We start from the raw sequence: 143,293 nt of genomic DNA, 5'->3' as shown, positions 1-143,293 counted from the left end.
TTTTCAGACAGATGTGGAATTTAGCCTTGGAGAAGGGCCACCTACCACTGCACCATCCATGGGTAGCTTCTCCAAGCTAGTCACTGAGGACACTTCCTGGCCCCGAAGATACAGACAAGGCAGGGAACCCAGCACTGTGCCACAGTGCTCCTGGGACCTCAGCCATCTCTGTGCACTCTCGGAGCATGTGGATATGTCTCCTGGTTCCATCACCCTCCCTTTGGTGCTGTCTTCTGGGTTCCCTGCAAGCATTTCTTTTCTCTGGGACCCTGCGTCCATTTGTGGAGACATGAGCAGAGGAGGGTATAGATGACAGTGAGTCCAGCTAAGACCCCATCTGTGCAGATCAAAAATATCCTGTGATTCTATCAAAACCCAGTCCCACTGGTGAGTGCCTGCTTCTTGAGCAGGGCTCAAAGGCTCCCAGGGCTCACCTGGCAGGCCTGCCTCTGTCCGTGGTGCTAATGGCTGCGGCTGCCAGACTTCCTTTGGCAGGAAGGAATCAGGTTTCAGAAATCCAAGAATTAACTCATGTTCCCAGGCTTCAGTGTGAGACCACAGCTCTTTGTGGAAACATCGGATACTCCACATGTGCCCTCCCTCCCCCATCCTTACCCCTGCACAAGAGGCTTCCCCCGCTGGCTGGGGCAGAGGTTGGGTAGCTGAGAACTGTTCTTCCCTCTCTGCCTCCTGCCTTTCCTTCCTCTTGGCCCCTTGCTCTGTGTTGTACCCACCCTGCCCCCCACACACAAACACATACACACACACACACACACAGACACACACCATGAAACTCAGCTGTAATGAGGCAACCACGAACCCTCTCCAACAACTACTTTTCCTCCCTGTCAGGAGAGAGAGAAATCAAGCACAAGGCTAAAAGTGCAGCTGTAACACCACCAAATGGGCTTCCTTGAAACTCTAATGCTTTTTCTTTCCCTGCATTGTAGTGTGTGGAAGGAGCACACGGCCTTGGGAGATTCATTTAGGGAGGGTGCAGCTCTGTAAGCAGATGGCACCCAGCAGGCCTAATTGGAGATCATCAGGAACCAGAAAAGTCCTCCAGCCCCCAAACAAAGGGCCCAGCCTCCATTGGAGTCACTGTCAGGGACAAGACTGCAATTCCCAAAGGATTTTTCCACACACTCATTCTTGAAAGAAAAGCAAAAGCAATGCTAAGTAAAATTGGTTTGGAAAACTTTTGGCCAAAAAATGTGCCTGTGTGTGTTTGTTTTGCTGATGCATGTTCCAGAACCTTTAGTAGGCCAATAGTCATTGTGCTATTTTTCTCTGACGTGTTTGGCCAGATTTGATGTACTAACTGGAGCGTGCATTCTGGAACATTCTTGCTTGAGTTGCAATCTTGGCTCTGCCATTGACTAGCTGTCTTACCTTGAGCAATTTCCTGAATCTGTCTGTGCTACTGTCTCCTCTGTGAAATGGGGACAACAGCAGGGTCTACCTCTGAATGCTGCTTTGAATGGGAAATGAGCTAATACATTGAGAGCTCTTAGAATAGTGTCCAGAACGGAGCAAGCCCCACTCATGCCTGACATTACGCTTCACAGGGGCTCTAATATTTGTGTAACCCAATCTGGGAAATGCTGGGTTAAGGCATGGTCTCCAGAAGCTGCCACAGAAATGCCACACAGCCTTTGTACATGCTGTCTCATTTTTTTTCCTCGTGAAATGTTCTGACTACTTCAAACTCCTGATGAATTCCTTTTAGCCTTCAAAACCCAATTCAAAAGCCTCCTCCCAGGAGTAGCCTTCTGTGAATCTCTGAAGCAGAAGTTAGTCGCTCTAAAATCTTGGAGCAACATCTTGGCTTGTCATCGCCTTTGATTAGAGAATTTGCCACAGTCAATTGCAATAATTACTTTATATGCCTCCCTCCCCCAATATACTATGAACTCTTCGAGAGCAAGAGCCACAGTCTGTTTATGCCTAGGGCCCCAGTGCACAACAAAACACCTGCGACACCCACGGTGCTCCTCATGGACATAATTCATTAACTAACTCGCTGTGCGTGCCTGCACATGCCGGGGAAGGTGACGCATGAAGTCCTCCCCCATTCACTAGCATGATGAGGTGAAAAGCATGAATGGCTCATGCCTCCTCCCTCCACTTGCCAGCTGTGTGACCTTGAGCAAGTCACTTCTCTTCCCGCAACCTGTTCCTCATCTTCAGAAGTTAGCAACGCTCCTTACTTCTTGGGGTTTGAGGAAGGTTTGAAGGTAAATGTCAGCCCTGCCCATCCCCCTCCCCTCCGCACGTGCGCATGCGCGCACACACACACACACACACACACACACACACATCTTGGGGTTTTCTGGGTGAAGAATAGAGAGGAAAAGGAAAGCAAGATCCAGGGATATGCAGGAGGAGGTGTGGCGAGGGGCAGGTATGGTAACGGTCCAATTTCAAATGCCCTGATAGCTTCCCCCTAAGCACACCTAACCTGACTGGTCTACTGACTCCATGCAAGATTCTGGAGCATGCACTGAGAAGAAGGAAGCTTGTGACTCACAAAAATGAAGGCAAGAATTCACAACAACTTGGCTGGACCTTCACTTATGCTAAGTGAAATCATTCAGACAAATGCCACATGAGCTCACTTATATGTGGAATCTAAAACACAAACATGAACCAACAAAAACAGAAACAGACTCAAATACAGAGAACAAACTGGTGGTGGCCAGAGGGGAGGTGGCAGGCGGGGATCGGCAAAACAGGTGAAGGGGATGAAGAGGCACAAACTTCCAGTTATGAAACAAGTAAGTCACAGGGATGAAAAATACAGCCTAGGGAATATAGTCAATAATATTGTAATAATGTTGTATGGTGACAGATGGCGACTACATTATCATGGCGAGCACTGCATAATGTATAGAACTGTCCAATCGCTATGCTGTGCACCTAATTTAATATAGCATTGTATGGCAATTGTACTTCCATTAAAAAAGAAGCGAGGGCAAGGAATTAACATCACCAAAGGAAGCCCTCCTCCCTCCCACTGTCCTCCCTCCTGCAAGTCTAGGCCCAATCGAGAGTCCACAGTCCCTTCTCTCTCCAGGCCTTGGATTTCCCCTCTGTCCAATGGGTGTGATCACTCAAGCCCTGTTGAATCTCCCTGGACAGATCCTGGGAGGCAGACCGGGAGCAGGGACATTCTCTCAGGGCCGTAACTCCTATCCCCTGGTCACTCAGCCAGTCCCCAAGTCACAGAATAGAGACGCCTCCCCTGATCTTCCTTCCTCCTTTGCATTTTGAAAGCAAAAATGGAATCAGAACTCGAGGCTGGGGTTCCCTGGCTCCCCCCAGAAGGACCTACGGCTAGAAGACGGGCCGGTGAGGACAGCTTAGTCAAAACAGTGTTTCAAGTGGAGTTGGGCACGGTGGTCTCCTGAACCCCAGCTGCCAACGATGGTCTCCAAGCTCTCAGCTCCCACTCAGCCCAACCCAGACCTTGCACCTTTCCTGTCCTCTAACACCCCCAAATAATCCCTCTCAGTCCCTGTACCACACAACAGAGTCTGACAGTGAGCATAGCTACCTCCCTGAAGCCCTCGTCAAATGCAAATACTCTAGGGGGGGGGGTAACCTGTTGTGTCACTAACACTTTAGTCTGAATTAGTATGACAGAGACTTTCTGATTGCTAAGACACCTGTGCAGCCTGAGAGCTGGGTACCAGGGAGGGGTAAAGGCTGGCCAGGGGAAAGCAGCACGTGAGGTGGAAAGAGAATGGACCCTGGTGCCAGTGCCAGGTTTAGATTCTGCCCGCTTACTGCTGGGCGACACCTTCTCTGATCAGAACTTCCTCGCCTGTCGAATCTGTGCCATAGAAGCACTTCACAGGCGTGAAGAGGAGCAAAAGAGATCATGTATTCAAAGTGCCTGGCACATAATGAGCACTCGGGGCATTTAGTCCCCTCTCCCCCGCCTTCCTCCCAGAAAGAGAAATGACATGAAGTGGGGGATGGGCAGAGGTGGGAGCCAGGCTAAGGCCATAATCACGCAGTCATGCTCGGAGATTTCTTTTTCACCAGGGCTGGCCTGGTGGTTTCAGCGGGAGGGAGGTAGATGTGGGGTGCAAAGGGCCTCTCTGGCTGCTGTTCATGAGGTTCCCTCTCCAGCAGTGGGAGGGAAGGTGGGGTTGGCCCTTAGTCCTTTCCTTGCTCTCCACCTGGAAACCCTCTGCCTGGCCCTTCTCAGCTACCAGTCGGCAAAGCTACTCTACATGCAAGAGGCTACGCCAGCCGGCTGAGTGTGGCCCATGTTGACACAAACACGGGAAGGGTCTGCGGGAAACAGGGGTGGCCACGGCCTCTGTCTCCAAGAGAAACAGCGAGGAGGCTTCAGGGCCAGGCATCCCCATGACACCGTGGACGTGCGGGGAATGCAAGCGGGCCCAGGACTGGGACCACCAGTGCCAGAGCAAGGGTGAGCTGACCCCCAGGGGTTGCAGGGACTGAACTTGGCCCGGGAGTCATTCCAGCTGAATGTTTCCTCCTCTGGAGCCCTCCCTCCTCATGCCTCTCCGAGTCTCAGAGTGGAGAAAAGGGAAGGCGTCTCTGCCGTGTGCCTTCTGTGCGCCCGGGCTTTGCTTGTGCCCATGAACTTGATCCATTAAAATCCCTGCCAAACAGGCACCCACCAGGTGGCAAAGTCTGCCCTCCAGTCTGGGATTATTAAGGGGATCTGTGAATTTTGATGGGGGGAAAAAAACACATCTTTATCATCACTCTAATTGAAATTTAGCATTTTCTTCCATTAGGAAGGTAAGCAAGGAACCACAAGTAGAGGTAGTAACGCTTGTGACTTTGTCACCAGGAAGAATCACAGATATTTCCATGGCATAGAACAGAAATCACAGATCCTAGGACATAGAGTCGCATAATAGGTAGACCCCACCAGTTTAGTTAAAGGAATGCACTTACAGGGGTGCCTGGGGGGGGCTCAGTCGGGTAAGCGTCCAACTTTGGCTCAGGTCACGATCTCACGGTGCGTGGGTTCGAGCCCCGCATCAGGCTCTGTGCTGCCGGCTCAGAGCCTGGAGCCTGCTTCCGATACTGTGTCTCCCTCTCTCTCTGCCCCTCCCCCACTCACGCTCTGTCTCTCTCTGTCTCAAAAGTAAATAAGCATTAAAAATAATTTTCAAAAATGCATTTATAGAAAAGCACACCTATCAGCCCATCGTAAGTTTGTGCTTTAAAACATTTTGATAATTTTAAAAAACTATGTCCTTTCTAACTTGTGCATTGTATTTCATGCATATGAGAGAATCTTTCAGAGGAGGGCTCCATGGTCTCACCAGGTAGCAAAAAGGGTCGTTAGTACAAAGGAGATTAGGAACTTGTCCTCTGAAGCCAATTTTTTGGTTTGTTTTTGAAGCTTATTTATTTATTTTGAGAGAGAGAGAGAGAGAGCATGTGGGAGGCACAGAGAGAGCGGGAGACAGAGAATCCCAGGCAGGCTCCACACTGTCAGCACAGAGCCTTGACTCGGGGCTTGAACTCAGGAAGCTTCAGATCATGACCTGAGCCAAAATCAAGAGTTGGATGCTTAACCAACTAAGTCATCCAGGTGCCCCTGAAGCCAGGAGTTTCTGGCCCTGGTCTGCAGCATGCTGTGTGACCTTGAGCACATAACTCCTCTGTGCCCCAGTTACCCGTCTATAAAATGGGGATAATACTGGTATTTGTGATATATGATGCTTAGAGGGCTCAGTGTGATAAAAGTCTTAACACACTGCCTGCCATACAGTGAGTACCCTGATATCCAAACAGCCTATCACCCCGATTCATCCTCCCTTCCCGGGCACAGAGCACCTGCCCGGCCTATCTGTAACACAGAGAATTCCACCAGCAAAACAAAACCAACAGACCATCTATATTAAGGGATTTGTTGCAGGGAATTGGCTTTAAGTGACTGTGGAGGCCAGGTAGGCAAGTCCGAAATGTATAGAGTAGGCCACCAGGGAGGGCAGGCTGGAACTTTCTGGCACAGGGGCTGAAGCTGCTGTCTGTCCACAGTGGAATTTCTTCTCAGGGAAACCTTAGCACTGCTCTGGAAGTGTTCATTGAATCAGGCCCACCCAGATTATTGCGGCAATCTCTATTTAAAGTTCACTGATCAGAGACATCAATCTCATCCGCAAAATATTTCACAGCAACCCTACATTAGTGTCGGATTAACTGGGAACTGTAGCCTCATCTAGTTGACTTGTAAGACTGACCATCACACCAGCCAAGGAGAAGACAGGGAGGTCCCGGAGAGTTTCATGGAGAGGGAGGGGACTCGGTGGGAGGGCTAAGGGTGGACCCACCCTATTAACCCACCAGTGCTCCATCCGGCTTTTCATTTAGACCCTTGCTCAGAGCGTGGCCCCCTCACCTTTTTTTGGGTGGGACATCTGCGGCCATCCAGTGTGCCCACAGAAGATGTGGGGAACTCTGAGAGGTCCCCTGATGCATTTACAGGATGCGAACTTGGGCCGGGCCTCACCCCGGACACCAGCATGAGTAAGATGTGGTTTTGAGGGTCTCCGCCTAGAGGGCATAACAGGTAGGGGAGAAGAGCCGCTCAGAAGTACACGTTAGGTGCAGCCTCCACCCAGGAGATGGGAACCTAGCAGGATGGACTCTGGGGAGGGGTCTCCTGGGCTGGTTCGACCCGCTCTGGACCGGCATCTTGACTCTAACTGCCAGGTAGACTTTACTCTCGGCCCCACAGCCACAGACTTCCGGAAGAAGCAAAATGTGTTTTAAGCATCACCGATCCCACCTCTCCGCTGAGAATCCTAGATAAGCTCCTGACGGGGCACATTCTCCTTCAGGGAAGGGGAGTGGGAGGCCCTGAGTCTTTATCAGTTATTCTTTGAACTCCAGCTGCACGTGGGGCCACACCCCCTGTCTCTCCGAGGACAGTGCCTAAAGACACCCTTGTCCCTTTGGTCCTGTGTCCTATGCACACTGAAGCAAGGGTCGCTTCCTGCTTGGGGTCCAAACTGGAAGGAGACCCAGAGGCATGCAGCCCTTTATGCTTTCTCTGTGGACGCCCCCTGGTGGCAGCAGGCAGTTATTACGGGCCAGTCCCTTGCTCAGGTTCACGCAGGTTGGGCCTCAGCCGCCAGGCGGGTTGGTTCTGTCTGGGGAGGCCAGGGCAGGGTTTTCAGAGAAAAGGGGACAGCTGATCTAGGTTTTATAAACCAGAGGATAAAGAAAGAAAGGGCTTTGGGGGCCACATGCAAAGGCAGAGCGCATTAAGGAGAGGGGATCTTGAACCCCACAGCCTGGTAAACCATGGGAAGGCCGCGAGAGGAGGGGGTTACTTCCAGTGGGTAGAAAGAAAGTAGGAAAGAGGAGGGGCATGAGAGAGCCCGTTGGCAATGCTGAAAGTGGGAACAAACCTTTGCCAGATCCTGGGTCAATCTGGGCCCTCATTAATTTGGAAACTGGAGAGTCAGATCCTCTAAAGACAGTGGAAATTTTTGTTCTAAAGAACCCCTGTCAAGTCCCCATTTCTGTGACTCATAAAGTGGCCTTCCGGCAGAACAAAACAGCTCACCGGTAACAGGAGGGCTCCAGGGACCAGAAGGGAACTGGGCAGGGAGCTACCACCCACATCAGGCACAGGTTCATTCCCAGGGGTGAGGAAGCCCCTGCCCCCACTAGCACTACCACCCAGAGAGGAACTGGGGAGTTTACACTCCACACCTTGCTATAAAATTATGACAAAGGTTGAAGGGTGCAAGGCATGCATTCAGCCCTTGGTCACCTGTTTTCTTATATAATCCTCCTGACACCTCCTCCAGGAATATGTCATTAGCCCCGTTTTACAGATGAGGAGCCTGAAGCTCAGAGAAGTCGAGCAACTTCCCCAAGGTCACACTGCAATTAGGTGGCACAAGTGGTCTTTGAACCCCGTTCCACACGTAGCCTTCACATCCTTTTTGCTGCCTTCCGCAAAGCTTTGGACATTAGAAATAGGTGTGCAAAAGCCATCACAGTCCGCCCTCACAAAACCCCCTGGGCAGGTGGAGGGCATGGCCCTCATGGCTATGACCCTAGGTATCATGAGCTCCGTTTGACACACGGTAAGACCAGGACCTCGAAGAGTCAGACCTCGGCAGAGCTGTCGCCAGCCGGGGGACCCTGGACAAAGGACCTCTGTGAGCCTCAGTTTCATCATCTGGACAGTGGGACTAACAGTACGCAGCAGACACCTTGGGCCCGTGACCACCCTTCCAACAGCCAGCCCTGCATCTCTGTGGCCGAGGTGCAGAAAGTGCTGAGTGGCCGCCAGAGCCCCCTCTACACTCCTTTGCCCAGGAGGCAAGAAGGAACCTGGAATCAGAGCAGCCCGTTACCAACAGGCAGCGGGAGCTGCTATCGAAACGCTCCTTTTAGAGGGACAGCTCCAACACGCATGCGCACGGGGCACACCTCTCCCAGCCCAGCCCCGCCTCGCTTCTCCGCTCCCCGCAGGTGTCCCCTGGCCTCACCTCCCAAATGGACCCTGGCGCTTGTGCTGCTGTCTCAGGTTCTGCTCCCTGGCAGTGTATTCGAACTGCATGAGACCGCGCAGGTACCCTCACGGCTTGCTACTCTGTGCCTGGTTGAAGGGAGCATTAAATTGATCGTACTTTCAGGTCAGGCGTTTGTATCTCCTCTGTCTTCTGATCCTCAAGGATATAGTAGGTCCCTGGCTTCTTCCTGCCTCTCGTTAAGCCTGGCTCTGGAGCAGCTCCAGGGAGCTTCCATTCTTCTGATGACCAGGAGCACAACTCCAGCCCTCACCCAGCATCCCGTTGGTGATTTGGCACCTGTGAGGTCGGGGTCAGAAGACCTATGTGGCCCTGGCTCCTGATTAGGATTCTATTGGCATCTCGGCTGGCCTGGCCCTGCCCTCTGACATCTGGAAAGACCCAGAGATGGGTCCTGCCGTGGCCCTTTATCCCGCTTCCAGCAATCTAGAAACCAGATAGGCTGGCTGACAATGCCGGGCACAGCCTGTCTTCCCTTCCTGAGAGCCTTCTCTGTAGCTACCCCGCTCCCTACTTTCAGCCCAGACCCCCACTCACCCCACCCCACCCCCAAGTGACATCCACACAGCCTGGGGTTCCCGCCCCGAACAGATGAGCTTTCAAAAATATTGAGAATTTGCACTTTCTTAAAGAGGCTAGACACAGTAAAGCTTAAACCAAGGCGGGGGGGGGGGGGGGGGCACAAAAGGTGGGCTTTCCAGCATTAGCCACAAGATACTACAGAGTGTCATTCAAATGTAGAAGGGACAGTATTCTGCCCAAAGGCAGGCCTCTTGGGGTGGGCAGGTCAGACTTGCAGTGGAAAGTCCACACACATGCTTTCAAATTCCAGACAGCCCCTCTCCTCCAGACTATTCCCCCCTGGATTCAAACTCAGGCTAGTCTGAGTCCAAAATCCATGGGCTTTTCCTCAGAATAGGAGTAGGGATGACGGTGGGAGAAAATAAAGCAGGCCCCTCTCCCTGCCTCCCGCCTCCTCTCCACACTTTTGCTTTGGAGTCTGGAGAAGACACAGAGGCAAGGTCCCCCCCTCTCTCTACCAGCTCTAGTCTGTCCCCTGGGCTGGATCGCGTGTGCTGGGCCCACTGGGGCTCCCGTGTGTCCTCCCCTGGCGAGCAGGCCCCGGGCAGCAGTGGTCAGAGAGCCCAGCCAGCCCCAGCCAGCCCCCTGCCCACCCTGGGCCCTGCTCAGAGGACAAGGCTGAACTGATTCTGTCAGGAAGGGTTAGACTCGTCTCCCGGGCTGGCTGGATTCGGGGGGATGAGACAAATGCATTTGGACAGCCTGGATCCAGAGTACTATGTGTCAACCATGCTGGGCCACCTCTCCAGCAGGCAGTGTGCTCCCTGGAAGGACCGGGCAGACTCACATCCATCCTGTCTTGAGAAGGCTGATGTCAGGGCCCGAGGCTCCAGGAGGAGAGAGGAGGAAGCAGGTGACTGCAAGCCGAGGATCCTTGGGGGAAAGGTGTCAGGACTGCTGTGTCCAGGCCACTGTGGAGAGGCCACCAGCCAGCACTTTCGCCCTGTTCCAGGCGGACGCTGACGGGCGCCCGATTCCAGGATACGGTTATAGCAGCACGAGCCCTGCCCGGTTTTCGCCCGCTGGTTGGGGGGATGAAAGGAGGGCTGATGACTGGGTGAGCACAACAGGCCTCCCTCCCTGGGAGAGGGCTCTAGATCACTCCCTGAGGAGACTCCTCCTCTCCCTACCGCCTCTCAGACCCGGCATGCCTCCTGCACAGACCAGCTGGCGTGGCCGTGGGTAGCAGGGACGCTGGATAGAATAAGCGAGAATGGAGTCCTCAAGCCTCCGAGCCACCCCTCCACCCCCACCCCCCGGATGAGCTTGCAGAGGGAAATTCCACGAAGCTGAGCCCTCACCAGCCCTCTGCCTGTCAGCGCCCCCGTGGATAGCTACTCCCTCATCCCAGACTCTCCACGGCCTTCCCCGGATAAACTCAAGAACCGAACACTGCCCTGAAGTGATGGAATCCCACTAATAAGAATTTCCATGCATTTGGTCGTCTTGAGGACACAAAACAACTGAGCGTCACCACACAGCATCGGGCAAAGCAGATTTCTTGTCAGTTAGCTCAGCTGGTTGGAAGCTGCAGCCGTGAACGTCGTGGCCACCGAATCTGAGTAACATAGGCGGGTGTTATGAACTGAACATGTCCCCCCCCACCCCAAAACTCATGTGTTGGGACCCTGCCCCGCAACATGATGGTATTAGGAGGCGTGGCCTTCGGGAGGTGACTGGGATTGGGTGAGGTCACGAGGGTGGATCCCCAGGAATGGGATTAGCGGAGCTCTTACAAGAGTCACAGGAGAGCTTGCTTCCTCTCTGCTCTCTGCCACGTGAGGATACAACGAGAAATTGGCCATTTGCAACCCGGAAGAACTCTCGCCAGACACCAGATCTGCCAGAACCTTGATCTCGCCATCTCTAGACCGGTGAAAAACACATTTTGTTGTTGATAAGCCACCCAGTTTGTGCTGTTTTGTTAATAGAGCCTGAGGCAGGACAACAAGTGGGAGCATGAGAATTAGGCTAGCGCGAGAATCGTTCCTGGCCATGATCCCTGGCCTGGCCTCTAATTGGCTGTGTGATTTGGGGCAGACGCTGAAACCTCTCTGAGACTCGTCTGCCTCCTATTTGCCTGTTTTACCCAAAAAATGATTTGGGAGCAGCTAGAGCCAGCCTTCCTAACAGCGCCTCCTAGGTGCTCATTTGTCTTTTTTCTCTTTAAAGTTTATTTATCTATTTTTGAGAGAGACAGAGACAGCGCGAGTGGGGGAGGGGCAGAGGGAGAGGGAGAGAATCCCAGGCAGGCTCCGCACTGTCAGCACAGAGCCCGACGCCGGGCGCCAGCGCATGAGACCGTGACATCTCGACCTGAGCCGAAGGCAAGAATCGGACGCTTAAAGGCACTTGCAGATACCGGAACTCTTCCTCCACACGTCCCACTGAGAGCCACCTCTCGGTGTGAGAAGGTGCGTAAGCGCCCACGTGCTGCATGAAGCAGGCCTGCCCTGTGCTGACTTGCGAACGAGCCAGGCAGTACAAAAGGGACAGGAGGTGGACACAGGCCCGAGGCAGTCGTCCCCGGTAGACCCCTTAGCTCAGTGCCAGGGCCCGCACCTGCTGTGGGCCCGTCAGCACCACAGAGGCTTGGGCCCTTTCTTGAGCCCTCTTAACAAGTGCTTCCTCCAGATGTAGAGCCTCCGAGGTTGGCCCCGCGAGCGGCTCAGAGGTGAGAGGGTGCTGCCCCCACCCCAAGGCCTTCTGTCCTTTCCTCTGATGGCTACCTTGGTACCAACAACCCTCAACCCCACCCCATGAGGCTTTAAGTCCTGCTTCTCCTATGAAAACCGGCCAAAGGGTAGGCCCAGAACCTTTCCCCCAAATCCCCACCCCCATGACATGAGACAGCAAGACTTTGAGAAAGAAATGGAGGCCTGGAAAGGGGGTTAAGGAGCCCTGCGCCCTCATAATCCAGCTTTCTTCCTGCCACCTTCTTGGCCACTGCCAGGGCCCTGCCTCAGCCAGGACCACCTCTGGGTGCTCACTGAGCCCCCACACCAAGACTCTCAGACAGCACCAAGTCCAGTTGGGAGAGGGAACCCACGCAGCGCAGCCGCGGCCGAGGGAGCTGGGCTGCGGGGGTGCAGCAAGGGGCCGTCTCCCCTCCGTGGAGAAGGCGCGACGGGGAGGTGAGCAAGGTTAATCAGATGGTTCCACAAGGCTGAAGGGAAGCTCTGCCTAGAACTTCTCCACCTGGGCCACCCACCTGCACTGCCCAGAGAGTTCTGCTCCCCCAAGGCCCCCCAAGCTCCCCAGCTTTAGCAGCTGTTTCCCTACAAAGCCAAATGTGTGTGCAATGTTTCCTAATGAATGCAAAGGCTGTCTGAGGCACTCCAGCCCCCTCATTTAGCTCTGAGGTGTAATTAATACATAAATTAAGCTCCTGCAGACTCACAAATGCCCAGGAAAAAAAAAATGAAAAATATAATTAGTTTGCCCATATGACTCCATCTGTCAGCTCTGAGCTCAACGCCACATAGCAAATCCTGAGGGCTTTGGCCGCGTTGGCCATGCCAGGCGCTGCTCCTGTCCTGCTCTGGGGGAGCCGGTTCTCTGTGGCAGCCATAGGGGGCCGGAGGCTCGGGTCCTGAGCATCCCGGCCAGCAGAAGCCTCTGGAACATGTGCACCGCAGGCTGGGAGCATCCGGAGACCTGTCGACGGGGCCCTGGGGTGGCGAGGGGTGGTGAGGGCAGCCACGGGGAATCTGTGTTTGTGTCTTATCGCTGTGTCCTTCTCTGGGCAGAACCGGAAGTCGGGGGAGTGGGGAGCAGAGAACCAGAATGGGTCTAAGACTCGCTTTCCTCCAACCTGTCATCCCTGTCACAAACTATCTACAAGAAAGACAAGCCAGAAAGGGTAATGGGAACTGGAGGGGAAGGAGACAAGAAGGCAGGGGGTGTGCAGAGGGGGGTCGAATTGAAAACCACATATGCGGGAAAAACTCTAAAAAATGCAAATGGAAAAAAAGCAAAAATACTATCATATTTATAGATAATATAAATGGTATATAACAGGGGCACCTGGGTGGCTCAGTTGGTTAAGTGTCCGACTTCGGCTCAGGTCACGATCTCCTGGTTCATGAGTTCGAGCCCCACATCGAGCTCTGTGCTGACAGCTCAGAGCCTAGAGCCTGCCTCAGATTCTGTGTCTCCCTCTCTCGCTGCCCCTCCCCCACTCGTGCTGTTTCTCTCTCTCAAGAATAAATAAACATTAAAAAAAATTTATATTCTAAAAAAATAAATGGTATATAATATATATGTGTGTGTATATATATGTATGTGTGTGTATATATATATATATATATATGTATATGTAATATACCAAGAGCTTTCACATATAGCATATCACCAGATTTACAGCACTTTGGGAAAAGGACAAACAAGTTTTTTTTCTTCCAAAAATTTATATTACATGTTTATTTAAAAACATGTAAGTAAGGGACCTGGGTGGCTCAATCAGTTAAGCATCTGATTCTTGATTTCAGCTCGGGTCATGATCTCAAGGGTCATGGGATTGAGCCCCGCATAGGGCTCTTTGCTGAGCATGGAGACTGCTTGAGATTCTCTCTCTCCCTCTCTCTGCCCTTCCCCTGCTCGTGCACACTCTCTCTCTCTCTCTCTCTCTCTCAAAATAAATAAATTTTTTTAAAAAACATTTAAGTAAGAGTATGAAGTAAAAAAAAACACCCCCAAATATTTCTCCCCCTCCCGCTCAGTCCCCGGGGGATTATATCATTAATAGTTTATCTTTTAATTGCATATCCTTTTTCAGTGCATTAATATTCAAGGTGATGACTGTTAAAATGGTTTGGCAACTTACGTGCTCTCAGTCACATGTACCATCACCTGTGCATCTTTCCACATGTACAAAGCTCACCCTCACTGTTTTGAGCAAATACACAGTCTTCCATCATATGAAGTGGTTTATGTGTGTTTTATTTCTATTTACCACTTAATTTATGTAATCTTCTATTGATGGATTCTGGGCTTCTTTCTAAAATTTCATTCTTGGAAATAAAGCCGTGGAAATATTCAGGGCTGGTATTATTTTTCTCGCGTGTTTTTTTTTTTTATTTTTTTTTATAGTTATTTATTTTTGAGAGACAGAGTGAGACAAAGTGAGACTAGGGGAGGGGCAGAGAGAGAGGGAGACACAGGATTGGAAATAGGCTCCAGGCTCTGAGCTGCCAGCACAGAGCCCGACGCGGGGCTCAAACCCACGGACCGCGAGATCATTACCTGAGCTGAAGTCGGACGCTCAACCGACTGAGCCACCCAGGCGCCCCTCTCGCGTGTTTTTAAAGACTTCATTTCTGGACCAGTTTTCAGTTCACAGCAAATTTGAGAGGAAGGCACAGAGATTTCTCATATGCCCCCTGTCCCCACACACGCACACCCGCCCCTCCATTATCCACATCCCCCACCAGAGTGGCATCTCTGACAGCCAGTGACATCACTGTCACCCAAAGTCCACAGTTTACGTTAGGGTTTATTGTGGGTTGTTGTACATTCTATGGGTTTGGACAGATGTTTAATAACCAGTACCCATCGTTATAGTATCGTACAGAGCATTTTCACTGCCCTAAAAATCCTCTGGGCTCTGACTGCATTTTTCTTATTTTTAAAGATAGAAATAAAACAAAATCTAGGAAGATCAAGGGACCTGCCTGAGAGCTGCACAACTAGGAAGTGGTAAATCCCACCTGTAGGAGAGGGGAGAAGGGGAGGAAGGTTCAAGAACAGAGGCAAAGAAAATCAGGGAGGGGCAGAGGGTTGGATAATTAGAAGGCCAGCAGATAATTACGTTTAAAAATAAGGTTAAACTGTTTTTAAAGCTACCTTTGTTAAAGCAGTTCCTTGCAGTCTTGCACAGAATTGTGAAAGATTGGACCTTCCTAAGTGTCCAGCCATCTAGGGGAGGCTGAACACCTAAGGCCATGATTGAAGACCTGCCGGGGGTGGGGGGAAGCACAACAGCATGGTGGCCATCGCGACAGTGACAGAGCAACACAGAAGAGGCCAGGGTGTGGTCTGTGGTGGGTAGAAGAGCAGAATTCAGAATGGTGTGTGGCTTAACCGAGTCCCGGTGACGGCACGCGTGTGAACGAGAACAGGAAAGATGGGCAAGACGTGGCAAGTGGTTGTATTAGGGTGATGGCCCCATGGGTATGCAGAGTTTCCTTTCTGTGGTGATGAAGCATCCTTGCTTGCCCCCGGGGAGGTCTTGTCCAGGACCTGTAGCCACAGACCCCAGCCAGGTGCATCACCCACCGTGTTCCCAGAGCCTGAGGCAGGGATTGGGATGTGGAGCAGTGGAAGAAACTTCCCCTCTCTGAGCTCATCTCTGTCATGGAGGGGAAGGGGGACATTTAACATTTAACTTAGCTGGGCTGTCAGAAGCTAGGATTGGCCCTTCACCATGGACTACCTCCCTCCCAGGTCCCAGCTGATGCCCCCCCCCCACCACCACCACCACCTTTGCTGCTAGCACGAGCAAGGAAATCCAGCGACTAAGGAGTCCAAGGAATACAGCTTCCCTGCCTGGGGCAAAAGAGGAGTTCTGCAGTGACAGGGGTGGGCTAACCCCAGGCCAGGTGTCCTGGAAAGGAGAGGTGACAGGAGAGCAATGTAGGGAATTCTAGGAGGCTCCCAATTTTTGCAATATACTTACACCACTTGTACTAGTGCTCATTTGATGTTTAAACCCACTCCTTCTTCAGGTCCTAAAGGAGAAAGCAGGAAAAAAACCTCTCTGCCCTCAGCAACAGCAATTTCTTACTTGACACATCCCCGAAGGCAAAGGAATTAAAAGCAAAAATGAACTATTGGGATCTCATGAAGATAAAAAGCTTCTGCACTGCAAAGGAAACAATCAACAAAACTAAAAGGCAACCAACGGAATGGGAAAAGATATTTGCAAATGACATATCAGACAAAGGGCTAGTATCCAAAATCTATAAAGAGCTCACCAAACTCCATACCCAAAAAACAAATAATCCAGTGAAGAAATGGGCAGAAAACATGAAGAGACACTTCTCTAAAGAAGACATCCGGATGGCCAACAGGCCCATGAAAAGATGCCCAACGTCGCTCCTCATCAGGGAAATACAAATCAAAACCACACTCAGATACCATCTCACGCCAGTCAGAGTGGCTAAAATGAACAAATCAGGAGACTATAGATGCTGGAGAGGATGTGGAGAAACGGGAACCCTCTTGCACTGTTGGTGGGAATGCAAACTGGTGCAGCCGCTCTGGAAGACAGTGTGGAGGTTCCTCAAAAAATTAAAAATAGATCTACCTATGACCCAGCAACAACACTGCTAGGAATTTACCCAAAGGATATAGGAGCTGATGCATAGGGGCACTTGTACCCCAATGGTTACAGCAGCACTTTCAACAATCGCCAAATTATGGAAAGAGCCTAAATGTCCATCAACTGATGAATGGATAAAGAAATTGTGGCTTATATACACAATGGAATACTACGTGGCAATGAGAAAGAATGAAAGCTGGCCTTTTGTAGCAACGTGGATGGAACTGGAGAGTGTGATGCTAAGCGAAATAAATCATACAGAGAAAGACAGATACCATATGTTTTCACTCTTATGTGGATCCTGAGAAACTTACCAGAAGACCATGGGGGAGGGGAAGGGAAAAAAAAAAAGAAAGAAATGTTAGAGAGGGAGGGAGCCAGAGACTCTTAAAAACTCAGAACAAACTGAGGGTTGATGGGGGGTGGGAGGGTGGGGAGGGTGGGTGATGGGTGTTGAGGAGGGCATCTGTTGGTATGAGCACTGGGTGTTGTATGGAAACCGATTTGACAATAAATTTCATATTTAAAAAAAATAAAAATAAAAAAATAAACCAACTCCTTTTTAATTGCTTTTAGTTTTTCTTGTTTTCTAATTTTTAAATTTTTTTAATATTTATTTTTGAAGGAGAGAGAGACAGAGCATGAGCTGGGGAGGAGCAAAGAGCGAGGGAGACACAGAATCCAAAGCAGGCTCCAGGCTCTGGGTTGTCAGCACAGAGCCCAATGCGGGGCTGGAAGTCATGAACTGCAAGATCATGACCTGAGTCAAGGTCAGACGCTTAACCAACTGGGCCACCCAGGTGCCCCAATACCTTTAGTTTTTCAAAGATACCCATCATAAATGGAAAACCAGTGCGTAACGATGAAAAGAAAAAATGTTCTCCCATCGTCTTCTCACATACCTCCAGAGGCATGGGCACCATGCTGTGGGAATTACTCGTGAACTGGGAAGTGCAGAAAGGGACCTTGGAACTCAGCAGATTGGAGCCAACCGCCAAAGAGCTGTGTGCCCCTGGGCAGGTGTTGGCTTCTCGAGACTCAGCTTCCACACCTGTAAAGAACACCTTCTTCTAGAGAATTCGTGAAGACAATGGAAAGCTCCTGTCTCAAAATGATAGACCTATTGCAATGTCTCTCCAAGGAGAACTCAGGACAAGTTTGTTGTCCATTCCTGAACCGGAGGGACTTCATGCGTGGAAAAAGGAAGAAAGGGTGAGGAGTAGAGAGGAAAATGGGGGGAGGGGGTAGCTCTCTGGTTCCCAGTCCAGGTCTAAAGGACCATCAGGCATCTACAAGACAGGAAGCCTCAGGATCCCCACGTAGAACAACACTAGGGTGCTCCTGGCATGACGAGAAAGCCACCGTCATTCCCCACCTAAGGCCTTTGTAAGGCCCCACTTGAAGGCTTTTAGCGTCGTGATCCAACGCCCAGTTATCTCCTCTTTCTCTGATGCAATTTCCAGAATACGCCCAATTTCTCTTCCGATGTTTTACTCATGTTATATCAGGGACAAGGGCCCTTCGTGAGGCTCCTGGTGGGCTGCCCTTCCCCCACCCCTGGCCCAGCCTTTACCTGCTGCTTTCCTGGCTTGAGGTTCCCCTCAGACTCAAGGGGAGAGAGGGGCTGGTCTGTGGTCTTGTCTTCACCTCCTGCTCTGGCCTCAGCCCGCCCTGTGGCTCCTGCCCCTTGATACGTGGAAATGGCTCCCACCAAGGTCATTAGATTTGCAGGTAAAGCCAGCCCAGTGCACACATCCAGACCCTCGAGTTCTCTGGATGGCACACCCACTTGTCACATGTGATAGCACACCAGGATCTAGGCTGCTCTCGCCTAGAAGTGACCTGCCCCAGGGTCACCTCCTCCAAGGTCACAGGGGCTGACATCCCATCCATCAGGGGCACTGGATGGGAAGCTCTGCTCTGCAGCCCTCCAGGTGCTCACCTCCACCTCCTTGAAATGCTTCCCTTTGGGATGGCTGTGGCCTTGTTCTTCCGCCTTTTTCCAGGAAGGCAGAGTGATGTCATGAGCCCCCACCTTTCATGATTATGCGCATTTCTAGGCACCCCCAAGATATGCATACTTACTTATTTTCTAAGAAGTAGATTGGGGCACCTGGGTGGTGCAGTTGGCTAAGCGTCTGACTCTCGATCTCAGCTCACGATCTCACAGTCCGTGAGTTCAAGCCCCGCATCAGGCTCTGCGCTGATGGCATGGAGCTTGCTTGGGATTCTGTCTCTCCTTCTCTCTGCCCCTCCCCCACTTCTGCGCGCTCGCTCTCTCTCAAAATAAATAAACATTAAGAAAAAGAACTAGATCAATCATAAAATACATAGATACATTATAAAGCACATGCAAAATTATACTTTAAAGGGGAAGATACGTTGATAAAATATTTTCAAGAGAATGTTTTGATTGTACTCATTAATAGTACCCAGTAAAAGCCCTTTCATGTTCCCACTAAAAGATATCAGCAATAGCCCTGTTAGTGAGAGCAAGGTGATTGAAAATGTCAGATCTGATTAGTGAGTCACATTTTTTCCCCTTCCTGTGTCTGACAGAGTTCCTCCCAGGAGCAGAATGTCAGGTCTGACACGTTTCTTTTTGTCCACGTGTGCTCTCTTGATCGGTATCCTGGCCAGTCCTTGGTAACTTTGCAGACATCTTTCTAAGCTGGTGCTAACGTCAGGAGGTTTGTTTGGAGGTTTGTTTGCCCAGCATGTGAAACTGCACGTTCGGATAGGCTGGAAAGGGTTTTCTTATTTCTGTTAAAAAATATACACACTTGTTTCATTTAGCATAATACCCAAGTTAAAAAATATATACACTTGATTATTTACACTTGATTCATTTAGCATAATACCCTCTGGGCCCATCCCTGTGGTCACAAATGGCAACAGCTCATTCTTTTTAGGCTGCGTTACATTCCACTGGGTGTGTGCAGGGGTGGGGGTGGGGGTGCCATATCTTCCTCATCTACTCATTTATCTGTAACACTTGCTTCATATCTTGGCTACTGTAAACAATGCCCCTGTAAATATAAGGGTGCATGAATCTTTTTGAATTAGTGATTCTGTTTTATTTTGTTTAATGTTAATTAGTTTATTTATTTTGAGAAAGAGCACGAGTTGGGGAGAGGCGGAGAGAGGGAGGGAAATCCCAAGCAGGCTCCACGCTATCAGCATGGCACCCAACACGGGGCTCAATCTCACAAACCCTGAGATCATGACCTGAGTCAAAATCAATAGTCGGATGCTTAGCCGACTGAGCCACCCAGGTGCCCCGTGTTTTTGTTTTCTTTGGGTAAATACCCAGTAATGGAATTGTTGGATCATATGGTATTTCTATTTTTAATTTTTTGAGGAATCCCCATACTGTTTTCCACCGTGGCTGCACCAATTTACATTCCCACCAATAGTGCGTTGAGTGTTCCCTTTTCACCACATCCTCGCCAACGCTTGTTATTTCTTTTCCTTTTGATTTTAGCCTTCTGACAGGTCTCAGGTGATATCTCATTGTGGTCTTGAGTTGCATTACTCTGATAATTAGCGATGTTGTGCCTTTTGGCCATCTGTATGTCTTCACCAGGGGTGTGTGTGTGTGTGTGTGTGTGTATGTGTTGAGTTGTAGAAGTTATTTATGTACTTTGAATATTAACCCCTTATCAGATATATCATTTGCAAGTATCTTCTCCCATTCACTAGGTTCCCTTTTTGTTTTGTTGATCTTTTCTTTCTCTGTGCAAAAGCTTTTCATTTTGATGCAGCCCCAGTAGCTTATTTTTGCTTTTGTTTCCCTTGCCTCAGGAGACATATCTGGAAAAATGTTGCTATGGCCGATGTCAGAGAAATTACTGCCTGGGCTCTTTTCTGGGATTTTTTTATGGTTTCAGGCCTCACATTTAGGTCTTTAATCCATTTTGAGTTTATTTTTGTGTGTGGTTATGGAATGAATAAGTCATGGGAATAAAAGACACACATAGGGAATATAGTCGGTGGTATTGTAACAGCATTGTACGGTGACAGATGGTAACTACACTTGTGGGGAGCACAGCATAATGTATAGAGACGCTGAATCACCATGACGTACCTGAAATTAATCACCTGAAATTAATGTAACATTGTGTGCCAACTATACTCAAATATAAGTTTTTATACATATATATATATATATATATATATATATATATATATATATATATTCTAGTATTTTCTTCCTGGCTCCCAAGGGTTTTCTCACACACACACACACACACACACACACACACACACACACACCGCAGAACATGCCCCCCACCCCACTGGTGAAGCAATTAAGAGCTCAGACTCCAGAATCGAGCTACTTGGGTTCTGCCACTATATTAATATTCCAACTCTGTATAACACAATACCCCAAACAAAATATCTTAGAATAACCAGTACCACGGATTATCTCCCACAGTGGCTGCGGGTCTGGAACTGGGGAGTGGCTTGGATCAGGCCGTTCTGACTTGGGGTCTGTTAGGAGGTCACGGTCAGACGTGCGCTGGGGCTACATTCATCCAGGGCTTGACCAGGGCTGGGGTTTTCCTTCTACAGAACCTCACTCACAGACCTCGCTCACACTCACAGCTGGCAGGCTGGTGCCGGGTGGGGGCTGGGGGGCCTCGCTTCCGCACCACGGGCTGTTTGAGGGAACGTAGGGCATGGTGGTGGCTTCCCCCACAGCAAATGACGCGAGAGGCCAAGGGGGAAGCTGCAAGGCCTGTCCTGACCTAGTCTGGGGACAGGCTAGTTCTGATTCATTGTGGGAAGTGGCTCAGGCATGGGTGAGTATAGGAGCTGAGGGTCACTGGGGGCACTTCCTAGCTGTGCGAGCTCAGGGAGGTGTCTCTGTGCCTTGTCGCCTTATCCACAAAACAAGAGAAATGACGCCTGGAACTAGTTTATTGAACACAGTAAACTGCACCAAAGCATAAAATGGTTCTATTTTCTCCATCCCTGTCACTTTCCACCTGGGCGCTGTCCCCAGAGGACGTTCTAGGCAGGTGTCCAGTCCAGCCCTGTTTATAACTTTCTTCTCATCTCTAATCAATCACTTATTTCTTGTGCCCTTGGCCAGCCCAGGCCAGGCCTCTGGGCCCTGCAGCATGGTGGCGACCCTGGATTTGCCTGTGGCTCCCTGACCTTCCCTCTGCCAAGTTCCTTTGTCCCCCAGGTGGTTGGGCTGGAAGGAGGGGGGACCCAGAGGAGTGACCGCCCAACCAGGTACAGCTCTGCCCTCAGCAGTCCCCGTCAGGCTGATGAGACCATCTGTGTGGCCGATGCCCTAATGTCACTCACTGGGGCATGAGCGGATCCTTTGCTAGGTCTTCTAAGAACTGAATGACTGCAGAGTCCTCTGACAGGGGTGACCCCCCCCCCGTGCCCCTTTCTGCCATCCCTCCCACACTCCATCCCAGAGCGGATGCCAGCCTGCTCCTTTCTATCCACCTGTCTCCCACTAGGAATGAGGTGCCAGTTTGCCCTACTTGCGGGCACCCCAATGGCTGAGAGGCCTTCTCCTGGGCCCCTCCTGGCTTCAGAGAGGCCGGGACCCCCTTCCCTGCCCCAGGAGGAGAGCAAGGACACTGCCATGCTCTGTCCCAGGCCAGACCTCACCACCCGCCCCATCTCTAGCTCCGTCTCTGCTTGCAGAGTCTGGGAGAGGCTGTTTGACAATTTTATCACCTTGTTAATAAACTTGGACGGGTTCTGGTGCCCTCGTTGTTTTCTGCTCTGTGTAGAGTGGAGCCCTCTGTCCTCGGCTTCTATTCGCAGGAGTCTCGTTTCTGAGGTGAGATTCCAAGTCCCACTGCCTAGTGCTGCCTGCCCACCCGAGGGTCCAGGCGTGAGGGATCAGTGGGAGGAAGCTCTCACCCTGTGACGCCTTGATGTCACCGTCCCTGGGCCTCTGTGCTCTTTCCTGTGCATACACATTTGTCACCTCTCCCTGTCCACGCCTTCACTGACTCTCCTCTCCTGTCTGTCTTCCAGAATGACTGTACAGAAAGGGAACCTGACCCTGCCTCTCTTGTGCTTAAAATGGCGCCTCTCGGGGTAAGTGCAAACTGCCAAGGGCGTTTGCCAAGGACGCCAAGGGCGTCCATGTGAGGGCAGAGGACAGGGTTAACTCCCGATGACCCTAAAAGGCTCTCCAGTTTCCCCAGCAAGGAGGGGACTGCAGGGGTCCCTATCCCAGGCCCCCTGGGTCTGAATACAAATCACCCTACAAAGCGAGGAGCCACGGGGTTGAGGCTGCCCTCCTGGAGCGCAGTCCTGTTGTGAATACAGCTGCATGGGGTTCGTGGAGCAAGACTCTCCCCGGGACACTCAGACAGCACCCCAGTCCTGGCTGCGCCTGTGCCTGAGGGGGTGAGCCTGCAGCCACTGTGCTATGGTTTGCTAGGTCCTTGGCTCAGCGCCCAGCACCATCTCCCAGGGCATGTTGCCCCTCTCCTCCCCTCCACGTGCGACACTCAGGCGCCCACTGCCCTCCGGCCACACCTCTGCTCACACGGTTCCTTCTGAGCGGAGTGCACCTCCATTTCTTCCCCACACTGCCCCCCGAAAACCCTCACTCCCTAAGTGCACCTGCCCTGCTCCGCGGAGGATTTAAGCGCAGCGGCAGGAGGGCACTTGTCCCTGGGCAGCAGGTGCAGCCCCGCAGAGAACCTTTGGCTCCTGCCTCAAGGAGCTCCAGTGAGCAGGTGACGCACACGGATCAAGGACACAGCGGGATGCTGGGAACACAGTGTGCACGAGGCCGCCTGCGGTGCGAGGAAGAGGAACGGGTTGTGCCAATTGGTAGAGGGGAGGCTCCCCCACCCCTGGTGATTCTTGCCGAGTGACCAAGGAAGGGGGTGCTTTCCTCTGACACAATGACCCAAGGCGGGACACTACAATCTCCCCGCGCCCATGGCACAGGTAAGCGAGGCTGGAGCTTTCCAATAAGTCTCTGCTGGAGGCTGCCGGAGGCACAGAATAACATCGACACACCTAACATCGATTAAGCGCCTACTGTTTCCATATACTTCTACACGCTTTCTACACATTAACCTACTTAATTTTCCCTAATAACACTATGAGATGGACACTGGTATTGTCCCCATTTTATAGACGAGGAAACTGAGGTTCAGAAAGGTTGAGAAGTTTACCCAAAGTCACGTGATTGGTGCAGCAGAACCAATATAGGAGCCGGGGTATGAGTCTGGTCCGAAGCTCTCCCTTTTCAAAATTTTTTAAACTTTTCTAAAGGAAAAAAAAAAATCAAATATACGCAAAAATAGAATGATATAATAAAAGATCCTGTACCCTTCAGCCAGCTTCAACAATGATCAACTCACGGCCAATTTTGTTTCACATATATTGGCAACCACTTTACTCCTCCTCTATTATTCTGAAGTAAATCGCAGGCATGATATTATTTCATTCGTGAATATTTTAGGACAATTTCCTAAAAGATAAGAACTCTTTTAAAAAAAAAAAAATATAGCCACAATACAATTATTGTGCCTTAAAAAATTAATAATTATTGCTTAATGTCATCAAATATTTAGTTATCGCTCAAATTTCCAATTGCCTCACCAATACCATATTATTATCACAGTTTGTTTGAATCAAAATAGAAATTAGATCCATGCACAGTTGTTGGACCTATATTTTTTAGGCTTCTTTTCGTTTGTGGGTTCCCTAGAGTCTCAATGTCTCGGGACGCCTGGGTGGCTCCAGTCGGTTAAGCATCTGACTTTGGCTCAGGTCATGATCTCCTGGTTCATGAGTTCGAGCCCCACATCGGGCTCTGTACTGACAGCTCAGAGCCTCAGCCTACTTTGGATTCTGTGTCTCCCTCGGCCTGCCCCTCCCCTGCTCATGCTGTCTCTGTCTCTCTCTCTCAAAGAATAAGTAAACATTAAAAAAAAATTCTGCCTCACTCTCTCTCTTTCTCTCTTTCTCAGTGCCGTGATTTAATTGCTAAAAAAACTGGATTGATTTCCCTCTTAAATTTCCCACAGACTGGATTTTCTTGATTGCAACCCCCTGGTGAAGATTACTCATTCCTCTGTCTTCTGTATTTCTGTAAATTAGTCGTTGGATCTCAATCAGGTTAGGGTTGGAATTCTTGGCAAGGCTACTTCAAAGACGGCGTGATGTTCTCCCAGAAGAGAGAACCTAACTGTGGCTGATGCTCAGTGCTTGGATACCTAATTCACCAGAGGTTGTGATCTGGTGATATTCCAATGCTACCATTTCCTCCTCATGTGCTTTATCAAGAGACACTTCCTCTCATGTGCTAGTTGGCTGCCCAGCGGTATGATTTCTATGGGAGAGGCAGAATGGTTCCTTCTCTCCTTTTATCTACTAGCTTTCAAAAACAATGTATTCATTTCCTAGCATCCTCTGTAGTGATCAAATAGATCTGGGTTTCTTGGGAGTTTGTTTTTGTTTCTGAAGTATCATTTTGAACATGTGGATTATCTGGCAGTTTTCAATTCATGGTAGTTACCAGGATTAATGATACTCGGGTTAATCCTGTCTTTGGCCAGGGGGACCTCCTAGCCAGACCTGACTCCTGAGCCCTTGTGACACCGTCCAGTAGTGTTTGGAAATGTCCTTGTGTTGTGATATGACAGGATGTTCCAGGCCCCCAGCCATCTCCTGTAACCCCTACACGCAAAGTCAGTGATGGCCCCCACATATCTCTGTGGACGTCTAAGTATCTAGCACATCATGATTGTGCACCTCGTGGCAGAGCGTGAGGGAGAGTCCTGCACTGGGACATGGACCGCTCAGACTTTCTCGGAGGCAGAGACCAACCTTCCATGCCTCATAGCTCCCACCTGCCCACCCACAGTGTGCTCACGTCTGCCAAACCTAGAACAGAGATTCCCTAAGTCCACTGGATTATTGGGCCTCACAAGCCACGTGGCAGGACCTCCACTCTTCCCTTCTTCCAAATTCCTGCTCCCATTGTGGGGCTCCCACCTCACCGTCTCTTTGAGCCACCATTGGCCTTCATCCGCTCCTCACACAAATGCCAGCTCCACTGCTGATATACCTTCTGGCCCATCCGTTGAGAGGGCTGTTCACTTTTAACCCCCATGGTTGGCCCTGCTTTTGGGGCCTCTGCTCTCTCTGTGGCTGCCCCACCTGGGGTCCCACTGTCTGCTAGCCTCTAGGCTGTCCTCCTGATCACCCATTCATCTGTTGGGTCCAGCTCTTGTCTCTCTGGGAACTGTGCTCTCACTCAGTGGTATGATCTGAACTTGGCCTCTGACACCCCTTAAGGCTGGTCTCCGGCCACTGTCACCCAAATGTCTTCAAGCCCTGAACACACCTGACTTTCATCTTTCCTTCTCTTGTCCCGCTCCTCTGCAGAGGACCCACTGGCCTGCCCAGCTCTCTGCTGGGACAGGAATGCATCTAGAAGAGGCTGAGCCACGGTTCTGGGGAGGAAACTGAGCAAGGCCATTCTTCTTCTCGAGGCTGCCAGGGGAAGTGCTAGGGGACCAGAGGGCTGAGGCAGCAGGTAGCCTGCTCATGTCACTTGTGAGCATTCTCAAACCCTGAGAAAGGTTGGATTAGGTGGCTCTGCCCACCAGGGTGTGACCAACATCTGACTTTTCCACTTTGGCAAGGGGTGAGGAAGGGTCTATGGGCCAGCATACCACCAAACTTCCTGCCTCTGGCAGCAGGTTCGCGATCCACAAGTTTGAGCCCTGCATTGGGCTCTGTGTTGACAGCTCAGAGCCTGGAACCTGCTTTGGATTCTGTGTCTCCCTCTGTCTCTGCCCCTCCCCTGCTTGTGTTCTGTCTCTGTGTCAAAAATAAGTAAACATTAAAAAAAAAAAACTTAACAGCTAATGCACAGCAGAGGAAACAATCAACAAAATGAAAAGACAATCTACAGATTGGGGGGAATAATTGAAAACCATGTATCTGATAAGGTGTTAATAACCAAAATATGTAAAGAACACATACAACTAAATATCAAAAATATAAACAATCTAATTAAAACATTGGCAGAGAAACTGAATAGGCATTTTTCCAAAGGAGACAGCCAGGTGACCAACAGGTACATGAAAAGAGGCTCGACATCATTAATCGTCAGGGAAATGCAAATCAAAACCACAATGAGATATCACCTCACATCTGTTAGAATGGCTATTATCGAGAAGAGGAGAAATAACAAATGTTGTCAAGGATGTGGAGAAAAGGGAACCGTCTTGTACTGTTGGTAGGAATGCAAACTGGTGCAGCCACTGTGGGGACCAGTATGGAGGTTCCTCAAAAAATGAAAAATAGAGCTACCACGTGATCCAGCAATGCCTCGTCTGGGTCTATATTTAAAGGAAATGAAATCAGTACCTTGGAGAGAGATCTGCACTCCACGCCCACTGGAGCATTATTCACAATAGCCAAGATACAGAAACAACTTCAGTATCAGTCAGTGAATAAATGGAGAGAGAAAATGTGAGATTGATAGATAAATGATGATAGATAGATGATAGATAGACAGATGGACGGATAGATAGATAGATAGATAGATAGATGGAGTATTATTCTACCCTAAAAAAAAGATTGCTATTTGTGACAACATGGTTGAAAGTGGAAGACACAGTGCTAAGTGAAATAAGCCAGACACAAAAAGAGAAATACTGTATGATTCCACTTACCTGTGGCACTTGACTCGTCAAAGTCCTAGAAACAGAAAGTACAAGGGTGGTTGCCAGGGGCTGGGGGGAGGCAGAATGGAGAGTTATTATTTAACGGTACAGAGTCTCAGTGTTACAAGATAAAGAATTCTGGAGATGTGTTGCATAACAAGGTGAAGGTACTTAACACCACTGAATTGCATTCTTAAAAATAGTTAAGATGGTAAACTTCATGCTATGTGTGTGTCACCACCACAACGACAACAACCATAAAAGTTGAACACTCTCCAGCACTGTAACTGGCCTGTGAATTCTCTGGGGACGGCACCCTTTCCCTGGGATCCTGCCATCGGTGATAACTGTGCCCCCCAGGTTGCTACTGTGCCCGTTCCTCTTGTCCCCAGATCCAACCCAGAGTGCGGTCCCTGGATCTGGAGGGGGAGGGAGGGGGGTGGTTCTGCCACATCGCTGGCTGGGCCCTGGGCCTTCCCGGCCTAATGCTGCCTCAGTTCTAAGCAGGTCTATAGAGTTCCCACAGCCAGCCTCAGCAGCACGACTGTAGCCCCATATGGGTGGCCCGCCTGCCCAGAGCCCCAGAGAGGAGGCCAGGGCAGTCCCCTAACAGAGGGTAGAAATGATTGTGAGCAGAGAAAGTGGAGATGGAATGTTTTAAGAGACTTGGTAGGTAGGTTAGGGAAGGAGAGGAAGGAAGGGGAGTAAGCAAAGCAAAATGTGTTGCTTGATTTTATTTTATTTATTTAAAATTTAACATTGTATTTAAAATAAAATTAAAATTTTACTTAAGATGAATTTATTTTACCGAGGGTAGACAGACGCCCATGTGGCTCAGTCAGTTAATCGTCCAACTTGTGATCTGGGCTCAGGTCATGATCTCACAGTTTGTGAGTTCAAGCCCCATGTCAGGCTCTGCGTTGACAGCACAGAGCCTGCTTGGGGATTCTGTCTCTCCCTCTTTCTGCCCTTCCCACCCCATCTCTCTCTCTCTCTCTCTCTCTCTCTCTCTCTGTCTCTCTCTCCCCCTCCCTCTGCCCCTCTCCTGCTCACATGCCCATGCACGCACTCTCTCTCTTGAAAAATAAAATAGAAAAAATAAAATAAAATAAAATAAAATAAAATAAAATAAAATAAAATAAATGGGAGGGTAGAGGAGGGAGGGAGGAGGTTATGAGATTCACAGGAGGGGACACTGAGGCTCTGATGAGCGAAGCCGCTCCTGGCCCAGGGCTCTCCCCATGCCCAGCCGCCCCCCTGCAGACCCTCTGGGTGCCTCAGGCTAGGGGTGGAGGCACCCCCAGGAGGACTTGGCTGCAGGCTGCCAGCTTCCAACCACAGCGCTGCCCACATCCCCCTCTGCCAAGAAGCCTATCTCCCTAATTAGCCTCATTGGAGGGAAATCTCAGATACTTGTTTTCTTAATTCTATAATCATTTGACAAGAAAAAGAAAAAGAAGGGAGGAACCTATGATATACGATGATACATTTGGAAGTGAAGCGTGCTTGCGTGGGCACAGAATATTTCTAGAAGGATATGCAAGAACTGGTAATGTGTTGCCCCCGGAAAGAGCTGAGTGGAGACTGGTGGAGGCAGGGGGAGCCGGGCACGAGGAGGCCGACATTTCATTCTAAGTACTCTCGTGGTGTTTTTGTCTTCTACCTTGTGCGTTATCACTTCTTTCCTCCACAGGGAGCTTGTTTTTGTTTTGGTTTGCTTTGTCCAGGAAGCAAATTTTATCAGTTAAAACCTGACAATGACAGTCAGCCGTAGCGCCACCTCATGTCAACCAATTTACACGCAGATTAAATGCAAATGGGCGGGGAGGGGAGCGGCCCGGGGGCTGGTTATTGGGCAGCTCAACCATATAACCGGAGACCAGGTCCTTTCCACCCCTCCGCCCTGTAGCCTCAGTGTGTGGACTTGGTCCTCAGGCTTCCGAAGTTCATGGCGATGAAAGTCAGGCAAATGATGAAATACGACAATGCCCAGAGGTGGAAAAGAAGCCATGTCTTCCTTGGGTTTATTTTCAGGACTAAAGAAACCTTTCCCTGAAGCCCTTTGACAGATGTAGCCCACATATCTCCGCTGGCCAGAATTACGTGACATGTCCATGCCTGAACCAGGCACTGCTAAGGGAAGGGACGAGTTTGACCATCTTAGAGCAAGCCATGCACCTCAACCCGTCGGACGCAACTAGCGCTCTTGAAAACGATTGTTTCTCTAACAACTTCCTTTCAATCCAGAAACAAAATTCATAGATAACATAACTTACCTATAAATACAAAGTATGCTTTAACTGTAACGTAAAGGAGAAATTAAAAGTGCATTTATAATAAAGGAATATACCCTTGAATAAGCCGATGCCCAGACGGTATAGTATATAGAACGAGGTGGAGTCATGACATACTTAGAGCTACACACGGAAATGCCAAAACTGTGACGGCTACAAATGAAGACAGACGCAGGAGATGACTCAACCAGCACAAGGCCATTGCCACACAACAGCGCAATTTTCCACAATGGTGAGGAACTCTCGATAAAGTTTCAAGCAAAACAGCATGCAATCTTCCCTTGATTTATATGGCAATTGTGTTCTTAGAGCAGCTGGGCTATACCAAAGATGTGCAAAATGATAGTTTGAGTTTAATGTCAAATGCAGTGAAGTTCTAGGCTTAGAGACAGTTGTTGTTGTCGTTGTTGTTGTTGTTTTTAACCTCTATAAATGTCTCATGGGACATCAAAAAGTCACATGGGACATGGGACCATTTTCTCAAGACCGTCCCACACACTATTGGATATTCAGCATTGCCTAGACCCCACTCCTGCACCCCAATGCATGTAGCAGCATGCCTCCCCCCACACACAACGCCACCACCAATTTCCAGAACACACTTAGGGAATGGCACCAGCCCCTTTGAGAACTGCAGGCTTAGACCACCCAGTGCCCCTGACCACGTGACTTCCCAGAACTGGGTGCCTGAACAAAACTGGGTTTTTATAGGAAACTCACAAGGCAACTGGAGGTTAAATAGACAGTCAGCAGTCTACTAATCACAGGTAACATCTGGATATATTTGCTTCTAGGGTTTCCTATAGTATGCATATTTTAAAATATGAATAAGAATGTCTCACTGACTGAATGGGCCCACCTCATTGGGAACAAATAAGAAATGGCTCTATTTTCCCTCCCGTCGCTGTTTTTTGGCTTGGCTCCGTCAGTGCTCCTTTCCTAGTCCCGGATGACAGCTCAGGCAGTCCTAGAGCTTTTCGGTCACTTTGAACTCCCATGACCCTAGTGGTGTTTTCAAGCAATGAAAGTGCAGTCTTGTCTACACTGAGACTCAGCCTGGCAAAAGCTTCTTACTCCCTCCTGCTCGGACCTGACCGACAGCTAGCACAGGAGGAGGGGGTGGTCCTGTTCTCTTGCTCCCTGTCTACCTCCCTCCCCAAGAAGTTCCTCAATGTCAGTGATGCGCTGATCTTCTGTGACACCCCCCTCTCTAGTCCCCAGTGGTTCACCCTTTACAGCCTTTTCCCGGGGAACTTTCTCCCACACAGTAGGCTGTTCTCTTGAGTGGGCTTTTTTCAAAACAGCTTAAGCTCAACTTCTAGGGTCTCCCTTTGGTTCCTAGAAAACATGTGCTTCTTTGTCTTGCCCAAGTGCATTTTCCCGGCAACTGACTCTGCCTCCTCACCTGACATCCAGCTCCAGGTCTGTCTCCCACCTTGAGAATTCTCCAGAGAGGAAGCAAAAGCCCTTCTCTGCTCAACTTCAATCCTAAACTGCCATGGAGCCTTGCCACGCAGTAGCCAAAATTTCCTCACTGGCCAGCCACTCAGGTGTCGCGGGGCAAGCATGGAGCTAAGGGAGAAATGCCATTCTCTCCTTCCTGTAGGAACCCCACCCTCCACGAGCTTTTCTCTTGGAGCCTCTTTTCTTGGCTCGGGTGTGGACCCCCAATCTTGTCCAACGTGAAGAAAGGGAGCAAACTCTACAAATTAACTCCAGTGAATGTCTTTTTGAGTTTCTAACCTTTGGTTTTTAAAGCTTGGGGAAGAAAGAAAGGTTAGGAAATTACTGAAAAACCTAAAGTTCTCTTAGATGACCCCCCCCCCCCCGCCCTTTGCAATCCAGATCTCTTCCCTTGTGTGTGTATCTCTGGTGTGTATAAATCCAATACTTTTTTTTTAAATTTTTTAAATGTTTTTATTTATTTTTGAGATAGAGAGAGACAGAGCATGAGCAAGGGAGGGGCAGAGAGAGAGAGGGAGATACAGAATCCGAAGCAGGCTCCAGGCTCTGAGCTGTCAGCACTGAGCCCCACGCGGGGCTCGAACTCACGGACTGTGAGATCATGACCTGAGCTGAAGTCAGACGCTTAACCAACTGAGCCACCCAGGCTCCCCAAATCCAATACTTTTTAATAGATTCATTTGTGTGTATACTCAGAAATTATATACTACGCTGGGGCGCCTGGGTGGCTCAGTCGGTTAAGAGTCCAATCCTTGGTTTCAGCTCAGGTCATGATCTCCCAGTTTCTGGAGTTCGAGCCCCACGTTGGGCTCTGCGCTGGCAGCATGGAGCCTGCTTGGGATCCTCTCTCTCTCCCTCTCTCTGCCCCTCCCCCACTTGCTCCATCTGTGCCTCTCTCAAAATAAATAAATAAACTTAAAAAAAAAAGAAAATGTATACCATTCTCTGGGTGGCTTTGTTATTTACATAGATGGCATCTCGCTCTATGTATTATTCTGCAGCTTGGTCCCCCCCGCATCATGGGTTGAACATCCTTTAGACCCCATCTCACATTCTCTTGGCCTGCCTTTTGTGCACGGTTGCTGTGGCAACCAGCTGCTCCCAGGTGTAGCCTGACAGCTTCACCTCAGCTGCACCTCGAGTGTCTTCCTGCCTGCCCCGGGCATTCTGGTGCATTGGTAAACCCAAAGGTGCCCCTGAGTTCACCCTCCCTGGGCAGTCCTTGACCAATGGGAAATGGGAACCTGTGAGTCAATATATTCCACACTTCTGGGTCTCAGGCACACAATACGATGGCATATTCGACATGGTTTCTCAGGGGGCCCCGATTACACTGGATCCCAATTGCCCACAGCAGTCATCGGTTTAATGACTCACACGCTGACCTGCTTTCCCTGCCCTCCCCATTTCAGCCTTCCAACACCTGATCCCTGAAATCACTTCCCCAAGTAAATGACCTGCGTCAGGCTTTTGGTGGAACCCAAGCTCAAACACTGAATAAAAAATATTGTTAAAAACATGGGGCGCCTAGGTAGCTTAGTCAGTTCAGCGACCGATTCTTGATTTCAGCTCAGGTCATGATCTCACTGTATGTGAGTTCAAGACCCAGGGAGCCTACTTGGGACTCTCTCTCTCTCTCTCTCTCTGCCCCTCCCTCCCTCCCTCTCAAAAACAAGAAACAAATCTACATTGATCTATTTGAGCGCCTCTCAAAATGTGACCCAGGGACTCAGTGCCTGAGACCGTTTCTGGTAGCAAATCCTTTCCCTAATCACAGTGAAGTGATTTGTCTTTGTCACTCTTACTCCAGCATGAATCCACAATGGAGTTTTCAAGAAACTACGTTAAATGTTGAGGTGTAATAGTCTGAATGCAGAAGCAGATGTAAGAATCCAGCTGTCTTTCTAGTAAGCCGGAAGTGAAAGAAATTTGCAAAAAGTTGTAAAATATCATACTCTTCACTGAAATATTTTCATTTTGGAAAATGTAGCTATGTTTCGTTAAAATGTTATTTATATTAATATAAATATTATGTTAATATGTACACTTGACCCTTGAACAACATGGGGTTAGTCCTGTGGATTCACTTGTACACAGACTTTTTTCCAATAAATACATATAATACTGTAAATGTATTTTCTCTTCCTTAAACTTTTCTTAATAACCTTTTCCTTTCTCTAGCTTATTTTCTTGTAAGAATACAGTATATAATACATATGGCATACAAAATATGTGTTAAGCAGCTATTTTATCAGTAAAGCTTTCAGTCAACAGCAGGCTATTAGCAGTTAGGTTTCCAAGTATCAATTTTTTTTAATTTATTTTTTTAATGTTTATTTTGGGGCGCCTGGATGGCTCAGTCGGTTAAGTGTCCAACTTCCGCTCAAGCCATGATCTTACAGCTCGTGAGTTCAAGCCCTGCATCCGGCTCTGTGCTGACAGCTCAGAGCCTGGAGTCTGCTTCGGATTCTGGGTGTCCCTCTCTCTCTGCCCCTCCCCCACTCATGCTGTCTCTGTCTCTCAAAAATAAATAAATGTTAAAAATGGTTTTTTTTAATGTTTATTTTATTTTTGAGAGAGAGAGATCATGAGTGGGAGAGGGGCAGAGAGAGGGGGACAGAGGATCTGAATCAGGCTCTGAGTTGAGAGAGCCCAGTGCAGGGCTCAAACTCACCAACCGCGAGATTACCACCCGAGCTGAAGTCGAGAGTCAGATGCTCAAACCGACTGAGCCACCCAGGTGCCCCTCCGGGGGTCAAAATACATACAGGGATTTTCAACTGTGCAGGGAGTCTGTGACCCTAATGCCTGCACTGTTGAACGGCCAACTGTAATGGATTTTTTTTTTAATGAATTGATAAGTATTTTTAAAATTTCTCAGCCTTAGAATTTCTAATGCTATAAATATCAGTAAATATAACCCACATTAAAAAAAAAAAAGGTTTTGAGGTGCTCCATAATTTTTAGGATGGCAAAGAGGCCCCGAGACCAAAAAGCTTGAGAGCCACTGATCTGGTTCATGATTTCACTTCTAAGTCCAATGAATTCCTTCTTATCAGTTTATGTGCCCTATTGATTTTACCTATTCTCTTCTTTTTTAAAAAAAAAAATGCTTATTTATTTTTGAGACAGAGAGAGACAGAGCATGAGCAAGGAAGGGGCAGAGAGAGAGGGAGACACGGAATCCAAAGCAGGCTCTGAGCTGTCAGCACAGAGCCCGACGCGGGGCTTGAACTCGTCAACTGCGAGATCATGACCTGAGCCGAAGTCAGACGCTCAACCAGCTGAGCCACCCAGGTGCTGCTACCTATTCTTTTCTTGCACATTTAGGCCATTTCAATACAGGTTCCTACCCTGTGCCCACTTTTCTACTGGATTGTGCCTTTTTTCTTTTTGATTTGTGGGAGCCCTTCATGCACTCTGCGTGTCAAACCTCTGTTATAGCTATGACCCATATGCCCTTTCTTTCTATTACACATCTTTTGACTTCATGTTTTCTCTCGTCGTGTCCACGTTGCGGCTTTTGATGTCAGATCGATCAGTTTATTCCCATACATTTGTTCTTCACGTTTGTTTAAAAATCGTTCCTACTCCCAAGCCATAAAAATATTTTCCCCCATGTTATCTTCTAATACTTTTTAGTGTTATTATCCATAATGAAGTCTTTAATATACTTTGAATTTTTGTTGGTTTACAATATGAAATAAAGATCTAATTTCATTTTTTCCAGATCGCTAGCCAATTATCCTAATACCATCTATTACATAGTCTCTCTTTACCTCATTGATTTATGACACCAAGTTCTAAGATCTCACAAGTATCCATGTAGACATAGGCTCTCTATTCCATTCTCTATTTACCTAAACCTGTTCAGTACCTCACTGTTGGAATTTCCATAGTTTTAAATCGTGTCTTCTTATATGATAGCTATTTTCCCTTATAATTTTTCTTTTTCAGAATTATCTAATAGTGGGGCGCCTGGGTGGCGCAGTCGGTTAAGCGTCCGACTTCAGCCAGGTCACGATCTCGCGGTCCGGGAGTTCGAGCCCCGCGTCGGGCTCTGGGCTGACGGCTCGGAGCCTGGAGCCTGTTTCCGATTCTGTGTCTCCCTCTCTCTCTGCCCCTCCCCCGTTCATGCTCTGTCTCTCTCTGTCCCAAAAATAAATAAACGTTGAAAGAAAAAAAAAATTAAAAAAAAAAGAATTATCTAATAGTTCTTGCCCATTTAGCCTTCTGGGTTAATTTCAAAATGAATTTGCCAAGTTGCATTAAAAATTTTGCTGGTGGGGCGCCTGGGTGGCTCAGTCGGTTGGGCAGCTGACTACAGCTCAGGTCATGATCTCACGGTCTGTGAGTTCGAGCCCCGCATCGGGCTCTGTGCTGACAGCTCAGAGCCTGGAGCCTTCTTCGGATTCTGTGTCTCCCTCTCTCTCTGGCCCTTCCCTGCCTGCTCTCTGTCTCTGTCTCTCTCTCTCTCAAAAATAATAAACATTAAAAACTATTTTAAAAAATTTGCTGGCAGTCTCATTAAGATTACATTAAACTTATAGATTAATTTAGTAAAAATTTTATTTTTTACAGTAATGAGCTTTCAAATTCATTTATCTGAGTCTTCTTTCAATTTCTTCAAAGACTTTTATAATTTTTTGCATAGGGTTATTATACATTTTTGGCTAGGTTAATTCCAAGATACATGGTAGGTTTTCTGTTTGTTTGTTGCTGTTTGCTTTCATTATTATGTTTTACATTATAGTTTTGTTGTCTTTTTTCCTATTGTGTTCCTAATTGATTATGCTGATTTTTATAGAGATACAATTGGTTTTTATATGTTGGTTTTATATCTGGTCACTCTTTTTTTTTTTAAGTTTATTTTTGAGAGAGAAAGACAGAGCATGAGTAGGGGAGGGGCAGAGAGAGGGAGACACAGAATCTGAAGCAGGCTCCAGGCTCCGAGCTGTCAGCACAGAGCCCAACATGGGGCTCGAACTCACGGACAGCAAGATCATGACATGAGCTGAAGTTGGATGTTTAACCATCTGAGCCACCCAGGCGCCCCTATCTGATCACTCTTTTCATCTCAAACCTTGTACTTGTTTTAACAGTTTGCCAGTTCATTTGTTGTGAATTTTGCATAGATGATAATATCACCTATCATTATGATACTTTGTCTTTTTCTTTTTATTTCTTTATTCCTGTATTTCTTTTTCTTGTCTTATTGTACCATTTAGCACAGTTTTCAGTAGCAGTGGTGATAGAAGATATCCTCCTGACTTTAAATCTGTTGTGTGGTGAATATCTTTGGCAAATATTTTAATACTGGACCATTTTTGCATTGCTGGGATAAAACTTACTTGGCTATGATGTGTTAATATTTTAATACACTGCTTGTTTCAGTATAGAAATATTTTGGTTTTCAATTTTTACATCAATGATCATAACTTAATCTATAATCTTCTCTTCCTGTTCTATCATAATCGAGTCTGATATATTAATGGGTTGAAATGAGTAAGGTAGCTTACCGTAGATTCTGCCTACTCCAGGAAACTGTTTATTCTTTGAACACTTAATAGAATTTACCCACAAATGGTATTAACCAAATGCCTTTTGCAGGGTAGGGCTGAATCTAATCCCAATTCATCTCACTGTTATTGGTATGTTTTTAGTTTTTCTTTTCTTTTAGGACAGTCCTGATCATTTTTATTCTTCTTAAAATCATCTTGTTTTGGTTTCATTTCTATTGACATCAAGTTATTCATAGTATTCTAGTATATTTAAACCTCATCAGTATCTGTTATGCCCCCCTTTCCATTCCTTTCACTTGTCTGTGACTTCTTTCTTTTTTTATTGGTATTATTTTCTCCACGTTTTTCTAGTTGGGTGTCTTTTAAGGATCAAACCTTTGGATTTATCAAGCAATTGCATTTTTGTTTGTTTGTTTTATACGTTAAATTTTACTTTTGATCTCTGTTACTTTCCTCTTCTTTCCTTTATCATTTAAAAATTTATTTCTAGATCAGGGCGCCTGGGTGGCTCAGTCGGTTAAGTGTCCAACTTTAGCTCAGGTCATTCGAACCGCGGGTCGGGCTCTGTGCTGACAGCTCAGAGCCTGGAGCCTGCTTCGGATTCTCTGTCTCTGTCTGTCTCTGCTGTTCCCCGACTCACACTCTGTCTCTGTCTCTCTCTCTGTCTCTCAAAAATAAACATTAAAAAAATTTTTTTAATTAAAAAATTTTCTAGATCTGTACTCTCCAATGGAACTTTCTGCCATAATGGAAATGTTCTATATCTGCCACTAGGTACTGAGCCCTCAGAGTCTGGCTAGTGTGGCTGAAGAATTAAATTTTTAATTTTATCTAATTTTAACTCATTTTCATGTAAATGGCCACATGTGACTAGTAACCTCTTACACTGAACAGTGCAATTCTTTGTCTGAAAGTTGAAGTCAATGTTCAATTTGTCTTATTCCTAATACATGTTTTTATGTCTATAACTATTTATTTGGGAGAAACCCACAGATTTTAGAATGCAAGGTTTTTATTGCTATTCAACTCCAAAGTTGTATTATTTCTCTTTAGCTCTAAAATTCTGGGGTTTTTTCCAGTCGAGATTAGAAGTGTGCTTTTCCTTACACAGAGAGGTGTGAGGACAATGGAATTTTTGTTATTAATGTCTAGTTTCCGATTTTCATGTGGTCGGTAAACATGGTTTGCATCTTACTGGGACTGAGTTTATTTGCATGTTTGGGGTACCTAGAGATTTAGAACCTTGTGTAACATCAATGTTAGTAAATATTCCATATGTGTGTGAAAAAATGCATACCCTTTTCACACACAATCCCCCAAAGCAGCGCAAATTATAAATACTTTCCTGTTGCCGCTGAGGCCTCCCATGCACTTCTTCTGGTGGAGACACTGGGCATGATGTGAACCAGGAAGACTCTTTTTTGGGGGGCGCCTGGGTGGCTCAGTCGGTTAAGCATCCAACTCTTGATTTCAACTCAGGTCATGATCTCGCGGTTCGTGAGTTCGAGTCCCGTGTCGAGCCCCGCTTCAGGCTCTGCATACACAACACGGAACCTGCTTAGGATTCTCTCTGTCCCTCTCTCTCTGCCTGTTTTCCACTCTCACTCTCTCTCTCTCTCAAAAATAAATAAATAGGGGCGCCTGGGTGGCGCAGTCGGTTAAGCGTCCGACTTCAACCAGGTCACGATCTCGCGGTCCGTGGGTTCGAGCCCCGCGTCGGGCTCTGGGCTGACGGCTCGGAGCCTGGAGCCTGTTTCCGATTCTGTGTCTCCCTCTCTCTCTGCCCCTCCCCCGTTCATGCTCTGTGTCTCTCTGTCCCAAAAATAAATAAACGTTGAAAAAAAAATTAAAAAATAAATAAATAAATAAATAAATAAATATGAAAAAAGAAGAAGACTCTTCTTTTCAAGTCTCGTCACACGGTTGTCATCTTTTCTGTCATTTTTTTTTCTTCTTATGGCCCAAAAAGGGAAATGTCTGTCCATGCTCACTCTACCATCTTGAAACAATTGATTTTCAGGCTCTCTAGTTCAAGGTCAAAGCTCTTCTGCCATGCCCAGGAGTCACGGAGGAGTTTGCACCTGCCACTGTCCCAGACACTTTGCTTTAATAACCACTTGGGGGAGGCAGGTTCTGCCCGTGGAGGAAGGAGAGTGGAAGCTGGCTGCAGGGCTCACTTGGAGGGGCAGGGAAGGCATGAAAAGGTGATGGTAACTCAGGAGAGCACAAAGGATGGCACAACCTCTACTTTTGAAGTGGTGGCAGGAGGCAGGTAACGAAAAAATAAACATCAGTCATTCTACGTCTGCCATCAATGAGAAAGAAAAGGCGAGGGCACAACCCATTTGTTGAGCCTTGCAGGAGCGTAATGACATCCGGAGTACAGATTGTCTTGGCAGGGTGGTTGCACGTCCGGCGGCCAGAGACACCCTCTCTACCGCTCACCAGCTGTGTGACCTTAAACAAGCCACCCAACCCTTGTGGACCTCATCTCTTGAAACCTGGGGACATTAATACCCATATCGCAGTTTGTAATGAGGCTTTCCAGTCCACGTGTTTATTGTTCAGAACACAGCTTGAAACATCTAGACCTTCTTTTCTAATCTAATCCCCCTGTCCTTCACGAGGACAAAAGCTGAGTCTTACCCACCCGTGAATTCCCAATGCTTAACACAGGGTCCGGTGCTCGAAGGCATTCAATAAACGCGAGGCGAGAAAATAGCACATAAACACCAGACGAGCTAGTTCTCCGTCATTGGTAAGTATGCCAGGTGCACGGCATTGGCAATATTAACAATGATAGTGGCCCGGGCGGCGGAGAATGAGTGCCTTCAACTTGGCCACTGAAGTCCCCGGTGCCGACAGGGCTGTCCATCAGGAGGCGCCCTCAGAGGACCAAGAAGCAGATATCCACTCTGACCATTAGCAACACCGGGGCCACCGGCTCAGCAGCCTGCAGAGAGGAAGGAGGTAACCAGCACACGAGAGAGCTGTCACAGACACGGTTCACCCCCTGGAGACCCCAACCCTAGAGAAACCTGAGTGTGAAATCTGTTCTTACTTCAACAGACCGGTCTGTGGTCTCAGGAACAACAAATGCAGACATCTAATGAGTATACGTCAGTGAATGGTTACAGGACTTTGGAAAAGATGGCTAGCTGCTCATGAAGACTGGGAGACATTTCAGAATATCCAGAGGGGATGAGAGTTTGGGAGCAGTCCTTACCCCTTTCTGTATCACCTTAGATCTTTCTCCCTCCTTTGCCCTCCCCTGCAGTGGCTACTTCTCTGCTCAGCCTATTGTCCCTGCCCCTGCTGCAGGATTCACAGGCACCCACCGCCATGGCCCCTTGAAGTTTTGTGGCCCTGATTCAGTCTCCGACCAGTCCTTTCCAGGTTTATTTCCCTGATTCTCAGGAAGCTGGGTGTAAGGTCCTGTTTCCCCTCTCCTTGTTCTTCATCTTCCTCCTGCAGCTGTCTTGCCCCGTCTCCCCTCTGGCTTTTTACTGTCCTGTCTGCCCAGGGGTATCCACGGAGCAGGACAGAGCTGGCATGGGGGTTGAGCAGAATGTCCAGGGATTAAAAGCAGCCTGAGACTGAAAGAAAGCCAATGTGGTCTACAGATAGCAAGGATTTGGGGAACATAGGGAACTGGGGATAACGAGAACACTCTCATTACAGGAGTTAATCATGTGATGTGCTCAGAACAGTGCCTGGCCCGTCGGAAGTGATCAATAAATGTTAGCCATTGTTATTTCACTCTGCATGGGAGAAGACCAGAACACTTCTCCGAAAAAGGAGCTTGCCCACTCTGGACTAGTTTTCTAGGGCCGTCAGAACAACGTCCCACAGTCTGGGTGGCTTAAACCATCAGAAATCCTGAAGACTACAATTGCAAACTCAAAGCGTAGATACGGGCCTGCTCCTTCTGAACGTGGCAGGGGAGAATCCTGCCTTGTCTCTTCCTAGTTTTTGGCTGCAGCCTTCAATGTGACAGCCTCTCTCCAGTCTCTGCCTCTGTTGTCACATGACATTCTTCCTGTGAGTCTGCGTCCAAATTTCTCTCTTCTTATGAGGACATATTGGATTAGGACCCATCCTAATGACCTCATCTTAACTTGATTACATCTGCAAGGATGCTATTTCCAAATAAGGTCGCATTAATAGATACCAGGGTTTAGAGCTTTAACATATCATTTGGGGAGACACAACTCAACCCATAACACCCTCCAATTTTTTTAAATATGTATCTTCTTGGGGCGCCTGGGTGGCGCAGTCGGTTAAGCGTCTGACTTCAGCTCAGGTCACGATCTTGCAGTCTGTGAGTTCGAGCCCCGCGTCAGGCTCTGGGCTGATGGCTCAGAGCCTGGAGCCTGCTTCCGATTCTGTGTCTCCTTCTCTCTCTGCCCCTCCCCACTTCATGCTCTGTCTCTCTCTGTCTCAAAAATAAATAAACGTTAAAAAAAATTAAAAAAAATAAATAAATATGTATCTTCTTGGCACCCAGACTGTTCCAATCAGGTGAATTTGGGTGGGTGTCTGGCATGAGGAGGCTAACGACTCTTTCTTTCCTGACATTGGCATCCCTCACCGGTACCACCGCTTTCTGGAAGGCTTCGCAAACTCCCTTGAGAGTTCGCTCATTGTTAAGGTCTCCACCTGTAAGCAATGACTCCCTAACTTTTATTTCTAGGCCTGACCTTATCTTGCAAATCTAGCCACTTAGAATATAGAAGATAAAAATCTTTCCTGGGGGGCCGGGGTGGCTCAGTCAGTTGAGGGTCTGACTCTTGATTTCAGTTCAGGCCATGGTCTCATGGTTTATGGGATCGAGCCCCATGTTCTCACTTCAGGCTTTGTGCTGACAGCACGGAGCCTGCTGGGATTCTCTCTCTCTCTCTCTCTCTCTCTCCCTCTCTCTCCCCCTCTGTCTGTACCCCTCACTCACTAGTGCCTTTCTCTCTCTCATAAATAAATATGTAAATACATACATACATACATACATACATACATAAGTAAAATAATCTTAGCTTCGAACTTTAATTAGAAAAATTAGAACAGGGGTTCTAAGCCTGAGTGTCAGACTTTTTTTTATTTTTTAAGCTTATTTATTTAAAGAGAGAGACAGAGAGAGTCACAAGGGGAGGGGCAGAGAGAGAAGGAGAGAGAGAGAATCCCATGCAGGCTCCACACTGCCAGCACAGAGCTCGATATGGGGCTTGAACCCACAAACACGAGATTATGACCTGAGAGGAAACCAAGAGTTCGACACTCAACTGACTGAGCCACCCAGGTGCCCCTGAGTCTCTGACTCTTGATCTCACCTCAGGTCTTGATCTTGGGGTGGTGAATTCAAGCCCTGCATTGGGCTCCATGCTGATCGTGAAGCCTACTTAAAAAAGAAAAGAAAAGAAAAAAGAAAAGAAAAGAAAAGAAAAGAAAAGAAAAGAAAGAAAAGAAAGGAAAAATTAGAACAAATTAAACTGAAAGCAAGCAGAAAGAAGGAGATAATAAAGATAACATCAGAAAACAAATTCTTTCACTGAAACAATATATTAAAAACAATAGAATCGGGGTACCTGGGTGGCTTAGTTGGTTGAGCACCCAATTCTTGATTTAGGCTCAGGTCATGATCCCAAGGTCATGGGATCGAGGCTTGCATCTGCCTCTTGACCGTGGAGCCTGCTTAAGATTCTCTCTCTCCCCCTCTGCCCCTCTCCCCCACTCTCTCTCTCTTTCTCTTTCTCTAGGAAACAACAACAATAGAATCAACGAAACCAAAAGCTGTTTCTCTAAGATCAATAACATTGATAAATGTCTAGCCAACTTGACCAAGAAACAAAGAAAAGAAAACAGAAATTTCTAAAATTGGGAATGAAAAAATGAACATAGATGGAAAAATCTATGAACTGTTAGAAAATTGAATCCAACACGATGTAAAAGGGTAACACATGGCCACTTGGCATTCGTCACAGGAATGCAAGGTGTGCTCAACATCCAAAATTCAGTCAAAACAATTTACCAAATCAAAAGACTAAAGAAAACCCACGTGATAATCAAAATAGATGCAGGACACACATGTAACAAATTTCAATACTCGTTCACGATAAAAAGTAAACGGTCAGCCAACTAGGAACGGAAAAGGACATCTTTAACCTGATTAAGGGCACTTACAAAAGCAGACAACTAATGTCATGCCTTATGGTGAAAGACTGAAAGCTTGTCCTTGAGATCAAGAACGAGGAAACGACGTCCACTCACCATGCCTATTTCACATTGTTTAGGAGGTCTTAGCCTGTGCAATTGCTTGCGTATACAGACATAACAAAAGCAAATTTGTGTGTGTCTACCTACATACACATTCTCACGCATGTTTATGTGTACATACATACAAATACAAATATATGTGTGTATATATACATATTCTCACATACTGTGTATACATACATACAAATATAAGTACGTGTGCATATATATATATATATATGTATGTACGTGTGCATATATATACTCTCATACAAACTCTCACCCATTTCTTGTGTGTACATACGTACAAAGTGGTTCGGCCACCTGGCAGTTTCTGACAGTGTTAAACACAATTTACCACATGACCCAGCAATCCCAGTCCTTGGTACTTATCCAAGAGGAACAAAACATATGTTCCCACAAAAACGTTTATAGTGGCTGCATCCGTAATCACCCCAAAACTGGAAACAACCCTCCACGTCCTTCAAGTGGTGGATGGATAAACAAACTGTAGTACATGCAGACGACAAAACCCCGCTCAGCAATTAAAAAATAAAGTAGAAATAAAAATTAAAAAATGAACTGCTGATACACAGGCAACAACATGATGAATCTCAAATGCATTACACTGAGTGAAAGAAGCCAGACTCGAAGGGCTGCGTACTGTATGATTCCATGACATTCTGGAAAATGTCATGGACATCTTATGACATTCTGGAAAAGGCAAGAGTATAGGAACAAATCAGTAGTTGTCAGGGGCTAGAAGCTAGGGGAGGAAATGACGCTAAAGGGACAGCAAGAGGTCATGGTGGGGACTGGAGCTGTTCTGTAAATTGATTATGGGGTAAGTATATGATGATATGCATTTATCAAAATTCATGCACCAAGCAAGTGTGGATTTTCTTGGATGTAGATAAATTTTTAAATGTGAATAAAAGGAATATGGGACCTGGAAGCAAGGAGGCAGGAGCTGGGTCAGGGAGGCAGCTGGGTTTAGGAGGGTTAGAGTGACAGTTAAGACCAAGGAAATGGACAAGCCATAGCAAGACGGATTGGGGTGGGTGAGGACCAGGCAGAGGGACCCATCAGGGCTCCAACCAGAAAGGCAAAAGAAACATAAAAGCCTGAGACAGGGGCGTCTGGGTGGCTCAGTCGGTTGAGCACCTGACTCTTGACTTCGGCTCAGGTCATGATCTCCTGGTTCATGGGTTCAAGCCCCGCGTTGGGCTCTGTGCTGACAGTGAGGAACCTGCTTGGAATTCTGTCTCCTTCTCTCTCTCTCTCTGCCCCTCCCCTGCTTGCTCTCTTCCTCTCTCTCATAATAAATAAACATCAACTTAAAAAAAAAAAAAAAAGCCTGAGACAGATCACAGACATCTTGTCCACGGCTTCCCCAGCCTGATGTATCCAAGCAATGGGTGTTGCTCAGCTGCTCCCTTGGGCCAGAGCAGGTATCTCTTCTGTGAGCAGCTGGGAAGGTTCCAGCATGGGCCATGGCCCCTGAGAATAGGGACAGGGGCAGGTCCGAGAACAACTCTCACATCCGTGTGGAAGGGGCAGGACAAGAAGGGATGGTGAGGTTTTCCGTTAAGAGGCACGGGCTACTCTGTAGGAGCTGTGGGGAGCCAGATTCAGACCCGGACAAAGGCAGTGGGAAAGGCAGCGCTTATGCAGTCTCTCCAGGAGCGTGTACACAGAACTGCTGCGTCCCAACAGCAGGCAGGAGGGGTCTACCACATCCTGGTGACCCTCCCACAGTTTTCTCTCTCCTTCCATTTCCTTCAGGGTACAGAAAGCCACTAATGCGTGTGCACAAGCCAACTGCACTTTTTTTCTTTTTGCTACACGACCAGTGATTTGCTCGGACGGACATCCAATGGACGTGGGGTGAGGAAAACCTGATTTTGTAAAAACTCCCTCTTTCTCCATTACTGGCTGGCTCATCCCACTTTTATCTTTCAGTAAACTGTTCTGCTGTGTTTATGAACAACAGATCCGTGCATATCTTATTTGGGGAATTTCAATGTCTTTCTTTTTTTTTTGTAAAGCCGGGGACCATTTCACAACTCTTTCTGCACGTAGCTATCTCACGGGGGGCAATCTGTATCTAGGTGTCGACACAGTGCTTTTCCCTTGAGTCAAGCGTATAGTTACTGAACTACAGTTCTGGTGGGGAGTTCTGCTTCCGTGGCCCTGGGGTGAGGCCCAAGGATCTGCATTTTGAACAAGTGCACAAAGTGAGCCTCATGCTACGTACACTCACGAACCCGTGGGACACGCTGATCTAAGAAATGGAAAAACTGAGGGGCGGTCCTATGTGTCTGACTGAAGTTGGAAACCTCTGTCTGAGGTGACCCCTGACTTTATTTAAAGGGCGTAAGAGGGGCGCCTGGGTGGCTCCGTCAGTTAAGCGTCCGACTTCGGCTCAGGTCATGATCTCACAGTTCGCGAGTTCGAGCCCCGCGTCGGGCTCTGTGCTGACAGCTCAGAGCCTGGAGCCTGCTTCCGATTCTGTGTCTCCCTCTCTCTCTGCCCCTCCCCTGCTCATGCTCTGTCTCTCTCTGTCTCAAAAATAAATAAACATTAAAAAAAATTTTTTTTAATAAATAAATAAATAAAGGGAGGAAGAGAAAACCTTTTTTTATAATTTTTTTAAATGTTTATTTATTTTTGAGAGACACACACACTGAGCAGGGGAGGGGCAGAGAGAGGGGGAGACACGGAATCTGAAGCAGGCTCCAGGCTCCGAGCTGTCAGCACAGAGCCCGACGCAGGGCTCGAACCCAAGAACTGTGATCATGACCTGATCCAAGGTCAGGCATTTAACCGACTGAGCCACCCAGGAGCCCAGAGAAAACTTTTTAAACACTGGCAGGTAGGTGTCTAATTCAGTGCTTGTTGACATCAAGGCACAAGGGGCCTTTAAGAGTCAGAGGTGGGAGAGTGTGGAACGGGGTCCAGGCTATAAGCCCCCGCATGAGGTGTGCGGCTGGAGTGTCAGGCCAGGTCTGAGGCAACAGAGAGGTACACGGAGTGGCATTTGGGTACAACAGTCTGGGTTCTTCATATAGGATTTGGGATGCTAGAAATGGGGGGGGGGGGTTCCATCTATTCTCCCCCAGCCCACCTCTACAAAAAAACCAGTTCTTCCTCCCAGGGCTGTGTCGTGAATAATCATAACCCCAACTTTCCGCCCACGATGAGAAGGAATAGCTCTGGTCTGGCGCATGTGCTGTGGGTCGAGCGTGGGGGTGTAAATTGCAGGGGCCAAGAGACAGGTAAATGGACTTGCAGGTGAAATCCTGGGCCACCCCCTCCAGTCCCCACCCCTGCCCCCTCCAGCCTGAGAGACCCCCTCATCCCAGCCCCCTGGCCACTCCCCAGTGGCTGGGGGGGGGGGGTGGGGTGAGCACAGCCCCGCCCTGACTGGGAACGCACCGGGGTGTGGGTTTCATGTTCAAGCACTCCTTGCGACTGTCCTCCCTTCCTTCCCTTTCTTCCCACCCCAGGAAACACTCAGCGTGTTTTTTTATTTTTTTTTTCCCCCCTTCATTCTGCTCAGGAGACAAAGGCTCTTCGGCTGTCATGGGTAATTTCAGGCTTTTTTCAAGGCAGAATGTCTCATCACACCTAAGCCTGACGTCCTTACTTGCCTGGCTTTGCAGATTACTCAGAGGGCACGGACAACAATAGCACAGGGAACAATTCCACTCCTTCCGGGCAGGGATCCATTTTTCAATTATTTCTTTATCCCATTTACTTAATGACCGAATCCAGTGTCATCCCATATTTCATGACTGTGAGCAGACCCATGATGAGGGGAAATGGCTTCCATGTCACTTCCATGCCACTACCAACGAGGGGCCCTGCTTCCTCCATGCCTGAAGGGACCCAGGGATGCTTCCAGGCTCTCCCTTCTCTGCACCTGTGCATCTGCCACGCCTTCAGGATCAGCTGCCCCTTTCCGCCTTTGAATCTTAGGCTCTGGTGGCTCCTGGGCCCCTCCCCTGGGCAGTAAACTTGGGCCCCAGCCCCACAAAGTCCATCTCACCCTGGTCCCCTCTTAAGTATCCTCACCTCCCCACCCCTGCCCTCCATAGAAACTGCTCTACCTGGCGGTGATGCTGACTGCCGGGGACGGCCACACCCCACTGCAAGGCACCGTGTCAAGGGTTCCCCCAATTATTGTGTCCTTTAGTCCCTGTGACGACCCCATTTTATGTGGGTCCAGACAGAGAAGAGAGGTGAAGTGATTCACTCAAGGTCGCACAAGGAGCAAATGAAAGAGCTACAACCTGAACCCAGCTCTGATTCTAGAACCCGTGCTCTCAATTACTTCCCCAGCCAGCCTTCGAAAGGCCCCCAGGGACCTCCCCAAATCAAGCCCCTGGCTCCCCTTGGCTTACGCCCCCTGACATCCAAGCAACGTTTGACCCTTCTGACTTTGGAGACCCCCTTGGCTCTCCTCCTCTGTTTCCCTTCTCCCTCGACCCTCCCCTCTTGGCCAACATTGCCCTCCTCCTCCGTCCCTCCCCCCACCCCAGGATGGATCTTCAGCCTCCTCCTCTCACTCAGCCTTATCCAGCTGGCTTCCTCAGTTCCGGCTCTTCTCTCTACCTCCGTGCCAGTCCAATCTGTGTGTCCAGCTCTCCCCAAACTTCACCTCAGCTCCAGAGGTGCGTTTGCAAAGGCTTCACCCACGCTCCCACACACCCTCCACCAGAATCTGCATTGGAGATAACTGTGCCCCAATCTTCCTGCTCTTTCGGTGGGACACCCCCAGGGATAGCTTGATCTTCCACACGGCCAAACTCTGCACTGGTGGAATCATCTACCCAAGTGTGGGTATTCACCGCCTGTGAATTCTCATCCTTCACGCTGCAGCCGGCTGTCCCTTGGGGGGCATTGGGAGCTCGGAACTACCAGAACCTACAGACCCTGATTGATGGGTGTCATTCTTGGAGCCTCTCGCCTAAGCCGAATCCTCTGTACTTAGCTGGCCAGTCAAGTTGGTACTGAGGCTAACAGGAGACCCAGCTCGGAAGCTACCACCTCCAGGAAGGCAATCCTCTTATGCGGGCATGTTCTCCCCTGGGTTCTGACAGCACCTGGAATGACAGCACCTGGAATGTGCTGTGCTGCTCTGTGCTACGTGCCGTGGACAGTGGTGAGGAGGACATATAGTTCCTGCCCTCATGAAGTTCCCCAGTGTCATGGGAGGAAACAAATAGCCATGGAGAAAACGCATGAGGGGTGTCTTGGGTCGGGTCAGCCTGCGAGCGGCTGACACTTGCAAGGGAGTGCGGGAGCAAGACTGGGCCGAGGGCAGAGTTGCATGAGATGCAGTCACAACAGAGTCCTCAGTCAGCCCTTTGAGCTGGCTCTGTGCGACACGGCCCTTCAGAGTTTTCTCAAATTGAGGCAAGAGGGCTAGACTTCCCCGACTCCCGTCCCGTAGAATGTGAGCTGCTCCTAGCAAGGGCATGGGCTTGAGCAAGGCATCGGCCTCCAGCTGAAGGCGGTTCCCAGAGAAGGCTGCATTTGTTGCACCATTGCTGCCAATACTCACGGCGGCTGGCGGAGCAGGTGCCTCTGTCCAGAAGACACAGCCCAGCACACCATCCCCTCCAGGGTACCCACGGGATGCCTAAAGAGCGGATGGCCAGTTCTAAGCTGAAGGGAAAAGAAAGAAGACGACAATAGATCTTCCCACTTGGTCTTGAAATACACATTAGGGCTTTGTAAAGTAGCTGTCTTGAGTTCCTTCCACGCCTCCTCATGTAAGGATAACAATAATGGCGAGCGTTTCCTCTGCGTTTATCCTGTGTCAGATCCTATGCCGAGGTTTTCGCTTGCGTAGCTTACTTAATCTTTACAGTACCCTAGGAATTAAGTACTGTTATCGCCATCGTCTTACCTAAACACAAAGCAAGGCCTAGAGAGGTAAATGGCCTGCCCAAGGTCACACAGCAAGATAGCAAGCCCCACATAGGCAATGTGTAGGGAGGCTGACCTTAAATCCTGAGGCTCCTGACCTTGGCTCCTGACCTCCTGCTTCAGCCTGAAAGGAAGCAGAGGGACCACACCTGGTGGAATGGGACCAAGGAGACAGAGGGCCAGAGGGCTTTCTCCTGAACATCCACCCTGGGAGAGGCCCTCCCCAAACATGACAGATACGGATTTCTTATCTATGCTGACAAACGGGGGCCACAGCCAGTTTAATTTGATTTAAAGCAAATAAAAGAATGTGACATTCTCTCACCCCCAGCAAGAAGCAGTCCCTTTCTTCGGTGCTCCTACAGCATGGAGTACCTTTCCCTGACAACGGTTCTTCGCGTGACTCTCCTTCCTCCCTAGGAGACCCTGATCTCCCCTTAAGGGACAGATGGCCATTTTTTCACCACGTCTGCATCCCACGTACCTGACAAGGGCCCAGCACACTGTGGGCCTGCAGTAAATGGGATCCACTGGAACCAGCCTTCTGTGTCAGCACGAAAGACATCGCAGTGTTGCCACTCATTTGCATTTCTGCGTCCCCCTCCCCCGTCCCCTCACCTCATAGATCTCCAGGCACCTAGAACAGTGCCTAACCCAGAGCAGGTGTTGCCTGGAAGAAAGGATGGGTGGATGTGTGGATGCAAGGGTGGAGGTACGCATGCGTGGCTGGATGCACGTGTGGCCACGTGGCTTCACGGAGCCCGTGAGCGTGCCTATCTGGGCCACTGCCATTTCCTGTTGGCTGAGCACCGAGCTTGCCAAAGGGCCAATCAACTTTAAATGCAAGAAGTGTATGGCCAGAGGAAAGTTCTGCTGTCTCTCCTTCACCCTGACAGCCCTCACCTTAAGGGCTAACAGAGGCCCTCCAGACCAGCTCTACCATCAGGAAGGAAAAGCTTCTGACAAAACACTTTGCATTCAGAAAATTAACATTTCTCATGCAGCCAGAGAACTACGAGGTATTTGCCCGGCCAAGCACTGGACAGTGCCATCCTCGTGGGGTCTGAGGAGCCCAGGCTGGCAAACCCATTCGATCTCCCCTACCTCCCCACCCGTTCCAAATACCCTGGGTTGTGGGACATGTGCTCTCATTCTTGTATGTGAGTGCACATCGATACAGCCTCGACTCCAGAGCAATTTGGCCCTATCTAGCAACATGTTTTAAATTATTTTTAGGTGTATTTATTTATTCTGAGAGAGAGAGTGAGCAGGGGAGGGGCAGCGAGAGGGAGAGAGAGAGAAGCCCAAGCACTATCAGAGCAGAGCCTGACGCAGGGCCCAAACCCACCAACCGCGAGATCATGGCCTGAGCCAAAACCAAGAGTCAGATGCTCAACCCACTGAGCCACCCGGGTGCCCCTCTAGCAACATTCTTAATGTGCATTTGATCCATGCATTCTATTCCTAGGAATTTATACTGCAAATACAGTCACATACATGTACAAAAACAAACCATAAACAGTTTGTAAAAGCAAAGCATGGAAACCATTGGACTTTCCATCAAAAAGGACATAAATAAATAAGGCATATTCTGCAGTCATCACAAAGAGTAAGAATCCTACTGCTCTGATCCGGAACAATCTCCGGGACTCAATGCCAAGAGTGGAAAAGCAAGGTGCAGACCCATGCACGTCATTGGCTACTGTTTACAATCGTCTTTAGCACCGAGGGAAGACAAGGGACTGCACTATTTTGGGGGCCCTCCTGTGATCTTGGGGTCCTCAGTGGTTCACTGCAGAGTTTGTGGGTAGAGTGAGTGCCTGCCTACTTTGCAGCAGACCCTTCTTTCCTAATGAAGTGTTTTTTGGTCTCGGCCTCTTGGGGATGCTGCAGAGCACCAAGGTCAGAATGCCTACTGAGACGGGCACCGGGCCACCCTCTCCTCTCCAGCACCCCTAGAATGGAAGAGGCCAGCCCTGTAGCCAGGCTGGCATCCCCACATGGTCCCATGCTGCCTTGTCATGGGCTACGAGCTCTCTGTGGCCTAGACCCTGTCCTACACAGGTGGGTAAGGGGAAGCCAGGAATGCACAAACCAACAGCAGGACAGACCTTGTATCTGGACCACCTTTCCACGTGTCAGGAATGGGCCACTGGGTGAGTCCTGGGGAAGGGTAGCCCCACCTCCTCCAGAAGAGCTTAAAAGCCCTGGATTTTCTCTCCTCCACCTGGGCAGCCAGACGGCAGCAGGTGCCCTAAGTTCAGGGGGTGGATGTTCCCACCAGGGCTTTAGGTCTAGAACGAATGACGCCTGGAAGCAGGGCAGGGCAGAAGTCCTGCTGCCCGACGTGGCACCACGGCCCCCAGCAGCAGAGGCAACAGGGCCAGTGGCGGCATCTGGTGTCCACCCTGATGACCACGGTGTCCTGTCACATGACCTCAGCTGTCTTCCTGCCGGCCTGTGGTTCCTGCCTTTTTCTCCAGCCTCCCTAGATCCTGTGAGGGCCCATATCTGCTCCAGACGGTCGAGCCCAGGTCTGTTGTGGGCAGCGGAGAACCCCGATGGTCACAGAAGGGGAGGGAGGGAGGAAATGCGATGCGGGCAGATCCCTCTGTGGCATCTGGGGGAATCTAGGGCTATTTTCAACGGCGTTCCCACCGTCCCGAGCAGCCTGGATAGACTACATCATGCCCCTCTCCTGATGCTTGTGTCCCTGGCACATACCCCTGCCCTCACACTCCTCACCTTATATTGGTTAAACTTCTGCCTCCTTTACTTGCTTGTGGGTGTTTGGAGGGCATTTCATTCTTCCTCTCTCCGGGCCTTAGTTTTCCCATCTTTAATTTTTTTTTTTCAACGTTTTATTTTATTTATTTTTGGGACAGAGAGAGACAGAGCATGAACGGGGGAGGAGCAGAGAGAGAGGGAGACACAAAATCGGAAACAGGCTCCAGGCTCCGAGCCATCAGCCCAGAGCCTGACGCGGGGCTCGAACTCACAGACCGCGAGATCGTGACCTGGCTGAAGTCGGACGCTTAACCGACTGCGCCACCCAGGCGCCCCTAGTTTTCCCATCTTTAAACAAGACATTAGAGGGGCGCCTGGGTGGCTCAGTCTGCTGAACATCCGACTTCGGCTACGATTGTGATCTCTCCGTTCGTGAGTTGGAGTCCCACGCCAGGCTCTCTTCCGTCAGTGCAGAGCCCGCTTCAGATCCTCTGTCCCCCTCTCGCTCTGCCCCTCCCACGCTCATGCTCTCTCCCTCAAAAATAAATAAACATTAAAATAAATAAATAAAATAAACAAGAGATTGGATAACATTACCCTCAAGGCTGCTTCCACTGATCATTTTATGGGTTCATGCATTCAACCAATCAGCTGTCCTGGAAGGCTCTGGGTGGGTTAAAAACTTGAGGAAACTTGGGGTGCCTGGGTGGCTCAGTCAGTTAAGCGTCTGGCTCTTGGTTTCAGCTCAGGTCATGATCTCACGGCTCATGGGTTCGAGCCCTGCTTCGGGCTCCGTGCTGACAGTATGGAGCCTGCTTGGGATTTTCTCTCTCCTCTCTCTCTGCCCCTCCCCCGCTCATGCTCTCATGCTCTCGCTCTCTCTCTCTCTCTCTGAAAATAAATAAGTAAACTTAAAAAAAAAAAAAAAAAAAAGCTTGGGGAAATTTAAGCCCCAGAGAGGAAAGATGAGTTGCCCAAGGTTAAACAGAGTCAGAAGTGCAGAAGAGGAGTGTTCATGTTACTTTAGGACTCTGGATTCTCTAAGAATTGATGCCCCTTCTGTAAACAGAACCCTCCTCTCTTGCACTTAAGCGTTTGTTTGCAAATCAATACCCATTAACAATTGGGGGGAGATGGGCAAAGACTCCAGCAAGGGACCCAGATCTCCCTGGGCGTGTCCAAAACAGCAGGGAATCACTGTGGGGGGGGGGGGTATGGTAAGTCAGCAGAGGGGCTGGCACTCCCACCCCCGGCCCCATCCAGTCCTCTGGGACCCCTCATGGAGCCCCTCTAGGACCTCATGGTGGATCACTCAACCCCTAGGCTGCCTTCAGAGGCCACTTAACTTCTCTACAGCAAAGTGGGCACAGTTGTTGACCCAGTGAATGAATGCATCTGAATCTTTTCATCTCTAAGTGAGAAGGTGAGATCAGATTAAGACTCCCTGAAGTTCCTTCCAGCTCTGTCATCACCACTGCTAAGTGGCTGTGAAACTGGATCGTGCAGGGTCCTCTGGCCCTTATCAACTGTTTGGAACAATCCTGTCTTTTTCCCCAGCTACATAATGGTGCGCCGGAGGGCAGGGAGTGGGTGCAGGGGTGGGCCAGTGTCTGTGGATTGTGTGGTGGGGGTCTCAGCACTGGCCCACAGGGTCTGTCCCTCGCAGTACCTCTAGTAGCCAGCTCACACCCTCTCGGCCTCCCCTGCAGGCGTTCACCTCCTCTCCTGTCCCAGGGCCTCTGTGCCACAGTGACATGAGTCCCCTGGAGAGCCTGCCCTGAAAGCAGCTCAGAGGTGCAGGGCAGTTAGGGGCCGTCAGAGCAGCTCTGGGCCACGACACGGCGGTAGCAGGACACAAGGAGATACACTCCCCAGGAGCTTCTGGTAGACAGAGGCCAAGTCAACAACCGTACCCTTGATTTGGCTTTTCCTCCACCCCCTCACTCTGCTCCGTGAGCTCTCCTCCCACGTAAACACACGCACACACGGCCAGCCCCAGGCTGTGCCCTTCGTGGGACTCCAGGCTGAGACACATGCCCCGGGGATCTGAGCCAGAAGGCAGGAGGGCAGCGGGCTGCCACCGAGGAGGGCTTCCTGGGTGCTGAGTAGGATCTCAGGCAGGAAAGAGGGAACCTGACGCAGAGCAGGGAAGAGAAACACTAAGGTGGAAACGACCAAACCAGGATTTCTCTCAGACAGCTGTAGATACAGGCTTTGGTTCATCCGGGGTTTCTCATTCCACAGACGTCTGTAACCGGACAATTCTTTGTTGGGGATTGCTGTCCTGCTCACTGCAGCATCTCTGGCCTGAACCCACTAGATGCCAGTGGCACCCTCCCGGCCTCCCAGTCGTGACAATCAAAATGGTGTCCAGCCTTTGCCAAATATTCCCGGGGGCGGGGCAGGGGGGGAGGGTGAAATTGACCCAAATGAGAAACACTTGGCTCATCAGAGATGATTCAAGAAACACACCCCAGGGGGCAGTTTGAGGGCTGCTCACTAGGGAGAGTGGTTAACCTTGTGGAATCTGGAATGCCTCAGTCTCCTCATCTATAAAATGGGCGTGATAGTAATGGACTTAGCTCATGGGTTGGCTGTAAGAACTTGATGAGATAATTAATATATGTCAGGACGCACATGACAGAGCCTGGTACATGTAAGGGCTGTTAAGTGTGCCCTTCTATCATGTATCTCTCAAGGCGGAAGGACCCTAAGGCAAGACAGGAGAGTGGGCGCTTCCTTTAGGGGGATCTTGGTTTCTCCATACTGATTTCCCAGCCTAAAGAAAATACATAGGCAGAGTTAGCAAACACTCAGCAAAGAATAACGGCAGGCTAGTCTGTGGGCGACAGCAGGAGGCATGACTGTTCCTGCAAATCCCACTGGAGAGAAGCCACGAAGCTGGAGGCAAGCCGCCCAAACATTCTGCAACTAGAGCTTTGGGGGTGTTTAGGGGGTGTTTTCCCGGCCAGTCCGGCAGCCTGCCCCCAGCTCTCACTGGGGCTTATTCAGCTTAGTCTCCGTGTTCTCAGGCCCCCAGGACAATCAGAGCCTGCTCTCCTTTCTGAGCCCCCAGAAAGCCTGTCCCCAAAAAGTGGTTACAAGGCAGGCTTTCCAGACAGGCACTCGCTGAGGTCTGGGAACACTGGCACATAACTGACGAGTGGGTCTGGGAATAACTCTGGGAATAGCAGAATGGCCCACAGTGCAGTTTCTAGAAAGAAGCTCCTAGATCCCACCTTGTTTCGGGGACCCCTTTCTCTCCAGATCTTCCTCCTCTCCAGCTCGGAGCTCTGAATCGTCACCTTTCCCTACCAGGTTACCTGAAATTCAAAATCCCTGTGATTTCAAATGCAGGACAGTTTATCTCCCAGGAGTCTGGACCCTCTGCCCCTGGGGGGTAGGGTGAAGGATTAGAGGGGAGGTTGTTTTTTCGTCCTTAAAGGTGGTATCCCCAAAGAGCAGACCTCTCCGAGGGAAATTCTGCCTTCCTCCTAGCCCAGGTGGCTCACACAGTGGCCTGACTTAAAAAGTAATGCAATCCTTCTCAGTAGAGAAACGTCCCCATGTCCCAATAGGAAAGAAATGGCACCTGTAAGAGAAGGGCTCTCGGAAGAGCGGGGCGAGCTGATCTGAAGCACAGGCCCTGGCTTCTGGCTTACAGGCGCTGAATTGTGGCTTCCGCATCCCTGCCTTCCAGATGCCCACATGCAAAGGGCTGGAGAAGGCCTAGCAAAAGGGAGGGTCACGGGCGGCTGGGAGACCCATCGTCAGCAGCCAAAGCTTCCAGGAGGGCTCATAGCAACAAGAGAAGCCTCGAGCCCCTTCCCTCTCCTACCACCCTCCTCCCCAGCCCCGTCCTCCTCTGCCCAGCTCCCCCTGCAGTACCCCCACTGGGCCTCTGGTGGCTCATCCCTCCGTGGCTCTGGCCTCCTCAAAACGGGCAGGATTTTATAGACTAGGAAGTCAAGTTGAAGTGGGGGCCATCCCAGAATGTCCAAGCTGCAAAGGCTCATGACCGTTTTCAGCTATGACCTTCTCGGTGCTGGGAGAAGGAAATGGGAACAGGGAGATGAGAATGACTACGTCAAAGGCACCCAGGTCTGTTAGGGAGCCCTGGGTCCCTGCGGGGTGCAAAGTATACCTCTGACCCCAGCCGTGCCCTTGAGCGCCTGCTCCAGGGGGTGTGTGGCTGGGACAACCCTCCATCTGTTTGTCACTTACACGGGCCTTAGTTTACCGATCCCGAAAGACCACGCCCCACCACCCACAGCCACTGGGATGAGCTGACGGCACCACCTCCCGACCCTGCACGCGCGGCTGCCCGCCAGCGTTTGCAAATTTCCATTGACAGCTTTATTAGAGGGTTGAGTCGACAAGCCGTTTCCTTAATGAAACGGAATAGAATTCGATTGAAAATATCAGATGCTACCACATGTCCTAAGGGTAAGTTTTGTCTCTTAACACTTCTGTTTCAGTGGTGGATCTATAATCTATACTTAAGTGTACATGTGCTGGGTCAGGTTGGACCACCCTGGAAAAAGCTGGAGAGCCGTTGCCCTGTAACCGTTTGGCAAATCGGCCACCCAACACAAGCTTTCAAAAACGGGTATTTGCCAACTGAGAGGAGATACCTTGAGCCCCGGAAGGACTCGATTCAGGGGCCATCACCACAGCAAGAAAGTTGAGGCCAGATACCCACTCACACCACACTGAGCTCAACTGCCCTTAAAGCACCGTCCACCACATGATGCCATTTCATTTTCCCTGCTGGAGGATCAGTGTTCTCGGCTGAGAAATGGGCAGACGGAGGACCTTCCCGGAAGGGTGCCGAAGACGTCAGAGGCACTGAAAGTGGAGAGCCGCGCACAGCGAGTGTTTAACAATAGCAGGATGGCAGCTGGCGGGTGAGGAGGCCCAGTGCCTGCCAGAAAGAACTCCAGGATCTTCGGGCCCCTCACCCAGGAGATTCTCCTGCCCCCGCTCATGTAGAACCTCTGCCCAGCAGTGTTTAAGACCAGGCTTTTGCCTCAAGAGACAGCCTTCGGGGACTGACTGGGAAATGTGGGCCTGTCTTCAGAGGACACGCCACGGTGGGACGCCATCAAGGGGAGAGGGCGGAGCCTTGGAGTAGGGTCAACGGTGGCTTCCTAGACCCAAGACTCACGTGGGGACCGTGCAAGAGATGCCCCTCAGCGTCACTGCCTCAAACACACTCTTTTTTTCTTTTTTTAATGTTTTAAGTTTATTTATTTATTTTTAAGAGAGAGACAGTGGGGGAAGGGACAGAGAGAGAGAGAGAGAGAGAGGAGAGAGAGAATCACAAGCAGGCTCTACACCGTTAGCATGGAGCCCGATGTGGGGCTCAAACTCACAAACCTCGAGATCATGACCTGAGCTGCAACCAAGAGTCGGACACTTAACCCACTGAGCCACACAGGCACTTTTCAGACACACTCTTGAGGAAGGATGTGTGGGGCCGACTCCGTGCCTTTCTCTTCTCTCCTTTTCCAGAAGGCTCTGCCAGCCTCTGGCCCACCTCTCTGGTCCACATCATGCATTTGAGCACCTGAGGGGGTGCCTCTCTCCAAAATGCATTACTAAGGCCTGTGGTTAATTTTTCAGCAGCTGCTTGCCTCGCTAATGGTCTGGGAAACCAACCGGGCCTCCACCCCTGCGTAAGTACCCGGGCCTCCCCAACCCCTGCCCTTTTTGGGCAGGAAGCCCGGCGCTGCCCAGCGGCCAGCCTCACCACGCTGCCGTCAACCCCCATTTGTCCTCTGCCAAGGACTTGGTCCTCTGCCATGGGGCCTGGAATCGTATTTTACCCATAATTGTACCTGGTCCCTGTATGATAAGCCTGGAGAAGTGAAAAGTTGTGTCTTATTTCAGCTGGAGAGCCAGTCACATTCTGAGGTAAACGGTGCTTGGGAAGAAATGCCAGGGCTCCAAGGTTGATGGGAAAAGGAAACTGGCTTTCTGGCCCTGGAGACTTTCCACTGTCACAAGTGCCATCAGGATGCCCGGCTCCTGCCAGCTTTCGCTATTCCTTCTGCCAGCACCACAGCGGCCCCCATGGGGGTTCACCGCGCTGTGCCTGGCCAGGCCCCAGGCCAGAGACCAGGGTGGAGTATGTGGGTCTCTGAGCCCATTGGCCTGTGACCCCCATAAAGAGATCACCCTTGCTTTTTAGGCCGCCATCATTATGGGGTAAGTACCTGCCACCATCTACAGAAAGTTTACCTGGCCACACCCACCATCCTTTATTTCAGAGCGTTTCCCAGAAAACTGCCCACAAGGGCTCCCAAGGGAGGCCCCGCCTATGGCCACATGAGATGGCCATGCCCCAACGTGTGCAGGCTTGATTCCGTCCACGGAAACCACCGATGCCCCCACTTGAGGGGGAACAGGATCCCTGATGGCCCAAAGCTCAACCAGGCCGTCTCTGGGCAAAATGTCTTCCAAAGCTCGGAGTTAACCCAAGTCCCACACCCTGGGCTCACATAGTCCTCAATCTGACCCTGCCACTCCACTCATCATGCCCGTGCCAACGTGGGTTCCCTGGAAGGGAAGGGTGGACCAGGAAGAGGGGGGAGGGGGGTAGTTGTAGCTCAGTCAGCGGGAGGTTTCAGGCCAGTGCTCTCCAGGCCCAGAGGGAACTTCCTTGCCCAGTTCTGAGGCCCCTCATCGCCCACCCCAGGGGCATGACAGGCTAATAGAACATCCATTCTCCACAGCAAGAAAACCACTCGGGGTGTGGTCTAGGCCTGGACATGGCTGATTTAAGAAAAGAGGAACAAATACCCTGGAAGCCGACACAAACTTCAAGTACCGGCCTTCAAGGTGCGCTGGCGGTCTTGTGTGCAGACCCTTACAGAGCACCTGCCAAGCGCCGAGCAGGAAATGGAGGGGTGGCCCGGGACCAGCATGCTAAGTGGGCCTGGGGCCCACGAACACACACCGCAGGGCCTTTAACTACCAGGGGGCACAGCATTGGAGATGGCAGCGGTGAGGAGAGAGCATGGAGTCAGAATCGGGCAGCCCTGGACTGAATTCTGGTCCCGTCACCTCCAGCCGGGCCAGGGAGAAATCCACCACGTTGTCCAAACCTCGCTGTCCTTTCCTACAGAATGAGGACACTGGCCCAAACCAGACCATCTGTGCCTGGCATCTTCCAGTCTGGTGTCCCCTCAGCACCCCTGGTGCCTTTCCTGCACAGTGGGGCCTAGGCACGTGGGGAAGAGGGGGGGTGCAGTTCATAGTTGCTGGTCTCCTGTCTAAGCCTGTTGAAAAGAGGGACCGTGCAGAGCAGAGGGAAGGTGGTGGGCCTCTCCCTGTGAAGTCCTGGGAGGCCTTAGGCAAAGTCAAAAGTGACAGGAGCACCCCATCCCCCACCAGCCGCCATCCCAGGGGCACCCAGCCTAAGGCCAGCTTTATGTGCATACTATTTGCATAAATTTGCATAAAGACAGTATTCGGGTGTCTTCTAGCCAATTATTCACTCCTGGCATCTCTGCACTCCAGGAAAGGGTGCTAGCAGAGATGTGGCCCTGTGGGCTTTGTGTCAAAAGGGCACAGAGAGCCCCAGCCCCATTCCACCCCTACCTCCCCAGCCCCTGCGCAAAACATCTCCCTTGGGCCCGCACTTCCCCTCCCCCTCACCTGCCGCCCCTGAATCCTTTGGGGGCTACTGTCTACTGTCCAGTTTCCTGGGGAAGGTAGGCTTACACCTCCACACCTCCCCTCTCTTCAGCAGCCCTAATTTAACCAGACGAGTATCTTCGATGTGGAGGACATGTTTGAGATGTCTGAGGCAGGGGTGGTCAACCTGATCCCACCTGTAGATGGGTAGGCGGGACCCTGGGTTGTGGGGCCTGGAGTCCCTCCCTTGACCAAGGCCCACACTCCCCACCCCACCCCCCCCACACACAAAAACAGAGCCCTCAGGCTCCTCAGGGCATTTGCAACCCCCTTCATTTTACACCTGGGGGAACGGAGGCCCAAGGAGGGGAAAGGTCTTGGCCAAGGTCACAGTGGCTGCAGCAGAGCTGGCACCAGAACCCGGAGGACCTGACACCCTCAGCAGACTCAAGCAGAGGTCAAGAACCTGCCCAGGAGGCTGCAGGCCTCACAAAGCAACTTCCAGAATCAGAGCAGCCAGATGGGCCTGGCGCAGAAATGGGGAGACAGGGGTCCTACCCTCCCTTCCACCCTGGGGAATGAGGGTTTCTGGAACTTCAGGGAAGACCGTGACCCTGAATGGGAGCATGGAAGGGAGACTGGGCCTTGCAGCCACCCAGTCGGGCCCTCCAGCCAGGGCTGGGCCAAGGGACAGGGTGAAACCAGGGTCCTACCACTCTCTTTCCACGCCCTCCCCTCTGCTTCTAGATAAGGGGTATGTGGGGGCTGCAGTCTGCAGTGCCACCATTGGCCCAGGCCCAGGGGATGGATTGTGGAGGGGGACCAGGAGCCAAGGGAATCTAGGTGAAGGGAGGAATGGAATTAACATGAGTTCCAGGCTTCATTTTACCACCTGTACTTAGTTTACTGCTCTAGCTTCATCATCCCCATTCACAGACATGTTCAGCTGGCAGGAATAGGAGGCCCAGCAAGGGGAGATTCAGCGGTCAGCTCCAAGGTGGAGCGTGGCCAAGGCTCCCGACTCCCAGACTAGGGTGCCAGGGCACCCTCTGACCTCTGGGAAGGAGATGGGGGTGGGGGGTGCTGGGCATACACTGCCTGCGGGTTCCTCACCATGAGGTCAGGGTGCTGGGGGAAACAAAGGCAAGAAAAATGCCGTTTAAATTCAATCCCTTACAGGGGCGCCTGGGTGGCGCAGTCGGTTAAGCGTCCGGCTTCAGCCAGGTCACGATCTCGTGGTCCGTGAGTTCGAGCCCCGCGTCAGGCTCTGGGCTGATGGCTCAGAGCCTGGAGCCTGTTTCCGATTCTATGTCTCCCTCTCTCTGCCCCTCCCCTGTTCATGCTGTCTCTCTCTGTCCCAAAAATAAATAAACGTTGAAAAAAAAATAAATAAAAATAAATTCAATCCCTTACAGCTTATAGCCCACTGATAGATCCTGGACACCTGCCCCACGCAGGTGAGATCCCTCCAGGAGTTTGTGGCTGCCTTCATGCCTTGGTGTTTACGTGTCATTAAAAACTAAAAGCAACCTTATCTTGACAATACCTAAATCTTCAGGGTCCTTGAAGACTCTGCTTTCCAGCCCACGGAAATTCTTTAGAAACTAACTTTATCTCTCTCCTCCCTCCCTCCACAAACTTAAAATATACGGTCCAACCCCAGGGCAGCTCTTTCAGCCCACAGGTCCTGGGACTGTGCTTGAATACAGCCATCTTTTTGCACCAAAAAACGTCTTAAGAATTTTCTGAGCTGTTTGCTCACGAACCCCACTTCAAATTTCATTGTTTTGGTGCCCTTGCATGGGGTTTCAAGGCTTTTCATCAGGACTCTGAGCCTCTGTGCAAACCTGGTGAGTAATTACTCTTCCTTTACTTTCCAGGGGCTTTTCGGGGAGTGTGGTCTTACTGGAACACTTTCCTTTCTAGTGCTCAGGCTGCCCTTCTCTGGCCTGGAGCTCCTAGATCTATGGGGAGGAGAAAGCCTGTCTTTTGGCTGGAAGTTAGTACCCTGGTCGGAATGGTAATAAGACCCAGAAACTTGAGGCCCTCTCTTTATTCCTATTCTTATACAGAGTTGTTCTTTTTCTTTCTGGGGCACGGGACAGCCATGTAAGTCACCAGGATGGCTACCAATCTTGAAGACACCCGTGTGAGGTGGTCTAATGTGATCCCCTCCACATCTCTGGTCTAGCCACTTCTGGCCACAAGACCTCCAAGGGGAGCCGGGCTAAAACCAGTACCCACTTGAGTTAAACTCAACCAGGACTGTTTCCTAGGGAAGTTGGCTGTAAAAGACTACATGTGTTAGAATGTCGCTTAGACCATGACGGATTCTTTTTTTTTTTTTAATTTTTTTTAACTATTCTTTTCTATTTTTTTAAATTTACATCCAAATTAGCATATAGTGCAACAATGATTTCAGGAGTAGATTCCTTAGTGCCCCTTACCCATTTAGCCCATCCCCCCTCCCACAACCCCTCCTGTAACCCTCAGTTTGTTCTCCATAGTTCTGAGTCTCTTCTGTTTTGGCCCCCTCCCTGTTTTTATATTATTTTTGTTTCCCTTGCCTTATGTTCATCTGTTTTGTCTCTTAAAGTCCTCATGTGAGTGAAGTTATATGATTTTTGTCTTTCTCTGACTAATTTCATTCAGCATAATACCCTCCAGTTCCATCCACGTCGTTGCAAATGGCAAGATTTCATTCTTTTTGATTGCCGAGTAATACTCCATTGTATATATATACCATATCTTCTTTTCCATTCATCCATTGATGGACGTTTGGGCTCTTTCCATGCTTTGGCTATTGTTGATAGTGCTGCTATAAACATGGGGGTGCATGTGTCCTTTCAAAACAGCACACCTGTATCCCATGGATAAATGCCTAGTAGTGCAATTGCTGGGTCGTAGGTTAGTTCTGCTTTTAGTTTTTTGAGGAACCTCCATACTGTTTTCCAGAGTGGCTGCACAACCTTGCATTCCCATTTTTTAATTTTTTTTAATGTTTATTTATTTTTGAAGGAGAGAAAGCGTGAGTGGGGAAGGGACAGAGAGAGAGAGACAGAATCCGAAGCAGGCTCCAGGCTCCAAGCAATCAGCACAGAGCCCGATGCGGGGCTTGAACTCACAAGCTGTGAGATCATGACCTGAGCCGGCCAAAGTCAGACGCTTAACCGACTGAGCCACCCAGGCACCCGACCGTGATGGATGTCTATCGTTACTGTTTTTCATTAGTGTCCCCTATTGACTACTGCCATTACAAAATTGGATGATTTCCCCCCTTGTAAAACTTTTGTAGTGTTTTCCATGGGTTAATAAAGGCACTGCATAGCCTTCAAGGCAAGGCAAGGTGAAGTTTTTCAGTCCATATGCCAGCATCCATTTTACAGTCCATAATGCAATGGGAAGTGTGGGGGGGGGGGGAAACGCTAGCATCGCTCCTCCAAGGACCCTTTATAGCTGGCCGGTGATCATAGTGATTTTGCTTGAGGTGGGTGGCATAGTGATTTCCAGAGGTGGGTCACTTTGACACCAGGAACCTCTGATGTATCCTGTGTTGGAATGCCACCTGCGAGTTGGGGTGGGGGGGGGGATTTTTGGTAATGGACCTTCTCTACTTTTCTAGGAACACAGGATCTTCTTGGGATGCCTTTGAGTCCACTGGACTAAATTCAGATTGCAAGATCTAAGAAAGAAAAAACCGACCTTCTTTTGTAATACTTCCTGGCCTCAATATTCCTTAGGAGATGAGGAAAAATGGTGCACATCAGCTCCTTCTCCTCCCCCCCCTCGCTGTCAAGGAGCTAAGAGCACTCCCTTCAGATCTCCCCACCGGTGCCCCAGGTAAAAAATTGACAAAGATGAACAAATTGCTTGACTTGTAAGTGGACACCAGTAGAACATATTTGGTATTTAAGTTGGTAATTGGTCATTTAAGTTTAGGGCACCTGGGTGGCTCAGTTGGTTGAGAGTCTGGCTGTTCAGCTCAGGTTGTGATCTCAGGGTCATGGGATAGAGCCCCTCGTCAGGTTCTGAGCTGAGCATGGAACCTACTTAAGATTCTTTGTCTCCCTCTCTCTCTCTGTCCCTCTCCCCTGCTTGCACACTCTCTGTCTTAAAAAAAAAAATAATAAAGTAATTTAAGTTTGTTGGTTTAATTGAGATAGACATGTCTTTAGAGTTACCAGCATTAGCTATGAAACTTTTTCTACCTACGTTTACTGAAGATCAAATAAGCTTGTATTGTATTGTCCTTTGCAATTTGTTCACAAAAAAGATGGCAAAAAGATGATGGTTACTTTGATCTGTCTCAAAGTTTTCTTTCTTTTTTTTTAAGTTTATTTATTTTGAGAGAGCGTGAGGTAAGGGCACAGAGAGGAGAGAGAGAATCCCAAGCATGCTCCACACTGTCAGTGCAGAGCCTGATACGGGGCTTGAACTCACAAATCCTGATGTCATGACCTGAGCTAAAATCAAGAGTTGGATGCTTAACTGACTGAGCCAGCCAGGTGTCCCATGTCTGTCTCAAAGTTGTCATGGATAATTAAGATAGTCTTCAAAGTCTTTGGTAACCTGAAACTTTAAAGTTTTATTTGGATGATAAATTGGAATTAAATTCACTGGACATCTAGATCTTTTCCAAACAGGATAAAATGCTAAAGCATTGATTACTGAATGTAGGCTTGTGTTTTTGATTTATTGCAGAGGAACTAAAAATACTTCATTCTGTTGGAAAACATGCTTTGTGCTTAATTAATTCATAAATTTGCAATCTCAAAAACTCCGGTATAACAGTTTACGATTGGTTACTGCTTAGTTTTCGCTGGAGACTAAAGATTTCTAAGAGTTAAAATTCTGCAAAATGTAGTTAAGACTGCTGAAAATAAGGGAAGCCACTCTATAGGTAGAAAAGTAGATATGTAAAAATGATATAAGAAAAATACATTTTTGTTAAAGGTAAAAGAAAGTAAATTTGTCCTAAATGACACTGGTCGTTGAGAAAGAAATGGCTTGGGACAAAACCTGAATGCAAAGGAAAATTGTAGAAGATTTGTGAAGGGAAATCTTTGGGAAGAAATCGTATGTATGATCAGGACAGACTAAGGTTGAAATAAATGGATTTTAAAAGTATACTGGTCAAAGATTGAAATTCTCCTTTTCTCTCCGTTCAAAGCAAAGTTTTCTTCAAGTGTTGGTTTGCACTTGATAAGAAAATGTAAACAAAGTTTGTTTTCTCTTTTCTTTGTCTGCCTGGAAAGCCAAAGCTTGTGTTGTGTCTTTATCAAGGCTTTGATAACTTAGTTAAAACCTCTCAATTTTAAAGGAGCTAAGTTTTGCTAACAACTACCTAACCCTACCTATTTGCCTTTAAAATCTTATTGCCACCTTGGTTAAGTAAATAATTAAGTTTTAAGTTTTATAATGATCTGTAATCGTATCTAGGCATGTGCCTTCTGAGGTTTTTAACAAGCTTCCCAGGATTTAAGTTGTAAAGGAAGTCTTTTTGACCAATTAGGCTTTATTGGATACGTTAAGTTATCTAGAAAGCATTGTCAAACAAATAATGGTAAGCCTCAGGTTGTATTGCCTGGGTAAATGCTATACCTGTTCGAATATATTTATGTATATTTCCTGAAGTTTCAATATTCTTTGATAATAAAGTCACCACTTGATATTCTGTTTTAAATTTTTTTTTCTAATGTTTATTTATTTTTGGGAGAGAGAAAGAGAGAGAGAGAGAAGGGGAGGGGCGAGAGAGACACAGAATCTGAAGCAGGCTCCAGGCTCTGAGCAGTCAGCACCAAGCCCGATGCTCGAACTCACGAACTGTGAGATCACGACCTGAGCCAAAGTTGGGCATTTAACCAACTGAGCCACCTAGGTGCCCCAGTCACCACTTGATGTTCTGATTATTGAAGTGGTCTGTGTCACAGAAATAACTGAATTGCTTTGTCAATTGAGTAATAGTCTTTTGTTATTTACAAAATAAGTTTCACCTTCAAGGAGATTCATAAAAAGAATTTTTTTTTTTTAACAAACACAGGTTTTTGAAATCTTTAAAATCATAAAACTGAAACAGGCGGAAGTTTCCAGAACTAACAGAAAAGGCTACATTCAAACCAAACAAGAATCAGAAATGTGGGACTAAATAAACTGGAAAAGATGATTATAATTTTGTGACTCTTGTTTGAAACATTGCTGGTTTTGTAACATTTGCTCTTCCAGATTAAGGAAATTTCCCCTTAAAATACATATGACTTACAGAAATGTTATAAAATATTCCCTTGTGAACAATTTGAAGCATTTAACGATTTTCTCTGCCTACACCCTCTGAAATTCAAACCGTCTCAGCAAATATTTTTCCTTTCTTGGCAGTGATCATCATTTACCTAAGTTCAATGAGAACCTGTTCTCCTTGTAACAGGACACCATTGGAAACATTGGTTACTCTGCCAAGGCTTTGACTGGAATGTCATATTTGAGAGTCATGCATAGAGTCAGATATGACCAGACAGCTTTAAGGAACTAAGGTTGGCTTTCTGAAACGTGGAGCCATAAAGCCCCTTGGAACTATTGGCCGGATACCTTGCTTACAGAGTTTCCAGCAGCCTCCCCAGGTGATTAAAGAAGGTCACTTCCTGGCAGGTGCAGGAACCTCAGGATGCCTTGGAGACCTCGTGAAGAAGAATTCACCCAAATCTACAAGTATTGCAGGCATGCCTAATGGCGAGCACTTGGCTTGGCCTCTGGCCTAGAGAGCCTACTACAAATTCAATCGAATTTCCTTATAAAAAGTTCCAGCAAAGCAAATTGTAAAAGATTATATAACCAATCACTATTCTTGCTGAGCTGATGTAAATAATTAGGCCAAGTTCTCTAAAACTGGACCTGTTTTACAAACCAATTAGTCTTGGTTTGGCAATCTCTGAAAATAAGGGTAATCTTGGAAGGAAAACAAATTATGTTTCAATAACACATCTTTGCGGATGTTAAATTCTAGTCCTGATTGTCTTTAAATGTTTGTTCCTTGCCTAAACTAGACAACTTGGGGTAAACCTCAGAGAAATTGTCGCAAAACTCATATATAGACAACCTTTGTGACTGTCGCTCTCTGGACCATCCAGAAGGATCACCACAGACATTTGAATTACAAACCAGAAAAACCCATCTGATTCCTGCTACCTGTTCCCGCTCTATCTGAGGATGCTTCAAGCCTGACATCTAGAAATCTCACTGGCAGCACTTGAGACCCAGACACTCAGTTTATAATTTGCTCTAACCATTAATGTATATGCTTTTGTTTCCATAAAAGTGCCTCTTATTAATTACCTGAAAAAAAAAACAACACAATAGTGACTATATGATGGTTAACACCACCTACTACATAATCAAGGTCCTTCAATGACTCTCAAAATAACTTATTATTGAACACTAACTCAAAAGCATTAAACAGTTCTACAAAATGAAATGCCATTAGATGTTTTAACTGCTTCACAAGGTGGAACCTGTTCTCTCATAAAAACAAAATGTTGTATATACATTCCAGATGACCACGACAATATTTCTGAGTTTCTAACTGACCAATGCTCACATTGGCACTTTAAATTTTTTTTTTTAACATTTATTTATTTTTGAGACAGAGAGAGACAGAGCATGAACGGGGGAGGGTCAGAGAGAGGGAGACACAGAATCCGAAGCAGGCTCCAGGCTCTGAGCCGTCAGCACAGAGCCCGACGTGGGGCTCGAACTCACGGACCGCGAGATCATGACCTGAGCTGGTCAGACGCTTAACCGACCAAGCCACCCAGGCGCCCCGCACACTGGCCCTTTAAAAAGATCCCTCTCGGGGCACCTGGGTGGCGCAGTCGGTTAAGCGTCCGACTTCAGCCAGGTCACGATCTCGCAGTCCATGAGTTCGAGCCCCGCGTCGGGCTCTGGGCTGATGGCTCAGAGCCTGGAGCCTGTTTCCAGTTCTGTGTCTCCCTCTCTCTCTGCCCCTCCCCCGTTCATGCTCTGTCTCTCTCTGTCCCAAAAATAAATAAATGTTGAAAAAAAATTAAAAAAAAAAAAAAGATCCCTCTCTTTCTGTTAATAATTGGTTAAACTCCTGGACTAAAGAAAGATTTTTGTCAACTATCAAAGCACTCTTCCCAACAAACAAGAGTCCAGGGCCATATTCTACCAAACTTTTAAAGAAAAATTAATACCTATTCTTTTGAAGCTTTTCCAAAAATAGAAATAGAAGGAAAACTTCCAAACTCATTTTACGAGACCAGAAGTATCTTGATTCCAAAACCAGACAAAGATGCCAAAAGGAGAACCATAGACCAATTTCCCTGGTGAAGATGGGTGCAAAAATTCTCAAGATACTAGCCAACCAAATCCAACAATACATGAAAATAATTATTCACCGCGATCAAGTGGGACTTATTCCGGGGCGGCAGGGCTGGCTCAATATCCACACATCAATCGACATGATGCATCACATAAATAAAAGAAAGGATAAGAACCACATGATCCTCTCAGTAGATGCAGAAAAGACATTTGACAAAATACAGCATCCTTTCTCGATAAAAACCCTCAAGAAAGTAGGGATGGATGGAACATAAGCAAGATCACAAAGTCCAGATACAAAAGACCTACCGCTAATATCATCCTCAATGGGGAAGAACTGAGAGCTTTCCCCCTAAGGTCAGGCATACGACAGGGATGTCCACTCTCACCACTGTTGTTCAACACGGTGTTGGAAATCTTAGCCTCAGCAATCAGACAACACAAAGAAATAAAAGGCATCCAAATTGGCAAGGAAGAAGTCAAACTTTCACTCTTCACGGATGACATGATACTCTAAGTGGAAAACCCAAAAGACTCCACCCAAAAACTGGTAGAACTGATACATGAATTCAGCAAAGTCGCAGGACATAAAATTAATGTACAGAAATCAGTTGCATTTCTATACACCAAATATGAAGCAGCAGAAAGAGAAATCAAGGAATCGGTTCCATTTACAATTGCACCAAAACCATAAAATACCTAGGAATAAACCTAACCAAAGAGGTAAAAGATCTGTACTCTGAAAACTGTAGAAAGCTTATGAATGAAATTGAAGAAGACACAAAGAAATGAAAAAGACCTTCCACGCTCATGAATTGGAAGCACAAATATTGTTAAAATTTGATACTACCCAAAGCAATCTACATATTTGATGCAATCCTATCATGGAGCTAGAACAAACAATCCTAAAATTTGTATGGAACCAGAAAAGACCCAGGATAGCCAATGTAATGTTGAAAAAGAAAGGCAAAGCGGGAGGCATCACAATCCCAGATTTTAGCCTCTACTACAAAGCTATAATCATCAAGACAGTATGGTACTGGTGCAAAAGCAGACACGTAAACCAATGGAATAGAGTAGAGAACCCAGAATTGGGCCCACAAATGTATGGCCAACTAATCTTTGACAAAGCAGGAAAGAGTATCCAATGGAAAAAAGATAGTCTCTTTAGCAAATGGTGCTGGGAGAACTGGACAGCAACATGCAGAAGGATGAAACTGAACCACTTTCTTACACCATACACAAAAATAAACTCACAATGGATGAAAGACCTATATGTGAGACAGGAAACCATCAAAATTCTAAAGGAGAAAACAGGCAACAACTTCTTTGACCTCAGCCACAGCAACTTCTTACTAGACGTGTCTCCAGAAGCAAGGGAAATAAAAGCAAAAATGAACTATTGGGACTTCATGAAGATGAAAAGCTTCTGCACAGCAAAGGAAAAAAATCAACCAGGCTAAAAAGCAGCCAACGGGATGGGAGAAGATATTTGCAAATGACATATCAGATAAAGGGTTAGTATCCAAAGCCTATAAAGAACTTATCAAACTCAACACCTAAAAAACAAATAATCCAGTGAAGAAATGGGCAAAAGACATGAATAGACACTTTTCCAAAAAAGACATCCAGATAGCTAACAGACACATGAGAAGATACTCAACATCACTCATCATCAGGGAAATACAAGTCAAAACCACAGTGAGATACCACCTCACACCTGTCAGAATGGCTAAAATTAATAACTTAGGAAACAACAGATGTTGGCAAGGATGTGGAGAAAGGGGAAAACACTTTTGCACTGTTGGTGGGAATGCAAACTGGTACTCCCACTCTGGAAAACATTATGGAGGTTCACCAAAAAATTAAAAATATGGGCACCTGGGTATCTCAGTTGGTTGAGTGACTTTGGCTCAGGTCATGATCTTGTGGTTCATGAGTTCGAGCCCCGCATCGGGCTCCGTGTTGACAGCTCAGAGCTTGAAACCTGCTGTGGATTCTGTGTTTCCCTCTCTCTCTGCCCCTCCCCCACTCATGCACGCACTCTTTCTCTCTCTCTCAAAAATAAATAAACATTATAAAAATTTTTTTAAAAATTAAAAATAGAGTTGTTCTACAACTCAGCAATTGCACTACTAGGTAATTATCCAAAGGATACAAAAATGCTGATTCAAAGGGGCACATGCAGGGGCGCCTGGGTGGCTCAGTTGGTTGGGCGTCCAACTTCGGCTCAGGTCATGAACTCATGGTCTGTGGGTTTGAGCCCCACGTCGGGCTCTGTGCTGACAGCTCAGAGCCTGGAGCCTCCTTCAGATTCTGTGTCTCCCTCTCTCCCTCTGACCCTCCCCTGTTCATGCTCTGTCTCTCTCTGTCTCAAAAATAAACATTAAAAAAAAAAACAAAGGGGCACATGCATCCCAATGTTTATAGCTGCACCATTGACAATAGCCAAATTATGGAAAGAGCCCAAATGTCCATCAACAGATGAATGAATAAAGAAAATGTGGTAGATATATATATATATATATATATATATATACATACATAGTATGTATATATATATATATATATATATATATACACACACATATATATATGTGTGTGTGTGTGTATATATATATATATACACACACACATACTATGGAGTATTACTCAGTGATCACAAAGAATGAAATCTTGCCATTTGCAACAATGTGGAACTACAATGTATTATGCTAAGCTAAGTAAGTCAGAGAGATAAATATCATATCTCATTGATGTGAAATTTAAGAAGCAAAACAGATGAACAAGGGAAGGAAAAATAAGATAAAAACAGAGAGGGAGGCAAACCATAAGAGACTCTTAATCCAGAAAACACACGGAGAGTTGTTGGAGGGGTGTTGGGTGGGGGGATGGGCATTATGGAAGGCACTAGTTGTGATGGGCACTGGGGTTGATATGTAAGTGATGAATCACTCAATTCTATTACACTCTATGTTAACTAACTTGGATTTCAATAAAATTTTTTTTTCAACGTTTTTAATTTATTTTTGGGACAGAGAGAGACAGAGCATGAACGGGGGAGGGGCAGAGAGAGAGGGAGACACAGAATCGGAAGCAGGCTCCAGGCTCTGAGCCATCAGCCCAGAGCCTGACGCGGGGCTCGAACCCACGGACCGCGAGATCGTGACCTGGCTGAAGTCGGACGCTTAACCGATTGAGCCACCCAGGCGCCCCTTCAATAAAATTTTTTAAGAGAGGATTCTTATTTGGGCTTCTTTTTGTTATTTTAATCATGTTTTGCTGTTTTCTTCCATGTCTCTCCACCTGGTGCCAAGACTCCTTCACTGCAAGCCAAGAAGTTCTACTCAAGAAAACTCCCATATGCTAGCAACTCTAGATACAGCTGCCTTAGCCTTTCCTAACTCCTATTAAATTCTCAACTGACCAACTTCGACCGGTAGGTAGGGACATCTCTATGCCCCTGTTCAGCAGACAAAGCCACAGAAGGTGAGACGTTCCACCTTCAAAAACCTTTAAAGATTCAAGGGTCAAAGTTGTTGGGGGGGTGGGGGGTGTGAAGGGGGCGTGGCAGGGAATGATGAGGGAAACAAAGGCAAGAAAAATGTAGTTTAAATAAATCCCTTACGGCCTGCAGCCCACTGATAGATCCCAGACACCTGCAGCTCGTGACATCCCTCCAGGAGTCTGTGGCTGCTTTAACGCCTTAAAGTTTACATGTAGTTAAAAACTAAAAGCAACCTTATCTTGACAATAGCTTAATCTTCACGGTCCTCAAAGACCCTGCTTTCAGCATACAGAAAGTCTTCAGAAACTAATTTTATCTCTCTCCCCACCTCCACAAACTTAAAAGTACACAATCAGTCAGTCCTCACAACCCCAGGGCAGCTCTTTCTGCCCCTGGGTCCTGTCCTCCCCTGCTTTGAATGAAATCATCTTTTTGCCCCCCAAAACGTCTCAAGAACTCTTTCTTAGCCCTTTGCTCACCGACCCCATTTCAAATTTCCTCAAGAGGAGAAAGAGTTCCCTGAGCGCTTTTCACAGGACACAGGACAAGGAAGGAGACTTTACCAAGGCAGAAGTGGGGGGCCTGACAGGAAGCACGTTTCTCATGGAACTGGCTTTTTCAGTGTCTGTCTTCCTCTCCCCGAACACCCTTTCTTCTCCTCTCAGGTTGGGTGACTGTGTTTTAACGAGCCCTCCTAAGTGCCAGGCATTTCTCTGGTAATTTCTCAATTCTCACACCACGTGAGGGGGTATATTCTCCCAGATTACAGCTGACGGGATCAAGGTTCAGTGGGGAGACCACTCTTGAACCCAAGTCAGTGTGTTTTCTTACCCTACAGATGCTTCCAGAGACCAAGCCCGCGCCCCCCCCCCCCCTCCTCCCAGGAGACCCCGGGCCTGGCTGACTGTGGCTCCTGGCCCTTGGCACAAACAGCAGTTCTGGGGCCATTATCCCCCTTATCTTTTCCTGCAGGGCCCTTGCCTTTCGCATGCTGTCAAAGACCAGCAAACGTCTGAAGTCGTTCTGATGACACATTTGCACACGGGTGGGTCAGTGAAACCGGCACTGGCACCCCACCAGCCAGAAGCAGCCTTCACAGACCCGCTTGAGGCTATGCGCATCCCCAGTGGACAGACTCATGGAGCTGCCACCCCTGTGGAGCCTGGGGACAGCTTGATGGAATGTCACTTAGGGCAGGCAGGCACCGTGAGGGGTGTCTGGGAGAGAGCCCCCCTCCGTGGCTCACCTCCCCTCTGGTCACACTATATGGACTGCCCCTGCTCTGCCCTTGCACCACGCCGGGCCCAGTCCTTGGCACTAACGAGGGTCACCGAAGACGTGCTGGCCATGGCCCACAGGAGCCTTCCACTTAGCGGGGCAAAGGTAGTGGAAAGATACGGGAGTCAGGGAGACCTGGTTCGGATCCCAGCTCTGCCACTTCTTCTGGGCATGAGGTCACTTTCCTCATCTGAAAAATGGGGCTGATCCCATTCGGGGATGTGGAGGCCAGGGAGGCTTACATGGAGTGATTTCAACCTGCCACAGCGCTGGCCTCAAGGTGGGACCTCAGCACATGTCACTTCCCTTCCCTTCCCTTTCCTTGAGAGCCAAGACCCAGGCACCAGAACTGAGCAGGTTCAAACACATCCCCAGGTGGGGGAAGGGCTTATCTCCGCCACTGACCACAGTGTGTTTGTAGATGAGCCCAAGGTCAGTGACCCCGCCTCTGCCCTGCAGAGCTGCTGCCACACTCCAGTCCTTGAACAGCCTCACCTGACTCTCTCCTCCGCCCACACACCCCCTCCCTGCCCCACCCCCCCGCAGTGAGCGAGCTGAGTGCAGATACCCCACCTGGGGACCCAGCGGCAGAGGGAGCAACACATGGAGAGATGGCTACTGAGGCCTCTGCTGAACGGCGTCCCCCCGCCCCAGCCTGCAAGGAGGCCCCTAGCATGAAGGACAGTACCTTGCACTCCCAATCAGGTGAGACGTGTACATGGGCACAGAGGTAGCAGAAAGGGGCATGGTGTGAGCCCCCTGTCATGATTTCCCCGGCTGTGACCCCTAGCTGGGTGGGTTTTCTTTCCTCCGTAACACCCAGCTGATGTTCGAAGGCACGTCCTTCTCCCTACTCCTCTGTTCTCTCCTCAAAATTCTAGTAGAGGACGTGCCACGACCCTGCTCTTGCCATGAAAGGGTGATGGCCGTCAAGGGGGAGGGAGGACTGGCCACTAAGGCACACGGATGTTTCCTATTCCTTTCGCCTGCACAATTGGCTTTTTCCAAAAGCAGCTTAGGATAGCTTCGAGCGAAAAAGTTTAACGATGCGGCTGATCGTCAACTTGACACAAAAAAATCATGGTCTAGGGGAAAATACGTGAATATGCGTCTGAGTATCCTGGCCCCCACGGTAAAAGGAGAAGATCAGTTACTGGAAAGGAGTAAGCGTACTCATCTTCCATTTCTCCTCTTGGAGTTTTGTATAAGAGGCATTGTTGTGAAGGACAGAGTCAGTTACTCCATATTTATACAAATTCACAAGCAGATTGAGTCAGCCTATTTGATGACTCATAAGAGACTCTGAGAAAGCAAAGGATACGGTGTTAAAGTGCCGCTCAGTAAGGGTGAGTGTTGTCTGCTCAAGGTTTCTGATCCTCGACCTTGGCCCTGGTGTTCAAGGAGTTGCTGGTTTCATTTGTCCCAGTCCTTCTCAAACTTGAACATACACATAAGCTCCGGCAGATCGGGTTGAAATGTACTTCTGATTCAGGACTTCTGGGGTGGGCCTGAGACTCGGCAGTTCTAACCCCCCACCCCCACCCCTACCCCCAGGCCATCACATGCACCACATGCGGAGCAAGGACTAACTAAAACCCAGACTTCTCCAGTTGTGTGCCTTTGCAACCCCCCCCCCCCCCCCCCCCCCCGCCCACAACTGAAAGGCAGTGTAATGCTACCATAGATGGATGCTTCTGGGCCCACCGAATGCTCCTACATTCTCACTGGCCACCGGTGGTCTAGTCACAAGCCAAGACACTTCATCTTACACAGAGTTAAGTACCTACTAAGTGCTAGTGACTCCCTGAGAGGAATGGTTTCTCCTGCCCACCCCACCCCCAGTCGTTATCCCCCTCCCCTTTTATTAGCACTTGCCTTTAGAATCTTCTCTACACTCTCGTGCTGGCCAGTGTTAAATCTCCTGTGGATATACAGCTCATTTCACTGAGCTCAGAGGGCTTTTCCTCTTGGGGGGAGCCCATGTTTCAACATGGACTCTGGAAGAGACTGGAAGAAGGCCAGTCTCGGGGCACCTGGGTGGCTCAGTCCAACTCTTGATTTCGGCTCAGGTCACGGTCTCACGGTTCGTGAGATCAAGCCCCCGAATCCGGCTCTGTACTGACAAAGCGGAGCCTGCTTGGGATTCCCTCTTGCCCCCTGCCCCTCCCCCACTCTCCCTTTCTCTCTCTCAAAACAAATAAATAAACTGAAGAAGAAGAAGGAAGGCAGTCTTACACCAGAGTACCAAGTTCTGGGGTGCAGGGGTGGGGGTCCCAGTGCCCTGTAAGCCGCGCCTTACGATGTCACACGATATTGGTTCAATGTTTATTTATTTTTGGGACAGAGAGAGACAGAGCATGAACGGGGGAGGGGCAGAGAGAGAGGGAGACACAGAATCGGAAACAGGCTCCAGGCTCTGAGCCATCAGCCCAGAGCCTGACGCGGGGCTCGAACTCACGGACCGCGAGATCGTGACCTGGCTGAAGTCGGACGCTTAACCGACTGCGCCACCCAGGCGCCCCAACACGATATTGGTTCAAAATAAGGTGCCAAGTGGAAACAGTCTGTAAACTTAAATCCGAATTGCAGCCTCATTCCCTCCGTCACGTCGGGGAGAAGCTCTCTGTGCCCGGAGGCTGGGAGGACAGCACTGGTGAGGAGTGTCCTCCCTGGGTCTGTAGCCCCAGCCCAGCAGGACTAGGTCCAGGTGGCCTGGCCCGCAGGCGTCAGAGCACATTGGGCACATAGCTTCTCGTGGTCATCTCCTCATAGTCAATTAGGGTGTTTATTTTGTGAAATGGATGGGCTCTGTCCTAGCCTACAGATGCTGGATCGATCCAAGAAGCTGAGAGTGCACAACGTTCTTCTCTCTGGCCCAAGAAGGCAATGAACTTAGATTCTCTTCCTGGATACTGTTGTCTTCCTAGCCCAAGGGCTACCCTTGTCTTCAGAGGAAAAGGCTACCTCTGGAGGCTGACACCAGGGGCTCTGTAAAGAGAATATTTAGCAGCTCTAGGCCCAGACTTCCAACAGTGCATATACCAGGTCTGTCCCAGAACCATGCTAGCTCTGGGGAAGGCAAAGGAGGTGCTCGGGAGCCATGGGAGAAGCTTCCCAGGGATGCTGAAGGAGGTGAAGAAGGGTGAGAATGGGGGTACCTTCACTCAGCAACCCTGTGCCAGGCACTGTTCGAGGTACTGGAAATGCAGAAGTGAATGAGGCAGATGCAACTCTGGGGGGGGGGGGCTCGCATTTCTGTGGGAGGGGACAGTTAATGAACAACAAACAGGAAAAGTGTGTTTGATAGCATGTTAGGGAAGAAACACTTTGCATCCGACTTCGGATCAGGCCATGATCTCACAGTTTGTGGGTCTGGGCCCCACATCAGGCTTTCCACTGTCGCTGTCGGCACAGAGCTGGCTTCAGATCCTCTGTCCTCCTCTCTCTCTGCCCCTCCCCCACTCACATGTGCTCTGGGGCTCGCACGGGCTCTCTCTCTCTCTCTCTCTCTCTCTCAAAAATAAACATAGAGGTGCCTGGGTGGCTCAGTCGGTTAAGCGGCCGACTTCGGCTCAGGTCATGATCTCTCAGTCTGTGGGTTCGAGCCCTGCGTCGGGCTCTGTGCTGACAGCTCAGAGCCTGGAGCCTGTTTCAGATTCTGTGTCTCCCTCTCTCTGACCGTCCCCTGTTCATGCTCTGTCTCTCCCTGTCTCAAAAATAAATAAAACGTTAAAAAATTTTAAAAAAATAAACATAAAAAACAAGAAGGAAATAGGGCAAGGTACATGGATGAGGGGACGATGGGGTAGGTCTCACTGAGATAATATTTCAGCTAGGAACTGAGAGAGGGAGAGAGGGCCATAGGGACGACCAGGGTCCAGGCAGAGGGAACAGCAAGGATTGTGGCCTGAGGACCCTGCTGAATCTATCTGAGGAAAAGGGAGGAGGCCATCCTGGCAGGATGGGGGTGAGTGGGAGGGGGGGAGCGGAGAAGTAACAGGATCTGCCCAACATCTTGAAAGGATGGCTCTGACTGCTCTGCCCTTGGCCTGACCAGACACGAGGCCGACGCAGAGGAGGTGCTCAGCCAATGCCAACATACCGTCCTCTCCCCTAGATCAGGACAGAGCTCATCTGCTTCCAAAAGTTTGCCTCCCCACCCCCAAACATTCAGGAAACATTTCTTGAACCCTCATCCACACCGGAGCCCGTGCCAGATAAGCTTCCACTCAATGTGCTCCCAATCCAGGGGGAGACGGACAAGCAAAGTGCCAAAGGCCGACAGGGTGGGTGATGTCTGTCCACTTAAGGGCATTCAATTACCTACGCCCCGACCCTTTCAGGCCCCTGGATGTTCTCCCGAGGAAGCTCATGCTTAGGACATTCCTCCCTCTGTAGCCCTCTGCCAGGCCAGCCTTCACCTCTCCAGCTCATGGGGAGCCCCACAAACAGCCCCACCAGGTGTCCTTGGAAGGATGCTGGGCAGATCCAAGGGTCCTTCCAAGAATGGCAGAAGACCTCTGAGTGCCTCCATTTCTCAAGCTCGGTCTCCTCGTGCCGTCCACTGGCATTGCAGGAAGGATGCTCAGAGATGGCCATCAGCCAGATACTTAAAGAACACCTAGTGTGTGGGGGTCACCAAAGGGGGCTAGGAACTGGTTCCTATCTTCCCAAAGTTTATAACCCACTGCAGCAGCAACCCACCATCCAAGGGCGGGGACCAGGCATGGGGCACCTGGGTCCCTGGCACATGGAACACTGTGTGGTATGGCAGGATTCCCTGAGTGTTGAACGGAAAAGGGACCTTTGAGAACTGCTGCAGGAGCTCAGTGGGTGTTGCCTTGGGGTAGGGCGGGGCAAAAGGAGGTGCCAGAGGATCTGGGCCTTGGGGCCTCACAGCTGAGAGCTGGGACGCAGGGTATTCTAGGCAGGAGGAAACTATGGAGGCGGGGCAGGCTCTGGCTCTCTGGAGCGGATCTGGGGGGGGGGGGGTGGGGGTGGGGAGAAGAGGCCCTTCATAGCAGCCTTCCCACCAGGAGGAGGTCGCGATTCTGCCTCTTCACCCCTCTGTTGTGCTCTTTGGGGTCCATTTGCAGGGCTCAGCCCCTTGTGTCTGACCTCGGGGCTCAGATAACTCCTCCCCAGGGCTTATCTCCCCGCCCAGCTTGGCTCCCCGGAGTAATCAGAAGCTCCTTATCAGGAGCTGAAGGAATATGTCCCCCAGGCATATTCTAGACCGAGTCCCAGGGTCTGGAAACCCCCAAGTCAGCCTCCCAGATGACGGACCCTAATGCCAACAGTACCCCACCTAACCAGAGCACCCTCACCTGTAAAGGGAGGGGAATAAACCAGCAGCACCTGCTGTGAAGTCGCAGGTGAGAAAGGGCTTCAGATGGGAGCACCTCTAGAAAGATACCCCTAAGGTATTCTCGCCTTACAGCCACCCACATGGGGGAAGGGAAGCCAGCAGACAGTGTTGGGGGGCCACCTTTCTCAGGGGCAGGGGATTGTCTGGGGGCGCAGCAAGTCAAGACAGGAAGGCAATCTCCATTGTCCCCAGCAGCTCCTCCCAAGGGTCCTCCACAAGCTCCCAGGCCTTGAAACCTGAGGACTAGGGGCAAGGACCAAAAGTCTGCCCAATAAGTGGACAAGGGACAGAGAAATGCCAGGACCATTGTGCCTGGATGCTGCCTGCCTTGCTGAGAAGGGGCCTCTACTGCCTGCTTCCACTGCAAAAATGACGGAAGCAGGATCCAACCTGACACTTTGGTCTCTTACCATCTGTGCAAACCCGACCTACCACTCACCCCCGGTTATAAAATGGTAATGGATTTGAAGTGTCCCTCCGATTAAGGAAGCGGGACACAGAAGTCACCCGGGTCTCCGCGCCCTCATTGTCCTGGTTAAGTGGTGGCCCGGGAGTTTTGCACACTTGAGCCCCGTCAGGGAGGAGGGGAAGTAGATCAGGAAGGGGGCGGGCTGGCTCTGAACTTCGGGCCCGGGGGCGGAGGATCGTAGGGCGCCGCCGCCGGCTGCATGGCCAGAGCACCCTGCAGCTCCCCGATTGCGCTGCTGGGGGCGGCGGCGGAGGCCGATTAGCAGGGGCGGGCTGGCGGGCGGCCACCTCCCCCGCAGGTCCGGCCCCGGGGGCGGGCGGGGCGCCGGGAGGGGAGGAGCCTCCGGGCCGAGCCACCGCCTCCAACACGGACCTTCAGCCGCCGCCGCTGCTCCAAGCGGCGCGCCGGATTGGTGAGTGACCCCCTCCGCCGCGTTTCGCGGGGCTGTGGGCTGCGCCCTGCCTGGGACCCCCCACCCCGCCCCGGCGGCTGCCCCCGCTGCACCCCTGCGCCACCGCCGCTCCAAAGCCGGGCGCCGCCACGCGTCTGCGGGCGACCGGGGCCGCTGGGACCGAGCCACGTGCGCCCGGCGACAGAGAACCCGGATCCCCTGTCCGCCACTGCGCGCCTGCCTTCCCTGGGGACGCCAGCAGCGTGCGCGGTGCCGGGAGACAGGGCCCGGGGACGCCCTGCCCGGGGCGGGACTAGGGAGAACGCGCGTCCGGACCCGGGTTGCAGCCTTGCGGACCGGCCAAATGCTCGGGTCCTAGGTCCCCGAGGCTCCGGCCGGCGGGTCTCAGGGAAGGGCGGGGAGCGGTGGGCGGGACCTTCCCCGCCAGGCCTCCCAGCCGCTTGTCGGCCCCAGAGGAGCAGGCCGACCAGGGCGGGGCGCCCGACCTTGGACTGGAAGGGGCCAGGCTGACCTGTGCCTGCCTCTGGCCACGAGCTCTTGCCTGGGAAACTCGACTCTCCTGCCTATTTCCCCGAAATGTGGGGGCAGGCTGCCCACAGGGGTGTGGTTGGAACTTTGGGCATCTGGGTAGATGAAAGGTACACTCAGCTAATGTCTTTGGGGCCCAAGAGGCGGAAACCACGGAGAAAATGTAGGCAGGTCCTGCAGAAGCCGTGGCAGAGGGCACCGAAAGGCCTCCCAGGTGTCCAGGGCCGCCTCTGAAACAGACTCTGGGAAGTGGGGTTCTGGAAATAGCCCCAGGGAAGTATTTCTGTCTATCAGAGTGCAGTGATGATATAATTAATAGCGGACATTTGTTGTGCATTTATCTGTGCCAGGCAGCTTGCTATGCATGCACTGTCCCAGTTAATCCTCAGGCCAGGAAGGCACGACTGTCATCTTGTTACAGATGGAGAAACTGAGCCCCAGAAAGCATGGCTATTTGGCAAAGATACGCAGGTAGCAAGTTGCAGAAATAGGGATTTGTACACAGATTTATCGGACTTAGAAGCCCAGAGCCTGCCAGTGAGACCGACAGGCCATGTTCTCAGAGGTGGAAGCCCAAAAAATGCAGTGATGGGGTCCAGGATATCCACAAGGCCAAAAGGGTCTCACAGGGGTGTGCCCCCTCAGCCACCTGCATGGTTTGTTAAAAATACAGATGCCTAGATCCCATCCACCTGGACTGAATCAGAGGCTGCATGACCCTGCACCCAGCCAGAAGCACCTGGAGGACTGAGACCGTCTTACCCATCTCTGTGCCTGTCTCTATCCCCGGTGGCCTGGGGGAATGGGGAGAGGGGTGATGGGACAGCTGGGAGCATGTGCTTGATCATTGTCTGATGGAGAAATGGGACTTAGGGGGGCATCAGTGAGGTATAGAAACTTTCCTGAAGGAGGCTTTGAATGATGGGCAGGTGGCCTTAGCCAGGCAATCTAGGAGGAAGGCCTGGAGTGACCTCAGAGCCAGCCCAGAGCTCATTCCAGGCCACCTGTTTACTAGGAGGTTGGACAGCCAGTCCCAAGCCTGCTGAGCTCCTCAGGACCTGTGGTCACCCTGGGATCACAGATGTGCCCTCTTCAGTTCATTTCCCTTCCTTGCCCCCTGGCCCTTCCCTCCTTGTGCTTATCAGAGTATTGGGCAGGGCTCCAGGCAATTAAACAGTGAGAGTTAAGGACTATAGTCCAAAGCTGCGCACCTGAGCCCTGGGGGGGGGGGGTGGGGGGGGGGTGGGTCAGGCAGCTTCAGCTGCCTCACTGTAAGTGAGAGCCCTTGGCTTTGCAGTCAGATGGAACCGAGTCTGAATCTCAGCTCTTCACCATGTGACCTTGGCCAAGTCCTCAGCTCTCCACACTTGCTTCTTCATCTACCTTGCTAAGGGACGCTGCACTTGATATCTCTATAAGACAGTGACAAGAATACCTGCCTGAGGGATTAGTTGTGTGAAGTGATGAGTTTTAGGAGTGCAAAAAATATCAGATCCTTCCCTCTTCCCCCAGGATTTGAGTGTTAATCAGCTGGAGAGCTTCTAAGCTCCTTGCTCTTCTAGTCCGAGCCCCCTCAGTTCCCTAGAAAAGGTAGCTAAAGCCCAGAGAGTGGCCTCCACATCCTCTTCTATGTTTCAGAGATGGCCACAGGGCTCAGGCCTCGAGGCTCCCTGCTTAGTGTCCTGGCCAGTGTCTTCCAGACTGGGAGGAAAAGTCTGTGCCCCCTGCTTCGTTCTCTGACCGGCCTGCAAAAGAACATTTCAGTGGCTGGGGTGATTTTCAGGCAGGTTGGGATGGAGCCGGGGAGCCGGGTCTGCAGGGATGTCTGGGCTCTCTGCGGCTGGGTCTACCCCTCCCTGCCCTCCCCACTGGTGTGGTGGCCACGTCTCCCTTGCCTGGGCGGTCCAAGCTTCATAAGATGAGCACTCCGTGAAATTGCTTTCTAGCATCTGGACTGAGGATGAGCCTCTTGATTTAAAACCAGGAAGCTTGCCTTTCAAAGCAGTCATTAAAACCTAAAGCCAAGCTGGCTCCTTTCCTCCCTGCCGGGGGGGGGGGTGGTTGGAGGGGGGGTGTGCTTCTTTTCCCACTCATATCCTGTCCTTGCCAACCCCGTTCCGAATCCAGGAGGCTGTGGAGGTTCCAGAACTTGGAGAGGGGAACCAAGGCATGGGGAAATCGCTCTAGGTGGTTTCCAAACATTGGACTACAGAACATTCATTTCCTCCTGCTGCCCTCTGCAGCTGGGCCCGCCAGCTTTCCGACCTGCCCAGACATCTACAGACCAGCCCTTCACATCCTTGGCATGCCATGGGCACTGCTTGGATTACACCTGAAATGACAGTCATCATCACTGAACATTCAGTTCCCCACCTGTCAGGCCCCAAGCATGACGTATCCATAAGCACATTTGAACCTTCGGGTCTCTTAAGGAGATAGATGTAACTTTCCCAAGTTAAACACGAGACTCCAATCCGTTCTTTCCACCCCCAACTTGAGAGGCTCCTAACTACTAACTATATCTGCTTGTCCAAATTCTGCCTCATCATTTATTCACTCAACAAAGGGTACTGAGCACCGTCTTGGTGCCAGGTACTCAAGACTGAGTCCCACTTCTGGTGGGATGAGTGTCCATGGTCATTTCTAACCCAGCAAAACCCCACACTCTCCACTTCTTTGTGTTTTAAGTTTTTATTTATTTTGAGAGAGCGAGAGAGAGAGAGAGAGCATGAGCAGGGTAGGGGGAGAGAGAGAGAGGGGAGAGAGAATCCCAAGCAGGCTCTGCACTGTCAGCGTAGAGCCCAGTGTGGGGCTCAAACTCACAAACTGAGATCATGACCTGAGCCGAAATCAAGAGACATACGCTTAACCAACCGAGCCACCCAGGCACCCCTCTCCCCCACCTTATTTCCAATTAGAAGTGAGGGGGCTCAGCATCATTGAGTCCCAGGGCCCACAGCTAATGCGAGCCAGGATCCAAAACCAGAGACGGCAGAGGGTGGGCGGGAGCAGCCACTGCTCACTTATGCAGGATCAAAAAGGCCTGTATTGTCACTTCAACCCCCTGGGCAGAACCCCCCCAGGTTCCCCCTGGGGTGTGGAACCCTATCACCGGAGAATTACCTGCTGCTCAGCTCTTCCCAGTCAGTCTGTCCTTGTAAATCACCACAGTCACCTGGCAGAATGTGCAACAGGTGGGCACTAATTGTCCTGCAATCAGGCACCAACTTCTTCCTACCTCGCCCTTCCGCTTAATGAGAGCCAGGTGGGATGGAAGCACACGTTCCTAAGCTTTCTAGAGCTATCAGATTAGGATAGCTCAGATGTTTAAACTGAAAAACAGAGCCCCAAGAGTATAATAAAATCAATCACGGGTAAATGTGAAGGAATTTGGGGGCTGGCAAACGGGCCATCTCAGTTCCCAGGGAAGACAGTGGTGTCCCAAAGCCGGCGTGCTGGGGTCTGTGGTGGCTGACCCTTCCTGGTGTTGTCACCCCCGATGCTTGTGGTGTGGCCATCAGGCCCGTGGGGAAGGTAGGCTTGTGATTTTACTGGTGGGCTTGGGAGGTGACAGTATGCCCTGCGGTCCGGGTGAGGGTCTCTCTGAAGGTGAATCATGCAGGCACACAGCGGGAAGGTGTTGGCTGGGACACGGGCCCTACAGGTGGAGTCTGCGCAAAGATGGGGTGGCCTGCAGCGCCAGGAGGGTGGGCCGTTTGGAATCCGAGGGGCCTGTGCGGGGACTGGGTGACCAGCCAGGCCTGTACGTGGGATACAGTGGGCAGGGTGGGGGGGTCGATCACCACTGCCCTGTGAGTCAGCCACAAACAACCTGGGTGCAGGGCTGGGCGGCCACAAGAAGTTAAGACCAGGCGCTTTGTTAAGACCAGATGGCTGCAGGGTGGCCAGAAATAAGGTAGTGGCTGGCCCTGGAAGGGAAGGAAACAGGCCGGTGCTGGGCGGGGCCGCCAAGGATTGTGTGGGGGGTTGGGAATTTCTAGCCAGGAAAGCCCTGCCCTCGAGGTGTTCCTGGATTGGAAGGCTGACAACGCTCTGTTGTGTATTGCTTCTTGGGCCTGTCGTCCTCCTGTAACCTTTGCTACAGCTCTTCTTGGATGTTCTAATCTAGCATGGCTGTGTGTGGCGAAGGGGGAGGGGGAACTCAGGGCACAGCTGAGGGCTCACTGAAAACCCCAGGAGACCGGGAACCACAGCTGACCTGGACCCCTGTGGGAACAGGGGGCGTGCTCCTGTCCACTCACAGCTGGGGGGTTTGCTTTCCGAAGAAAGTGTCAGTTCCTGACAGTACAGCTTCCTCAAAGGGATCAGAGACCACCCAGAAGCTGTGATAGGGACAGAGAGTGCTGAGCCCGCCCGAAGTACTGAATCGGGGCAGGGGTGGGGGTGGGGGGGGGTGAGAGGGGCCCTCTGGGACTGCCTGGAAATCTGCAGCCTAAGCTCCCCTGCCATCCCGTGTTCACTACGACCCCAATCCGTGTTCACTACCGTTTGAGAACACTGCCTGAGCCCCCGTCAGCCCAGCAGGCATCTACGGGCCTCACGGCAGAATTACCACGAACAGGGCGGTGTGGATGCACAGGGGTGTGGGACACCAGGTCTCTGCCCTTTTGAGAGCTCACAGTCTAAGTGGGAAGCTGAGTGACAATACACAGCACCACCAGGCAGCAGAGGGAGAAGATTCCAGGACAGCATGCAGTGAACGGTCCACAGCAAAACACAGGAAATGTGTAAACCAAAGCCGTCCTGAGATGTGGGTTCAGGGGCTTTCATTTTCACTGTTTTGCTTAATCATCAGAACAGAGAAGGAAAGGAACCTGCCCAACGTCACACTGCTTACGCAGCTGAACCTGAATTCACACCTAGGTCTGTCTACCTAGATCCTCTGTGAACACAGAGCTGGGAGAGACAGTTGAGGGGCTATGGGGGCTGGGAGGCGTCCTCAGTCCCCAAGGAAGGGGGATTTGGCTGGACAGGATTTCAAGATGTAAGGTGGAGGTAATAAGCTTTGGCAGAAGTGGGGGGGGGGTGGGTGGCAGAGACCAGAAAGAAGGGAATGAAAAGTGAGCTAAGGCAAGGGAAGTCTGTCGGTGTGCACTGGCCGACGCTGTACTTGGGAGATTCAGGAATACCCCTGCCCACAGGAGGTTTCTGGTAGAGGAGACAAGGCACTGGGCCACAGCAGTCAGATGGCCATGCAGGCGCTGTTGGGCTTGTAATAAGAGAATAAACCCGCCCGGGGCCCGGCCGTGCATATTCTGGTTATCCAAATGCCCAGGGTGACTCAAAGCTCCTGTTTTCCAAGGTCACCAGTTTTCAAACAAGTTGGAAGCAGTTGCATATACTTGTCCTAAGACTGGGCTTGGCATCATTAATGTCAATAATAAAAAAAGCCTCGAAACCTCTGACCTCCGTGTGTGCCATCAGCCTGGCCCCCAGGGTCACTAGAAAAGCCACCAGTGGCAGGAAGGCACACACGCATCCCTGCTTTGCCCTCGGGACAATACTGTCTTCTGTCTGTGGGTCCTTCCGTCTTTCTCCACACTGTGGGTACCGACAGGCAAATAAAGGCGACCATGAAGTCTTTGTTGGCACAAAATGCTGAGAAAACCATCACAAGCCAAGGACAGCTGCAGTGATTGCAATAAATTACCCCCACAGCAATTGATAAATTGCCACTTTCTGCAGCCATTATGTTTGGCTTTGTAATCCGAAGAATAAATGCACCTCTCTTTCTCTTTCTCTTTCTCTTTCTCTTTCTCTTTCTCTTTCTCTTTCTCTCTCTCTCTCTCCTTCCCTCTCTCTCTCTCACTCACACTCTCACACACACACACACACACACACACACACACACACACACACGGAGGCGGCCCACCCTGCATTGGATGACATTTATTCATTTTATGCATCCTGGGCTCTGCTGGCTGTCCTGCCTCAGTTCCTGTGGCAGAGACGCTGGAGTCTGAGACACTACTTATTACCAGTGAGGTTTCCTCCCCAAACAGGAAGTATCAACCAGAACTGCTCTCTCCCAGCGCGCTCTGTAACCAAGCATCAGTCACCACTCCCGGGCCAGTCCCTGTGGCCAGGAGCTGGTGTGTAGGCTGAGGGGGGCAGCAGCACAGCTGTCCAAGCCCGGCAGGTCCCTCGCCTGTGAGGGTCAGCCTGAGCCCTGACTTCCAAGACAGAGTCAGGCTGCCCGCACACCGGAGGGGGACCAAGCAAGAAGCTGTGGCCTGGATCCCCGTGGGGCCATCAAGGGACTCATGCGTCAGACACTGGCATCGGCCAAATGTCGCATCAGCCCGTTGTTGGTAAGTCTGGTTAGGGCACAGATCCAGGGTGGCGCGGGTGGCGCGTGGGCCTCTCCCACCAGCACCACCAACCCCTGGCCCGCTTACGGGTGCCCCAGTATCTCGGGGAGTCAGAAGAACTAAAGCTTCGTGACCTCGGTTCAGGCACCGCTCATTTGCAAGTGGCGGCGAAGGGCGAGTGCGGTGAGATGGATGAAGTTCTTGCCAAAAGAAAGTGGGAAATACTATCATCTGTACGTGAAGTCAGGAACGTTACTCAGAGTAAAGGGCTCGAGGGTGGATCAGACGGCGCCTTCAGTTAGTGAGAGCGGCGGCTTTGTGGACTCTGGCGGGTCAAAACAAAGATGTTCGTGTTTATGATGCAATTCCGTGGAAGGCTGGCTCAGTGGGAATCGTAAATTTCACTTAATTGGTAACCATTTCTGGGTTGGTTTAGCACAGAACTGCGGCTCTAAGTAATCGAACCGGATTTTTCTAGAATAATTGTTAAAAATCTAGATGTTTGGAAAAAGCCCTATCAATTATTCATTCACTTCTACTTTGCAAAGCGGTATGGCGAGAAACCTCTTTTTCCTGTCAGCCTAAACTTGCACGTAGATATATTTGTGTGTGGATGGGCCTGTGTGTGTGTGTGTGTGTGTGTGTGTGTGTGTCTGCCCAAGCTTTTTGTATTCTCTTTTGTAGGAATTCTCAGTCTTTCTTTTAAAAATATAATGATTTTTTTTATGATGTCGAAATAACGATTCCAGGCAGTAGTGCAAGAAATACAACAGTAAAATGTTTGTAAGAGTCCATCAGCAAGGAAAAATGCCCACAGAGAAAATAGAAATGTACCAATTAAGACGTGTGCGGCTCTAACCCAGCTTTTAAACCCGGATTTGAGACTGGCCTCCTCTGTCCTGTCCCCGCTGAGGTCAGCTGTGAGGGGCCTGGGGTGAGTCCCTGGACCCAGGTGGAGCCTCCTTCTTGCCTCTCAGACCCCTCAGGGAGAGGGAGACGGAGGGCCTGGGACCCGTGCTGTGGTGGTTTGGAATCCAGGATAGAGGGCAGCCCCGGATTTGCAGAACCAGCTGAGAGTGAGAGGCTGGAAAGTGTGAGTCTGGGCAGCCCAGCAGGGCAGACGGAAAGGCGGGAGGAAGGGAGCAGACCACCCCAGAGCCCCATGCAGACCAGGTGACTGGCCCAGCACGAGCTGCCCGCCCTCACCACCCAGGAGGCAGCTTGAATGCAGGGACTAGCTGGGACTCAGGCAAGAGCCAACTCTAGGACCTTAAGGAAGTCTTAACTGGACCTCAGTTTTCTCATCTGCAAAATGGAAGTGATGATAGCCTTCCGCAGGCCAGACCCCGAGGGTGCAAGTCCGCTGTCAGGATCTCTCCGCACTGTGAGTCCGGCCACACCTCCCCCAATGTCCGCTGTTCATTTGACGCCTGACTATTGCAAATGTGCCACGTGCCAGGCCCTTGCCAGGTGCTGGGCTGTGTCTGTCCCACTGCCCCTGTAAGGGAGGGTGGACCTCACGGCCCTGGGGAAGGCCGGAATTTCTACACGATGTGACTTTAGGGGCAATCATGTGGAGGGAAGAGGGAACTAGAAGACTTCCTTTAAGCTGCTTCTATTTGCATAGCAAGTATTGCATAACAATACTTAGATTGTTATTTCAGATTCATAAAATGGGAAAGGTTTTACAGAACCTGTTGTTCATTTCACCGGACTGGGAATTTCATTATGAATTATATTAGTTTTACTATCAACATTTTTTGTCATTTTTAAAAAAATTTTTTTAATTTATATCCAAATTAGTTAGCATCTAGTGCAACAATGATTTCAGGAGTAGATTCCTTAGTGCCCCTTCCCCATTTAGCCCATCCCCCCTCCCACACCCCCTCCAGTAAGCCTCTGTTTGTTCTCCATATTTAAGAGTCTCTTCTGTTTTGTCCCTCTCCTTGTTTTTATATTATTTTTGTTTCCCTTCCCTTATGTTCGTCTGTTCTGTCTCTTAAAGTCCTCATGTGAGTGAAGTCATATGATTTTTGTCTTTCTCTGACTGACTCATTTCACTCAGCATAATACCCTCCAGGTCCATCCACGTCGTTGCAAATGGCAAGATTTCATTCTTTTTGATTGCCGAGTAATACGCCAGTGTGTGTGTGTGTGTGTGTGTGTGTGTGTGTGTGTGTGTGTGTGTATACCACATCTTCTTTATCCATTCATCCACCGAGGGACATTTGGGCTCTTTCCATACTTTGGCTCTTGTCGATAGTGCTGCTATAAACATGGGGGTGTATGTACCCTTTTGAAACAATACGCCTATATCCCTTGGATAAATACCTAGTGGTGCAATTGCTGGGTCGTAGGGTAGTTCTATTTTTAGTTTTTTGAGGAACCTCCATACTGTTTTCCGGAATGGCTGCACCAGCTTGCATTCCCATCGTTTTACTATCCACATTAGCACATGGGGAGGGGTGGTCAGGGACCCCATCACCCTCTACTCCTAAGGGAAAGTACCCACCACTGTATGCTTGTCCCATCCTGGTACCTGTGCAAGAGGACCAGAGAGGGGGAATTCATTCTGTCTTGAGGAGGTGCTGTGAAGGCTTCACAGAAAAGGTAGCCTTTCTGCCAGACCTTGAATTTTGTCGTTTGGAGGGAAGGGGCTTTCCAGGCAAAAAGACTAAATCTGGGCCTCACCTGCCCCTGGACACCCCTGCCTCATGCAGACTGGGCAGACCATTCCGAATGGTTGTTCCCTGCGGGGTCAGAAGCCCAGAGGCCCTGGAACCACTGACCCAGCATCCCTGAAGCCCTTTTTCGTGGGTACCCACATACCAGGCTGTTCCCCGCTCTGGCTCACATCTGGTGTTTGGTTTTCCACTTTGGCCAGAGCTGCGTGAGTCTCATTGGGTTTAAACCCCTCTGTGCATAATAAGTCTTCTGTGTGATTAAGTTTATCAAAGAGTGAAATGCCTGGCCAGGTCTGACAACCTGACCAGGCTGTGGTAGGGATTAGAAATTATGGTAGTATTTAATCACCCCGGGGTATGGGAGGGCCCGCTAGGTTCTGAAAACGGCCAAGACTCTTAGATACACTCTGCCCTCAGGCACAGGAACTAGCAGTGAAGTCATTCAAGCTGCAGACATTAACTGAGCACCTAGTCGGTGCCAGTCCCCAGTCTAGGTGCTAGAGACACAGAAACGAGTAAGAAGTGACCCCTATTGTAGTGGGGTGACAGTGCCAGATGCAAAGTGCGTCCCAGAGTGCAAGATCCCCTAGGATCCGGGAGGAAGCCGGGACGTTTCCCAGGGCTGCCTGGACCAGCTTTTTGAGCTCTCAGGGATTCTTGGCGAAGTCAGAGGTCTGCCTGGAGCCAGCCCATGGTGGGGGGACGGGTGGGGGACTAATTGCATGACCCGCCCCACAGAGAGCATTTGGAGAGCAGAGGCTGACTTCCAGTGCCCTTAGGAGCCCAGAGAAAGATGCTACTGGAAGTCAGGGCCTCTCAGAAGCTTCTTTGAAAAAGTGGCCCATCAGCTGGGGAAGCGTGCACCCCCAACCAAGCTCAGGAACCAGGCCAGGGAGGCAGGCTGAGCTCCTTGGCAGAAGCCCCTGGAGCTGCCCTTATTTGTCTTGGCTGCTTCTGCCCCTTTCCCTGCCTCCACACCTCCTTCTGCCCAGTAATCGGGGCTCTGATCTCTAATTCTGCCAACCCACACAATGGCGAGGGGAGGGGGTTGGGGCGGCCACAGACCACAAGGGACCCCTCTGGCCCCAGGGATTGCAGCTCCAGGTGTCCCTGGAAAGCAAGAAGCCACCCAACCCCAGACGCTGAGGCTTGCAGGTTCAGCAGCCGCCGCCTGATAGCCTCCAGCCTGGCTGGATTAACCAGCCCTCAGGGAGCTGGCTGCCCCCGCATGCCAGCGCCCTGACCTCACTGGGCAGAGATAAGCCACTCCCTGGCTCCCCCAGTGCCTGGGCATGCCCTCATGAAAGCACTTTTCTCCTCACCGTAGGATGTAGCTGGCTTTTCCCCTGATTGCCCCAAGAGGCTAGACCATCTTCTGGCCTCTGCCAGAACACCTCATGGGTCCGTAGTAGGTATTCAGGGAATAACAAACCATTTTGCAGACTAGGATTGGTAGGACCATTGCATCAAACTGCACAGGATGTGCACTGCACAACTGTAGAGGTTACTGTTTACGGGGATTACAACGTTGGTGGTGCCCCCCGGGGGGTCGTGTAGCATGGGAACCTAAGGGCTTACCATTTTCCCTGCGTCAAGACCCTGGCCTTGGTGCTGACCGTGGGGACTTCCCCTTCCCCCTGCCAACCAGTGCTGACCACCTTCCTGCCTATGTGCTGGCAGCGGGTGGTGATGAACCGGTCCAGTGAACACTTCTTCCTGGCCCACCTGTCAAATTGTGGTAGTGGACGAGCCCTGGGTATGAAGTCAGGGCATCTGAGTTCTTGGCTACCCAGAAAACTCAGTCCTCCCGGAAGACGTCTCCAGTCAGGGTGTTGGGGAGCTCCTGGGTCGCCCAGGATCTGTGTAGTTGCCCAGTGGTACCCCTCTCTTCTCCCTCAGCCCGCAATGGGCCTGATGACCCACGTGCGGGAGGGGAGAGGCCCTGAGAGCACCTTGTGCAGAGTCTGCCTCACTGGCTCTGGGAGCAATGTTGCCACGGCCCTGATCCCCTTTCCGCTGGAAGGACCCAGCTCTGGGCGGGTCAGGGGATTGGAGCACATGCACCTGCCTCCCATGGCTGAGAGGAGCATGGGGAGAGAGCACTGATACCAGGGGTCCCAGGGGACAGGGAGGACTTAGGGGAGGAGGCAGGCTAAGGGCTGGGCCTGACTTTAACAACCCAGGAAAAAAGCCACATCTGGAGTGGTTCACCCTTTACGCAGCCCCTTTTATGCTCATCTTCTGAAGTGGTCTTCAAAGTGTGGTCCTGGGAGCATCCGCAGCAGAAATTCTGGGGATGGAGCCCAGCAGTATGTTTTGTGTTGTTTTTTAATTTTTTTTAATGTTTTATTATTTATTTTTGAAAGTGAGAGAGACAGAACACGAATGCAGAAGGGACAGAGAGAGAGAGAGGGAGACACAGAATCTGAGGCAGGCTCCAGGCTCCTAGCTGTCAGCAACAGAGCCAGATGCGGGGCTCGAACTCACCAACCTTAGAGATCATGACCTGAGCCAAAGTCGGACGCTCAACCGACTGAGCCCCCGCCAGGCGCCCCTCCCAGCGGTTTGTTTTAACAAGCCCTCCAGATGACCCAGGTGCCGCTCGGGTGTGACCTCATTTGTGCCTGGCCCTGGGCTAATTGCTGGGGTTACAGAAGTTGAGTCTGACTCCATTCCCAACCCCAAGGAGCTGAGAGCCCGGGGAAAAGAGAGATGGGAAAGGGAGCAATACCGTCAGTGGGAAAGGGCTACTCTCAGGGGTGTGGAGGCAGAGAGGCAGCTTGTGCAGGTTTGATCCAGGAGCTGGGGATCCTGGTGAGGGAGGGTGGCTTGGGAACACCAGTGGCACAAGGACTGTCCCTTGCAGGGAGCTGGATGTTGGACTAGCGGTCCCCAGAGAGCTCAAGGGGCCAGTCCCAAACCACACTGGTGCCTCACTCCTGACCACCAACCTCTCCCTGCTGCCCCCCTGTCCGTGTTCTGCTGCCCACTCTTCTTCCACTCCCTGAGCCCCAAAGAGCAGCCAGTCTCTCCCTGCAGTTTGCCTTGGTGCGAAATGTGTGCACAACCTCCAGGCCGTCATCTCAGGGCACATTTTTAGAAAATTACAGAGTAAATGTTTCCATTCAGTAGACAACGCCACGTATTGATTTAGGTGCGTCTATTTCTGCTTGACACAGACCAAAGGTTTTTAAAAATCCTAGGTAGAGAGGAACAAAATGAAGAGTGAGCGAATTTAACAGGCTCACGTTGTGGCACTTCGCTTGTCCCCCATGAACTTTACTACAACTCATTCAAGTGGGTAACATGTGCAGATGAGGAAACTGAGGCTCAGGTAACGTGACTCGTCGAGGCCACCTAGCTAATCAGTGGCAGGGGCTGAAATATGACCCCAGCCGCCTCCACGCCGGTGTTCCTGCTGGCCTATCTTGCAGTTTACTACAGTGACTGATTCTGAGTAAATCGGGAACACCCAGATGTTTCCCTGAACCGTCGATCTAATGGCTGCACTCAGGGGAGGCAGCCTAGCCGGGCTGGACAAGCTCCCAGTGACCACGATGGCTCTCGGGGGCTGATCCTCTGCCTAATTAAGGAGGGGCTGAGTCTGGGGGAACGGATGAGACCTCTTGCTAGGAGATTAGCAGCTCTGTGCTAGTTTCCAGCTGTGTGCCCTTCTATAAACCCTCTGTCGTTTGGCAGAGTAGCAGGTGATGCTCCTCTGCCCCTCTCATTGGAGCACATCTGCCTTGCTCGTTGACCCATCCTGGGGGCCAGAAGGGTGGGCCTCGTACCTCAGCACCCTCCTTGCACGCCACGCACTGTGACCCTGACTGGCCGTCTGCTTGCATGGCACGGAGTGCAGAGAACCAGCTGCGTGAGCGGAAGCCACTCGGAAGCTAAGTGGACTAGCCCATGGTGCCATCTCCCCCACAACAATAATTAATAGCGCTGACTACATAAGCCTCACTTTTCTAGAGGCCGTGGGGCTTAGGAACTCAGATATGTGGGAAACAACTAGGGAATAACTTAGAGCCACCGATGCCAATGTCACAGAATCCACGCATTGAGTTCATGAGAAGCCCTTGGACTCTCACCCAAGGCAAGTGTACTCTTGGTTCACGCACCTCAGTAACAGGCTGTGCTATCTCCACTTCTTTTTTTGTGTATGTATTTTAAAATTAGTTATTTTGAGAGAGAGGGAGACAGAATCCCAAGCAGGAACCACACTGTCAGCGCAGAGCCCGGGGTGGGGCTCGAACCCACAAACCTCGAGATTGTGGCCTGAGTTGAAACCAAGAGTCAGACGCTCAACCGACCAAGCCACCCAGGTGCCCCTCAATTTCTCTCTCTCTTTTTTTTTATAACGACATAATTGAGCTACAATTCACATACCATACAACTCACCCATTTAAAGTATACAACCCAGTGGTTTTTGATATATTCTCAGAGCTGTATAACTTTCGCCACCATCCATTTTAGAATAGTTGCATCACTGGGGCGCCCGGGTGGCTCAGTTGGTTAATCTGCTCTTGATTTCAGCTCAGATCATGATCTCCCGATTCGTTGAGTTTGAGGTCCGCATTGGCTCCACGCTGACCATGCAAAGCCTGCCTGGGATTCTCTCTCTCTCTCTCTGTCTCTCAAGTATAAATAAATAAATTTTAAGAAGAGAATAGTTTCAGGGCACCTGTGTGGCTCAGTCGGTTAAGCGTCCGACTTCGGCTCACGTCATGATCTCGCGGTTTGTGAGTTCAAGCCCTGCGTGGGGCTCTGTGCTGACGGCTCAGAGCCTGGAGCCTGCTTCGAATTCTGTGTCTCCCTCTCTCTCTGCCCCTCCCCCCTCACGCTTGTGTCTCTCTCAAAAATGAATAAATGTTAAAAATAGAATAGTTTTATCACTTGAAAAAGAAACCCTGTACCGATGAGCAGTCACTTAACATTTCTCCCACCCCCCACCCCAGCCCTTTTCCTGGCAACCATTAATCCACTTTCTGTCTTTATGGACTTGCCCAGTCTAGACGTTTCACGTAAGTGGAGAGTCATACGAGCGGCCTTTTTGTGACTGGCCGCTTTCATTTAACATAGCGCTTCCAAGATCCAGCGTGTTGTAGCCTGTATCAGGACTTTACTGCTTTTTGTTGCTGAATAATACTCCATCGTGTGGATAGAGTACGTTTTATTTATCCTGCCACCAGTTGATGGACGTTGGGTTGTTTCATCATTTGGGGTATTGTGAGTACCAGGAATCTTGGCGAACACATTTTTGTGGGTTTTCACTTCTCCCGGGTATACGTCTAGGAGTGGAATCGCATCCACATTTTATATTCTTGTTACGTCAACACTGGAGGTGGTTTCTAGAACTTCGAGGTCCTCACCAACGCTTACTCTCTCCGTCTTGTTTTTTGACTAAGCCGTCCGGGTGGGTGTATGGTGGCGTCTCGTGGTTTTTTTGTTTGTTTGTTTTTTAATGTTTGTTTATTTTTGAGAGAGAGAGCGCAAGCAGGGGAGGGGCAGAAAGAGAGGGAGACACAGAATCTGAAGCAGGTTCCAGGCTCTGAGCTGTCAGCACAGAGCCTGACGCGGGGCTTGAACCGCAAGATCATGACCTGAGCTGAAGTCGGATGCTTAACCGACTGAGCCACCCAGGCGCCCCAAAGGGTTTTAATTTGTGTTTCCCTGGGAGCTAATGACGTTCAGCATCTTTTTGTGTTCCTCATGATGATTTGTCAGCACAAATGATAACATTTTAAATGTGTTTAACTTATAAGTAAAAAGCGGTGATAGGAATGCATCCCAAATTTAATTTTACTGACCAGATAACATTTAAACCAAGTTTGAAGATAACTGTGGGCCGCTTGAGGGCGAGAGCTGTGCCATACATAGTCCTCTCTCGTGCCCAGGGCCAGCCAGGGCCAGAAATGTTAGCTCAAGCCCACCTCTGCACAGGAAGGGGTGGAAGGCACCCCGCCTCCATCCAGCTGCAAGGGTGCCTCAGCCAGCCTCCCCACCCCCCACCACATCTGACGCCACCCTGACCCCTTTGTGGCCGTGGACTGCTGCCCTAGCCACCTGAAAGGTTGGTTGCTGGCCATCCAGAAGAAGCTGTAGGGTTGGCTGCCCGCGTCATGACTGGCTACCATTAGTGACCTGCCTGACAGTGGGCAGGAGGGGGCAGGGGAGCCCGCATGGCTCCCAGCCACAAATACAGCCCAGTCATGACCTTGCTGGGAAGTGGGAGGAACCAGGCAAGCCTGGGCAAACACCCAGAGTGTTTGGGACCCGTGGTTTGTGCCAGTTCCCGCACAGCTGAGCCTCAGTGCCCTTTTGTGTTTTGTCCGCAGCTCGGCCCGGGGGTGGGGGTGGGGGGGCAGGTGGGCAGGCCTGTGTGCCACCTGGGGGGCCCCAGCCTGCCACCCCCACTCCAGCTGTAATTTGATCCCCTCCCTCCTCCCTCCTCCAGATCTGTAAATAGAACAACCCAGGAGCCAGGACCCAGCCAGGATTAGTCACTGACTCTCTTACCTTTGGGACACATGGACAGGCAGCAGGGGCTGCGCTGGACCCCTGGGGCCTCTAGGCCTGCTGCCACCTGACCTACCTTGGCCGGCCTTCACGTCTGCAGCAGACTTTGTGCTGGGCACCGGGAGGGCAGAGTGCCGAGAGGCGACCACAGCCCACGAAGCACCTCAGAGAACAGTCCATACACAAGCCCACGTGCACACACGCACACGCGAGCACACGCATCGGCCAGAAAAGCTGACTCCGAGGGGCACCTGGGTGGCTCAGTCAGTTAAGGGTTTGACTTCGCCTCAGGTCACGACCTCAGGGGTTCGGGCGTTCAAGTCCTGCGTCGGGGGTCTGTGCTGTCAGCAGCTCTCCCCCTCTCTCTGCCCCTCCCTCTCTCTCAAAAATAAACAAACACTGTAAAGAAGAAGAGAAAAGAAAAGCTGGCTCCCAGCCCTCGCACGTATTAACTCATCCTCACAGCATCCCTTGGAGAAAAGTACAGTTAGCACCCCCATTTAAAGGAGGGGGACTGAGGCCCAAAGGCACCCTGCTAGGAAATGATGCAGGGTCCTGATGTGACCCCAGCACCATCAGACCTGTAGAGGAAGGAGCTGTCCCGGGATGAGAGGCTTCACAAGGCGGGGCGACAACGCCGCATTTTCCTGTCCCGGGGACTGAATCTCGGTGGCAAGAAGCACTCAGGGGAGCCGTGTTTGGTTTCTATTCGGCCTATGACTGAAAGCAGGCCCCTTAGGACATGAAGTCTGAGGCCTTTAATAGGCCAGGATGTAGGCTGCGGGGCTGGGCGCGGCAGCTCGGTTAGAGAAGCCAACCTGAGAGGCTCCGCGACGCTCCGATGTCCCACGGCCAGTTCCGGGCACATCTGGGACCACCCCGAGTCCCCCTGCCTGGGCTTCCCTTCTGCTGCTGCTGGCCTCCCGGAAAGGAAGCAAATACCAAGTCAGGTTCTGGGCCGTGAGCCTCGAGCGCCAGCCCCAAATACACCCTCCCCACCTGAGGATGCTAAATCTGGGGTTCAGTGTGGACAGGATTCAAAGACAAGGTGTCGCCGATTCTCCCCCGTTTGTGTTGGTTCCGTGGGCCGCGAGGCCGGAGAAACCATGTGGGGCTCCTCGGGGGCCAGCAGATGCCCTCCCTGGCTTCCATCTGGAAGTGGTGTCTGTTCCCGGGCTCCATCCGCTGGTCCTCTGTGTCCAGGCAGGCGTGGACACATCTCATGTGTCCCCTACCGCACACATGCACGCGCACACGATTGTAAACAGTCTGAGAGCGGGGACCGCGTCTTTCTCATCGTTTCTTCTCTGAAGGGTGTTCAGCACCTGGTAGTTACTCCAGCGATGGGAGGGAGGCGGGGAGAGAGCAAAGGGGACTCTTCTGTCTGGGAAGGACCTACCTGGGACCCTCCAAATTGCTAGCAGATTATCTGGAGGCTTCAGGATGGTTACCCACCCCCCCCCCCCACCCCCCCCCCCCCGCCCAGGGCTGGTGTCCCTAGGTGGCTGGTGCAGTGACTGGGGAAGGTCCCCGTGGAGCGGCTTACATTCACCTCCCCCATGCTGGCCCTGGAGCCTGAGGCCTCCGGGCTGTCCCGATTCTCCCCCCTTGCCCAGGGCTGCAGAGGTGTTGGCAGGGTCTTCTCAATCCTTCCTTTGCCTCGCCCCTGCTGCTGGTGCAGTGCCGGCACCAGTATTTGCTTAGGACTACTGACCGACACCCACCGAGTGCCAGCTGTTCTCAGTGCCTTACGTATATTGACTTACTTATTCCCACAACCTCCCCTTAAGGCAGGTGCTGTGATTCTCTCCCTTGTGCAGCTGGGGAGACCGAGGCACTCAGAGGCCCAAGGCCACGGCTAGCGAGTGACAGAATTAGAACCAGGCAGAGTTGGGTGCCGAAGGTGGCCTTCAGCAGACATGCAACTCCGGGCCTGCGCTCTGGGGAGCATCATGATGGAGGCCCACTTGCATCTACAAAGGGTAGCACATCGCTGTTTGGAAAAATATCCTTGTTCCTAGAACCAGGCAGAAAACTCTCTCTGATTTTGCGGGGAGGGACCGCGCCCATCAGAGTGTGCAAATGAGTCCCACGTGAGCTGAAGGAGGGGCGGGGTCCTGGCTGCAACGCACGGCACGTCCCCTTCGACCCCACCCCCTCTTCTCAGCCACAGGGTCCCAGCTCTGCCGCTCACTGGGGTAGCTCTGGGCGGGCCCTCTGTCTGGGCAGTAAGACTCTTGGGGAAGCTTAGCTGCCGAGGCCGACAGACCTGTGCTCCCTTCTACTTTCCCCGTTACCCTCTGTGCCGCCTGGAGCACGTTCCTCGACCTCTCTGAGCCTCAGTTCCCTCCTCTTCCAGTTGGGAATTCTTTTAAATTTTTTTTTTCAATGTTTATTTATTTTTGAGATAGAGAGAGAGACAGAGCTTGAATGGGGGAGGGGCAGAGAGAGAGGGAGACACAGAATCGGAAACAGGCTCCAGGCTCCGAGCCATCAGCCCAGAGCCTGATGCGGGGCTCGAACTCCCGGACCGCGAGATCGTGACCTGGCTGAAGTCGGACGCTTAACCGACCGCGCCACCCAGGCGCCCCCCAGTTGGGAATTCTAACCGCACCTACTTCCTGGGGTTCTGTGAGGCCTAGGTGACTGTCACTGTGGAAAGCCTTAGAGAAGTGTCCGGCACGTGGTAGGTACCCCGTAAATAGGAGTTGCTGCCGCCACCTTATCAAATGTCCTGGTCACAGTTTTCAAAGCCTTTTAAGATTGCATTATCTGCCATCTCAGAGCAGAGAGGGTGACCTGCATTTACAAAGGTCGAAGCTGGGGCCTAGAGAGGCACAAGGGCTTGTCCGAGGACACACAGCTAGTCCACGGTAGAGCCGAGGCACAGCCCCCTGGTCCCCCTGCCTCCCCCTTGCATGAGACCTTGAACCCAACATACACACACACACGTGCCTCACCCAGGACACTGCTGTGGAAAATGGGAAGACGGGGTTAAAAGCCATCCCCACTGCTCCACTGGTTTGGCAGTGGCTCTTAGCCCTTGGCCCGAGGATTCGCATGGAACCACAGGCCGGCGAAGCCTCCGAACTTCTGCTTAGAATCATGCTCTTACATACACAAAATAACATAGGGTTACAAAGGAGACCAATTATAGTGAAACCCAGCTCCCAAAATATGTGTTTAAATGTGCAAAAGTACTATGCATGCTTCTTTATGAGTACACTAAATAACAACCTCTGGTGGCAGGTCTGATATTATAATGCTATTTTTTTTCTCCCACCCCTATTGAGGTATGATGGACCAAACTGTATATATTCAAGGTGTACAATGTGATGTTTTGCTATCCATAGATGCTGACGTGATTACCACAGTCAAGGTCATTAACGTAGCCACCACTTTATATAATTACCGTTTTTTTGTGTGCATTGGGAACACTGGAGGGCCCCCTCAGCAAATTTCAAGTATATAACACCGCATATTTATGGTATATACGTATATACAGTTATATGACTACGGTTTGTGACCATATACAGTATATACATATATACGGTTATACAACTATACATTAGTCACCATGTTAGACATTAGATCCCTCAAATTTGTTCATTTTATAACTGAGAATGAATGCCGTTTGACCCACAACTCCCCACTTCCCCACCTCCCAGCCTCTGGTGACCTTTCTACTTTCTGCTGCTAAGTTTGGCTTTTTTGGATTCTACATATAAATGAGATCTTGGGGCGCCTGGGTGGCGCAGTCGGTTAAGCGTCCGACTTCAGCCAGGTCACGATCTCGCGCTCCGTGAGTTCGAGCCCCGCGTCAGGCTCTGGGCTGATGGCTCGGAGCCTGGAGCCTGTTTCCGATTCTGTGTCTCCCTCTCTCTCTGCCCCTCCCCCGTTCATGCTCTGTCTCTCTCTGTCCCAAAAATAAATAAAAAACGTTGAAAAAAAAAATTAAAAAAAAATAAATGAGATCTTGCAGCATTTGTCCTTCTGTGTTGACTTACTTCAGGTAGCGTTAATGCCCTCCAGGCTCATCCATGTTGACACAAATGTCAGGGTTTCCTTCTTTGTTGAGGTTGAATAATATTCCATTGCGTATCTCTACCATATTTCCTTTATCCATTCATCATCTGTGGACTCTTAGGTTGTTTCTGTATCTTGTCTACTGTTAATAGTGATGCCATAAACACAGGGTGCAGCTATCTCTTTGAGATAGTGAGTCTGTTTCCTTTGGATAAATACCCAGAAGATGGATTGCTGGATCATATGGTATTTCTATTTCTAATATTTTGAGGAGCCTCTATGCTGTTTTCTATAATAACTGCACCAATTTACGTTCCCACCAACAGTGCACAAGGGTTCCCTTCTCTGTACATCCTCATAAACATTGATTATCTTTTGACTTTTTGATAAGAGTCATTGTAACAGGTTTGAGGAGATGTGTCATTGTGGTTTAGATTTACATTCCCTGATGATTAGTGATGTTGAACATCTTTTCCTATAGTCAGCCATCTGTATGCCATCTTTAGAAAAATGTCTATTCAGGTTCTTTGCCCATTTTTTAATTGAATTATTTGTCGGAGGAGGTTGTCTTGTTTTGTTTACTATTTTTTTTAAATGATTATTTTTGAGAAAGAGAGAGAGAGTGCAAGCAGAGGAGGGGCGAGAGGGGGAGACACAGAATCCCAAGCAGGCTTCAGGCTCTAAGCAGTCAGCACAGAGCCCAATGGGGGGCTCGAACCGTGAGGTCATGACCTGAGCCAAAGTCAGATGCTTAACCAACTGGGGCACCCAGGAGCCCCTGTTTTGTTTACTACTGAGTCGTATGAGTTCTTACATATTTTGGAAATTACTCCTATGTTGGATAGATGGTTTAGAAATATTTTATCCTATTCCATAGGTTGCCTTTTCATTTTGTTTCCTTTGCTGTGCAAAGGCTTTTTAGTTTGATGTCATCCCACTTATTTGTCTTTTGTTGCCTGTGCCTTTGGTATTAAGTCAAAAACCAAAACAAAATAAAATCATTGCCAAGACATATGTCAAGGAGCCTTTTCCCATGTTTCCTTCTAGAAGTTATACAGTTCAGGTTTTACATCCTTTTTGAGTAAGTCCTTAATCCATTTTAGGTTGGTTTCTGTGTATGGTGTGAGGTAAGGGTCTAGTTTCATTCTTTTGCATGCGTATATCCAGTTTTCCTAGCACCATTTATTGAAGAGACTGTCCTTTCCCCATTGAGTATTCTTGGCACCTCGGTTGAAGATTAGTTGACCTTATATGCATGGGTTTATTTCTGGACTCTATTTCATTCCATTGATCTATGTGTCTTTTTATGCCAGTATTACACTGTTTTGATTGCTATAGCTTTGTAATGTAATTTGAAGTCAGGAAGTGTGATGCCTCCAGCTTTGTCCTTCTTGCTCAAGGTTGCTTTAGCTGTTGGGGTCTTCGGCAGTTCCATACAAATCTTAGGATTGTTTTTCATATATCTGTGAAAAATGCCATTGGAATTTTGATAGTGATTGCTTTAAGTCTATGGATCACTTTGGGTACTATGGACATTTTAACAACATTAATTCTTTCAATCCATGAACATAGGCTATCTTTCTGTTTATTTGTGTCTTGAATTTCTTTCGTCCTTGTTTCAGAGTTTTCTATATACAGATCTTTCACCTTTTGATAAAATTTATTCCTAAGTATTTTATTCTTTTCGATGGTATTGTAAATGGAATTGTTTCCCTAATTTCTTTTTCAGCTAGCTCATTGTTAGCACTTAGAAACATAACTTGGGTGCCTGGTGGCTCAGTCGGTTAAGTGCCTGACTCAATTTCAGCCCAGGTCATGATCTCACCATTGGTGAGATCGAGCTGTGCTTCCAGCTTTGTGCTGACAGCATGGAGTCTACTTGGGATTCTCTCTCCCTCTCTCTCTGGCCCTCCCCACTTGTCTCCCTCTCAAAATAAATAAATAAACTAATAAAAGAAACACAACTGATTTTTGTAAGTTGATTTTGTATCCAGCAGCTTTACAGAATTAGTTTCTTAGTTTTAACAGGATTTTTTTATGGAGTCTTTAGAGTTTTCTATATGTAGGATCATGTGATCTGCAAACAGAGACAAATTTTACTTCTTTCTTTCCAATATGGATGCCTTTTCTGTCTTTTTCTTGCCTAACTTCTCTGGGTAAGATATCTCGTACTATGTTTAATAGAAGTGGCAAGAGGGGCATCCTTCCTGTTCCTGATCTTAGAGGAAAAGCCTTCAGCTTCTCACTATTGAGTATGATGTCGGGTATGGGGTTGTCATATATAATTTTTATTATGTGGAGGAATACTCCTTCAATACCAATATTTTTGAGAGTTTTTATCATAAAAGGATGTTTACTTTTGTCAAATGCTTTTTTTCACATCTATTGATATGACCACATGGTTTTTATCCTTCATTCTGTTGATGGGTATCACATTTTATTTATTGGTTTGTGCATGTTGAACTATCTTTGCGTCCCAGGAATGAATCTCATTCGATGGTGGTATAGGATCATCTTTTTTTTTTTTTTAATGTTTATTTATTTTTGAGACAGAGAGAGACAGAGCATGAACGGGGGAGGGTCAGAGAGAGAGGGAGACACAGAATCTGAAACAGGCTCCAGGCTCTGAGCTGTCAGCACAGAGCCCGACGCGGGGCTCGAACTCACAGATCGCGAGATCATGACCTGAGCCGAAGTCAGACGCTTAACCGACGGAGCCACCCAGGCGTCCCAAGTATAGGATCATCTTAATGTGCTGTTAAATTTAGTTGGGTAGTAGTTTGTCGAGGATTTTTTCGTCTGTGTTCATCAAGGATATCAGCCTGTAATTTTCTTTTCTTATAGTGTGCTTACCTGGCTTTAGTACCAGGGTAACACAAGCCTCATAAAATGAACCTAGAATAGTTGGAGAAGGGTAAGCATTAAATCTTGAAATCCTTGGTGGAATTCACCAGGGAAGCCAGCCAGTCCTGGGCTTTTCTTTATTGGGTGATTTTTTGTTTTGTTTTGTTTTGTTTTTTCACTGATTCAGTCACCTTACTCATTATTGGCTTGTTCAGACTTTCTATTGCTTCATGATTCAGTCTTGGTGAATTGTAAGTTTTTAGGAATGTATTCATTTTCTTTGGGTTGTCCGATTTGTTGTCATATAATTGTTCATAATATGGTCTCTTATGATCTTTGGTATTTCTGTGGTATCGGTTGCAATGTACCTTTCATTTTTTTATTTGGAGTCGTCTTTTTTCTTTTTTTTTCTTTTTCTTTATTTTTATTTTTATTTTTTGAGAGAGAGACAGAGCGCAGGTGGGAGAGGGGCAGAGAGAGAGGGAGACACAGGATCCAAAGCAGGCTCCAGGCTCTGAGCTGTCAGCACAGAGCCCGACACGGGGCTCGAACTCAGGAACCTCAAGATCACCCATGACCTGAGCCGAAGTCGGACACTCACCCGACTGAGCCACCCAGGCGCCCCTCTTATTTTTTCTTAGTGTAGCTAAAATTTGGTCAATTTTGTTTGTCTTTTGAAAAAAAAAAAAAAAAAAACAGGTCTTAGTTTTGTTGATCTTTTCTATTCTTTTTCTAGCCTCTATTTTACTTGTTTCTACTCTGAATTTTATTATTTACTTCTCCCTGCTAGAACTTTGGACTTTCTTACTCTTTTTCCAGTTCTTTGAGGTGTAAAGGTAGGTTGTTTGAGAACTTTCTTTTTTCATAAGGTGGCATCAAGCTACAAACATCCCTCTTAGAGCTGCTTTCGCTGCATCCCATAAGTTGGGTGTGCTGAGCTTCCATTTTAATCTGTTTCAAGATTTTTTTGGATTTCCCTTTTGATTTCTTCTCATCGGTTGTTCAGGAGTGCATTGCTTCGTTTCCACTTATTTGTGAATCTTCCAGTCTTCCAGTTACATGCCATTGTGGGCAGAAAAGAAACAGGGGCGCCCGGGTGGCTCCATCGGTTGAGCGTCTGCCTTCGGCTCAGGTCACGATCTCACGGTTCACGGGTTCGAGCCCCGCGCCCAGCTCTGTGCTGACAGCTCGGAGCCTGGAGCCTGCTCGGGATTCCGTGTCTCTTTCTCTCTCACTGTGCCCCTCCCCGCTCTCTCTCTGTCTCTCTCAAAAATAAGTAAACATTAAAAACATACAGAAAAGATGCTTTATATGATTTAAATCTTCTTAAATTTGTAGGACTTGTTTTATGACTTAACATAGGATCCATCCTGGAGGATATTCTGTGGATACGTGAAGAAAACTTGTATTCTGTTGCTGTTGGATGGGATGCTCTGTGTGGTCTGTTGGGTTTATTTGGTCTGAAGTGTAGTTCAAGTCCAGTTTCTGTACTGATTTTCTGTCTGCATCCATTGTTGAAAGCGGGATAGTGCAGTCCCCTATCGTTGTATTGCCGTCTATTTCTCCTTTCACATCTGTTAATATTTGCTTTATATGTTTAGGAGCTCATAGGTACTATGATTTTAAGTTAGTGAAAAGCTTAAATAGTATTTGAAGAACTCTTTCACAATTAAACTTGGGATATGACACCGGCCAGTACTGGTGACAACCTCACAGGTCCTGCTAATACTATTGTGTTTTGCTACGAACATTCATACTTGAGGGAAATTGCAAATTTCAGTTAGAAGTCGGTGACAGGGGAAGCGAGGTGGCTCAGTCAGGTAAGCATCTGACTCTTAATTTTGGCTCGGGTCACCATCTCATGGTTCTTGGGATCGAGCCCCGCATTGGGCTCCACGCTGACACCACGGAGCCCGCTTGGAATTCTCTCTGCTGTCTCTCTCTGCCCCTCCCCTGCTCGCACACTCATGCTTTCTCTCACAATAAATAAACGTAAAAAAAAAAAAAAAAGTTGGTGACAATGACAGCAGAATGTTCCCTTACCCAAGTTTACTAGAAGCTTCTGGCCCAAGTCCGGGTTTTCCCCCATGTTCTCTCATATGTCAGGCTCAGTAAAGGAGATCTCAGGGCCCCACTCACTGTCATGTCTCACTCCAGTTCTACCTCCTGAGAGCAGGATTTCAGTGTTCACTCATTCATTCAGCAAACATTGAGCACCATCTCTGTACTAGGCCGTGTGACCAATGGGGAGACCCAAAGTCAAATAAGATGAGGTCCCCCTGCCTTCAAGCTGCTCATCCTCTACTCAAGGAAGAGCACAGAGGCGCCTTCCCAGAATGCAAAATGTAAACAGGCACAAGAACACGTCGCCCTTCCTGGTAATCGGAGAACACCCAGCAGTGGTGAGATGAGGGTCCCTTCTGGGCGGTAATCGTCACATCCTCCTTTGAAAAGAAGGATGGCACTGTGTGGCACCCCTCATGGAAATTCTATATGCTTCTCTCGCAGCACGCTTGCAGATTTGTCCCAAGGAAACAGTTCAGGATGAAAGCCAAAGGGTGGAGGGCAGAGGTCCTCCCCTTTCTTCCTGAGTTTGGGCCCTCCCTGGGAAGGCGCTAGGTCTCACCCAGCTTGTCCCCCTGTGCTGGCACAAGTTAACACTCCTGAAGGGCTGTTGGGGATTCTTTGACCACCATGTGGTTACAGTGGACAAGAAAGAGGAAGGTGCTACGAAAGACGGTCATCGGAGCTCTCCGCTGACCAAGTTCTGTTTTTCTTTCCAGCCACCAAGATGTCAGGAGAGATGGACAAGCCGCTGATCAGCCGCCACCTGCTGGACAGTGATGGGAGCCTTGCTGAGGTCCCCAGGGAGGCCCCCAAGGTGGGGATCCTGGGCAGCGGAGACTTCGCCCGCTCCCTGGCCGCACGCCTGGTGAGCTCCGGCTTCAGCGTGGTGGTGGGAAGCCGCAACCCCAAACGCACGGCCGGGCTGTTCCCCTCGGCCGCACAAGTGACTTTCCAGGCGGATGCAGTGGAGTCCCCTGATGTCATCTTTGTGGCCATGTTCCGGGAGCACTACTCCTCACTGTGCGGTCTCAGTGACCAGCTGGCTGGCAAGATCCTTGTGGATGTGAGCAACCCCACAGAGCAGGAGCACCTTCGGCACCATGAGTCCAATGCTGAGTACCTGGCTTCCCTCTTCCCCACCTGCATGGTGGTCAAGGCCTTCAACGTCATCTCTGCCTGGACCCTGCAGTCCGGCCCGAGGGATGGGAACAGGCAGGTAAGTGCCAGGGGAATACCTACCATCATCACAATAAATATAAGTGGCTAACATTTGTTGAGGGCCCTCGGTATGCCAGGCTCTTTACGCGCATTATCTCAGCGCGCCTCCCATCGCTGCAAAGTTCCATTTTACAGAGCGGGAAACTGAGGCTCATGAATGTCAATGAACTTGCTTACACCAAGTCCCACAGCTGGAGAGCTGGGTGTGAACCGAGTTCATATGGATCTGAAATCCATGTTCGTTCTTCTGTGACAACTTGATTTCCCAGTGGGCCAAGAGGAAGAGGTTGATGGCTTTCTTTTGACTACTTGGAGTCGAGGAGAGGAGAGACTTTGCTCTGAGAGTGGACTTAGGAAAGTAACACATTTATGTGCCAGGTTCTGAGGAAGCAGGCAAGTCCCAAACTTCAGCTCTTTGATTCCAAGAGCTTCCAAGAGCTGAGTCGGTTTCTCAGAATTGTCAATAGTAGGTTTTGTCTAGAGGTGGAAAATGGCTCCAGGAAATGGCCAAAGCTGCATACAGTTCTTGGCAGGAGGGGCTTTTGTGAAGATGAGGTGGTTTTATTTTATTTATTTATTTTTTTTTTTTTAATTTTTTTTTTTCAACGTTTATTTATTTTTGGGACAGAGAGAGACAGAGCATGAACGGGGGAGGGGCAGAGAGAGAGGGAGACACAGAATCGGAAACAGGCTCCAGGCTCTGAGCCATCAGCCCAGAGCCTGACGCGGGGCTCGAACTCACAAACCGCGAGATCGTGACCTGGCTGAAGTCGGACGCTTAACCGACTGCGCCACCCAGGCGCCCCGATGAGGTGGTTTTAAACGCCAAGAGGCCACCTCCATTTTCCTGGAGGAAGGATGTCTGGCTCTAGTGTGAGAACCTCTACCAATCTGTCCAGCTCAGATGCCTCCTCTGCCCAGCTCTGTGCCAGCCCGTGGGAGAGCCCACAGGTGTCTCTCCACCCCCGACTGGAGCACCCTACCTACAGCCTGCGTCATGGGACTCCCACGTGTGGATAGGCAAGGGACAGCAGGTGAGGGCTGGGTGGCAGGGCCTGCAGGGAACAGAACTGGCAGCTGGCTAGGGTAGACTTCAAGGTCAGCTTTGGCTCGGTCCTGCTTCATGTTGTCAGGTTCAGGGAGCGGGGAGGACGTTCCAGGCTGAGGGGACAACCTGCAAAGGTACAGAGGTGAGAAATGATGCTCCTGGACCTTAGTTTCCTCACCTGAAAAATGGGGACGTGCTAACCTACAGGCTTGAGGGCTGCCTGTGTAAAGCCTGGCCCATAGTGGGGCTGAGACAGTGTTGGTGGAGCAGACCGACCATAATAGTGTCAGCAAGGCCACGGTGTTCAGAGATCTGAGGACGCTAATGTGCCCACGGGGAGCTCATGGTGGGAAGCCGTGGGCGACGAGGCTGGGGCTGGCTCGTGGGCTGGCTGAGGGCCACAGGGGGCCGAGGGACACCATCGAAGGGGACACTGTGGACCAAGGGATGCAGCTGCAACCACAGCTGCATGCTCTGGGCCACATGCAAAGCCCAAGTACTGGGTGACCCCCAGAGCAGGCCACCGTTCTCAAAGCACCCGTTCCAGGGACCCCTGGAGGGCTGCCTAGGGGGGTACGGTGGCTGCGGTTGCTGATGGCAATGAACCGGACGAAATGCTCACTGTCAGGTGAGCCCTGGGTCCTCTCTTTACGTAGGGGGCGTGCTGGAGCGGGGGAGCTGGGTGGCTATAGGGGGCCGAGGAAAGACCCTGGACCGGGAGTCAGAGACACCTTCTGTGGTTCCCTGGCCTGGGTTCCCTCAGCCGCTTAGTGAGGAGTTTGGCCGAGACGCTCTCGGAGGCCCCGGCCGACCCCGGGGCCCGTGACCCGATCTGATCCCCCGCCCCCCGCCCCCGCCTCCCCACAGGTGCCCATGTGCAGCGACCAGCCGGAAGCCAAGCGTACTGTCTCGGAGGTGGTACGGGCCATGGGCTTCATGCCCGTGGACATGGGGTCCCTGGCCTCGGCCCGGGAGGTGGAGGCCATGCCCCTGCGCCTCCTCCCAGGCTGGAAGGTGCCCGCCCTCCTGGCCCTGGGCCTCTTCACCTTCTTCTACGTCTACAACTTCATCCGCGACGTCCTGCAGCCCTACGTGCGGGACGGCAAGAGCAAGTTCTACAAGCTCCCCGTGTCCGTGGTCAACACGACGCTGCCGTGCGTGGCCTACGTGCTGCTGTCGCTGGTGTACCTGCCCGGCGTGCTGGCGGCCGCCCTGCAGCTGCGCCGGGGCACCAAGTACCGCCGCTTCCCTGACTGGCTGGACCACTGGCTGCAGCACCGCAAGCAGCTGGGCCTCCTCAGCTTCCTCTGCGCCGCCCTGCACGCTCTCTACAGCTTCTGCCTGCCCCTGGGCCGCGTTAACCGCTACGAGGTGGTCAACCTCGCCATCAAACAGGTACGGCGCCCGCCAGCTGCCCTCGGCCGGTTCTGGCCCCGCCGCGCGATGCCGAGGGTCGGGGAGAGTCCCAAAGCCCGCGGCCACAGCGCCAGGCGGGGGAGGCTGAGAAGAAAAGCCAGGCAGGGAGTAGAGTGGAGCACAGCTTTGAAGGTGGGCAGGGGAGGCCTTGCCGAGAGGGGGGTGACAGGCGAGCAGAGGCGAAAGGAGAGGGGAGTGGCCAGTGGCGGCTGGCCCAGGGGGTAGCGAGAACAGAGGCCCTCCCGTGGGCGAGCTTCCTGGCGCATTTGGGGAAGCTGGGGGAGCCCAGCGCAGGCGGGGTGGGCCAGGCCTGAGATGTTGAAGCCAGACCAGGGAGGCCCCGACGGCCAAGGAAGGGCTTTGGCCTTAGACTCTGGGTGAAACCGGGAGCCGACGAGGGGTTCTGGGTAGGGGAGGTGATCTGCCTGACGTTTTACCTGTCTCACTCACGGCCTGTTGTCCATGCGGCACGGAGAACCACTCTTATAGAGGGGGTCAAAGGCAGGTGCTGAGAGACCTGTCGGGAGGCTGCACGGGAACCCAGACGGGAGCCCGTAGGGGCTTGGAGTGGGGTGGGAGCAGCCGGGGGCACGAAAGTACTGAGAGCATATTTTGAAGCCAGAGTACACAGAGTTTGGAAGCCTGTTGGTTTCAGGGTATGTGGGGTGGTCAGGGATGACTCCGGGGTTTTAGCCGGAGCATCTGGACTGATGCAGTTGCCGGTCAGCGGAGGTGAGGAAGGCTGCAGGAACAAGGTGTTTTGGGGGGCGGGAGGGGCGTGCTCAATTTCATTCATTTAGGAAACCCACATGGTGCTTTTTTGCCAGAAGGATTCCCCCAGGGAATGGAGGGACCCTCAGGCCAAGCCGGGTAGCAACACAGGCAGGGTCAGCTGGCACCCGTACCCACAGAAAAGGGCCCCCTGCTGCTCCCTCCTGGTTTACAAGCTCCTGGTTCTGAGTTCCAAGCTCAGGTCTGTAAAGCAACACCGCCTTTCTTTATTTTCCCCCGTCTGTCCCCCGCCCCCAGCCAGGGACACGGGTTCCTTCCCACCGTAGGCCACTCATCACTCAACGGAGTTTGGCCCGAGTGCCGGGGAGATACTTTTCATCTACCTTTCCTTCAGCCCAGGTGGCCCCTGAAGTTTCTGTTGCTGCTTGGGTCGCAGGGATCTTACCAGGGCCGGGCCCTTCCCTGCCATGCGGCCATCTCCCCAGAGCAGGAGCTGGAGGCAAGGCTGGGCCGCTTCCAGAAAACCACAGATCCCAGCTTTTATTCCTCTGGGGGCCCCTGCTTCCCTGCTGGCAGCTTCTCAGATGCCACGGTTCTTCCCCACCCACAGACACCTGGCATCATTGTGCCTGTGGGCTTAGGCTTTCCTAAGGGAAAGGAAGAACCCCAGATTTCAGGCAGAGAAGCAATACACCCACTAGAAATGAGAAAAAGGGGGAAAAAACAATAGTCACAAACCCTTAAGAAGAGCGTGCTATGTTCCAGGTACCATTGTAAGCGCTTTACGTACCATGAATTCATTTAACCCTTATTCCTGTAAGGCAGGGGCTATATACTACCCTTATTTTATGGATGAGAAAAGTGAGGCACAGAGAGGTTATGTAGCGTGACAGAGTCACACAGCCTGGGATTCAGATCCCGCCATTCTGCGGACCCATGTTCATACCCTTCCTGCTTCCTGTGGGGAAAATAAATCCGAATTCACAGTTGAGCAAATGATTTCAGAACTCAGGTCATTCATTCATTCCCTGAGCACCGGCTCTACCAGGCCCTGGGGCCCCAGAAGGGAGTAAGACAGTCTGGTCCCTTGCCATAGCTGACATGGGGTGGCGTGGAGGCCTGAAGGCCAGAGTCCTAAACTCTTTGGCCTCCAGCATCACTCATTAGCACAAAGACTTTGACCTTCAGCAAGTCACAGTCCCTCTTTTGTCCTCAAGGCCCTGATGTCGTGAGGCCCCTCCCAGTGCTAATGTTTTTGATGCTCTTTGATGAGATTTTCTTCTAAAACGAGCCAGCCTGCTCGGCAGGACGCTCTGCACGGCTCCTCTGGGACTGGCACCGTGTTTGCTGCCCGCAAAGGGTGGCAGGTGCTTCAAGCAGTGGGTGGAGAAGAAGGTGATGCCTCCTCCCTCCTAGAGCCCCGGATAAACCCCTGCGCCCGCTGTAACCCTAACCCCGTCCACCCTCTGATTGCCACTCTAAATTCTCTGCCCCGCCAAGGCTCCGCTTGATATTACGTAACCCAGTTTTGCCACCGTGCACATACCAGAGCGCAGAGGGGCATGTGCGAGGTAATTTTCCCGAGGTCCACAGCCCTGTAGGGCTGCAGGTCCCCCAACGGAGGTTGCCAGGCAACCATCACTCCCATAGGACACGATCACTTGGAGACGGTGAAGGCCTGTCATGCAAAGGGGCTTTACATTGTCCTACAGAGTTCTGGAGGGCAGAGCCAGGGCTGACAGAGTATGTTGGGGAGGAGGGGGGGAGGGTTAGATGGAGGTGAGGGGTTGACACAGCGCAGCCCAGAAGTGGTGGGTCTCCTGAACCTGGGGTTGTTGGAGTAGAGGCTGGATAGTCTGTGGGTCAGCCACGCCCTCGGGCTCTAGGATGGAGGGCTGAGGGCTGAGGCTGTTCTGCCTCTTGCCTGTTCTTGCCAGGCTCTTGCCTGATCTGTGGCCTTTCCAGCCTGTCCTCAGGGGCCATCCTCTCGGGGCCTCCAGGCAGGCAGGCGGTCACCACCTCGGCTGCCCTACTGGGCCTCTGGAGAAAGGGACCACGTTAGCTGGGACACGGGAGACTCTGCAGGGGTCCCTTCCATCCCCGGAGTCTGCAGATTTGGAAGCAGAGCTACATCCCAGCTGTAGAGAAAGCCCCCGAGACCGTGTTTGTGGACAGTAGTATCACCTAATAATTAATATTTGCGTAGCGCTTTCTGATTTGCTTGTGTGGTTCCCTAGAAGTGTGTTTCAAGATCAAAATCGAAGATCAAAATCGAGATCAGAGGAAATGTTTAACCCACACAACTGTTTTCTTCTTCCCCTCGCCCCAAACCTAGTCCAGGCTGTTGGAGAGTCTAAAATTTGTGTCTTAGCCGTGTCCCTGCTGAAAAGCGTTCAATAGTCCTGCACTGTCCTCGGGATAATGATAGACTCCTCACAGCACAGCTGTGCTCTCTCCCCGCTGCTCCTGTGACACTCAGGGCCCATGTTGTCCTCCGAGTGGGCAGAGCTCATTCCTCCTGGCCCAGACTCCCCACCCTGGGACACCTTGACAGTCTGACGAACTTTTATTCCTTTATTTATTTATTTTTTTAATGTTTATCTGTTTTTTGAGAGAGAGAGAGACAGAGCATGAGCCAGGGAGGGGAGGGGCAGAGAGCGAGGGAGACACAGAATCTGAAGCAGGCTCCAGGCTCCGAGCTGTCAGCACAGAGCCCGAAGCGGGGCTCGAACTTACAAACTGTGAGATCATGACCTGAGCTGAAGTCAGACAGACACAACCGACCGAGCCACCCAGGCGCTCCTTTTATTCTTCCTTTATTTTTTTTTTTAAATGTTTTTATTTATTTCTGAGAGAGAGAGAGACAGAGCATGAGCAGGGGAGGGACAGAGAGAGAGGGAGACACAGAATCCGAGGCAGGCTCCAGGCTCCGAGCTGTCAGCACAGAGCCCGACGCGGGGCTCGAACTCACAGACTGCGAGATCATGACCTGAGCTGAAGTCGGACACCCAACCGACTGAGCCACCCAGGCACCCCCCTTTTATTCTTCCTTTAACACCCAACCTCTGTTAAGCTCCCCCTGCCTGCCTGTCTCACCCATACCCACCTTTGTAATCTGTTGTATTTCGTCCACACTTCTGGGGTTATTATCATGCACTCCTTTGTAATCACTCATTTACAGGTCTGTCTTCTGCCCCCACTCAGTTCCACGACTGGGTCTTCCACCCCTTGAGGTCCACGGTTCCTAACACAGATTCCCGGTGCATGTCCGTGCCACTATGAAGCCAATACCAGGCATCTCTTAGGAGGAGGACACATTGAGCGTAGGTAGGGCAAGAAGTAGTGTAACTGCCTCGCTGCCATTAAGAGCAACAGCACAGCCATTTATTTTACTAATCACCTACTGTGCGTCAGTCACAGGCTACTCATTTCACAAACATCATCCTTTTTTCCCCTGCAATAAACAAAGTGAGAGACAGCGGTGCGATTAGCCAGGAAGACTGCCGAGGGTCTCGTGACTGCCCCCTAGTGGCAGCATCGGCAGGAACGCCAGCCTTGAGATGGAAGCCATTCTCCCACTGCCAAAGGCTGCCTTTCACACCCTACCTCCCCCTTCTCCGAGTTTGGCTGGTGGTCAGCACCACCCTCTTCCCACCCACCGCCCACCCTTGGGACGTGGAGAGGGACTTTAGCCACAGCCTCACTGGTCCTCCTGCCCCTGGGTCCTTCAGGATCTAGCCTTCAACGCACAGGGAAAGGAAACCCCACGTGTGAACGCCACCATTCCATCCCTTGCTGGCAAGCACTACCCTGGTCATTCTCAAGGTGGCCAACTGGGTTAGCAGTAAACGTGGGAGAATTACCAGGGGAATGAGGAGCTGTCGAATCTATATTCCAGGCAGTCGTGTGTGACACTGGTCACTGGGGAGCCCACCAGATACAGCACAGTGGCCCAGGAGGTTGGTTAAGAATCCCACAGGCTAGGGGGTGCCTGGGTGGCTCAGTCGGTTAAGCGTCTGGCTTCCGGCTCAGGTCGTGATCTCGCGGTTCGCAAGTTCAAGCCCCGCGTCGGGCTCTGTGCTGACAGCTCAGAGGCTGGAGCCGGCTTCGGATTCTGCGTCTCCCCCTCTCTCTCTGCCCCTCCCCTGCTCGTGCTCTATCTCTCAAAGATAAATAAACATTAAAAAATTAAAAAAAAAAATCCCACAGGCTATAGAAGGCAGCCGGGATACAGGTCCTCACACAGGTTCCTCGCCATCCATTGCTCCCCTGCCCACCTCACCCCTCCGCTTCGCAGAGTCACTGCAGAGTGGAAATATCAGAGGAAAAACACAAGACATTTTGCAAGCAAGCAAGTGTGGTATGTGTGTGTAATCATCCAGACTCTGACTTATGACATTAACTGCCTGATTTTACCGAAACGCAGAAAGGAATGACTAATGAGGTGTATCTGAAGAACAAACAACTTACAGGGAGATGACTTTACTCGGTGGCAGTTGTCAACACTGCGAAGGTGTGAGTAAGACTCGGAGCCCGTGACGCAGGGGGACCTCTCGGCCCTCTGCAGGGTAGTAGCGGTCAGACCCTTCCGGCAAATGCTGACACGTGCTCAGTACACAAGCACAGTCGTGGGATTTCAGACGTGACCTCTTCTAGCCCTCAGCGGAGAAACAGAGGCCCAGAGTCGGGATTGGCCAGTCACATACAACTAGTGGTCAGGATGAGAACCTGGGTCCCTGGACTCCTGGTCCCTTAGTGGCTTAAAGACACCAGCGTGAGCCAACCGGCCCTAAAATAGAACAAAGGCGATCGTGTTTCTCAACTGCAGGAAAAGCACCGGTGGGGGGGGGGGGGGGGCAGGGGGAGGATGGCATTTTCTAGGTTTCTTTAAACTTTGTCCTATCAGGTTTTCAGCCATTTTGCTCAGCTCACCAGATTTTTTTTATTTTATTTTTTTTAATGTTTATTCAGTTTTGAGAGACAGAGAGCGAGGAGGGGTGGGGCAGAGAGAGAGAGAGGGAGACACAGAATCCGACGCAGGCTCCGGGCTCTGAGCTGTCAGCACAGAGCCCGATGCGGGGCTCGAATCCACGAACCGTGAGATCATGACCTGAGCTGAAGTCGGACGCTCAATCCACTGAGCCACCCAGGCACCCCTCACCAGATTCATTTTTTTTTTTTTTTTTTTTCAACGTTTATTTATTTTTGGGACAGAGAGAGACAGAGCATGAACGGGGGAGGGGCAGAGAGAGAGGGAGACACAGAATCGGAAACAGGCTCCAGGCTCTGAGCCATCAGCCCAGAGCCCGACGCGGGGCTCGAACTCACGGACCGCGAGATCGTGACCTGGCTGAAGTCGGACGCTTAACCGACTGCGCCACCCAGGCGCCCCCCAGATTCATTTTTAATATTGTCTCTGGTAACTGGACTTGGGTTATTTTTTTCTTTCCTGCTGAAATAGTGTCTCAAAAACCTGTATGAGTCATTCTGTTTTGCACAGCAGAGACCTGCCGGCTGAGGCAGAGTCACATTTCCTGACAGAAAATACTGTTCCTCGGTCTGCAGCTGTAGCGCGAAAGCAGTGGCATTTCGTGGTGCTTCTCAGAGAACACCTTGACTTCCAGGAACTCTGCTACCTGGTCTAGATGGAAAATGACGGTTCTGCTGCAAGGACCTTAATGGAAGCTTCCTCGTGTGTGCTGTTCATGGCGTGGCAGGCACGCGGGCACTCCACGTGGGGAGTCGGGGGGGAGAAGTCTCTGGGCCCTGCAGGCCTCCCTGATGCGTGTGCCCTTTGAGCTCCGCGGGGGATCCCAGAGCTCCGTGAGGGCCGGTACCCTTGCTCCCGGCAGCCCAGGGCACAGCACACAGCAGGCGCTTCATAAGTGCTCACTGCTCGGCGATGGATGTCCATCCCTGTTGCCTGGCACAATGGTTGAGCCAAAGCCGTATTCCTCGGGCGGAAATGGGGGACGGAGTGGAAGACGGTAGCTGGTGGCTTTGAGTCAGGAAGCGCTGAGGGCTTTAGTGTCTCTGTGTGTCTTTGTGTGCGTGCCCTCAGCGGAAGCCAATGGCCGGGGCAGCTTGGGGGAACAGGAAGGTAAAGGGTCGAGGGTAAGACAGTCTGGAAGGGGAGCCAGGCAGCGGAGGCATGAACCCATCTGGCTGAAGGGATTCCAAGCTAGCAGAGCTCTTCCTTCCTTTGGGGGATCTGGGGCCCGGAAAACCACGTGATATGGTCATGTTTGAAGGGTCTGTATGTCGTACTGACTTCTCGGACCCCTTGCCGTTAGCTCACGTGACTGTGCTGCTTCACGGGCCCCGGGAAGCTTTGTGAAAGCTGAGACCCAGACTGCCCGGGTCCTAATCCCAGCCCCGCCGTCCACTACCCTGTGTGTCACCTTGGCAAAGTTACGTGATCCTCGTGCCTCATTTTCCCTCATCTATAAAATGGGGATCACAGCGACCCCTACCTTGTGGCGTTGTAAATTGGGGGAGCCGATGCCTAAGAAGCACTTGGAACAGGACCAGGCGCACGTTGAGTGTGGCGGGCACGTTAGCCAGCATGGCGTTTCTCCAGTCCTAAGACCCCAGCTCGCCCACGCCCCAGGCCACCGACCTCTGCCACTGTGCTCACGGTTTTTCTTCCATCTCCATTAGGTCTTGGCCAACAAGAGCCACCTGTGGATTGAGGAGGAAGTCTGGAGGATGGAGATATACCTCTCCCTGGGAGTGCTGGCCCTCGGCACACTGTCCCTGCTGGCCGTCACCTCACTGCCATCCATTGCAAACTCGCTTAACTGGAGGGAGTTCAGCTTCGTTCAGGTAAGGTAGTTCTGCCTGCGCTAGTGAGCCCTAGCTCACTTCCTCAGCTTACGTTGGCCCCGACCCTCATGTGCAAGCACCTTCCCTTCTGGGAACCGCCTCGGCTTTCACAATGTGTGCAACAGGACAGTTCAGTCAGACGCCAGGGCCTTCCTGGGCCTTGAGGGCTCAGCCAAGTCTCTTGATAAAGGGGGTGCAGACGAAGCTCCGTCCTCATGACATCTGGGGAAGCTGGGTGTAGGCGCGTGACAAAATCAGACAACAGGGACGCCTGGGAGGCTCAGTCGGTTAAGGGTCTTGATTTCGGCTCAGCTCACGATCTCACAGTTGGTGAGATACAGCGCACAGCCTGCTTGGGAGTCTCTCTCCCTCTCTGTTTGCCCCTCCCCCGCCCCCCATCCCTCTCAAAAGTAAATAATTTTTTTTAAAAAAAAAAAAGAAGAAAAATTTAGACGACAGGACACTGAACCCCGGGCTAAAACATTCTCAGTTTCCACAATCCTTGAGCATCTCGCCTGTCTAGCTGGGATCAGTGAGCCTAGCCGGCCACCTGGCAACATCATCTCAACCTGGCCCTCCTGTCCCCTTTAGGCCCTTGATTCACACAGGGCAAAGAGGAGGTGAACATGAGGTTCACCAGGGTATAGGGGGTAAAACACAGCATTTCCCAAAGGACCACCGTTCCTCTGAAAACTCCAGAGGAAAGGAGGTCTCTTGTCAAATAAATTTGAGAGAAGATTTGCCTTCCCCTAAGAGCCTCACAGTGCACTTTGACCCAGCAGAGATTCTGGTAACGTCTACAAGACACCCACCTTGACTTATTTCACCATTAGCCCCTTCCCTCCCCCGTTTTTTGTTTTTTCTTTTTTTTTTTTTTTTTGTTTTGTCTTGTTTTTTTGTTGTGATTTTTCAGATAACGGTTACTTACACTGCAGCAAACACAGTTGAGGAGATGCCGCTGACGGCACAGGGTCTTTGCACCTGTATTAGTTCAGCAAATACTTATTGAGCGCCTACTGCATGCCAGGCGTCGTGTTAGGTCTGTGATGTGACAGGGAACAAGACAGGCACAGCCGCGTTGCAACTGAAAGGACAACTGAGACAGGGACATTTTTTTTTTTTTTTTATCTTTCTTTGGCATCTCCCACTGTTCTCTGCACAAAGTACGCGGTCAGCCCCCATGTGTTGGTGGATTAACTCATCCCCTCCGTGGATAGGTGCTGACTAATGCTGGGTTCTGCCATCGATACTGTATCAGGGCAGAGAACAGCTATCATATCCACCCCCATTATCAACAAAAAATCTGTCACACATCCTCTCTGTGTGGCGAGGACACGGTGCAGGATCCGCAGAGGGATCATAAGAGCGGTGCTCTTACGTAATCCAAATTAATTGTTCCCGACTGGGGACGCTTACATACCCTAGAACAAAACAAAGTTGTGGTGGTTTTGTTTTGTTTTGTTTTGTTTTTTAAGTGGATGTTTCTGAATCTCCCTGGCTCTGCTCGTCTCCAGAGGTCCCCAGAGGAGTACTCGGGGCTAACGCAGGCCAGCATCGGAGGGGGGAGAAAGGAATTTTATTTATCTGCCGCTAATCCTCATGTGGCGCACACCCAAATCTGGGATTTTCCCGTTCCTGCCCGGAGTATCCTGGGGTGCGGGGTTCATCCACAATTAAAACAGAGGGCGGGTTGCCCCCCTCACCAGCAAGTTGCTCCGTTAAGCAGCTGTAGATTACAGGCCCCGGCTCTGGCTGCCGGAGAAAGCCAGAGGATTTGATTTTGTTAGCAAAAGGTGCCCGGAACCTTGGCAGCCGCGCTCGACTTTACATATTTAAGAGTTGAAATCTAAATATGGAAGCCCCTCTGTCACCGCAAGAGCAGGGGGGTTGCGAGGCCAGGAGATGGGTAGGTAACAATGGCAGGGTTTTACTTGTGGAAGTCAAACGCCCGCGTTCTGTCCAGAAAATCAAACGCTCTGTCTCCCAAGAGTGCAAACCGTCAGCGCCCGGAGCCCGGGGTCCAGCTCTGCCTCCCCCTGTCCCAGCTCGAGCTGGGGGCCGATGACCCGCGCCCTCCCCCAAGCCTCGCTTTACACTCTTAGAAGATGGGGTTAATGCCTACAGAGGTGTCGTGAGCCACCGTGGGGGTGATATGTGGAAGAAAACAAAAAGCATTTTGCTATTATGCTTGGGGCGTGTGGCCACATCTCCACTCTCCCTGACGAAGCTACCAACCACCCATTTCTGAGTTCACGAGATGCCGAGACACTCCAGCCCTGGGGGTCCGAATGGTCCAGGGCAGTGTTGGCAAACTGGGGTCGATTCTCACTGGTGGGTCACGAAATCAATTTGGTGGATCGCAACCAGCTTTTTAAAAACGAAACAGGATGTTACAGAATGTCAGAGTGCCTTGCGTGTTCCCCGGATAGATATTTTTTCCAATAGTCACGTTTGCATACGTGGTTGTGTACTGGGCAGTAATGAAAAATGTGATGGTTCCCGTAAGCCTCCATCACAAAGTTCGGAGTCCCAGAACTCCCTTGGAGAAATAGATACCCAGACCACCCCTGACCTATGGACTCAGAAGCCCGAGAAGTGTGTTTCTGTAAGCGCCTTGGGGGACTTAGGTGCACATGATATGTGTAGTAACCTCTGGTGGGGGGTGGGGGGTGCGGGGTAGGTAGGGGGTGGTGGGGGACACACGTTGTAGAGCCAGCAGATCTGGGTTTCAGTCCCAAGACTGTGGCTGCCCCGTGAGATAGTTTCTTAGCCTGTCAGAGCATCAGTGTCCCCATTTATGTCTGTGCCCCCCTCCTGTGGTCCTCGGGAAGGTGTGAGCTGAGGACACGTCAAATGCGCAATACATGTATTTAGTAGCGGCTGAATGAGTTTTGAGATAAGTTGCAACCTTCCCCATAAGATTAGCACTCCCATCTCCTTCCGCTGCCACACATAACCACCGCAGGGCACTAAGGCTTAGAAACTGGCTGTTGGAGGGGCACCTGGGTGGCTCGGCCAGTTGAGTGTCTGACTCAGGTCCGATCAGGTCATGATCTCACAGTTCGTGAGTTCGAGCCCCACATCGGGCTGGCTGCTGTCAGCACGGAGGCTGCTTCAGATCCTCTGTCCCCCCCACTCTGCCCCTCCCCAGCTTGCATTGTCTCTCTGTCTCAAAAATAATAAATATTTAAAAAAAAAAAGAAAGAAAGAAAAGAGAGAGGAAGGAAGGAAGAAAGGAAAGAAAGAAAGAAACCGACCATGGAGAGCCATGGTTCTCAATGGGCTTGGCCTGCCTCCTGGGTCTATGGTTTATTTAGCTAAGAGTCACCAAAACGGTGTGTTGACTCCAGACCAGTGACTTGTGGTGGTGTTCATCCTTTTGTTCCTAGGACTGTTTTCAAAGTTTTGAATTTTGTTTGCTGTTGTTATTGCTTTGGTTTGGTCTCATCTGTGCTAAATGCTCTTACTAAGCCAGGTAGACGTTGTTAGATGGCAAAATACCCGGATCAGTGTAGCCCACCTGGACAGAGAAATCGGGGTTCTGCTCTTAGAAGCCCAGGTCGGCCCCAAAGGTAGCGGAACTTCCTGTGACCTTGCCCACTCCGGCCACCAGCCTGAAATAATGACAGAGACCAGCTCTGACCCTGGCTTTGTGAGCAGTTGGCCAAAGCCCCTCTGTGCCACAGTAACTGAGTACCAACAGAAGCCACCGACAATCTGGCTGTTTCTTTTTTGCTAACGAGCTTACGTATAATAATATTAAATGGCTTTAGCTTGGGGAATACAGGCGTTGTCGGGATGGGGGCAGTGTGTGGGATCTTCACACCGTTCCCAAGGACAGAGAGTTTTAGGAAAACAGACTCGCTGGGATCATCCAGGCGTCCCACTGGGACTGGAAAGTCAAGAGGCCCTTTGTTACTGGCTGGTCTTTGACTTTCAGCCCTCCCTGTAAACCGTTAGCCCGAGGCTGGGGCTTGCTGCCATCGGTCAGCATGGAATTTTGGATAGCAAAAGGATGAGGACGTATGAACAGGAGCAGCATCTCTGGGCCCTCCCAGTGCATGTACACATGCCCAGCACAATCCATTACTCCAAACTAGGAGCTGGCGGTGGTGGCCCACATGGGTAGGGAGCTTCGGGGCATGTCACTGAGGGAGACCTGAGGCCTCACTGGGGCTACAGGGGCTAGGTTCCTGGGCCTGGGTGGGTTCTCATTGCTCCAGCATCTGGGGCAGCCCCACAGTACAGAGGGCCCATCAAGGCCTCAGTGGATCTTTGTGGAAGGCAGGTATAGGGCCAGGTTGACCCTAATCAAATAGCCTGGGCAGAGGGCACACAGGGACTTCTCGACCTGATGCTAGAAAGGCTTGGGTGATGAGAGTCTCCTAAATTAGTTGTTCTTAGTCCTCCCCGCACAGGAGCATCATCGCTGAATTTCTAAAAGCTAACGGTGCCTCAGCCCCACCCCAAACCAATCTAGTCTGCATTTCCGGGCCAGGCGTGGGCATTCATATTATTCCCCAGCCCCCCCAGGCGATCTTACCATGTAACCAGATCTGAAAACCACAGTCCCAGACTCAGGGGTAAAAGGCACTTCCCAGGCATCTGAGCAAAGCCCAGGAAATCCACCTGAGTTAGGGAAGCAACAGTTTGGGGCCGGGGAGCTGGTTGAGAGACCCCAGCGTGGCATCTGGCTCGTTCAAGATTTATTCCTGATGGTCCGTGTTGGGGGCCTTTCCTTCCCCCTCAAATTTTTTTTTTTAATTGTAGTAAAATAACACAAAATTTACTCTCTTAACCAGTTTTAAATGTTCAGTTCAGTGATATTAAGTACACCCACGCTGCGGTGCAACCCTCCCCACCATCCATTTCCACGGCTCTTTTCATCTTGTAACACTGACCCTGTGTCCCCATTAATCACTAACTCCCTACTGTCCCCAACCCCCAGCCCCTGGCAATCACCACTCCACCGTCTCTGACTTTTACTGCCTCAGAGAAGTGCCCTGATGTAGTATTTGTCTTTTTGTGACGGGCTCATTTCACTTAGCATCATGTCCTCGGGGTTCGTCCATGGCAGAGCAGGTGTCAAAACTACCTTCCTTTTCACTTAAAAAAAAAAAATTTTTTTAACATTTTATTTATTTTTGAGACAGGGAGAGACAGAGCATGAACAGGGGAGGGTCAGAGAGAGGGAGACACAGAATCCAAAACAGGCTCCAGGCTCCGAGCTGTCAGCACAGAGCCCGATGCGGGGCTCGAACTCACGGACCGCGAGATCATGACCTGAGCCGAAGTCGGCCGCTTAACCGACTGAGACACCCAGGCGCCCCCCTTTTCACTTTTTTTAACGTTCATTTATTTATTTTGAGAGAGAGAGAGAGAGCACAAACAGGGGAGAGACAGGGAGAGGGAGAGAATCCCAAGCAGGCTCAGTGCTGGCAGCGAGGAGCCTGAAGCGGGAGCTCGATCTCACAAACCATGAGATTGTGACCTGAGCCGAAATCAAGAGTCAGGCGCTCGACCAACTTGAGCCACCCAGGTGCCCCCAAACTGCCTTCCTTTTTAAAGGCTGAATAATATTCCACTGTTTAGAGTGATGACACTTTGCCTATCGATTCATCTGTTGGTGGACGCTCGGGCTGCTCTCGCATTTTGGCTATCGGGCACAGTGCTGGTACCAACATGGGGTATATACCAATCTCTTCAGGACCCTGCTCGTAGTACTTTGGGCGTGTATACCAGAAGTGAGAGTGCTGGAGCCCATGGTAATTGTATTTTTAATTTATTGAGGAACCTCCCTCCTGTCTTCCATAGCAGCTGCAGCCTTTCATATTCCCACCCACGGTGCACGAGGTCTCACATTTCTCCATTTACTCTCAACACTTGTTTTCTGGTTTTTTGACGGTAGCCATTCTAACAGGCACGAGGCAACATACTATGGTTGGATTTGCATTTCTCTAATGATCAGTGATGCAGAACATCTCTTCCATTGCTTATTGCCCATTCAGAGATCTTCTTTGGAGAAACTTCTGTTCAAGTACTTTGCCTATTTTTGAATTGGGTTGTTTGTTTTTCTTTTTCTTTTTCGAGTTTATTTGAGCGTGAATGGGGGTAAGGAGAGAGAGAGGGAATCCCAAGCAGGCTGTGCACCGTCAGCACAGAGCCTGACGCAGGGCTCGAACTCACGACCCATAAGATCATCACTTGAGCCGAAATCAAGAGTCGGACGCTTGATCAACTGAACCGCCCCGGTGCCCCTGTGTCATTTGGTATTCCGTTGTTGAGTTTAGTAGTTCTCTATGTATTGCGGATATTAATTCCAAATATTAACTCCAAAGGTGCTGGAGACCTTTGTAACCCCAGTCTTCAATATCAGTAGATCAGAACTAAGAAAAAGTTGGTGTGGTTCAGAAGTTGCTAAGAGATTTGGCGTTCTTGATAGATACTTCAGGAAGTGACGAGGATTTGGCTGTGACTCGCAGGTGGGGAGCCTTCCACTTGGGGACTGACCATTTTAATTTGACCTGACTGTGGGGAGTAGCACAGATGCAACGATGGCTTTTCCCAACAGGCTGTGTTGAACCAGGAAATTGTTAAAGATGGGACAAAGACATCCTTGAAGTGGTTAAAAGCTAAGGAAAAACAGAGATGCTTAGGAGGATAGAAACTGGGGGTCTTCTGGCAACTAGTATTTTTCAGGGCTCAAAGATGCTGTACTTGGGAACCTCTCTATGAACATATAGTGGCTAGTCATTAGAACATGTTTGTTTCTTCATAGAAGTACTGTAAGCAATTCTCCCAAACAATGTTCTTTCGCATACTGAGGTGTCACATCTTGGTGGGAGGAGCGAGAATGAGGCACGGTAGCAGAATTGGACCCACTTCGAGCCGTGCCTGAGGGGTGTGCGGACAAAACCGTCTCTCAACCAAACCCCTGGATCGATGCTGACAAGCTGGGCTGGAAGGAAATCCAGGAGGCCCAATTGTAGCTTCCCCGTGGAAAGCTCAAAAGCAACCCATAAAGAGTACCCTGAGGGACCGTCATACTGCCGCATGTCAATTAAACCCTTACAGGCTCTCCTTGGAGAAAATGCAAATGTGCGCACTGCTTGATAGGTCCCTGCTATTTTCATCCCTTATGCAATGAACACAGGGCTCTCCTGCCCCAAATCTCTCGGTGGTTCCTCAGTACCGCCCAGTGCCTCTCCCCCACACCTGCCACGAAGCCCTAACCCTTGGTGCCCTGTGCTGTCCATCACCCCGGCTTCGTCTGGGGGGGTGCTGCAGAACGCTGATCCATACAGCGCTTCCCCCACATCTCCAGCTCCAGCTTTGGGAAGCACGGACTTCCCACTGAGGCTGATTTAGTGGCTTGCCCGGGGTCACAGTGTCACGCGAGACTATACCACCAACAGCAGACTCTGGAACACCTCATTTGTCGTCCACCAGAACTTGACCTGCCACAGAGTCCGAGGCTAGAGCTACAGATCAGCACTTCCCAGCTATTTACGGGCCGCAGCTTCTGTTTAGGTTTGTGAGTCTCCATCTCTGCACATCCCCTTCCAGGCAGGAGAGTGCCCTAGTGGGGTTTCCCGCTGAGGTGTTCGTGAGTCGGGGCGTGGACGGGAGGGGAGGGACCGGCACCCATCAAGCCTAGGGCTTCACAAATAGCGTCAGGTGACCCAGCCTGCAGGCCTCTGAGCCGCTGTCACGACTGGTGCCAAAGCCACCTGCCAAGTACGCTTGTCACTTTGTGTTTATCTTTAAATCAACCTAAAACCAGTTCACCTTTTTATCTCCCCTCATCTCAGGCCGATTATTATTTGTGAAACTATGGCTTTGGTATGCTGGGAGACACCTGGTACTCTAAGATACGTTAAAATATGAGCAAAACTAGTACAATGTTTTTAAACGTCTTTGAGGGGCGCCTGGGTGGCGCAGTCGGTTAAGCGTCCGACTTCAGCCAGGTCACGATCTCGCGGTCCGTGAGTTCGAGCCCCGCGTCAGGCTCTGGGCTGATGGCTCAGAGCCTGGAGCCTGTTTCCGATTCTGTGTCTCCCTCTCTCTCTGCCCCTCCCCTGTTCATGCTCTGTCTCTCTCTGTCCCAAAAATAAATAAACGTTGAAAAAAAAAAAAAATTTTAAACGTCTTTGAACTGCACTCCATCAGAAGTCCTCTGGTGGCTGCCAGAATAACACAGTTTGGGGAAGAAACCGCCTCACTTTATCAGATGCTCATGATTCAGTCAGTCCTTACATACCTGCAGGCTGGAGGCATGATTGTCATTTTTCCGTTGGGGAAACTGAGGCTCAGAGAGTTCAGGGAGTAGTAGTAAGATCATGCAGAGAGGGGGTCATGGGGCTGGGACTGGAACCCAGAGTCTTGACTACCAAAGCAACCCCCGCCTTCCTTCCCCTCTGCCAGGCAAGCCGATGAGCCTTTGGTGGAATCGCTGCGTCTGTCGTCCCCCTGGCCCTAACTCCATCCTTCCTTTCTTCCGCAGTCCACCCTGGGCTTCGTGGCCCTCGTGCTGAGCACCCTCCACACGCTCACCTATGGCTGGACCCGTGCCTTTGAAGACAGCCATTACAAGTTCTACCTGCCTCCCACCTTCACGCTCACGCTGCTGGTGCCCTGTGTCGTTATCCTGGCCAAAGCTCTGTTCCTGCTGCCCTGCTTCAGCCGCAGACTCTCCAGAATCCGGAGGGGCTGGGAGAAGGACGGTGCCACCAAGTTTCTGCTGCCGATGGACCACGCCCTGGCCCAGAAGACGAGCCACGTGTGAGGTGCCCGCCTCTGGCCCCAGAAACCAGACACAGGCAGGACGGTGCCCTGGGCCTGTCGGGGCTGCTTTTCTCGATCGAGCAGGACGGTGAAATTGTGCACACATTGGTGGTGTGAGGTCTGAATTCCTGGGACACCAATGTAGGTGGCAACATTCAGAATGGCACACACGTGTGTGTGTGTGATATATATGTTCATGTATATTTCATATATATATACATATATATATATATAACAGGATTTGCATTTATATTTAAAGAGTTGAGCCCCTGAGATTTCAACTTGTAGATTTAAAAGCAAGAGCCAGATGTTAGAACAGCAGCTCACACTGTTGTGATCTCTGCAGAAATAGACACACACTCTTTGCACAGAAAAGGCAGTAAGAGGCTCGTACCTTGGTGGATTCCATCCATTTGTGTCCCACTCCCTTTTTGCTGCTTTCCCAAGGCTTTTGTCGAGTTGGAGCCCAAAGGGGGCAGATAAGAGCTCTGCCTGGAGCCTCATGGGATCACAGGGTGGAAGGGTCGCCAGCGAGCAGGGGGTGGGCTCCTCCCTCATTCACCTTCAGCAGCAGCAGGAGGTCAGGCGGTTGCTAGGACCCTGGGGGGTGAGCCTGGTGTCTGTGCCCTGGGAGCAAATTAAAGATGAGTTCTTTGCGGGGTAGGGGGTGCAGGGGGTCGGGGCCGAAGCTGTCCCCTCTAATCCTCCTTGAGCTGGGGAGATTTTTTTTTTTTTTCCTGAAAGTCAGAAGTCACCACAGCGGCTACACATTGATCCTCCTGCAGGAGTGTGAAGTCACCTCCGCGTAGGAGCCACTAATGAACCGTCTTGAGAACAAGGGTAATTTTTTTTCCCTCCTTTAAGTTGGTGATGACTGTTCTTCAAACCACTGTGCCTTCTCACCTTTCAGATCATTAGTTTGGATATCTCTTAGGAAGGCCCAGAGCAGGCCCTCTGGAAATCAGTTCGAGGGGGAGGGGGAGACGTAGCAGACAGCCCTCAGCATCACAGCTGAGGCTTTTCTCAGACCCGCCCAGGGCACCGAAGGACTGATTGTCCCCGCTGAACTGGTCCTGTGGAAAAACCTTGGGACCTCATCAGATGCCCTCTGCTGCTGCCAGGCAGAGAACCTGCCAGAAAACCTCACTGGCTCCAAGTTCCACACTGCTCCAGGGAAAACGGAGCACGTGGGCAATGGTGACCCCAAGGATCACCAACCCCAGTCAGTTACACTCAGAATGGTTGGGAGGGTCTTTTCTACCAAAGCTGCAAACTCGTCAGACTGCTGCCCCAAAGCACAAGAGGCTGGACCCCAACCAGGGCCGCAGGACACGTGTCCTCGAAGCCCAACCCTTCCTGGTTCCTACTGAAACTGCTGTGATTTCCCCTGTGGATAAATAGCTGTTCTTGGCTGAGCCCCCCGACCCCAGAACCAGGATGATCTGTCCTCTCCACAAAAAAAAAAAAAAAAAAAAAAAGGACCTGTAGCCACAGAGGGGACAGGGTCCCAACGGAAGACACGAGTGAGACAAACACTGACCTCTGCTCCAAATGGGGAGTGTGGGTCTTCTGGGCCACAGGTATCTTAGGAGCACAGTCGAGCCAGCAAGTGCTACGAGAAGAGGATGCCCCTGCCTCCCCCAGAGAGGCTTCATGAGCTCATGTCTGCAGAACGCATTAGGGTCTTTTAGTGAAAAGGGGGTGGAAAAAAAAAAAAAGCCAAGTGCAAGAGTATCTCATTAGGCCGGTGACTGATGGAGGGAAGGTGGCGCAGGCGAAGCTGTCTGCTTCCTGCAGACGTTTTCCTTCTGCTCCTGCAAGGCTGAGCTGCAGAAGTTTGCCTTCCACATGGGCCCCGATGAAGCGGCGCCGTGATCCTCGGAGATGCTCGCTGAAAAGGAGGCAGGCGAAGCGCAGATTCCAGCATTTGCTTAACACAATGAGGGCCCTTCAGTGTCCTGCCGATTGGAAGCAAGGAGAACATGGGCGACTGGGATCCACCAGGATCGCCAACCCCAGGCAGTACTGGTGGCCTTCCTTCTCTGGCCCTCCTCCCTGGGCCCAGGGAATTTCCTTATACCAAAGATGCTGACACACGGCAAATTCTAGCATGCTCCGTCCCCTTCCCTGTCCACTTCCCGCTGCAGGTGCTCCTAAGGGAAGAAAATGGTTCCGAGGTGGGGGTGGCAGGAGGGAACAGGTGCAGCGGGGGACCTGGCCACCCACCAACTGGACAGTCAACTCATGAAAGGCGGGGCGGGGGGGAGGGGTTGTGTTCTGCCTTGATCTGGTGTCTGCTGTTCTTCCCTACCTCACCAGGCAGCTGGCAACAGCACCCCCCATGAGAGTGGGTCATTCCCTTTCAGCCTGGTAAATTCTATGTGCCTCTGGGTACAAAAGTGCCTGAACCAATGTGCTCCAGAAGTCCTAAATGCCATGGTCTGAGGTTTGAAATCAATGCCATTGAAACAGTCTGTGTATTTTGTGTTTGAAACCTTGTAGGGCTTGTCTAAGAAGCAACAGAAATAAACCCCTAACCTTCTGTGAACTTCAGGCTTTTATTTCTGTCCCGCCGATCACCTGCCCACTCATTCGCTCGTTGGCTCAGTGAGCCTTCTGACTGGCACTTGCTCTGAGGCAATATGCAAGGTGAGTACAGAATGATCTGGGCTAGAGCTCACCTCTGAGGAAGGGTAGACATGAAGATCTTCAGCAACAGGCAAGGAAGGACATGGAGAAGATCCAGGTGACAGTGTGGTGGCGGTGGCAGGATGCAGAGGAGGGGGGATGCGAAAGGGGCATCCAAAGCCCCTTCCTGGAAGGCTTCCTGGAGGGGGTGGTGTCTGTGCTGTGGTCAGAAGGCTGCAGCCTTGAATGCAGGTGAGAGCTGCAGTGCTTCTCAAACTAGAATGTGCACAGGAGCGCATGTGGATCTTGTTCAAACGCAGCTCTGAGTCACGGATCTGGGATGAAGCCAAACCTGTGCATTTCTAATAAGCTCCCAGGTGCCCTGGATGGTGTTGATCCTCAGGGATCAGGGCTGAGATGGCTTCCTTCGTCCCCCTTGTGCTGCATCTCTGCCCTGTTACCAACTTCCCCAGGACGTTGGTCCCCTGGCTGCCCTGGAGAGCTGTGCCCCTGCACACTGCAGATGTGGCTGCGACCCCTGTTCTCTGAAAGGCAGAAGGAGCAAACGCGCACCCCACCAGAGCCACAGGCTTGTGCTCTGTGTGTTCCATGTGGGATGTCCCCTGGGTGGTCCCACAAGTCGGTCCTGGGTCCATCAAGAAAACAAGAACTCTTCAGAGAACAGCCACCTATCATGCAGTCAACCTTTTCTACTGAAGCAGAACTGGCTTACTGTATAGGGAAGAAAAAACCCATACGCACAAAGCAGTCTAGTGGCTAAAAACCATTTCCTGGGAACAATGACCGAAAGATGGCCTTGAGCCCCTGATAAGAGTTTTCCAAAGAAAGAACCATGGTCAGAAAACAACTTCACTACAATAATTTTCAACAACAAAACAAATCTCATGCTTGGAGTTTTGTTTTTCTGCTCTGTGTCCTTCCACACATCACGGTGAGAGAGTTAAGCTTTAAAAGTGATAGAATGTCCATTATTAAGTTCTTGTGTGGTTTCACACAAGAACTAAGGAACAACCAGAATAACTCACATAAGTTTAAGAGAAGTTTTATCACTCAGCTACTTGATAAGCTGAATCTTTTCCGAAAGCAATGACGTGGGCCGTTGGAAGTACAGAAGCTTGCTTCTACTGGGTCACTGCCCTGGTGTCTTTACAAAGAGGAAGCTAGAACCGTTAGAGCAGAAATTCTCAATCTTACCAGACGAGCACCAACTTTTTCTAATGAATACTTGAAAAACTATTTTTACTAACCTAAAATGAAATTCAGCAATAGAACCTACCTATGCATATACTTTTTAAATCAATATAATAAGGTCTTAATTAAAACATAAAATAGAGGGGCACCTGGGTGGCTCATTTGGTTAAGCGTCTGACTTCGGCTCACGTCATGATCTCACGGGTCGTGACTTCGAGCCCCGCGTCAGGCTCTGTGCTGATAGCTCAGAGTCTGGAGCCTGCTTCGGACTCTGTGTCTCCCTCTCTCTCTGCCCTCCCCAGCTTGCACTCTGTCTCTCTCTCTCAAAAAATAAATAAAAAACGTTAAAAAAATTAAAAAATACATTTATATAAAATGAAAATAATTTACACTAACATATACAATACTGATAATAGTAATTATTATGAGTAATAATCATACAGTAATTGGTTTCAGGAGACATACAATAATACTCAACATTGTTGACCTTCTTTATAACTGACATTTTATTTTTTTAAGTTTATTTATTATGAGAGGGAGAGAGAATCCCAAGCAGGCTCTGCAGTGTCAGTGCAGAACCCGACATGGGGCCTGAACCCACAAACCAGGAGATCATGACCCGAGCCAAAATCAAGAGTCCAATGCTCAACTGACTGAGCCAACCAAGTGTCCCTTTGACATTTTAAAGTAAGGGCTAAAGAGGGGCACCTGGCTGGCTCAGTTGCTTAAGTGTCCACTCTTGATATCAGCTCAGGTCGTGATCTTGGGGTCATGGGATCGAGCCCCATGTTGGGGTCTCCCTGACAGCATGGAGCCTGCTTGGGATGCCCTCTCTCCTCCCTCTGGCCCTTCCCTGCTTGCATCTCTCAAAATAAATAAATAAACTTAAAAGAAATAAGGGATAAAGGAAGTGTGTGTGTGTGTGTGTGTGTGTGTGTGCGTGCACACGCGTGCACTGAGTGTCTGAAACAGTATTGAATGCTGTGGAGAAGCAACATGCAGAGCAGTAAGTGTCCACTGAATTTGAAAATAGGGAAACTTTTTTTTTTTTTTTAATTTTTTTTTCAACGTTTATTTTTGGGACAGAGAGAGACAGAGCATGAACAGGGGAGGGGCAGAGAGAGAGGGAGACACAGAATCGGAAACAGGCTCCAGGCTCTGAGCCATCAGCCCAGAGCCCGACGCGGGGCTCGAACTCACGGACCACGAGATCGTGACCTGGCTGAAGTCGGACGCTTAACCGACTGTGCCACCCAGGCGCCCCAAAAATAGGGAAACTTTACGGTGAGAATGTCGATGCGGTGTTGGAGGACTGGGGAGGAATGGAGACGCTAAGGAAATGGAGACTAGTTCTGGACAACTCATCCAAGAGTTGGTTATAAAGTGGGAGAGAGAGAGGATTGGTAACTGGGGAGAAATCAAGGGACAGAAAGAGAGCTCGTTTTTTTTTGTTTTTTTTTTTCCATGGTTTTAATCTGAACGTGTTTTGGGTGTTCCTGGAAAAGAACAAGATAAACAGGAGTGGCTGAAGACGAGAGACAGAGACAGAATGGGAATCCCAAGTCCTAGAGGATATGGAAAGAGCACAGGTGGCTTCAGTGAGAAGGAGGAGTGGCCTGTCTTTTAAAACTAGGTTACAAATAATTGTTGGATAAAGTGAAAAAGGAGCTGTCCAGGGAAGCTTAATAGGGGGTTATCCAAATGAAACAACTGGTTTATAACATTTTTTTGTCTAAGGTGAAACGTACTAATTTTGTTTCCTGGAAAGTGTGCCAAGTGGAGGTTTTCCCCAGTTAAATTCTGTTTCCCCCACCACTTTCTGTAGTAACTCCAGGTCCTTTATCTGAGTTCAGGTTGACCTCTAATAGTTATGCAAAATTCTTTGGCTTCATGTTTGTGTCCTCTGTCGAGAAATGGGCAGTCACAAATGGAACATTTGATACACTTCGCAACCAAAAGCCTCTATGTCAATCCTCCCGTAAAGTGAATTATCAACCCCTTGTTTACTGAGTGTTGATTTCATTTACCAGACCAGAAGCCTAGCTTATTTCTATAATTTCTATCATAGGCAGAGCTTACTTTTAAAGGTCTAATCTAGGGGCACCTGGGTGGCTCAGTTGGTTGGGCGACAAACTTCGGCTCGGGTCATGATCTCGCAGTCTGTGAGTTCGAGCCCCGTGTCGGGCTCTGGGCTGACAGCTCAGAGCCTGGAGCCTGCTTCGGATTCTGTGTCTCCTACCCCTCCCCTGCTCACGCTCTGTGTCTGTCTCTCAATAATAAATAAACGCTAAAAAAAAATTTTTTTTAATAAAAATAAAAACAGTTAAAACTGTTCCCTTACTAGAGAATTCATTAATGCTTTCACTTCGTGAGGAGTCTTCTGCTACACAGCAACTAGTTCCTGAACAAAAGACATACTTTTTCAAAAAAATTTTTAATGTTTATTTATTTTTGACAGAGAGAGACAGAGCATGAGTGGGGGAGGGGCAGAGAGAGGGAGACACAGAATCCGAAGCAGGCTCCAAGCTGTCAGCACAGAGCCCGACGCGGGGCTCGAACTCACAGACTGCGAGATCATGACCTGAACCGAAGTCGGACGCTCAACCGACTGAGCCACCCAGGTGCCCCAAAAGACATACTTTTAAATGTACTGCTAAACTCTCAGGAGGTAAGAGAAACCACCATGGCAGAAAATAAATGGGAGCATGCACGCACATACAAATAAATAAGACAATGCTGTCCTTGGCTCCTGGCAAAAGCAAATTTAAGTCCTTTCTGGAGAAGAGCAACCTCAGTTCAGACCAACCAATGAAAGCTCCATATCTAAGATCAACAAACCACAGGTGAGAATCAGCAGAGACACAACTCCCAAGGACTTCAAAGAATAGAACTATCCAATAGAGAATAATGATAAACTAAAGGATTAAAAAATAGAATCACAAAAATAAGAAATAAGGCACAATGAAAGGACTTGATATGATGAAAAATGAAAATTCAGGAATGAAAGATTGTTGGAAACAAACCTAATTTGATGGATTTAACTGCAGGTTGAAGAAAATTAGTGAATTGTAAATTGGAGCTGAAGAAATTACCCAGAATGAAAAAAAAAAAAAAAGAGACAAATAGATAAAAAAAACAAAAGAGAGGTTAAAAGTTAAAATGAAAAAGTCTAACATACAAATAAATGGAGCCCCAGGATGAGAGAATGGTAGAGAGGCAAATTTTAAAGAGATAAGGGCTGAGGATTTTCCAAAAGCAATGAAAGACTGAAATCTAAAAAAAGCAGAAAGTGTAATGCATGCCATCAAGCAGGAAAACAAATTTGGACAATGAAACCACACCCAGACACACTAAGAAGCTCAAAAAGCAGCTGGAGAAAAGTGACAGGTTATTTGCAGTTATGAAATTATAACAAACTTAACCAATGGAAATCAGAAAATAGTGATCTAATATCTTGAAAGTGCAGAGAAGAAATGTCAACTTAGAGCAAAACTAATCTTTAAGAAAGAAGGCAAAATAAGGACATTTCAGATATATAAAAATTAGAGAGTTTACCAATAGTTCTGATCTCAAGAACTACTAAAAAGTACACTTCAGATAGAAGGAAAACGATCCCAAACGGGGAACCAAAAAAACAAGAAGGAATGATAAGCAAAGAAATAGTGACCATACAGGTACATCTAAACAAGCCATGTCTATATGAAATAATAATCATGTCCACTTACATGGGTGCTTTTTTAAAAGGCACACTAAAAGACTAGACAACAATGACATGTAAGGTGACTGAGTAAATGACTGAGTTAAAATGTTCTGAGACTCTTGTATCTGTTTGAGAGTGGGAGAAATTACGGACCAATTCAGATTTTGTGAACTAAGCTTGGAAAAATGCCAAAGGTAACCATTAAAAACCTTAAAATATAACATCCAAATCCTAAGGGGAGGAAAAAATGAAATAAAACAAAAATTTCAATTCTTAAAAAAGCAAGAAAAGAAAAATAGCATAGAAAAAGCAGCAGATATCAAAAACAAAAAGCAGATGTTAGAAACAAATCCATCTATATCAATAATCACAATAAATACAAATGCATTAAACTCTTGAGTTAAAAGATAGAGACTGCCAGATCGGATTTTTCAATATAGTTATATGCTATCTACAAGTGGCATACCTAAAAACTAAAGATAAACTATAGATAAACTAAAGATAAACTATAAAGATATAGTTTACTAAAAACTATAGTAAAAAATGTGTTAGGCAAAAACAAACCAAATGAAAGTTGAGGTGGCTAGATTATTATATAAAGTACACTTTATGTCAAAGAACATTATTAGGGATAGAGATAGTCACTGTATAATGATAAAGATTTAAATATTTTAGAATTGTATGTATTTAATAATGCAGCTTCAAAATACATAAAGCAAAAAAAGGGAGGAAATATAGGGAAATTTATCATTACTGAGAGATTGCAACAAACAAAAAGTTGTCTGTGTGTGGGTTTAATTTTTTTTTTTTTAATCTCTCAGCAAAATAGGAATAGAAGGGAATTTCCTTAATCCAACAAAGGTAATCTATTAAAACTTTACAGCAAATATTATTCTTAATGGTGAAATGTTAGCAGCAGTTCACTTACAATCAAGAACAAAAATGCTCACGATCACCACTCCTACTTAAGATTGTACCAGAGGAGGGGCTGCCTGGGTGGCTCAGTGGGTTGAGCATCCAACTTCGGCTTAGGTCATGATCTCATGGTTCGTGGGCTCAAGTCCCATGTTGGGCTCTGTGCTGACAGCTCAGAGCCTGGAGCCTGCTTCAGATTCTGTGTCACCCTCTCTTTCTGACCCACTTGTGCTCTCTCAAAAATAAATAAAACATTAAAAAAAAAAAAAAAGAATTGTGCCAGAGGTACTAGCCAATGCGAAAGAAGAAAATAGTACATGAAACAAATGGTGTATATAGAACAAGAGAAAAAGACACAAAACTCATTATTTACAAGTAATAATTTCCTATACTGGAAACCCGAAAGAATCTACAAATCTTTATAGGTAATAAGAGAGTTTAGCTATTCTTCTTCTTCTTCTTCTTCTTTTTTTTTTTTTTTTTTGAGAGGGAGAAAGAGCAAGTGGGGGGGGGCAGGGGCAGAGGGAGAGGGAGAATGTTAAGCAGGCTCCATGCCCAGCTTGGAGCTGACTGGGAGCAGGGAGAGGGTGGGGGAGGGTGCCTTGATTTTAGACCATGGTGAGATGATTTGAGCTGAAATCAAGAGTCAGATGCTTAACCAACTGAGCCACTCAGGTGCCCTGAGAGTTTAGCTATTCTTTTTATTTAAAGATTTTTTTTAAATATTTTTTTACTGATTTTGAGAGAGATGGAGGGAAGGGCAGAGAGAGGGAGAGAATCCCAAGCAGGCTCCATGCTGTCAACACAGAGCCTGACACAGGGCTCGACCCCACAAACCTCGAGATCACGACCCAAGGTGAAATCAAGAGTCAGACACTTAACCAACTGAGCCACCCAGGTACCCTGAGCTATTCTTAAATACGTTTGAATAACTAAAGGAAATCATGTCTAAATAACTATGGAGAAGCATGAGAATGATCCCTCACCAAACAGTATCAACAAAGAGACAGGAACTGACCATGCTGGACCTTGAATCCTGGACTTTCCAGGGTCCAGAACTATGAGGAAATTAATTTGTTTATGCCACCCAGTCTATGGTATTTGTTATGGAAGCCTGAGGGAGGCCAGAAGGCAGAAAGATGACATATTTAAACTGCTGAAAGACAAAGAGAGTCAACCAAGAATTCTAAATCCAGCAAAACTATACTTGCCATATGAGGGACAAGGAGATTCACTTCAGCATGACAGTGTGAGGAGCTCCACTGACCACTCCCTAATGAAACTGGTGAAAATTAGTTTTTAAACCAAGCATTTAAGGCGTCTGGAAATGGTCTTTAGCAAATCACAAATGACAAAACATAGAAGAAAATCTACCCCCCAAAATTGGTAAGAAAGGCAAGTGTGTGGTGTCTGAACCAAGACCTCTCCCTCTCTCCCTCTTCCAGCTCGGTAAGGTGAACACTCCAGAATGCTGCAGCCAAGAACCTCAGGCCACCAGCTGAAGCAGGTAAAGAGCTCTCTTCCCAGGAGAAGCAGAACTTCAGGGCTTCCCATTGTATCCCCAGCTTCCTATTGCTGAGGCTAATTCCAAGCAAGTACTGTTGAGAGGTGCAGCCTCCTTTCTTCTGCTCAGCCCCCACTCGTAGAACAGAGGCCCCTACCTTGGGTATGGCATGCTGAGAATACTGGGCCCCAATTACCCTTGTTCCAGCTCATGAGGTAGTGGCTCCATGCCAGGAGAGGCAAACCAAAGAGACTTCAGGCTGCTGCCACCACCCTACAGTCATTACTCAGCTCCTAGAGCTGGACTCAGAAGCTTGCCATTGTTCCCACGCATAGCTCTAGAGCCCTGGCTCAGCGATTTGTCTAAGCCAGAGAAGCAGGCTATAAAATGGGAGAGCTCCTAATCTTTTCCCAAAGGAACTGACTTCATTTTCAACAGAGCATGGAGAAGTTCAAACCTAAGGGCGCTGTCAAGAACACTGGAGGTTTTGAAAAAAGGCAATGGGGAGATTTCATGGATTTTTAAGAAAATACAGCCTAGCTGTCAGCTGGCTAGTTTACAAGAGAACCATGGAGAGAGATGGCGGGAAGGAACCCTCCTGGGGTCAGAACAAATATCAAACACAGAGCTTAGAAGCTACTCCTTCTAAGGAGCCACACTTTGATTGGATTAGTCTGTAGAACAATTTGTGCCCCAGGGCATTACTGGAAACAATAGAGCAATCATCTAGCAGTTAGTGGAGTTTAACAGCTAGACTGTGGTCAGGGAAAGAAGAAGAACCCTACCAACACCACTGTCATCCCAAGGGAACTGTGGGTATTTCCAAGTTGGGAATACACTGTACAGCAGGGAGGAAATAGATGTCATTAAAATAATCCACTCACTAAAAAGCAAACAAGCAAATAAAAATAAAATAAAAATAAAAAGCCCTGGGTGTGTGTGTGTGTGTGTGTGTGTGTGTGTGGAGGAGTTATACACTACATTATCTAAAATGTCTAAGTTTCCAACAGAAAATTAGGAGGCATGCAAGAAACAGGAAAATACAACCCATACCTTGTGAAAAAATAATAAGGCAACAAAAACTGCCTGTGAAAATGACCAGATACCAGATTTCACAGAAAAAAACTTCCAAATACCCATTAGAAATATGTTCAAATATGAAAGAAATGAACATATTCACAGGTAAACAAAAACTAATATTATTAGTATATATATATAATTTATATAATAAATGTAATTAACATAATGTAATATAATATAATAAGAGATAATTCATCACTAGCATATCTGCTATTACAAGACATACGAAAGGGAGTCCTTCAGGACAAATTAATAGGACACTAGGTAATAACTCAAATCCACATGAAGAAATAAAGAACACTGGTAAAGGTAACTACAGAGATAAATACACAAATACACCCTTTATTTGTAACTCTTTCTCTCATCTTGTCACCGAGACCCCAAAACCTGGCCTGCGTACCTGCTTGTACCCACTGACCTTTGACCCACATTTTTCCTCAAGCCCTTCTTTCTAGCTTATCTCTGAATTCAGGCAAAAGACCCTACAGGTGTAACATCCCAGTGATGGAAACCAAAACTATCCCTCAAGCAATAATGACTGGATTTTGTTCAACAACTCACCTGGTGTAGTTTCTGTGATTCACCAAGGAGTGAATACATATTAGTTTGTTTGCAATCTGAAAGACAACACAAAGCAATAATTACATATCTGTGTTGATGGGCACACAGTGTATAATGATGTAATTTGTAAAACAGCACAAAGGAGGGAGGACAGAATAAACAGGAGCAAAGTTACTGAAATGAAGTTACTATTGAAACCAAGTTGGTTACAAGTTGGTTATTAACCCAAACTAAATGGTTATAAGGTAATATATCAATTAGAAGTCCCAACACAACCAATAAGAAAATAAGTTAAAATATATAGTAAAAGAAATGACAAGGGAATTGAAATTGCACACTAGAGGGGCGCCTGGGTGGCGCAGTCGGTTAAGCGTCCGACTTCAGCCAGGTCACGATCTCGCGGTCCGTGAGTTCGAGCCCCGCGTCGGGCTCTGGGCTGATGGCTCGGAGCCTGGAGCCTGTTTCCGATTCTGTGTCTCCCTCTCTCTCTGCCCCTCCCCCGTTCATGCTCTGTCTCTCTCTGTCCCAAAGATAAATAAACGTTGAAAAAAAAAATTTAATAAAAAAAAAAAAAGAAAAAGAAATTGCACACTAGAAAATGTCTATTTAACACAAGAGAAAGAAAGAATGGAGAAACCGAGGAATAAAAAAGAAGACAGAAAACAAATAGCAAGATGGCAGTCATTAATCCTACCTTATCAGTAATTACATTAAATGTAAAAAGATTTAAAATTCCAGTTAAAAGGCAGAGATTGGCAGAACGAATTTGGTTTTATATGACCCAACTACCTGTTGGCTGCAGAGGCACACAGTAGACTCAAAGTCACAAATAGGTGGAAGTAAAAGGATGGGAAAAGATACACTGGGCAAACAGTACAAAAAAAACAGAACTGTATCATGAAAGACTATACAATAAAAGACTACTAGACTTTAAGACAATATTTGTTACTGGAGACAACACTTCATAGTAATAAGCATCAACCTATCAAGAATTTATAACAGTTATAAGCATATATGCACCTAACAATAAAAATGCATCAAGTAAAAACTGTCAGAATTGAAGAGAGAAACAGACCACTCAACAATAATAGTTGGAGACTTAAAGAGCCCATTTTCAGTGACGAGTAGACAATCTTGATAAAAGATCAATAAAGAAATCAAAGAATTGAACAATATTATAAGCCAACAAAACTTAACACATATCTATAGAACACTCCATCCAACAACAGCAGAATATACGTTCTCAAGTACACATGGAGCATTTTCCAGGACAGACTATGCAGTAGTCTACAAAACCAGTCTCAATACATTTTAAAAGACTGAAATACAAAGTATGTTCTCCAACCACGGTGGAATAAAACTGGAAAACAACAGAAAACACTTTGGGAATTCACAAATATGTGGAAATTAAGCAACATACCAGCTGGGCAAAGAACACATAACAAGTAGAAATTAGAAAATAATTTAAGATGAATGAAAACAAAACCACAATATACCAAAGCTTATAGGATACAGCTAAAGCAGTGCTTAGAGAAAAATTATAGGTATAAATACTTATATTTAAAAAGAAGAAATAGGGGTATCTGGGTGGCTCTGCCGGTTAAGTGTCCGACTCTTGATTTTGGTTCAGGTCATGATCACACAGTAATGAGATCAAGCCCCACATCGGACTCTACACTGCCAACAGCACGAAGCCTGCTTGGGATACTCTCTCTCCCTGTCTCTCTGCCCCTCCCCTGTCCTCTTTCTCTCTCACTCACACATTCTCCCTCAAATTAAACTTAAATAAATACACACATACATACACACATACAAACATCTCAAATCAGTAACCTAAGAAACTAAAAAAGCAAAAGCAAAGGAAACCCATAAAAAGTAGAAGAAAGGAAAATAAGAAAAGAGAGTGGAAATAAGGAAAACAGAAAAGAGAAAAACAATAGAGAAAAACAATTCACAAAACAAAAAATCGATTCTTTAAAAAGATCAGCAAAATGGACAAACCTAGACTGAGCAAGAAAAACAGAAAGAAACCTTAAATTACTAAAATCAGAAATGAAAGTGGATACATTACTACCAACCTTCCAGAAATAAAATAGATTATAAGAGAATACTATGAGCAATTGTCTGCCAACAAATTAGATAGATTTCTAGGACAAATTCCTAGAAAGTCACAAACTACTGACACCAAGTCAAGAAGAAAATCTGAACAACCTATAACAGGTAAAAAGATTGAGTTAGTGATCAAAAAAACTTCCTACAAAGAAAAGACCTAGAGAAGGAGGCTCCACCAGTAAATTCTAACTAATTTTAAAGAAAAATTAATCATAATCCTTCACAAATACTTTCAAGACATAGAAAATATGAGACATTTCCTGTTATGGGTTGAACTGTGTTCCCCCCAAATTCACATGTTGAAGTTCTAATCCCCAGTACCTCAAAATGTGACCTCATGTGAAGATGGGGTCTTTATGTTTTCTTTTTAATATTTACTTATTTTTAAGAGAGACCAAGTGCAAGCAGGGTAGGGACAGAAAGAGAGGGAGACAGAGAATCCGAAGCAGGCTCCAGGCTCTGAGCTGTCGGCACAGAGCCTGATGCGGGTCTTAAACTCACAAACCGCAAGATCATGACCTGAGCCAAAGTTGGAAGCTCAACCAACTAAGCAACTGAGGCACTGGAGATGGGATCTTTACAGAGGAAGTAAGTTAAAGTAAGGTCATTAGGGTGGGCCCTAATCTGACTTATGTCCTTATAAAAAGGGGAAATTTGGATAGATGTAAACATAGAAGGAAGATGATATGAAGGCTCACAGGAAGAAGATGGCCATCGACAAGCCAAGGAGACAGGCCTGAATAGATCCTTCCCTGGCCATCTCAGAAGGATACAATCCTGCTGCCACCTTGATTTTAGATTTCTAGACCTAGGAGAACTATGAGACTATATGAGTCAAGAACTATAAGACAATGAATTTTTATTGGTCAAGCCGCCCAGGTTGTAGTACTTTGTTACTACAGCAGCCTATCTAATACACTAATACACTTACTTCCCAGCTCCATCTAGGTAGCCATTATCACCCTGACAATGAAACCAGACAAAGGCATCACAAGAAAACTACAGATCAATACCCTTTATAGATATAGACACTCAAAACAAATCCTTAATAAAATACTAGAAAACTGAACCCAGTAACATATTAAAAAATGTTACAAATCATGGCCAAGTAGAAAAATCAATGCCATATGCCATATTAATGGAATTAAGAACAAAAATCACATAACCATCTCACTAGATGTGTAAAAAAGCATGTGAAAAACCCAACACTTTTTCATGGTAAAGATACAGGATAAATTAAGTATAGAAGGAAACTTCTTCAGCCTGATAAAGGGCTTATATGAAATATCCCTACCTAACATCATAGTTGATGGCAAAAGACTGGATGCCTTTTTCCTAAGATGAAGAGGAAGACAAGGATGACCTTGTCTTGTCTTACAAGTCTCACCAAATTGTACTGGAGCCCTAGCCTGGACAACTGGGTAAGAAAAGACATAAAAGGCATCCAGATTGGAAAGGAAGAAGTAAATCATCTCTATTTACAGATGACATGATCTGTATATAGAAAATTCTAAGGAATCTACTAAAAGAGCTAATAAATGAATTCAGCAAGGCTTCAGGATAGAAGATCAATACATAAAAATTAGTTGTACTTCTTATCTGAGCAATGAACAATACAAAAATGCAATTAAGTAAACAATTCCAGTAATAGTATCATCAAAAATACTAGAATACTTAAGAATAAATTTAACTCAAGAAACAAGAAAAATCTCAAATTAGCAATCTAACATTGCACCTAGAGGAACTAGAAGAAGAACAAAGATAGCCCGAAGTGATCAGAACAGAAGCAAAAGAAATACATAGAGGCCAAACAAACAAAAAATGGGAAAAAAAAAAGTGTAAAAAAAATCAGTGAAACCAGGAAACCAGGATTTGGTTATTTTAAAAGATAAATACAATTGATCAGTCCTTAGCCAGACTCATCAAGAAAAAAAGAGAAAGGACCCAAATAAATAAAATCAGAAATGAAAGAGAAGTAACAATTAACATACAAGGGACTATAAGAAAATACTACAAAAAAAATATCTGCTGACAAATTGGACAACCTAGAAGAAATGGATATATGCCTAGAAACATACAGCCTTTCAAACTGAATTAGGAAGAAACAAAATCTGATTCATTACTGATTACTGCTAATGAAATTAAATTGGTAATCAAAAGCTACCAAAAAATAAAGTCCAGGGCCATATGGATTCACAAGTGAATTCTACCAAACATTTAAAGAAGAATTAATACCTTTTCTCTTCTAACTATTCCCATAAAGAGGAAGGAAAGCTTTGAAATACATTCTATGAGACCAGCATTACCCTGATACCAAAACCAAACAAAGACACCACAAAAACAAAAAGAAAGCTACAGGCCAACATCCCTAGTGAACACAGATGCAAATGAGCCTCAACAAAATATTAACAAGCTGCATTCAACAATACATTCATCACAATCAAGTGGGATTTATTCCAGGATGGCAAAGATGATTCAATATTTGCAGGTCAATCAATGTAATACATCACATCAACAAAATGAAGGATAAAAATCATACGATCATCCCAATACAGAAAAAGCACTTGACAAAATCCAACATCCATTCCTGACAAAAACTCTAAACAAAGTGGGTTTAGAGGGACCATACCCCAACATAATAAAGGCCATATAGGAAAAACTTACAGCTAACATCATATTAAAAAAAATATGATATTAAAAATGGTTAAAAAAGTGAGAGGTTTTCCTCTAAGGTCAGGAACAAGACCAGAATGCCCACTCTCACCACTTTTATTCAACCAGTACTAGGAGTCCTAGCCATGGCAATCAGACAAGAAAAAGGAATTAAAAGCATCAAAATTGGTAAGGAAGAAGTGAAACTGTCACTATTTGGAGATGACATGACACTATAAATAGAAAATCCTAAAGACTCAACAAAAAAACTACCAGAAGTAACAAACGAATTCAATAAGGTTGCAGGATACAAAATACCCAGAAATCAACAGTGTTTTAATATCCTAGTAACAAAGTAGCAGAAACAAATTAAGAAAACAGTCCCATTTACAATTGCACCAAAAATAATAAAATACCTAGGAATCAACTTAACCGACTAAGTTAAAGACTAAAACTATAAAATACTGATGGGAAACAATTGAAGACAACACAAATGGAAAGATATTTCATGCTCACGGATTAAAAGCATTAATATTGTTAAAATGCCCGTACTACCCAAAGCAATCTACAGATTCCATGCGATCCCTATCAAAATACTAACGCATGATCTCGCAGTCTGTGGGTTTAAGCCCTGCATTGGACTCTGTGCCAACAGCTCAGAGCCTGGAGCCTGCTTCAGATTCTGTGTCTCCTTCTCTCTCTGCTCCCTCCTCCACTTGCGCTCTCAGTCTCTCTCTCTCTCTCAGGATAAAATAAACATTGAAAAAAAAAAAAAAAAAAAGAAGTACAACAAGTTACACAAGTGGCCAAAACTGCAAGATTTTATAAGAAATCTATGTCGACCATTTGCACAATATTAAAGAAGAGATGAAATAAGGGGCCTAGATACAGCAAAAGGAGTCATGAGAATATCAAAGCAATGGCCATGTGTTCTGGAAGATGTAGCAAAGTTGCTTCTGGTTTGGATAAAGGAGAAGCAACTAGGAGGTGATACTGTGACCGAGAACTTTACCTGCGAGAAGGCAAAGGCCGTGTGTGCTGACCTCGTAAATAAACTGCCAGGTGCGTCAACAGAAAACGAAGAAGGCTTCAAGGCAAGCAGGGGATGGTTTGATAACTTTAAGAGAAGTGGCTTCCGTAGTGTTGTGAGGCATCGAGAGGGTGCGAGTTTGGACGCTAAGGCAGCTGAGGCGTTCGCTATCAAGTTCCAGAAGCTCATGGTTTCTGAATGTTACCTGCAGAAGCAAGTTTTTAACTGCGATTAGATGGGGCTTTTTTGGAAAAAGATGTCAAAGAGGACCTACATTACAGAAGAAGACAATGCAGTGCCCGGTCACAAGCCCGTGAAAGACCATCTCACCCTCCTGTTTGTGCTAAGGCAAGCAGGGATTTCAAAGTCAAGCCCCTGCTCCTGTATCATTCCAAGAATCCATGAGCCTTCAGGAAATGCAAGGTGCAGAAGAGCCAGTTAAACGGTCTGTGGAGGTCCAACAGCAAGGCTTGGGTCACTTATATCTTGTTCGTGAGTGGATCAACGAGGTCTTCGGCCCTGCAGTGAAGAAATACCTTTTAGAAAAGAATTTGCCATTCAAAGCCTTGCTGGTTACGGATAATGCTCCTGTTCCTCCTTCAGGCTCTTAAAGCAATTTACTGGAGGAATTTGAGTTCATTAGAGTCAAGTTCCTTCCTCCCAACACCACTCCAATCCTCTAGCCCATGGAACAGCAAGTCATTTCGAACTTTCAAAAGCTTTACACCAAAGTACTATGTCAGTGATGCTTCGAGGTGACCGAAGGAACAAACCTCACCTTCCAAGAGTTTTGGAAAAATCATTTCCACATCACGAACTGCCTCAAGATCATCGATGAAGCCTGGAATGGGGTTACCAAGAAAGAGAATCTTCAACTCTGCTTGGAGAAAACTGTGGCCTGATTGTGTTCTTGCCTTCTTAGAGGGGCTTGCCATGAACACGAGCCACCCGTTGTCAATGAAATTGTGTCTTTGGGGAAGACCATGGGACTGGAAGTGAATGAGGACGACATTCAAGAGCTGGTGGAGGAAGATAGGCAGAAGCTGGCCACCGACAAACCAATGGAGATGTCGTCTGCAGAGGAGGAGGAGAAAAAGGTAGAGGAATCCCTCACTTCAAACGAGATCAGGGAGATGTGTGAAATGTGGGAAACAGCGCAAAATCTTGTAGAAAAGCACCACCCGTATAAGTCTGTAGTAGTGCGAGCAATGAATCTGTTTAACGACAATGCAATGTCACATTTCCGCGAAATCCTCAAAAGGAGGCCAAAGCAAGTGTCATTGGATAGGTTCCCTGGTAAGTTGTACAAAAAGAAAAAGTTGCACAAAAAAGAAAAAGATTCATAGAGAGCAGTGATTCCATTAGTGATAGTGAAAGCTGTCCTACACAATAACCCTCCTCTCTCCTCTCCCTCACACCAGCCACAAAGGTTTTCAAAGGCAAGTGCAGGTTAATTTATTTTTCTTACTATTTTCTATTTTCTTCATTTCTATATTACAGTATTTTAATCATTTTATATGAATATTTTTGGGTTGTGGAACGAATCATCTGAGTTTCCATTATTTCTTATTGGGAAATTCGCTTTGATAGACAAGTGCTTGGATTACAAGCATGTTTCCAGAATGAATTATGCTTGCAAACCAAGGTTTTACTGTATTTTTATTTATTATTATTTTTAAAGTAGGCTCCACGCCCACTGTGGGGCTTGAACTCACAACCCTGAGATCAAGAGTCAGTTGGGGTGCCTGGGTGGCTCAGTCGGTTAAGCGTCCAACTTCAGCGCAGGTCACAATCTCGCGGTCCGTGAGTTCGAGCCCCGTGTTGGGCTCTGGGTTGACGGCTCAGAGCCTGGAGCCTGCTTCCGATTCTGTGTCTCCCTCTCTTTCTGCCCCTCCCCTGTTCATGCTCTGTCTCTCTCTGTCTCAAAAATAAATAAAACGTTAAAAATAAAATAAAATAAAAAAAAAAGTCAGTTGCTCTATTGACTGAGCCATCCAGGCACCCCACTAGGTAAATTTTACGATACGTGAATTATATCCCAGCTAAAAGAAAGAAAATGATTCAGAAGTAAATGGGAAGAAATTTTAAGAATACCATAACCAATTTAATCAACATTCTCCTTATATGGGTTCAGAAGAGTGATTTATGATGAAACTGCTTTTCAAATAAACTGAGAAGAGAGCATTATGTCATTTTTTTAATCTAAAGTAATTTGCCTTTTATTGCTGCACCAAAATCATGTTACATCTTACATGGCTTCTTAGAGTCGGTGGAATATGGCATGACCAACGTGGCATTGCAGGTTACTGGGGAAAAGGAGGTAATGATAATAAATGGTTCTTGGCAAATTGATTACATATGTGGAGAAAAAATCCCACCTCACACCATTTACTAAAAACAATTCCAGATAAAGACTCAAGCTTCAAAGGTAAAACATTAACACTTAAAGGAGAAAGTACAGAACATCTTTATGACAAAGGGGCAGAGAAAGACTCCAACAAGACACAAAAGGCACTAAGCGTAATAGAAAACAATATAGGCA

The 143,293-nt window shown here is 49.1% G+C and overlaps 1 protein-coding gene and 1 long non-coding RNA gene across 4 annotated transcripts; one reads left to right on the top strand and one right to left on the bottom strand.

Moving 5' to 3' along the window:
- Window positions 1-72,629: 72,629 nt before the first annotated feature.
- On the top strand, window positions 72,630-125,905 carry STEAP3 (STEAP3 metalloreductase). 3 transcript variants are annotated; one of them, XM_025935264.2, is made up of 5 exons: window positions 72,630-72,787; window positions 104,051-104,550; window positions 106,468-106,995; window positions 114,409-114,573; window positions 123,077-125,905. In XM_025935264.2, exons 1-5 carry the CDS (start codon window positions 72,694-72,696, stop codon window positions 123,356-123,358), a joined length of 1,569 nt encoding a protein of 522 aa, XP_025791049.2. In that variant the 5' UTR covers window positions 72,630-72,693; the 3' UTR covers window positions 123,359-125,905. The 3 variants fall into 3 exon arrangements, with proteins under 3 accessions (XP_025791049.2, XP_086574569.1, XP_086574568.1); XM_086718443.1 differs by lacking the exon at window positions 72,630-72,787 and adding an exon at window positions 78,143-78,331; XM_086718442.1 differs by lacking the exon at window positions 72,630-72,787 and adding an exon at window positions 84,781-85,191.
- On the bottom strand, window positions 123,875-142,495 carry LOC147578407 (uncharacterized). Its single transcript, XR_015255170.1, has 5 exons — window positions 141,082-142,495; window positions 140,734-140,956; window positions 134,958-135,013; window positions 124,898-127,166; window positions 123,875-123,984 (listed from the first exon to the last, which is right to left on the bottom strand). It is a non-coding gene; the product is annotated as an uncharacterized LOC147578407 (long non-coding RNA).
- Window positions 142,496-143,293: the final 798 nt, after the last annotated feature.

This window comes from Puma concolor, chromosome C1 (genome assembly GCF_028749965.1).
Source record: "Puma concolor isolate L17-30 chromosome C1, mPumCon1.1.hap2, whole genome shotgun sequence".
Taxonomy (NCBI): Eukaryota; Metazoa; Chordata; class Mammalia; order Carnivora; family Felidae; genus Puma; species Puma concolor.
This window is presented reverse-complemented; position numbering and strand designations above follow the sequence as displayed.

Coding starts and splice junctions, on each gene's coding strand:
- STEAP3 (XM_025935264.2), top strand. CDS start 72,694: ATGGCTACTGAGGCCTCTGCTGAACGGCGTCCCCCCGCCCCAGCCTGC. Junction 104,551..106,467: donor CGAGGGATGGGAACAGGCAG/GTAAGTGCCAGG, acceptor GCCTCCCCACAG/GTGCCCATGTGCAGCGACCA. Junction 106,996..114,408: donor TCAACCTCGCCATCAAACAG/GTACGGCGCCCG, acceptor CATCTCCATTAG/GTCTTGGCCAACAAGAGCCA.